Here is a 138,068-nt window from a genome sequence, read left to right as displayed (position 1 = left end):
GCAGAGGTTGCAGTGAGCTGAGATCACACCATTGCATCCCAGCCTGGGCGACAGAACAAGAGTCCGTCTCAAAAAAAAAAAATAATTAAAATTAGCACCTATTCGTGGGTTAAAAACAAAAAAAACCTCTGACAATGTAGAGTTTAGAATAGAAGAAAACTTCCTCAACTTGTTAAAGGTTGCTTCAAAATATTAATAGTTTGTTTGCATTTTCATATACAATTTAGAATCTATTTGATAATTTCTACAAAAAAAAAAAGCTTTTTTTTTTTTTTTTTAATTTTAGAGATGGGGGTCTCACTATGCTGCCCAGGCTGGTCTTGAACCCCTGAGCTCAAGCGATCCTCCCACCTCAGCCTCCCAAAGTGCTGGGATTACAGGCATGAGCCACTGCACCTGGTTGTATCCCTAAGTACTTTACATTTTTTGATGCTATCATAAACGTTTCTATACATTTAATTTCCCAATTGTTCATTGCTGGTGTAGAGAAATACATTTTTATATATCGACCTTGTATCCTTTGACCTTGCTAAATCAAATTATTGGTTCTAATAGTTTTGCTGTATTGTAAATTCCTTAGGATTTTCTACATGCATAATCATGTCATTTGCAAATAAAGACAATTTCACTTTGCCTTTTCCCACTCTTTTTCTTGCCTTATTGTCCTGGCTAGGACCTCCAGTACAACGTTATTAATATATGGAAGTAGTGACAGCAGATATTCTTGCCTTGTTCCCAAACTTAGGGAGAAAAGTGTTTAAGTGTTTAGACTTTCAGCATTAAATATGTTAGCTATAGGTATTATAAAGTAGCCAAAACAATTTTGAAAAACAGAACAAAGTTGGAGCAACTTGATTTCAAGAAGAATTGTAAATCTGCATTAATCAAGACAGTGTGGGAAGTAGTATAATGATGCTGTGTATCATGAAACAGAATAGAGAGCTCAAAAATAGATCCACATACATACAATCAATTAATTTTTGACAAAGGTGCCAGGGTGATTCAATGAGGAAAGGAAGCTGGGACTGAAACATATCTGTATGGAAGGAACAAATGAATCATGACCCCTACCTCACATCATAAACAAAATTTAACTTAAAATGAATCAGAGACCTAATGGAAAAATGAAACCTACAAAACTTCTAGAAGGCCAGGCTCAGTGGCTCATGCCTGTAATTCCAATGCTTTGGAAGGCTGAGGCAGGAGGATCACTTGAGCCCAGGAGTTCAAGACCAGCCTGAGTAACATAGTGAAACCTTGCATCTACCAAGAAAAAAAAGAAAGAAAAAACTAAAAAAGAATTTAATTAGTCAGGTGTGGTGGTATGCCTCTATAGTCCCAGTTACTTAGGAGAGTAAAGCGGGAAGATTGCTTGAGCCCAGGAGTTCAAGACTGCAGTGAGTTACGGTTGCACCACTGCACTCCAGCCTAGGTGACAAAGCGAGACTCTGTCTCTAAAACAAACAAACTTCTAGAAGAAAGCAAGAAAAAACCTTGGTGGCCTAGGGGTAAGCAGAGATTTCTTAGGACACAAAAAAAGCACAAATAATAAAAACAATTGCCAGACAGCACTTCATTAAAATCTTAATTTCTTCTTCCAAAGACATCGTTTTAAAAATGAAACTGCAAGCCACAGATCGAAAGAAAATATGCATTATATAAATATGACAAAAGACTGAATATATAAATATTTGGTATCCAGAATATATAAATAATTCTTACAACTAAATAAGAAGACAAATAACCCAGTGTATTAGTCAGGGTTCTCTAGAGGGAGAGGACTAACGGGATAGATGTATATATGAAGGGGAGTTTATTAAGGAGTATTGACTCACACAGTCACAAAGTGAAGTCCCACAATAAGCCATCTGTAAGCCAAGGAGCAAGGAAGCCAGTCCGAGTCCCAAATCTTCAAAAGTAGGGAGGCCCACAGTGCAGCCTTCAGTCTGTGGCCGAAGGTCTAAGAGCCCCTGGCAAATCGCTGATGTAAGTCCAAGAATCCAAAAGCTGAAGAACTTGGAGTCTGTTGTTCAAGGGCAGGAAGCATCCAGCATAGAAGAAAGATGAAGGCCGGAAGACTTAGCAAGTGGGTTCCTTCCACCTTCTTCTGCCTGCTTTATTCTAGCCACACTGGCAGCTGATTAGATGGTGCCCACCCGGATTGAGGGTGGGTCTGCCTTTCCCAGTCCACTGACTCAAATGTTAAACTCCTTTGGCAACAAACTCTCAGACACACCCAGAAGCAAAACTTTGCATACTTCAATCCAATCAAGTTGACGCTCAATATTAACCATCACAAGTCCACTCCTTGTCAACTTGAACCCATACACATCTCCTGAAATCATACATAATCTTCAAATAAAGACAATAATAAGGTCATAATTACACCCAACATAATATGGCTATCCTTTGTACAACTGGAAGCACGCTAATCCTTAACCTAAATGCTGTTACGTAAAATTAACACTTAAATGCTGATATGAAGTCAGTAAATCTTATGTCACATGATAAAGGAAAAAGAGAGAAAATAAAATGAAGATATTTTCTTAGTACAAGTGTATACAGGCACAAACATATTCTTAACAAAATAAGGAGGAAATATTCAATGCAATTACAGTCCCTGTTTCTGCCACCAGTCACGTGGTCGTGGTTGTATTATGACTACCTTCTTCTACCCAAACTGTACTCCCTTTGCCTTCAGCAAGCAACTCAGTGGGTTGTGGTTTTTTTACCTGGTGGAGTGACCCAAACCTTCATTCCTGTAGGGTCTGGGCCATTTGCAGTCCTGCCTGGATTAGGTTGTTGTAGTTTCCCGTTGACCTTAATCACAGGGCACGGGAATACGAAGAGATGCCCTATGGAATCTCCTGTATTTCACACATACTGTTCCTTACCCCCATTGTGGAGTAGTAGACTGATTTCATCTTGATAGTCTGGGTCAGTCGCCCCAGCCAATACTGTAACTTTCTTCTTAGCCTGTTGACTTAGAGGCAGGAGGAGCCCAAAGTGTCCAGGTGACAATCTTAACTTCCACTTTAATGGAATCATTGTGTCTCCTGGTGGCAGCGTTCCTCCCTCTGGAACTAAGACCTCTAGGCCAGCAGAACATAATGTTGTGGGAACAGGAACCAAAAATTTTCCTAGTGGGTTACTAGGGGTGTCGGTGAGTGGTGCCACTTCCACTTCCACCCCTGGACCCGTTAGTCCTGGCTATGGGGGAAACAGTACCATATATTGGACGCTGATTCAGAGCATACATGGTCTTCTGGAGAACTCTGCCCCAGCCCTGCAGAGTATTGTCACCTAGTTGGCACTGTAATTGTGACTTCAAAAGGCCGTTCCACTGTTCCATCAATCCAGCTGCTTCGGGATAATGAGGAACATGGTAAGATCAGTGAATTCCATGAGCATGAGCCCACTACCACACTTCTTTAGCTGTAACGTGAGTGCCTTGGTCAGAGGCAATGCTGTGTGGAATACTATGACGGTGGATAAGGCACTCTGTGAGTCCATGGTTGGCAGTCTTGGCAGAAGCATTGCATGCAGGATAGGCAAAACCATATCCAGAGTGTCTCTTCCGGTGAGGACAAACCACTGCCCTTTCCATGATAGAAGAGGTTCAATATAGTCAACCTGCCACCAGGTAGCTGTCTGATCACCCTGAGGAATGGTGCCATATCGAAGGCTCAGTGTTGGTCTCTGCTGCTGGCACATTGGGCACTCAGTTGTAGCTGTAGCCATGTCAGCCTTGTTGAGTGGAAGTTCATGTTGCTGAGCCCATGCATAACCTCCATTCCTGCCACCATGGCCACTTTGTTCATGGGCCCATTAGGTGATGACAGGGGTGGCTGGGGAAAGAGGCTGAGTGGTGTCCACAAAATGAGTCATCCTATCTACTTGATTATTAAAGTTCTACTCTGCTGAGGTCACCCTTTGGTGAGCATTCACCTGGGATACAAATATCTTCACAGTTTTTGACCACTCAAGACAGGTACATCCACATACCTCTTTCCCAAATTTCTTTATCACCAATTTTTGAATCATGCTTCTTCCAAGTCCCTGACCATCCAGCCAAACCATTGGCTACAGCCCATGAATCAGTATATAATCACACATCTGGCCATTTCTCCATCCAGGCAAAGTGCACAACCAGGTACACCACTTGACATTCTGCCCACTGGGAAGATTTCCCTTCACCGCTGTCCTTCAGGGACGTCCTAGAAAGGGGCTGTAGTGCTGCAGCTGTCCACTTTCAGGTGGTGCTCGCATATCATGCAGAACCATCTGTGAACCAGGCCCTAGTCTTCTCTTCCTCTGTCAACAGATCATAGGGAACTCCCCATGAGGCCATCAGTGCAGGCTGGGGGAGAGAAGGCAGGGTGGCAGGAGTGAAGGCCATGAGCATTTGAGCCACTTCTTCATATAAGTTACTTGTACCTTTAGGACCTGCTCAAGCCCCATCATGTACACAGCACTTCCCTTTGATGATGGAATGCTGCTGGGCATGCCCAACTTTATGGCTAGATGGGTCAGAGAGCACCCAGTTCTTGACAGGCAGTTCAGGTCACATGGTGACTTGATGACCCATCGTCAAACGTTCAGTTTCTACCAAAGCCCAGTAACAGGTCAAGAGCTGTCTCTCAAAAGGAGAGTAGTTATCTGCAGAATATGTCAGGACCTTGCTCCAAAATCCTAGAGGCCTCCACTGTGATTCAGCTATGGGAGCCTGCCAAAGGCTCCAAACAGTATCCCTGTCTGTCACTGACACCTTAAGTGCCACGGGACCTGCTGGGTCATATGGCCCAAGTGGCAGAGCAGCTTGCACTGAAGCCTGGACCTGTTGCAGAGCCTTCTCCTGTTCTGAACCCCACTCAAAACTGGCAGCCTTTCGGGTCACTCAATAAATGCTCCAGAGTAACACACCCAAATGAGGAATGTGTTGCCTCCAAAATCCAAATAGCCACTAGGTGTTGTGCCTGTTTCTTAGTTGTACGAGGGGCCAAATGCAGCAACTTATCCTTCACCTTAGAGGGGATATCTCAACAGGCCCCACACCACTGGACCCCTAGAAATTTTACTGAGGTAGAAGATCCCTGAATTTTAGTCGGATTTATTTCCCATCCCTTGGCATGCAAATGTCTCATCAATAAGTTGAGTGTGTTTGTTATTTCTCGCTCACTGGATCCAATCAGCATGACGTCATCAGTGTAATGGACCAGTATATCTTGTGGAAGGGAAAAACGATCAAGATCTCTGCGAACAAGATAATGACACAAAGCCAGAGAGTCGATATACCCCTGAGGTAGGACAGTGGAGGTATATTGCTGGCCTTGCCAGCTGAAGGCAAATTGCTTCTCATGGGCCTTATGGACAGGAACGGAGACAAATGCACTTGCCAAATCAATGGCTGCATACCAGGTACCAGGAGATGTGTTAATGTGTTAATTTGCAATGGAACCACATCTAGTACAGGTACAGTTGCAATTGGAGTCACCACTTAGTTAAACTTACAGTAATCCACTGTCATTCTCCAAGATCCATCTGTCTTCTGCACAGGCCAGATAGGAGAGTTGAATGGGGACGTGGTGGGAATCACCGCCCCTGCATCTTTCAAGTCCTTGGTGGTGGCACTAATCGCTGCAATCCTCCAGAGATGCAATGTTGTATTTGATTTACCATTTTTCTAGGCAGAGGCAGCTCTAATGGCTTCCATTTGGCCTTTCCCACTGTAATAGTCCTCATCCTACCAGACAGGGAGCCAATGTGGGGATTCTGCCAGCCGCTAAGTATGCCTATGCCAATCATGCATTCTGGCTTTGGGGAAATGACCATGGGATGAGTCCGGGGACCCACTGGACCCACTGTAAGTTGGACCTGAGCTAAAACTCCATGAATTACCTAACCTCCATCAGCCCCTACTTTAACTGGAAGACCACAATGTTTTGAGTCCCCTGGAATCAATGTCAGCTCAGAGCCAGTGTCCTGTAGTCCCCAAAAAGTCTGATCATTCCCCTTTCCCCAGTGCACAGTTACCCTGGGGAGGTCTGCCTGGGGAAGGATGGAAGAAAGATTAACGGTATAAATTGTCGGTAAGGTAGTGGGGTTCTTCCTCAAAGGGACTTGGCCTCCCCTTTATTCAAGGGGTTCTGGGTCTATAAACTGGTTCAAGTCTGGAAATTGATTGAGGGGAGGCTGTGATTCTCTGTTTTTATAATTCAAATTAGTCTTTTGTCCACTTGACCTGGAAGTTTTCTGCTTACACAAATTAAGTAAGAATGCAGTAGGCTTCCCATCAATTTCACTTCTAGGAATACTGTGATTAATTAGCCAATGCCAGAGCTCTACGTAAGTCAGACTATTCTGATTGCTGCTTTGCCTGTGCTGTCCATTATGGTAACTATGCCCACCTTGCCTCTGACAGTTGAGTGCCGCCACTTGGCCCCTGACACCTCGGGATCCAATTAATCCTATTGCATTTAAATTTTCTAATTGAGTGACTGTTGTTCCCACTGTAAGATCTGGCATACAGAGAAGAGCAATCACAGAGCTCCTCAAGTAGGCAGGTGCTCCCCTCTCGAATCTATTTCACAAAGTATTGGTGGAGAGTATGTCTTCTGGACCCTCCCAGCTGGCATGAGTAGGTCTAAAGTGACTAATCCACTCTAGCATCCCAAACTCCCTAAGCCTTTGGATCCCTTCCTCTATATTAAACCAAGGGAGATAAGGCATTTCCAGCTCTCTCACAGTGGGTCATCTTTTGATCCACATTTCAGCTAACCAAGCAAATAAACAGAACATTTTTTTAACTCCCCATACTGCAACATTAAATGCAGGATCCCTGCTTAGTGGGCCCATATCAATAAATTCAGCCTGATCCAACTTTATGTTCCTTCCACCATTATCCCACTCCCTTAATACCCATTCTCATGCCTGTTCTCCAGATTTTTGCTTATATAAGTTAGAAAACTCAAGCAGTTCTTTTGGAGTGTAGCACAACTCCTTGAGGGTCACACTCTGAACCTCACCTCTAGGGGCCTGCCAGGACTTGAGTCTAGTTACAGGTCTAGAAGCAAACAGGGGTGTTGGGGGTGGGTCCTGAGGAGAATCAGCATTGTCTTGCCTGGCAACTGCCTCAGGGGAGGCCATCACTGTTGCCTCAGGCAGTGCATGGTTAATCTCGTCAGACAAAGGTGGAAAGGCTGATGGCAGCATGGCAGCATGGGTGGGGGGGGGATGTTGTCACCACTAAGGGTGGGGAGGCTGTTTCCTCTGGCAAAAAAGGCTCATCAGAGTTTACATGCTCAGTGTCCCTGTATTCATCAGGTTCCTCCCAAATGTCCCCATTCCAAGTTGCAGAGTCCCATTCCTTTCCAATCAATGCCCTAACTTTAACAGTAGACACCTGGTGAAACTGAACGTGTGCCTTTCCTTGCAGGTCAGCCACTCTCATGATAAAAGCGTGTGTCTGATTTTCCACAATTTCAGCCCGTTGTCTACAGGAGATAGGACTTTCACTCAGGGCAATCTTTTTTTTTTTTTTGAGGCCAGAGTCACCGGCAATTAGCCCAGGCTGGAGTGCAGTGGTAGCGATCTGCGGCTCATTAAGCTCCGCTCCCGGGGTTCCGCCATTCTCCTGCCTCAGCCTCAGTAGCTGGGTTACAGGCCGCCGCCCTTCGCCCGACTAATTTTTTTGCATTTTAGTAGAGGCGGGGTTTCACCATGTTAGCCAGGATGGTCTCGATCTCCTGACCTCGTGATCCGCCCGCCTCGGCCTCCCAAAGTGCTGGGATTACAGGCGTGAGCCACCGCGCCTGGCCTTTTTTTTTTTTTGGAGACAGAGTCTGCGGCTCTGTCGCCCAGGCTGAGTCTGCAGTGGCTGGATCACCGGCTCACTGCAGCTCCACCAGCTCAGAGACAATCTTAAAAGACTTGGGGATGGGGTTCGGGATGCTTGGGCGTGGGCAGGCAGTTATCACTTTGTCCAGCAAACTTAGGAGCAATCAACCAACTTCATTATATTCCTTGGTTCTCCACATATGGCCAAAGGTATTATGTATAGCGTCACTAAACTCCTTCCCTCTCATTAGTGGTGGATCAGGAGTATCAAAAGCATTTATTTTGCATAACTTTCTTTTTTTTTTTTTTTTTTAAATGGAGTTTTGCTCTGTCACCAGGCTAGAGTGCAATGGTGTGATCTATGCTCACTGCAACCCCCGCCTCCTGGGTTCAAGCGATTCTCCTGCGAGTAACTGGGACTACAGGCAAGTGCCACCACACCCAGCTAGTTTCTGTATGTTTAGTAGAGACGGGGTTTCACCATGTTGGCCAGGATGGTCTCAAATCTCTCAACCTTGTGATCCGCCCGCCTCCCAAAGTACTGGGATTACAGGCGTAAGCCACCACACCTGGCCTTATTTTGCATAACTTTCTGAACAGTTCACATCAAGGACTATCAGTCTTCTCCATACTATTAGAAGTAGAGTCCTCAGCATTTTGGGGTCTAATCAGATTAAGCAGCCAACTCCAGAAACCCCAAAACCAACTAAAAAAAATCCATCCTTAAAATTCTGTTCCTCAGCTGGGTGCAGTGGCTCACGCATGTAATCCCAGCACATTGGGAGGCTGAGGCATGTGGATAACCTGGGGTCAGGAGTTCGAGATCAGCCTGACCAACTCCCATCTCTACTAAAAATACCAAAAAAAAAAAAAAAAAAATAGCTAGGCAGGAGCCTGTAATTCCAGCTACTCGGGAGGCTGAGGCAGGAGAATCACTTGAACCCGGGAGGCGGAGGTTGCAGTGAGCCAGGATTGTGCCACTGCACTCCAGCCTGGGCGACAAGGGCAGAACTCCATCTCAAAAAAAAAAAAAAAAATTCTGTTCCTTTAGAACCACCCCATTCTCGGTACCAAAATCTGTATTAGTCACGGTTCTCTAGAGGGACAGAACTCATAGGATAGATGTATATATGAAGGGGAGTTTATTAAGGAGTTTTGACTCACACGATCACAAAGTGAAGTCCCACAATAGGCCGTCTGCAAGCTGAGGAGCAAGGAAGCCAGTCCGAGTCCCAAAACCTCAAAAGTAGGGAAGCTCCCAGTGGCAGCCTTCAGCCTGTGGCCAAAGGCCCAAGAGCTCCTGGCAAAACACTGGTGTAAGTCCAAGAGTCCAAAACCTGAAGAACTTGGAGTCTGATGTTTGAGGGCAGGAAGCATCCAGCATGGGAGAAAGATGAACGCCGGAAGACTCGGGGAGTCTGCTCATTCCACTTTCTTCTGCCTGCTTTATCCTAGCTGCACTGGCATCTGATTAGATGGTGCCCACCAAGACTGAGGGTGGGTCTGCCTCTCCCAATCCACTGCCTCTCCCAATCCACTGACTCAAATGTTAATCTCCTTCAGCAACACCCTCACAGACACACCCAGGAACAATAATTTGCATCCTTCAATCCAATGAAGTCAACACTCAATATTAACCATCACGCCCAGTAAAAAAAAAAAAAAGGCTAAATAATTGAACAAATACTTTACAGAAGAAGACATACAAATGGCAAATAAGCATGATGAAAAGATGCTCAATATCTTCAGTTGGCAGGGGAGTACAAATTAAAACCATAATAAGTCACCACTACACACAGACTAGAATGGCTAAAATTAACAAGACTGATGATACAAAGTGTTGGTGAGGACATGGAGCAACTGGAGCTCTCATAAGCTGCTGGTGGGAGTGTAAAATGGCACAATTACATTGGAAAAGTTTGGCAGTTTCTTATAAAGTTAAATATACACTCCCCATATGATCTAGTAATTCTCCTAGCTATTTGCCTGAGACAAATGAAAATATCTGTCCACACAAAAGGCATACATGAACTTCATAGCAGCTTTACTCAGAAGCGCCCCAAACTGGAGACAACCCAAATGTCGCTCAACAAGAGACCTGAATAAGGCCGGGCGCGGTGGCTCAAGCCTGTAATCCCAGCACTTTGGGAGGCTGAGACGGGCGGATCACGAGGTCAGGAGATCAAGACCATCCTGGCTAACACAGTGAAACCCCGTCTCTACTAAAAATACAAAAACTTAGCCGGGCGAGGTGGCAGGCGCCTGTAGTCCCAGCTACTCGGGAGGCTGAGGCAGAAGAATGGCGTGAACCCGGGAGGCAGAGCTTGCAGTGAGCTGAGATCCGGCCACTGCACTCCAGCCTGGGTAACAGAGCGAGACTCCGTCTCAAAAAAAAAAAACAAGAGACCTGAATAAATGACTTGTGTTATATTTATATGGTGGAATAGTACTGAGCAATAAAAAATAAGTAATTATCAGGCCAGGCACAGTGGCTCACACCTGTAATCCCAGCACTTTGGGAGGCCAAGGCAGGAGAATTGCTTGAGGCCAGGAGTTTGAGGCCAGCCTGGGCAACATAGTGAGACCCCCATCTCTACAGAAAAACAAAAAAAAAAAAAAAGAAAAAGAAAAAGGAAACTAGCTGGGCATGGTGGTACGCACATGTAGTCCCAGCTACTCAGGAGGCTAAGGCAAGAGGATCGTTTGAAACCAGGCTGGTCTCAAACTCGTGACCTCAGGTTATCTGCATGCATCAGCCTCCCAAAATGCTGAGATTACAGGTGTGAGCCACCCTGCCGGCAGTATCTGTTCTTATCAGTTGAATGTAGTGACAGATAGCAGATGGGTGATTATCTAGAACAGGGCCAGGAGGATGGACTGCGAAGATGTCTGTAATCCCAGCACTTTGGGATGCCGAGGTGGGTGGATCACCTGAGGTCAGGAGTTCGAAACCAGCCTGGCCAACATGGTGAAAACCCCGTCTCTACTAAAAATACAAAAATTAGCTAGAGGTGGTGGCGTGTGCTTTATCCTAGCTGCACTGGCATCTGACTAGATGGTGCCCCCCCAGATTGAGGGTAGGTCTGCCTCTCGCAGTCCACTGACTCAAAGTCAGCTGCTTGGGAGGATGAGGCTGGAGAATCGCTTGAACCTGGGAGGTGGAGGTTGCAGAGAGCTGAGATCACATCACTGCACTCCAGCCTGGGCAACAGAATGAGACTCCATTTCAAAAAAAAAAACTTCACGGCCAGGCACGGTGGCTCACGCCTGTAATCCCAGCAGTTTGGGAAGCTGAGGCGGGCAGATCACAAGATGGAAATCAAGACCATCCTGACCAACATGGTGAAAGCCTGTCTGTACTAAAAATACAAGAATTAGCTGGGCGTGGTGGCGCATGCCTGTAATCCCAGCTACTGGGGAGGTTGAGGCAGGAGAATCGCTTGAACCAGGAAGGTGGAGGTCACAGTGAGCTGAGATCACTGCACTGCACCCCAGCCTGGCGACAGAGCAAGACTCAATCAGGGAAGGGAAGGGAAGGGGAGGGGAGAGGAGGGGAGGGGAGAGGAGGGGAGGGGAGGAAAGGGGAGGGAAGGGAAGGGACTTCACCTGGGTTCAATTCTTGGCTCTGCCACTTCCTAGTTTACAGTCTTGGGCAACCTATTTCACTTTTCTGTGACTCTATTTTATCATCTGAAAAGTGAGAATAATACTTCCTTTCATGGTAAAGTAATAATAATAATCATTCTTTTATAGGATCTTTGTTTTTGTTTTTTTTTTAGATAGCCCCATAGGGTTCTTGAGACTTAAATGGAATTTTTTTTTAAGATAGAGTCTCTGTCACCCAGGCTGGAGTGCAGTGGTGCGATCTCGGTTCACTGCAACCTCCACCTCCCGGGTTCAAGTGATTCCTGCCTCAGCCTCCCAAGTAGCTGGGATTACAGGCGCCCGCCACCATGCCCAGCTAATTTTTGTATTTTTAGTAGAGATCGGGTCTCATCATGTTAGCCAGACTGGTCTCGAACTCCTGACCTCAAGTGATCCACCCATCTCAGCCTCCCAAAGTGTTGGGATGACAGGCGTGAGCCACCGCGCCTGGCCTGATCACTCTTTCATGGGGAAACCAATCACCATGTCATGAGGACACTCAAGCAGCCCTAATGGAAAGGTCTGAATGGCAAGGAACTAAATCCTGCCAGAGGCCAGCACCAGCCTGCCAGCCATGTGGGTGAGCCGAGTACATCCTTCAACCCCAGGCAAGCCTTTGGGTGACTGGCTGACATTTTTTTTAACCTAAGTATTTTATTTAATTTTTTTTTATTTCTGTGGGTACATAGTAGGCATATATATATTTGGGGTACCATGAGATGTCTGGATGCAGGCATGTAATGTGAAATAATCACATCATGGAAAATGGGGTACCTATCCCTTCAAACATTTATCCTTTGTGTTGCAACAATCCAGTTACACTCTCTGAGTTATTTTAAAATGTACAATTAAATTATTAGGCCAGGTGTGGTGGCTCACGCCTGTAATCCCAACACTTTGGGAGGCCGAGGCGGGTGGATCATCTGAGGTCAGGAGTTTGAGACCAGCCTAGCCAACATGGTGAAATCCCGTCTCTACTGCAAATACAAAAAAATTAGCTGGGCATGGTGGCGCATGCCTGTAGTCCCAGCTATTCAGAAGGCTGAGGCAGGAGAATCGCTTGAACCCGGGAGATGGAGGTTGCAGGTGAGATCGCACCACTGCATTTCAGCCTGGGTGACAGCAAGACTCCAAATCAAAAAAAAAATTAAATTAAATCAAAAATAGAAAAGCTAAAATGCAACAACAATTTAAATATATACATTATTCAGATAGATAGATGATAGATAGATAGATAGATAGATAGATAGACAGACAGACAGACAGACATAATTGACCATAGTCACACCCTGTTGTGCCATCAAATACTAGGTCTTATTCATTCATTCATTCACTTTTTTTTTTTTTTTTGAGACAGGGTCTCACTCTGTCACCCAGGCTGGAGTGCAGTGGCACGATCTTAGCTCACTGTAACCTTGATCTCCAGGCTCAAGCCATCCTCCCACCTCAACCTCCCAAGTAGCTGGGACTACAGACATGTGCCACCATACCTGGCTAATTTTTGTGTGTGGCTGAGGGGAAGAGACGGGATTTTGCCATGTTGCCCAGGCTGTCATTCTTTCTTTCTAGCTTTTTTTTTTGTACCCATGACTACAACTTCATGAGCCAGAACCGCTCAGTTAAGCTGCTTCCAATTCCTGGCCCACAGAAACCAATTAGGGTAATAAATATTATTGTTTAAAGCCATTAAGTTTTGGGGTAATTTGTTACATAGGAGTCAATAAACTAATATGAACACTACCAGTATAGTAGCTAATATTTATTAAGCATGTATTCTATCACTTACTATTCCTACCCCTGTAACTACTAGCAGGGAAGTGGTCCGATATCCTCCATTTGCCCATCTGGAGCACTTCCCCAGCCTGCTCTGTGCCCAAGGAGACTCAGCTATTCAGACTCAACAGCCTTCCATATCCTCTGGCTTTGAATCTGGTTTGGCCAAGGAGGAGCCTCCGGGAGGAGACTAAAGGGAGAAGGTGCAGTGACTCAGGATATTTATGCATCTGCTTCCTCCTGAAGGGCACCTCAGGCTGGCTGTGTCCCTTAACAGAAGGTAACAACTTCTTTTTTTTTTTTTTCTTTTTCTCTCTCTTTTTTTTTTTTTTTCAGACAGAGTCTTGCTCTGTCACTCAGGCTGGAGTGCAGTGGTGCAACCTTGGCTCATTGCAACTTCCACCTCCTAGGTTCAAGCGATTCTCCTGTCTCAGCCTTCTGAATAGCTGGGACTACAGGCGCGTGCCACCACGCCCGGCTAATTTTGTATTTTCAGTACAGACAGGGTTTCACCATGTTGGTCAGGCTGGTCTCGAAGTCCTGATGTCGAGTGATCCGCCTACCTTGGCCTCCCAGAGTGCTGAGATTACAGGCATGAGCCACCTCATCAGGCCAACAGCTTCTCTTAAAGTGACCCCCTCCACATAACTTTCTGGCTAGTGGGAACTGCTCCCGCCATGCCTAAGGAGGTAACAATATTTATTGGTTATAATGGGAGGGCTATCCCCTGCGATTTCTGTACACCCTGTCCACATCTAAATGATCCCTTTATTCAGCCTTCCTTAAGTCACTCAATCTGAGCATGCCATCTGTTTCCCTCTGGGACTGATGGCCACCCCAATTTAGGAACCCCCTATCTAGCCAGTCGCAGTGGCTTATGCCTGTAACCCCAGCACTTTGGGAGGCTGAAGCAGGAGGATCCCTTGAGCCCAGGGGTTTGAGGCCAGCCTGGGCAATATAGAGAGATCCCATCTCTACAAAACATAAACAAAATTAGTTGGGCGTGGTGGCAACTGCCTGTAGTCCCATCTACTCTGGAGGCTGAAGTAAGAGGATCAATGGAGCCCAGGAGGTAGAGGCTGCAGTGAGCTAACAGAAAAAAAAAAAAAAGGAGAACCCCTACTTTAGAGAAGAAAATGGAAATTCAAAGAGGAGCAAATGGGAAACCAACAGGGGCCACCTGGGGGTGTGCTCAGCAGCCAATAGGCACTAGTGGGTGCTTGATAAATATCTGAATTAATGAGTGAACAAATGACTTGGTGGCACTGGGAAGGACCCACCTGCCCTTACCATAGGTGCTGGAACAGCAGGTAAGTATCTGAACTACTTCAGCCAGACAATGGTGACCAGTTCCCTCGCCCAGTCCAGAGTCTAAGCTTCAGGAAGTTTTGCACTGGAAGGATTCACAAACAGCCCGGGACACCCAGGAAGCAGCCCCCAAGCTCAGTGAGAGACTCAAGAGTTATTTTTGAAAAGCAAGCAAGGCCTGCAGGCGGCCCTGGCAGAGGCAGAGCGCAGAGCTGGAAAGAAGAGCCAGGAGCAGAGAGAGAACAGACAGCTACCACAGAACCCACGCCCCATGCCTGTGACGTGGGCCCCACGCATGGTGACATAACATGGTGGCAGAGGCGGGGAGGCGTCCTGTGACCCCTTGGGAATTTTAATTGTGGTAAAATATACATCACATAAAATGCATCCTTAGGAGTTTTTACCGCTCCTGCCCCAGGCCAAATGACATTGAGGACTGGGTTCCCACAGGAACAGGGAGTGGGAACACCAGCCAAACACATTTGCATCCAAATGGCGTGTGAGCTTTTGCTCAAGTCTGGGAAAATCCTGGAATTGGAGGGAGGGTCATTGCTCTGAGGCAAAATTGGGGGTTGAGGATTAGGACACAGATGACAAAATTAAAATTAGCGGTGCATGGTGGCGCATGCCTATAGTCCCAGCTACTCGGGAGGCTGAGGCAGGAGAATCGCTTGAACCTGGGGGGTGGCAGTTGCAGTGAGCGGAGATCGCGCCACTGCACTCCAGCCTGAGCAACAGAGTGAGACTCCATCTCAAAAAATAAAAAATTAAAATGGTAATAAAAAAAAGAAACAGGTAACAGCCTCTATCCCTGCAAAATAGTGGGGTGGCAGGAGTGGCTGTGGGGTCCGGGAGGAGGGGAGCAGATGCTGGCCCTCGAGGTAGGGCTGGGAACTGCAGGGCACGGAAAGCAGCAGCCGAGCAGCAGAATGCAGCTAATGAGCCGTGCAGGTGAAGGGAGAGGTGTCTGCAATGGGCCGGAGGTCACAGGCAGCCAGAGGGAGCCATCAAGGCCCCAAAATAGCTCCTGCTTCTGCAGGAGAAACTGGAACTGATCAAGGTGGGAATAATTCGAAAATCCCTCAGACAGGGGCTGCTAAGAGGCCTTGTGTCTCCAAGCAGGGATTAGAAGGGAAGAAAATAAACAAAAGATGTGGTTTGTCCTGGAAAACGGTGCCAACATGAAAGCAAGGTCTTCCTAGGGCCTTGGTCAGAGGGTCACCAGTAGCTAATATCTATTGAGCACCTACTATTATATGCCTGATGCTGTCGCATATGGCTAAGCATGTGAGCTCTGAAGTCAGCCTGCCTGGACTGGAATTCCTGCTCTACCTCCTGCTAGCTGTGTGACCTCGGAAGAGTTATTTCCCCATTCTGGGCCTCAGTTTCCTTATCTAGAAAATGGGGATAAAATTCATACCTGCCCCACAGGGGAGTTGAGAATAAGTGCTTGATGCATGTGAACTTTTATTATAATAGAAATCTTTCCAGGGGCCAGACGCGGTGGCTCACACCTGTAATCCCAGCACTTTGGGAGGCTGAGGTGAGTGGATCACCTGAGGTCAGGAGTTGGAGACCAGCCTGGCCAACATGGCAAAAACCCATCTCTACTAAAAATACAAAAATTAGGCCAGGCGTGGTGGCTCATGCCTGTAATCCCAGCACTTTGCAAGGCCGAAGTGGTCGGATCACCTGAGGTGGGGAGTTCAAGACCAGCCTGACCAACCTGGAGAAACCCCATCTCTACTAAAAATACAAAATTAGCTGGACGTGGTGGCACGGGCCTGTAAATCCCAGCTACTAGGGAGGCTGAGGCAGGAGAATCACTTGAACCCGGGAGGCGGAGGTTGCGGTGAGCTGAGATGGCGCCATTGCACTCCAACCTGGGCAACAAGAGCGAAAGTCCGTCTCAAAAAACATAAATAAAAATACAAAAATTAGCCAGGCGTGGTGGCAGGTGCCGGTAGTCCCAGCTACTTGGGAGGCTGAGACAGGAGAATTGCTTGAACCCGGGAGACGGAGGTTGCAGCGAGCTGAGATTCCAGCCTGGGTGATAGAGGGAGACTCTGTCTCAAGAAACAAAACAAAACAAAACAAATATTTCCAGCAATGCTTGGGGCAGAGGGTTAGGTTTTGTCTCCTCATTCTACAGGGTAGTGAACCAAGGCTCAGAGAGCCCAAGGTCACATGGCTAATAAGTGAAAGTGTAAGAATGGTGAACCATGTGAGTCTAAGTCAGAAGTTTGTGTATTTACTAGCCTGGGCCACCCTGGTCGCTCCTCAGTGGGCAGGGAGGAGGGCAGTGGCCCACTGGCAGGGCCCAGCCCTTCACCTGCTTCCTTTCTCTGGGCCCCATGAAGGGGCAGATACAGCATGCACGTGGGAAACAGCCTCTGGGTGAGACATGTGCAGTGGAGAGGGAAGAGCACTGCCCTTGAGCGTGGAAACTTGGCTGAGTTCTTTCCTCTCTCTGGGTCTCAGTTTCCCCAGTTGCAGAACAAGTGGTGGTAACAGGTGACTCGAGTCCTGGAGAGTCTAGATTCTTGCTCCCTGGTTCTCTGGTGAGTGTCTGGTGTGGGCGGCAGTGAAAAGAGGACAAGAGAGGGACCTGGGCCGCTGCCAGGCGGTCTCCCCTTTGTCGCTTCCCTCCCTTCCCCTGGTGAATAGTTCCACGCAGAGGGAACAGCAAAAGCAAAGGTCGGGAAATGACAGCGAGCATGGCACGTTCAGGGAGCTGCAGATAGAATAATCCAGTCACCCGGTTTATTCATTTATTCAATTATTTAATCAACGTTTAGTAACCTCGTTTACTCATTTGATTACTCAACCAGCATTTATCACTGTGTGCCAGTCAGTGTTGGAGTACCGGGGATACAGGGGTGAACAAAACAGACTTCACGGGGCTCATTCTTTTTTTTTTTTTTTTGAGATGGGATCTCGCTCTGTCACCCAGGCTGGAGTTCTATGGTGCGATCTCAGCTCACTGCAGCCTCCACCTCCTGGGTTCAAGTGATTCTCCTGCCTCAGCCTCCTGAGTAGCTGTGATTCAGGCGCCTGCCACCACACCCGGATAATTTTTTCTATTTTTAGTAGAGACAGGGTTTCGCCGTGTTGACCAGGCTGGTCTCAAACTTCTGGCCTCAAGTGATCCACCCGCCTTGGCCTCCCAAAGTGCTGGGATTACTGGTGTGAGCCACCCCACTCAGTCTCATGGGGCTCATTTTAATTGGGGGAGACGGAAAAACCAAGTAAACAAATCAACACCGAGGATCATTTCAGCATGGAATAAGCATTTACGTGAATAAAAGCTAACATGTATAAAGCATCTGCTATGGGTCAGGCATTGCCAACAGATGTTAAATAATTTGATCCTTGCTACCACCTGATGAGGCTGTAATCACCACCCCCACTTTACAGCTGAGGAAATTGTGGCTTAACAGAGGAGTTAAGTAACCTGCCCAATGCCACACAGCATTGGAGCAGGTGGAGCTGTGATTCAAATCCAGGCCATCTGGCACCATTGTGCCGGCTGGTGAGGAGAGCACTAAATAGGGCAACTTGTCCAGGGAAGAGCCCTCTAAAGAGGTGACGTTTGAGCCAGGACAAATGAGAAGACATCTGCCATGCAAAATCCAGGAGGCAGAAGATTCCAGATTGAGTGCAAAGGCCCTGAGGCGAGTAGGGGCTTCACAGGTTAGGAGAAGAGCAAGGAGGTCAGTTTTAGCTTGAGGAGAGGATAGTAGAGGTCAGAGCAGTGCGCAGGCAGACACGTGGGGTTGGGAAGGAGCCTCGTCTGTCCTCTTCAAGGAGGCCCAGCGGACATTCCCAGGATCCTCCCAGCAGGTCTGAGGGACGCTTGGGAAGCAGGGCCTAAAGTCGTACTGACAGGCGTGGCTCCCCTCCTCTCCCCTATCAGGCCAATGAGGCGCGGGCAAAGCTGACCTTCCCCAGGGCCCATTGCTGGGAAATGAGTGCAGCTGGAACCTGCTGTGTATCCTCAGCCAGCACCACCCACAGGTGGCCCCTCCCTGACTGATGGGGACATGGAAAGGCCCATCTCATTCTTCCCTCTTCAACCTAAATCCACATCCTCCCTGGCCCTGTACGTCCCATAGAGCCACAAATGAGGGTCTCCCATTCTCCAGTGGAGGCTGGACCACCTAGCTCCTGCCCTAGGGTGCCCCGCCAAGGCCTGAGTCCAGTCCCAGCCCAGTGAGGGAATGGAGTGTTCCCCAGCTTGCTCTCAGATGGTCTGAGAGTCAAGAGTCTGGCCTTAGGGAGAAATCTCGGGGGGCTGGAAAGGGGTCCACGTTCCTAGTCATATAGACCTAAATTAGAGTCCAGACTCTACCGCCGTGTGGTTTTGGGAAAGTGGCTTCACCTAAATCTCAGTTTCATCATCTGAAAAATGGGAATAATCACGCTCCCTACCTCATAGGGTCACTGTGAAAATTAAATATAACATGGCTGAGAGGGGGCTTCCTGGGGCTGGAAATGTTCTGTATCTTTACCCGGGAGGTGATATATAAAATTCAATGATGTACACTGTAGGCTGGGCACAGTGGCTCATGCCTATAATCCCAGCACTTCGGGAGGCCAAGGCGGGTGGATGACTTGAGCTCAGGAGTTCGAGACCAGCCTGGCCAACATGGCAAAACCCCATCTCTAATAAAATACAAAAATTAGCCAGGTGTGGTGGCACGTGCCTGTAATCCCAGCTACTCGGGAGGCTGAGGCAGCAGAATCGCTTGAGCCTGGGAGGTGGAGGTTGCAGTGAGCCAGGATCATGCCACTGCTCTCCAGCCTGGGCAACTCTGTTGGAATCTCACTCTTGAGATTCCATCTCAAAAATAATACTACCACCACCACCATAGATCTATGCATTTTACCGTATGTATGTTATAACTCAATTTTTTTTTTTTTTTTTTTTTTGAGACGGAGTCTAGCTCTGTCACCCAGGCTGGAGTGCAGTGGCCGGATCTCAGCTCACTGCAAGCTCCTCCTCTCGGGTTCACGCCATTCTCCTGCCTCAGCCTCCCAAGTAGCTGGGACTACAGGCACCCGCCACTTCGCCCGGCTAGTTTTTTGTATTTTTTAGTAGAGACGGGGTTTCACCGTATTAGCCAGGATGGTCTCGATCTCCTGACCTCATGATCCGCCCGTCTCGGCCTCCCAAAGTGCTGGGATTACAGGCTTGAGCCACCGCGCCCGGCCTAACTCAATTTTTTTTTAAATGCAAAGTGCCTGACCCATGGCTAGCACCACATAAATGTTAGGTAGTATTAGCATAAAGTGTTCCATAAATATTTATTGAATATATTTGTTCAATAAGCCCTTGTAAGTACCCTTCCATGTTTTGTTTATCATTCATTTGATTCCCAGGGCACCTGGGGCCTGGATGCCTAAGGGAGCTCAAACTCAGTATGTCCATGACTGAATGATTTCCTTCACGTCATTCTTGCTCCTCCCCAGGCTTCTCTAACTGCCCAGTGGCTCAACCCAGAAATGTGGATGACACCCTGCCTGCCTTTTTCTGCTCTTGTTCTCTCCAACCCCTTACAGTCAACTTATTACCAAGACTTCCTGTAGTAGACTCTCTCCAAAGACCGCCCCCAACCATTCCCCCGACCACCCTGTAAGGGCATGCTGACCTCTCATCAAGAGGTAGAGCTTGAGGCTGGGCACAGTGGCTCACACCTGTAATCTCAGCACTTTGGGAGGCTGAGGCAGGCAGATCACCTGAGGTCGGGAGTTCGAGACCAGCTTGGCCAACATGGTGAAACCCCATCTCTACTAAAAATACAAAAATTAGCCAGGCATGGTGGCGGGCGCCTGTAGTCCCAGCTACTGGGGAGGCTGAGGCTGGAGAATCACTTGAACCTGGGAGGCAGAGGTTGTAGTGAACCAAGATCGCACCACTGCACTCCAGCCTAGGCAACAGAGCGAGACTCCATCTCAAACAAACAAACCAAAAAAGAAATAACAAGTGTGGGTGAGGATGTGGAAAAATAGACACTTATGTTGTGTTTGTCCATCCAGGCTGCTATAACAAAGTACAATTGACTGGATGGCTCATAAACAAAAGAAATTCAGCCAGGCACGGGGGCTCATGCCTGTAATCCCAGCACTTTGGGAGGCCAAGGAAGGCGGATCACTTGAGGTCAGAAGTTTGATACCAGCCTGGCCATCTCTACTAAAAATATAAAAATTAGCCAGGTGTGGTGGCAGGCACCTGTAATCCCAGGTCCTCAGAAGACTGAGACACGAGAATGGCTTGAGGCCAGGAGTTCTAGCCTGGGAGACATAGTAAGACCTCATATCTACAAAAAAAAAAAGAGGTAGAGCTTAAGCTGGGTGAAGCGGCTTGTGCCTCTAATCCCAGCTACTTGGGAGGCTGAGAGAGGATGGCTTCAGCCTGGGAGGCGGAGTTCGCAGTGAGCTGAGAGTACGCCACTGCACTCTAGCCTGGGCGACAGTGAGACCCTGTTTCAAAAAGAAACAACAACAAAACCTAGAAATGTATTTCTCATAGTTTTGGACCCTGGAAGTGTGAGATCACGGTGGCCAGCATCGTTCTGGTGAGGGCCTTCTTCTGGGTTGAATACTGTTGACTTCTCATCGTCCCCTCACATGGTGGAGAGAAGGCAAGAATGTTCTCTGGGGTCCCTTTTCTTTCTTTCTTTTTTTTTTTTTTGAGATGGAGTCTCGCTCTGTCGCCCAGGCTGGAGTACAGTGGCGCGATCTCGGCTCACTGCAAGCTCCGCCTCCCAGGTTCACGCCATTCTCCTGCCTCAGAGTAGCTGGGACTACAGGCGCCCGCCGCCACGCCCAGCTAATTTTTTGTATTTTTAGTAGAGACGGGGTTTCACTGTGTTAGCCAGGATGGTCTCGATCTCCTGACCTCGTGATCCGCCCGCCTCGGCCTCCCAAAGTGCTGGGATTACAGGTGTGAGCCACCGCGCCCGGCCTCTCTGGGGTCCCTTTTCTAAGCACACTCATCCCACTGATGACGGCTCCACTCACACGGCCTGTTTGCTTCCCGAAGGCCCCACCTCCTAATGCCATCACTTCATGGGTGAGGATCTCAACATATGAATTTGGGGAGGACATGAACATTCAGTCCATTGCACTCATCCATTGCGGCTGGGAGTGGAAGATGGTGCAGCTGCTGTGGGAAACAGTTTGGCAGTTCCTCAAAAAGTTAAACATAGAGTTACCATATGACACAGAAATTCCATTCCTAAAGAACTGAAAGCAGGGACTCAAACAGATCCTTGTTCACCAATGCTCATAGCAGCATTATTCCCAAGAGCTGAAAGGTGGAAATAAGCCAAATGTTCATCATCAGATGAATGGATAAACAAATTGTGGTCTAGCCATACAATGGAATATTATTCAGCCATAAAAAGGAATGAAGTGCTGGTGCCTGCTGCAACATGGGTGAACCCTGACAACATCATGCTAAGTGAAAGAAGCCAGACACCAAAGGGCACATATTGTAGATTCCATGTGTCTGAAATGTCCGGAATAGGTAAACCCATAGAGACAGAAAGCAGATTCATGGTTGTCAGCGGCTGGGGGGAGGGAAGATGGGGAGAGATTGCCATATGGGTATGGAGTGATAGGAAAGTGTGAAACTAGGAAGAGGTGGTGGTTGCTCAACATTGTGAATGCACTAAGCTGAGGCTCCCCCCAACCAACAGCCCTAACTGAGCACCCAGCCGGCAGCCAACAACGACTGCCAGCCACGTGGGTGAGGCCACTTGAGATCTTCCAGCCATCCCAGCAGCCCCACGTGATGCAGAACTGCCCTCTCACCCCACAGAATCGTGAGAAGTAAGTGTTGTTGTTTTAAGCCACACAGTTTTGGGGTGATTTATTATGCAGCAAGAGGTAACCAGTTCTACCTGTAAACACTTTACAAAGCCTGTTTCTGTTTCTCTCTATCCCCACCACCCTCATCCAAGTCTCTCTTCTCCCCCCAGGCAGCAGCTTCCTCCCTAGCATCCCTACCTCCAGTCCAGCCACCTGAGGTCTATCCTTCCCTGAAGCCAAAGGGAACCTTCCAGCTCCTGATCTCATTCTCTCAGCCCTCCACTCAGTATCCAAGCCTTCAGTGTGCCCAGCAAGGCCCTGAGGGACCTGTCTTTCCCCATCTCCACAGTCCCAGTCCCCCTCACCCACACCTCTATCCCCTACAACTCACACTTCCTGGAACTCAGCACATCCCTTCCTTAGCAGAAGCAGTTCTCTCTTCCTACAACACTCTTTCCTATCTCCTCTCTCTTCCCCTGGCTCTTTTTCTTTCAGGCCTCAGCTCAGACACCACCAGCTCCAGGAAGCCTTCCCTGACCACCTGGGCTGAGTTAAGAACCTCCTCCAGGCACCCGTTTACACCCTGTTCTTACCAGAGCAGTAGCTGCTCTTGCCTTTTATTTTTATTTTATTTATTTTTTTTGAGATGGAGTTTCATTCTTGTTGCCCAGGCTGGAGTGCAGTGGTACGATCTCAGCTTACTGCAACCTTGTCTCCTGGGTTCCAGCGATTCTCCTGCCTCAGCCTCTTGAGTAGCTGGGATGACAGGCACCCACCACCATGCCTGACTGATCTTTTGTATTTAGTAGAGACAGGGTTTCACCATGTTGGTCGGACTGGTCTTGAACTCCTGACCTCAGGTGATCCACCCACTTCTGCCTCACAAAGTGCTGGGATTACAGGCGTGAACCACTGCTCCCGGCCCACCTTTTTAACAACCTGTCTTTCTCACCACCTAGTGAGCAATATCAGGGCAGGGACAAAGTCCTCTTGTGTTCTCAGAGCCTAGTGCAGGCCTGGCACAGGAGGTACTCAGGGAAACCCAGTAGAAGAGAGGTGGAAATTCTGTAATGCAGGCTGGGGACCTCACATCTCATGAGACTGGGACATGAGTGAGGCAGGGCTGTGGGCTTCCCCAAGCCTCTCTTCTCCCAAGAAGGCCCTGGCCACTTGGGAGGCCTGGAGCAGAGGTCAGAGAGGGACCACTGGGGGCTGAAGTCATAAATGTCCAGGCTGAGGGAGTGGAGCCCTCCTCCAAGTGCCCAATGCCTGGGCAGTAACAAGTGAACGACATGTCTATCTCCCCAATAGAGTGTCCCAGGCCAGGCACAGTGGCTCACACCTGCAATTCCAGCATTTGGGAGGCTGAGGAGGCAGATCACCCAAGCTCAGAAGTTTGAAATCGGCCTGGGAAACATGGAAAAACCCCATCTCTACACAAAATATATTAAAAACATATCTATTAGCCAGGCGTGGTGGTGCATGCCTGTAGTCCCAGCTACTTGGGAGGCTGAGGTGGGAGGATCATCTGAGCCCAGGGAAGTAAAGGCTGCTGTGAGCCATGATCGCACCACTGCACTCCAGTCTAGGTAGCAGAGTGAGATTCTGACTCAAAAAAAAAAAAAAAAAAAGTATCCCGGCCAGGTGCAGCGGCTCACGCCTGTAATCCCAACACTTTGGGAGGCTGAGGCAGGCGGATCGCTTGAGGTCAGGAGTTTGAGACCAGCCTCGCCAACATGGTGAAACCCTGTCTCTACTAAAAGTACAAAATTAGCCGGGTGTGGTAGTGCACGCCTGTAATCCCTGCTACTTGGGAGGCTAAGGCAGGAATAATCACTTGAACCCAGGAGGTGGACGTTGCAGTGAGTCAAGATCATGCTACTGTACTCCAGCCTGGGCAACAGAGTGAACAAGACTCCATCTCAAAAAAAAAAAAAAAACAAAAACAAAACTGGTTATGATAATGGTCCCTCGTAGGTTATCAAGAGAAATACATGACATAACATGTAAAAATCACTTAGCACAGTTGCTGGCACATGGCAGGCTCCCTGAAATGTTAACTAGGTTTCTTCTTTTCACCCTGTGAGCTACTGTGAGCTGGGCCTTGCACTGTGCCTGGCACACAGTAGGGGCTCAAGCAATGCCTTAGGGATGAATGAATAAGGAATCTGGGCCCAGCATAGTGGCTCACACCTGTAATCCCAACACTTTAGGAGACCGAGGTGGGAAGATCACTTGAGGCCAGGAGTTCAAGACCAGCCTGGGCAACATAGTGAGACCTCATCTCTACTAAAAGTAGAAATAAAAATTAGCCAGGCATGGTGGCATGCACCGTTAGTCCCAGCTACGTGGGAGGCCAAGATGGGAGGATCGCTTGAGCCCCAGCAGTTCAAGGTTGCAGTGAGCTATGATCATGCCACTGCACCGAAGCCTGCAAGACAGATGAAGACCCTGTCTCAACAAAAAAGGGAATCTGGGGAAAACACAGTAACAATCATACTAGTACAAAGAATAATTCACTCAGTCTTTACAACCATTAAAAGAGGTGGGTACTCTCCTTGTGCCCATTTTATAGATAATGAAACTGAGGTCCAAGGGCATGCAGGACATAAGTAGCCGAGGCTGGATTTAACCAGGCAGTCTGAGTCCTCCAACCCTTTAGCCACCGCCCTCTACTGCTCTCAGAGCCCCAAGGCCTGCCTTTCCTGTAAGTCTGGCTGCTGCTCACCAAACAGATCAGCTGCATGATCTCAGGCATGTGAACCTCTCTGGGCCTCAGTTTTCCCATCTTCCCAGAGAGGATCACAGGAGCCAGGGCTGAAGGACACTCCCTATTGGTTTAACAATCCAGGCCTTGGCCAGCATCTGGCTGGAGTTGGTGACCCACTGACCAGCTAACTCCAGCTGGGGCAACACATTCCATGGGCTGGACTGTCACAGGCGGGTCACCGCACACTGACAACTGTACTATCCCCTCCACATTGGTGGGGGTCTGGCCTCTGCCTATTTCCAGCCCCCCAGGGTCCTTGAGGGAGGCTGCAGCGGCCACCCCCAGATGTCTATTCCTGTCCCTGGCCTAGCGCCGTGCTGGGGAAGCAGCAGCTATTTTGAGGCCCTTCTCCCTCCAAGTGTGAGCGGTGGGAACGCGCTGGGAACATCCCGAACTGGGAGGCCGCCCGCCCGCCACAGCCTTGCCTTGGATCCGGGCCACACCAGTCCTGTGGCTCTGCCTCTTCTCCTAAGATCAGCTCTGGCAATGTGATCAACTCTGATCACAGCCACTGCCCTGGGATAACCCAGGAGAACTGACTCCAACGGGCTTCTGCTGGAGATGCGAGCACAGGGTGGCTGGGCTTTGTCCTTCGGGGGAGGACTAGACCCACTAGCTGGGGGAAGGAACCACTCTGAGCTTGAAACTGGGGACGACAATGTTGAGAACAGTACTATAAAAATACCTGGCCAGGCGCAGTGGCTCTTGCCTGTAATCCCAGCACTTTGGGAAGCCAAAGTGGGAGGATTACTTGAGCCCAGGCCTTTGAGACCAGCCTGGGCAACATAGCGAGACCCTGTCTCTATTACAGTTTAATGTATATTTTTAAAAAATACCTGACATCTCTTGAGTGCTCACGATTAAACGGGCCTGGTTCTAAGCATGTGACGTGATGGTAAACTGTTTAATCCTCACAGAAGGGAAACAAGTTCAGAGAGGGAAAGTGACTTGCCCAAGGACACACAGCCAGTAATGGCTGAATCAAGACTTGAATCCAGGTCAGCTGGCTCCAGTTCATGCTTTAAATCACTTTTCTCCCCTCTGAACCCTCCAAGCCCAGGGGCTAATATGAATTAGGAGAAAGAGCACTGGCTTGAAGAGTCAGTCCCTCTTTGTAATTGGGCCAGCCAGACTACCTCCGTGAGCTCAGCTCTCTCATCTATGAGATGGGGATAATGATAGTACCCACTTCCAGCGCTAAGGTAAGAACTGGTGTTAACATACCTTGGGGACTGGGGCTCAGTAAGTTCTTTTCACTTATTTATTTATTTATTTATTTTTTTGAGACAAAGCCTCATTCTGTCACCCAGGCTGGAGTACAGTGGTGCAATCACGGCTCACTGCAGCCTTAACCTCCTGGGCTCACACAATCCTCCCACCTCAGACTCCCAAATAGCTGGGACTACAGCCACGTGCCACCATGCCTGGCTAATTTTTATTTTTTTGTAGAGATGGGGGTCTCACTTTGTTGCCCAGGCTGGTCTTAAACTCCTGGGCCCAAGCAATCCTCCTGCCTCAGCCTCTCAAAGTGCTGGAATTATAGGCATGAGCCACTGTGCCTGGCCAGCAACTTCTTTAAATTATCAAACTAACATATGCACATGTCCGTTTGTCTTTTCAGGATACTACAACAAAAATACCACAGACTGGTTGGCTTAAACAACACATATTTATTGCTTTTATTGCTCACAGTTCTGGAGGCCGGGAAGTCCAAGATTAAGGTGCCAGGAGATTCTGTGTCCTCATGTGGCAGGAGAGGGAAAGAGCACTCTCTGGGGTCCCCCTCTTTTTTTTTTTTTTTTTTTGGAGACACGACCTTGCTCTGTCACCCAGGCTGCAGTGCAGTGGTGTGATCTCAGCTCACTGCAACCTCTGCCTCCCAGGCTGAAGCTCAAGTGATTCTCCTGCCTCAGCCTCCCGAGTAGCTGGGATTACAGGCATGCACCACCACACCCAGCTAATTTTTGTATTTTTAGGAGAGACGGGGTTTCACCATGTTGCCCAGGCTGGTCTTAAAATCCTAGAATCAAGCGATCCACCCACCTCGGCCTCCCAAAGTGCTGGGATTACAGGCATGGGCCACAGTCCCCAGCCTGGGGTCCCTTTTATAAGGGCACTAATACTATTCTTGAGGGGTCAACTCTTATGACCTAATTGCCTCCCAAAGTCCCTACCTCCTAATACCATCATCTTAAAGGTTAGGATTTCAGCATATGAATTTGGGGGAACATAAACATTCAGCACACAAACATATGGCAAAATAAAATGGAATAAAAGAGGGCATGGTAGAAACTAAGGCCCTCCTACTTCACACCTGAATTCCTCTCCCCAGAGGTAACCACCATCAACAGCTTCTTGGGTCACCCTTTGGAAATTTTCCATGCAAATTAAGGCAGAGAAGTCATACAGGACAGTGATTAAGAACATGGACTGCCTGTTCCAAATTCTGGCCCTGCTGTGGACAAGCCACATGAAGTTTAGGCCACCAGTTTGTTTTTCCTGAGCCTCAGTTTCCTCATCTGTAAAATGGGGTTAATAAAACTAAGTACCTACTTCATAGGGTAGTTGTGAGGATTAAATGAGTCAATCTAGGCAGTGTTTATTTGTTTTTTTATTTTTTTATTTATTTATTTTTTTTGAGACGGAGTCTCGCTGTGTCGCCCAGGCTGGAGTGCAGTGGCGCAATCTCGGCTCACGGCAAGCCCCGCCTCCCGGGTTCACGCCATTCTCCTGCCTCAGCCTCCGAGTAGCTGGGACTACAGGCGCCCGCCACCACGCCTGGCTAGTTTTTTGTATTTTTAGTAGAGACGGGGTTTCACCATGTTAGCCAGGATAGTCTCGATCTCCTGACCTCGTGATCCAGCCGCCTCGGCCTCCCAAAGTGCTGGGATTACAGGCTTGAGCCACCGCGACCGGCTATTTTTTTTTTTTTTTTTGAGACAGATTTTTGCTCTGTTGCTCAGGCTGGAGTGCAGTGGCACAGTCTTGGCTCACTGCAACCTCTGCCTCCTGGGTTCAAGCGATCCTCCTGCCTCAGCCTCCCCAGTAGCTGGGATTACAGGCAACTGCCACCATACTCAGCTAATTTTTTGTATTTTTAGTAGGGACAGGGTTTCACCATGTTGGCCAGGCTGGTCTCAAACTCCTGACCTCAAGTGATTCGCCCACCTCGGCCTCCCAAAGTGCTGGGATTACAGACGTGAGCCACTGTGCCCAGCCTAGGCAGTGTTTAGAATGAACATTCCCTCACCCATAGCTATCCGATAAATACACACATACAGTGGACCCCTTCTGGTAAACACTGAGGTGGCCTTTTGCTGCAAGCAAGACACATCCTCATTCACCTGTCATTTGGCACAAGTGCGAGAATCTCAGTGGGAGAAATTGCTGGTGGAGAAATTGCTGGGTCAAACCGTAGTGCCCTTGTAATTTCAATTAATTTTTGGATGAGCGAATTCCCACAGCAGGCAGAGACAGGGAAAGAGGTCCACGGGGCAGCGAGGACAAAGGAGGAGCAAGATGCAATGTTTTGTCTGAAGTCCAGGGAGGGCTGCATCTGTTCCAGCAACCGGGAGGATGCGGCAGCTCCCCAAGCCCCTGGCTAAGCAGATGGAGGGTTTAATTTAATCTAGATTGTCCCCATAAGGGCTTTACAGAAAACTGGTAAAGATACGAGGAGCAGGAGCCTCTAATGAGCAGTGGCTGCTTAATAAAATGCCGGAGCAGATACAGGTTCCCTTTGCCACCATCCACAACAGCAGCGTCTGGGCTCTGATAGAAACCCCTTGGATGCCAAAGTCACCTCAGAATGGTACCCTAGTTGGGCTCTCCTTGCTCAGCATCCTTCTAGGTCCCAGAATACAGAGTAGAGAGCAAGGGGTTAAGAGTATGGGTTTTAGAGTAAGACAGATGTTCACCTAAATTTACTCTGTCAACTTGGGCAAGCCATTTTCCCCCCTGTGTCTCACAGGATAATGGGACCTACCTTCATGAGGCTGATGTGAGGACTCAATCAATCAAACACAGAAAGGACAGTGGCCGGCATCCAGTGAGAGCCCAATTAATGATCACCCAGGAGACACGGATGGAGAATAAAGACAGTTATCCTGGCCGGGCGCGGTGGCTCACGCCTGTAATCTCAGCACTTTGGGAGGCCGAGGCGGGCAGATCACGAGGTCAGAAGATTGAGACCATCCTGGCTAACACGGTGAAACCCCGTCTCTACTAAAAATACCAAAAACTAGCCGGGCGAGGTGGTGGGCGCCTGTAGTCCCAGCTACTCGGGAGGCTGAGGCAGAAGAATGGCCTGAACCCGGGAGGCGGAGCTTGCAGTGAGCTGAGATCGCGCCACTGCACTCCAGCCTGGCGGACAGAGCAAGACTCCGTCTCAAAAAAAAAAAAAAAAAAAAGAATCTGAGGGGACAGAGCAAGACTCCGTCTCAAAAAAAAAAAAAAAAAAAAAAGAATCTGAGAAGTCCCAGGACAACTGTAACAACACTAACAGTAATGACAACAGCGACCACCCCCATTGATCCAGGGGTACCTGACTCGGCTAAGGGCACAGGTTGGGATCAGACAGACGTGGATTGCGCTCTATTGTGCACGTGGGTGAGCTCACCTCTCAGAGCCTCATCGGCTTCCTCACCCGTGAGACCGGGAGGATAATGCCTCCGCGGCCCGGCTCGGGAGAGAACCGAGGAGGGGCTGGGGTGTGAGCCCCCGCCGCTGCCCCTTCGCGGCCAGCATTCCGGGGGCGGGCACGGCCGGGGCACACCCCTGTCGCCGTCCAGCGCATCTCCGGGCCCAGGGGGTGGCGGCTGCTCCTCCTCGACGCCTCCGCGGGCATATTCCCCCGCGGCCTCCCGCGCCGCGCAGCGGGGACCCGGGTGATTGCAAACAGCCGCCGGCCTCATTAGGAGACTTGTAATTAGCGGCTGGCGCAGCCCAAGCCGGCGCGGGCTAATTACCGAGGGGAGCCCGCCGCGCCGCCAACGCTCCAGCCCGCCCGCCCGGCCACCACAGGCGTCTGCACCGTCCGAGGCAAGAAGGGGCCGGGCCTGGTCCAAGACTGGGAGGCCGCGGGCCGCGCCAATGTGCTTCCTCCCGGGGCTGTGCCTGTGGGGGAGAAGTAAATCATTTGTTCAAAACAGCGTTTACTTGCCGGGGGCGGTGGCGCACGCCTGTAATCCCAACACTTTGGGAGGCGGAGGCGGGAGGATCACTTGAGGTCAGGAGTTTGAGACCAGCCTGGCCAACATGGTGAAACCCTGTCTCTACTAAAAATACAAAATTAGCCAGGCGTCGTGACCGGCACCTGTAATCCCAGCTACTCAGGAGGCTGAGGCAGAAGAATCGCTTGAACCCGGGAGGCAGTGGTTGCAGTGAGCCGAGATGGCGTCACTGCACTCCAGCCTGGGCGACAGGCTGAGGCTCAGTCTCAAAAAACAAACAAAAACAAACAAAAAAAAGGCTTACTATGCACTCCCTGAGCCAGGCATTTTGTCCACGTGACCCCGCTTAAATTTCATATCCACCCACGAGGGAGGAACCATTGTTATCCCATTGCACAGATGAGGAAACTAAGATCTGAGGCATGAATTAACCGTCCCGACAGCACCTGGCCGGGCCGGTAAATGACGGAGTGGTGAACAGAACCTCCATCTGTCGTCTCTCCATCTTATTACGCTAAACGGACGAGTGAAACCCTGCACAGGAGAGCACCAGCCGTGTTGACCAGAACAAGGACTCTGGAGTCAGCCGGCTTTGGGTTCGAATTCTGATCCTGCTCGTAACTGGATAGGACGCTTTGGTCTGAGCCCCAACTGCATCTATAAAATGGGCCAAGCATTGCCGCTGAAATGAAGGCTGGGAAGTGTTAGGAGTGAAATTTCCGTGAGGGGTGGAGCGCTCAGGGGTTGGGGGTGTGTTGCTCTCTCCGCGCACTGCGAGCCTCTGGCGCCCCCTGTTGGCCAAATGAGGATGTCGCAGACACTTTCTGGAGAAAGGTTGTTCTTGGGTGGGGAGTGCCGTCGTTATCACTGGTCCCTGGGTAGAGCCACGGCGTTCCCTCTTCCTATTCTTCTCTTCCCTACCTTTCCCCACATCCCTCCTTTAAGGTGGCCAAGAAGAGTGGGAGATGGGAAAATTCAGAACTCATTCCAGATCTTGCAAAAATCAGTTGTGAAAGCTGCCTCCATTACAGACCTCACAGGACCAGCCAAGGCTAAGATATTTCTACAAATAATCAGGGATGGGCATAAAGACTAAGCTACAAAGCCATACATCAAAGTACTGGGCATAACAAGAAAACCTGGAAATAATGTAAACGTCTACCAGGAGATACTGACCAACTTCACAGTGGTACGTCCAAACAATGCATTACTGCACAGCTGAAAAAACAGTATCGTAGCTGAACAGTTGACATGAAAATATAGCGAAACAGCCAGGCGTGGTGGCTCACGCCTATAATCCCAAAATCCCAGCACTTTGGGAGGCCAAGGTGGGTGGATTACCTGAGGTCAGAAGTTCGAGACCAGCCTGGCCAACATGGTGAACCCCTATCCCTACTAAAAATACAAAAATTAGCCGGTTGTGGTGGCACGCGCCTGCAGTCCCAGCTACTTGGGAAGCTGAGGCAGGAGAATCGCCTGAACCCGGGAGGCAGAGGTTGCAGTGAACTGAGATCGCGCCCCTGCACTCCAGCTTGGGCAATAGAGACTCCGTCTCGAAAGTAAATAAATAAATAAATACAAAAATTAGCTGGTCGTGGTGGCAGGTGCCTGTAACCCCAGCTACTCGGGAGGCTGAGGCAGGAGAATCGCTTGAACTCAGGAGACGGAGGTTGCAGCGAGCAGAAATCGTGCCATTTCACTCCAGCCTGGGCAACAAGAGCAAGACTCTGTCTTAAAAACAAAAAAAGAAAAAAGAAAATAGAGCCAAACAACAGGAATCAATCTTACAATCATGTTGAGCAAAAGAAGGCAGACACAAAAGAAAACATGCTGGAGGACATTTATATAAAATTTAAGAACAGGCAAAACTAATCTAGCAGGGTAGAAATGGTAATAGTGGCAGTAAGGGATTTGACTGGAAGAGGGATCAGGGAACCTTCTGGGATACTGGAAGTGCTCTTTAATCTTGGAGGTGGTTATAGAAGTCTACCCATATGTAAAAATTCATTGAGATGTACACTTAAGAATATGTATTTTGGCCGGGCGCGGTGGCTCAAGCCTGTAATCCCAGCACTTTGGGAGGCCGAGACGGGCGGATCACGAGGTCAGGAGATCGAGACCATCCTGGCTAACACACTGAAACCCCGTCTCTACTAAAAATGCAAAAACTTAGCCGGGCGAGGTGGCAGGCGCCTGTAGTCCCAGCTACTCCGGAGGCTGAGGCAGGAGAATGGCGTAAACCCGGGAGGCGGAGCTTGCAGTGAGCTGAGATCCAGCCACTGCACTCCAGCCTGGGTGACAGAGCGAGGCTCCGTCTCAAAAAAAAAAAAAAAAAAAAAAAAAGAATATGTATTTTATGTAATACCACATAAGACTTTTTAAAAAAAATACTTAAAAAGAAAATAAAAGAAAAAACATAATTTAACAGAGGGCATAGTTCTCAAACTGTTTTCTCTGTCTCAGGACCCCTTTACACACGTTACTGAGGATCCCCAAGAGCTTTTAGTTTTGTGGGTTATATTTACTATGGACATTAAAGTTGAGAAATGTTTAAAAAAAAATACACAATTCCATTAGCTGTTAGAGCAGTGATGTCATCACGTCAAGCAGCCTCTGGAAAACTTGACTGTTCACTCTGAGAGAATGAAAAAGACAAGTAACATCTTAGTATTATTATGAAAGTAATTTTGGCTTCGGGGACTCCTAAACCGAGTGAGTTTAGGAAATCTCAGGGGTCCCCAGACGACACTTTGAGAACCGCTGGCCCAGGGGGAAAATGACAGAAGAAAACACACTACACGACAACAGTTATTCTCTCTCAGTGCTGGGATTATAATTTATTTGCTTCTTTGTGCTTTTCTGTAAAAAAAAAAAAAAAAAAAGGAAAGGAAAGGAAAACAGAAATGGAAAATACAATGACCACGTATTGTTTCTGCGAACAAAAAATGAGACAGCACACTCGCCTCTCTAAGATTGTTGAAAGGCCCAAACAGCAATAGCACATTTAGCTGCATGGAAGAATTAAACTGAGCTCAAACCTGAAAATAAGAGTCCGATTTCCCGTTTGTCAATCCCTGGGCTGTGAAGTGCAGGGTCTTGCCCTCAAAAGCTCCACGGTTCACCTTGGGGAGAGAATGTACTCGCATACATACCTGTGCTGCAAGGTTCCCAGGGCCCCAAGGGCAGCGGTTGCATCCTACACAGTATTGTAAACTCCGGTGTGCAGCAAAACCACCCATCGCAGCTGCAAGCCGCTCCAAGCCGCTCCCAGCCGCTCCTAGCCGAAGTTCAGCCCTCAAACTAGTCAGAGACCCTCCGCAGGACGCATGCGCGCTTACAAACGCAGAGTTAGGTGGGGCTTGAGGGAGACTGACACAGAGTTCGGCCTCTCAACTTTCTAGCTCCGCCCGCATGTCCTGTCTCCTTCTCTGAATGGCTGAAAGGCTGCGGAAGTAAGCTTCCCACGGGCCGCGGACGGAACCCACATCCGGTTTGCACAGCGGTCCCGACGGCGCGGAGGCAGCTATGGTGCGGTTCAAGCACAGGTAAGCATTCCCTTCCAGACCCACCCAGCGCCTTGCCAGGCCCCCCGGCGCCACTAGCGCCCACCTTCCTCTCGCCTGCCGCAGGTACCTGCTCTGCGAATTGGTGTCTGACGACCCCCGCTGCCGCCTAAGCCTCGATGACCGAGTTCTGAGCAGCCTCGTACGAGACACTATTGCCAGGGTGCACGGGACTTTCGGCGCAGCCGCCTGCTCCATCGGCTTCGCGGGTGCGAGAGCGTTGGGGGAAGAGGGGAACCCGGGAGGATGGCGGGACGTGGAGGGGGCAGGCGCCGGAGGAAGAAAGAAGGGGCACGAGTGGCCAAGCCCGTGCATCGTTTTTTGTAAGGTATCTCTTTAAGCGCCGGGGACCGCAAGCGAGAGATCCACACGAGTCCGAAATTAGCAGAGAGCTAAAAGGAGGGGCCCGAAGGCAGTGGGTCTTTGAGCTAGAGGCCTCTTTTTGCCTGCTTGACAGGTAATTTCTGTAATTGGTTGTGATTGATAGGATAGAGAATTAAGTGAGGGAAGCTGTGTCTAGTTCCTAGTAAGAGCTATTATGACCGATTACATTAACGTCACATGGAAAAAAATTGTCGAAAGTATCCCTGGGAATGCCCTTAGTTGGTAAAGTACAGAACACATGATTGTCAATATATGTGAATACAGGATGAGCCGGGACAAAGAGGGGCCCGGGGCCCTTCTTCCACACCATTTATATTAGTTCCCCCTTTTTCCTTGCTTGAGGATTGACTTCTGGAGAGTTAAATGCAGATAGGCTTAACTCATCCTAAGTCAGGTGAGACTCAGCTGACTGCTACAAGAATTACAGAGCCCAACTGCAGTAGAACAGCCTATTTTTCAGGCGAGGGTTTTTCCTAAATTAAAATGGATCGCCTCCTACCTGCTCCTATTTATTGAATTAACTAGTGAATTAGAAAGCATTTTAAATTCTAAATTCATTCGCCAGTTCTGAGTGGTGTGCAACACAGTGGGTGTTTTGGCTTTTCTCTTTTACTCGCTGATAGATCCTACGTGCCACTTGTGCTCTGTTACTCCAAAGTTTTTTTTTTTGAGACACAGTCTTGCTGTTGCCCAGGCTGCTGGAGTGCAGCAGGGAGATCACAGGTCACTGCTGCCCCCACCTCCTGGGTTCAGGCAATTCTCATGACTCAGTCTCCTGAGTGGCTGGAATTACAGGCTTGCACCACCACGCCCGGCTAATTTTTGTATTTTTAGTAGAGACGGGTTTTCATCATGTTGGCCAGGCTGGCTTCGAACTCCTGACGTAAAGTGATCTGCCCGCCTCAGCCTCCCGAAGTGCTGGGATTACAGGTGTGAGCCACCACACACAGCAAAATTTTCCGAAATGATTTTTTTTTTTCCCTGTTGTAGTTCGATACCTCAATGCCTATACTGGAATAGTGCTACTTCGATGCAGAAAAGAGTTCTATCAGCTTGTGTGGTCAGCTCTTCCCTTCATCACATACCTGGAGAACAAAGGACACCGTTACCCATGCTTTTTCAACACGTTACATGTGGGAGGTAGGAGTGACGTGATATGGCTACTGATTTTCAATAGGTGACATGTTCAGAGTTCAGTCTAGACTGGTGGGTGGGTCTTCCTGCTGTCCCGCTAACAAGACACTTCCCCTACCTCTGAAAGTACGGTCGAGACCTTTCACAAGCTGTTGACCGCAGTAACTCACATGCCAGGTACAATAAGAACATGTCAGAAGTTCCTAATTCAGTACAACAGGAGACAGCTGTTGATCTTGTTGCAGAACTGCACTGATGAAGGTAAGCAATACTAGCCCAGTGCCCGCTGAGCAGTGACTGACCTCGAGCTGAAGAAATCACTCCCAAAGACATCTTTCATCCCTATCTGCCTTCTCCAGGAGAGCGGGAAGCTATCCAGAAGTCTGTGACAAGAAGCTGCTTACTAGAGGAGGAGGAAGAGTCAGGTGAGGAGGCTGCAGAAGCAATGGAGTGACCCTCTGCTCACCACACAGCAGGCTACACTGCTCAGGCTTCGGGCCCACTTGTTGAACAGAACAATCTGGGTAGCAACAGCATCTTCTACAGTTTTCCAAGCTGGATAGCTGCCAACCAGCGGACATGTTACCCATTTGAAATAGAGTACTCAGTTAAACTGAAGTTGCCTTTACCTAGCATTCCCTGGTTAAGTGTTGCAGGTTGTGAACTCTGTAGACATCTTTATTGCTTGGCTAAGACTAGATTTAATAAATGTATCTGGTTTCCGTGGCATTTAGTATACTTATATTACAAAAAGGGCTTATGGAGTCCATGCTTGGCCAAGTCTCTGTTCTCTATCCCTAGCCTTGGTGGGAAGACTGACTCCCTGTGTGGTACTAAACTTTTTTTTTTTTTTTTGAGACGGAGTCTCGCGCTGTGTCACCCAGGCTGGAGTGCAGTGGCGCGATCTCGGCTCACTGCAAGCTCCGCCTCCCAGGTTCAGGCCATTCTCCTGCCTCAGCCTCCCAGTAGCTGGGACTACAGGCGCCCGCCACCACGCCCCGCTAGTTTTTTGTATTTTTAGTAGAGACGGGGTTTCACCATGTTAGCCAGGATGGTCTCGATCTCCTGACCTCGTGATCCGCCCACTTCGGCCTCCCAAAGTGCTGGGATTACAGGCTTGAGCCACCGCGCCCGGCCGGTACTAAACTTTTTTATTGAGACAGTCTCACTCTGTCACCCAGGCTGGAGTGTACTGGCCCAATCTCGGCTCACTGCAACCTCCACCTCCCGGGTTCAAGCAATTCTCCCACCTCAGCCTTCCAAGTAGCTGGGATTACAGACGTGCACCACCACGCCTGGCTAATTTTTGTATTTTTAGTAGAGACAGGGTTTTGCCATGTTGGCCAGGCTGCTGTTGAACTCCTGGCCTCAAGTGATCGGCCTGCCTTGGCCTCCCAAAGTGCTGGGATTAAAGGCGTGAGCCACTGTGCCTGGCCTAAATTTTCAATACTTAGCCTTCTACCTGAAGCTGTGTACCCCCGGCCCCAAGATGGGCCCTAAGCAAGACAAGTCATTTGGAATAGAAATATTAGTTGAAGGCCGGGCGCGGTGACTCAAGCCTGTAATCCCAGCACTTTGGGAGGCCGAGACGGGCGGATCACAAGGTCAGGAGATCGAGACCATCCTGGCTAACACGGTGAAACCCCGTCTCTACTAAAAAATACAAAAAAACTAGCCGGGCGAGGTGGCGGGCGCCTGTAGTCCCAGCTACTCGGGAGGCTGAGGCAGGAGAATGGCGTGAACCCGGGAGGCGGAGCTTGCAGTGAGCTGAGATCCGGCCACTGCACTCCAGCCTGGGTGACAGAGCGAGACTCCGTCTCAAAAAAAAAAAAAAAAAAAAAAAAAAAAAAAAAAAGAAATATTAGTTGAGACACAGCAAATGAACTGGCAGAGATCTATAGTCCGTCTCAGTACTGAACCACAGGGTCTTATAGATACCAGATTCCTTGCCAACCGTTAATCAGGTAACTGCAAAAATGCAACTTTGGGCCGGGCGCGGTGGCTCATGCCTGTAATCCCAGCACTTTGGGAGGCTGAGGAGGGCAGATCACGAGGTCAGGAGATCAAGACCATCCTGCCTAACACGGTGACACCCTGTCTCCACTACAAACACAAAAAATTAGCCGGGCATGGTGGCAGGTGCCTGTAATCCCAGCTACTCAGGAGGCTGAGGCAGGAGAATGGCATGAACCCAGGAGGCGGAGCTTGCAGTGAGCTGAGATTGCACCACTGCACTCCAGCCTGGGTGACACAGGGAGACTCCATCTCAAACAAAAAATGCAACTTTTGCAGTTGGGGTTGGGGGGCTGGCCTCACCTGACATCATTATTGCATGGTCATGTAGCAGCTGCCCACTTAAGAAACTTAAGGTAGTTTTTTGTAGTTCTACTCTTTCTTACTGCGCCTTACCCTGAAGACAAGTCAGACTGCCATACTCACAGAAAGTAGTAACGGCAAGAGACTTATGATCCAGATTTGGTCTACTACCTACCGACATTTCTGGGATCTGTTTTCTCCGTAATACAATGGATGAGACTGAAAGTACCATACACATTTAACAGAAATACTGGTGATTTTGGCTTCAACATGCCCCCTCATCTTGAGACCAGAACACCCTCATCCATCCAGGAAATTTCCTGATAGGATTTCTTTTAAAATGGCAGGTTAAAGCTAAGCCCAGCTCTAGAACCATTTAAACCTGACACCAGAAAAGACAGCCCACAATATCACAGTAGCTGTCACATTAACCTATTCAAGAAATAACTTGTCTAGCTCACCTGTAATGAACTTAACAAAACAAAAAGCTCACATTGCTTGTGCAGGTGATTTATTGTGACTATTTGCCTTCGCATTCTAACACACCTAGAGGTCACTTTATTAAGCAGAAAAAGAATTTACATCAAATTCAGCGCAAACCAAGGCATAAGAAGACTGCTCTAGATTAGAGGGAGATGGTGGCAATGCTACCGCTTCAGATGGCCCTGCTCTGCTGCAGCTGTACCACACTCCTGTTCCTATGACTCAAGCCAGTCACCTAAAACAAGCTCGATCTTAGGGGTAGCAGGTCTCAGGGCTTCATGAGTTACAGCTTTCCTTACCAACGCAAGCCATGCCCAAGAAGAGGCAAAACCCTCCTTTCACACATGCAAGTGCCAGGGACAGCCTACTCCATTAAGCTGGTGCCACAGCCTGGCCATGTGTCAGAAGAAAAATAAACTGCAATACAAACTGGGTGTCCTAAATCCATTTTATTCCCACCCATTTCTTTAACAAGAAGAACTAAATAGGTAGTAAAGATTCAGCTGTTTTTTAAAAGACAGAGGTGTGCTGAGCCCAGGAAGGCCTGACATGATGCTACAGCAGAGCAGTGTGTGCACCATTCCGGGTTGGACTGCTCTAATGCATCTCAAAGGGATTCAATCTTATTTTGGGTTGAGAAAAATTAATTACACATGGGTCAAAAAGACTAAACTGGCAATGAACTAAAAACCTTGGCAGGAAGAGATCTCTTGTGTCAATACTTTATTTTGGTGTAAAGACAGGAAGCTGGAAAATACACTGTATTTAAAATTTTCTTGGTTCCCCCTCACATTGTGGAAACACCCTCCCCCCAGAGCTAATCCGTTCAAACTCAAATACTTAAAAATTACAGCAGCCAAACAAAAGCATGAGGGTAAAAAACAAAAAACAAAAACCAGATGGAGAAGGTAGCCTGGGCCAGTAGTGTCACTTGGTGTGGACGACTGAGGTGCTGAACAGGAGCTTCTGTTTCTGTTTTTTTCTTTTCTTTCCTCCTTTCTCTTCTAAAGGGAGACACAGAAAGAGAGCTTAACTTAAAATGCCATCCCTTGTCCCTTGGCCAGTTTTTATGACCGAAAGTCACAGAGTGGGAGCTAAGAGTGGAGGCTCTGGAATTAGACTGCCTAGATTCCAATACTAGTCTTGGTATAACTAAGTGGGTGTCTTTGGGCAAGTCACTTTTACCTCCCTAGACCTCAGTTTCCCCATCTGTAATGTGAGGTACACCCATTTAATGTGGTTGTTGGGAGAATAAAATTAGCACAGTGCTAGGCACATAACACACCATACATATGTGATTCTTGTCTAGTCAATGAACAGAGTGCAGCAGGCTTTGAGACTGACCTCCATCTAATTAGCCACCCTGTACCAACTCAAGATTCCAAAGGATACAGGTTGTACACCCCACTGTATCTTGGAAGAGTTCCTCAGAATTTCACTTTCAGGTGCCATGAATTACTCTGGAGTGGCAAATAGGTCCTATCTGACATACCAAATGGAGTACTATTTAAATGACACTAGAGTGTGCTGAAGGGTTCAGAAGGGAAACAGCCTAATTAGTGATGTCTGCCACTGAATCCAGGCGGGAATGGCAGTGTATGTGTAGTATGTTTGACAACCCTGGGCACTCCAGCCTCTGCCCTTACCAGAGAGGGGATCTGCAGTAGCTGGTGTGTCCAGTTTCATGAAGGCTGCTTCAATAGCTTGGCTGAAGGAATTTTGAAAACTGGGCACAGGAACACGGTCTGAATTATCACTCTCCCCATCGCTCTCCACAGGGGCAGGAGGAACTAAGCTGTTCTCATCTAAAAAATAACAGTGTTAAAACTATGGAAACAACTCTTTTTCTAGAAACAGCTTTTTATGGAAAGGAGCCAAACTCCCCCTTCACCAGTGGACCATCCTCACCTTTCTTTGGAGCAGTTTTGGGCCACACATCTGCTTTTGCTTTTCCAACCCTCAGCATCTGCCAAAGTGGGAAAGAAGTGGGGGAGAGAATTTAAGTAGCTAGTCCAACTTCTTTTCCAGACCTACCTTGACTGACTGGAGAAGCACAGAACCAACTATCACCTTTGAAAAGATTTTCCAGGTACTTCTCTCCTTAACACACTGTTCTAGTCATGTCCTCTATATCATGGCTAATGGAAAGGGCAATGAAACCCACAAGGTAGTAAACCATAAGCTGTTTGTTCCTTAGGAAATGGGTAAAGAACACTGCACAGAAGGCACAAGAGATTCTTACTGAGACCCTCAAATTGGGAATTCTGACTTTCTGGTAAGTTTTTCTGCCCTTCTTGAGACCCCTAAAAACATCGATCTGTCGGAGTAAGCAGTGGGTAGTGCCCTCCAGTTTTTGTTTTTTAGACAGGGTTTTGCTCGTCACCCAGGCTGGCGTGCAATGGCACAATCTCGCCTCACTGCGACCTGTGCCTCCAGGGTTCAAGCAATTCTCCTATCTCAGCTTCCCAAGTAGCTGGGATTACAGGCACCCACCTGGCTAATTTTTGGATTTTTTTAGTAGAGATGGGGTTTCGCTCTGTTGGCCAGGCTGGTCCTGAACTCCTGACCTCAGTTAATCCACCCACCTCGGCCTCCTAAAGTGCTGGGATTACAGGCGTGAGCCACTGTGCCCGGCCTAGTACCCTCCAGTTTTTTTTTGTTTTGAGATGGAGTTTCGCTCTTGTTACCCAGGCTGGAGTGCAATGGCACAAATCTTGACTCACTGCAACCTCCGCCTCCCAGGTTCAAGCGATTCTCCTGCCTCACCCCCCTGAGTAGCTGGGATTACAGGCATGCACCACCATGCCCAGCTAATTTTTGTATTTTTAGTAAAGACTGGATTTCTCCATGTTGGTCAGGCTGGTCTTGAACTCCTGAACTCAGGTGATCAACCCGCCTTGGCCTCCCAAAGTGCTGGGATTACAGGCATGAGACACTGCGCCCAGCTGAGTACCCTCCAGTTTTAAACCACATGGCTACTAAACTTCAGGTACCTAAAGCCATGAAAACTAAACTCTCTCCTGATACTGCTTCAACAGCCCTCACTACCTTTTAGTCTGCTTTTCCAATAACTCCTTAATCATTAACTTTCAGATCCAACCACAGGCCAAGTAAAATTCCTGCAAGGACAATAAAATCAGAACAATCCTCATGCCCCTGAGGAATTTTCATTCCACTTGGCCAAGGCCAGCTTTGTAACTGCTGAAGGCCACTATGAGCCATAACTGCAAATATGCCACTTAAAAGGCAGGGAACATTTTATTCCTGGAAAAATATCAAGAGACAAACCCCATGGGGTTCAAGAAGGGGGATGCCTTGTCCTTAAATCATATAATCCAAAGTGAGGAATGCCTATTACTCAAGATGAGTTTGTGTTGGCAGATGCTGATTTCATTAAATAACCTTTCTTCATTATGTTCCACTTTGGTGAACTTCTCCCTTTGTCTCTAGGAGTTTGGGTCTCCTATGGCTTACACATTTGCCCTTCCCAAGCCTCATGTTAAAATCTGATCCCCAATATTGGAAGTGGGGACCTAATGGGAGGTGTTCGGGTCAGGGGGGTGGACCCCTCATGAACAGATTAATGCCCTCCCTGGGGAATGGGAGAACTATTCTCACATTCATTCCTGAAAGAGCTGAGAGTGATGTCTGCCACTGGATCCAAGTGGGAATGGCAGTACATTTGTGTGTGTTTGATAGCCCTGAGCACTCCAGCCTCTGCCCTTACCACAGAAGGGATCTGAAGTAGCTGGTGTGTCCAGTTTCATGAAGTCTGCTTCAATAGCTTGGCTGAAGGTTATTTTGAAACTGGGCACAGGAACACGGTTGTTTTAAAACAGGCTGCCACCTCCTCCCCGCCTTGCTTCCTCTCTTGCCATGTGATCTCTTCACAAGCAGGGACCCCTTCACTTTGTGTACCATGAGTGGAAGCAGTCTGAAGCACTCACCAGATGTCCAGTTCTCCAGCCGGCAGAGTCATGAGCCAAATAAACTTTTTTTTTTTTTTTTTGGATAAATGACTTGGCCTTGAGTAATCTTTTATAGCCACACAAATGGACTGAGACAGCATCCAAATAGTTTGACATGTGAATTGTTTTACTCTTAAAAGGTAATCAAAATGTCACCTTTATTCTTACCAAAACGTTTGAATCCATTCATTAGAAATCATACAAGTCCAAACTGTAAGATATTCTATGAAACTGGCCATGGGAAGGGAAAAAAAAAAAAAAGAGGGGATATGGGCAAAGGAACGGATCAAAGGAGACTAAAGAGACTTGACAACTAAATGCAGTGAGTAATGGGATTCTGCCCTGAGTTGAAAATAAAGGACACTGAGACAAATGGGGAGACAGAAATATGCACCATATTAGATACTATTATGGCAGTGGAATTTCTCTAATGTGATCATTGTGGTTCTATAGGCGAATATCCCCCTTTCTTTGGCATGTATCTCCTAAGTACTTAGTGGTAAAGTATCATTCATGATATCTGCAACTTCTTTTCAACACAGAAAAAAGAGAAAGCAAATATATAACAGCAAAATAACAACAATTAGTGAATCTAGGTCAAAAGTATAAGTGTTCATAATACTATTCTTTCAACTCTAAGTGTGAAGTTTTTCAAAATAAAGTTGAAAGGAAAAAAGCAATAGCAATAAAGCCTAGTTAAAAAAAAAAAAAAAAAAAAAAAAAAACGACCAGCCTGGCCAACATGGTAAAACCCTGTCTCTACTAAAAATACAAAAATTAGCCCGGCATGATGGCAGGCACCTGTAACCCAACCCCAGCTACTCGGGGGGCTGAGGCAAGAGAATCACTTGAACCCGGGAGGTGGAGGTTGCAGTGAGCCGAGATCACGTCATTGCACTCCAGCCTGGTGATCAGGAGCAAGACTTCATCTCAAAAAAAAAAAAGTGTTTGGCATAACTCCTGGGAGCTACTTGCTAATCACCTCTTAAGTCCAGCAGTTCATTTTCAGGATCCCCTCCCTTCCCACCTCACCCCCACAATTGTTTCATGTTCCTTGACTTTAGAATCCTCCTTACCAAAGCTCAATTCTTATTTCTCAGTACAAACTGCTATAATCATATAAGAAACATCCATATCAACTGTCTAAAGAATTGTCAAGATAATGATTCTACACTAGCCCCAAAGAAGTTAATACGGACTTCTTACAAGGGCACATGTCAAGCTGTCCATCCAACTTCCTCACTTATCTGAATGCAGGAATGCTGAGTATTGCTTGTTATCTTAGAGATTAATAAAGCGGTTTCACAGCAAGCCTCACTAGCCTATCATCCCCCCCACCCAGCTCCAAGGAAGCTGCTTTGGCTAGTTGCAGTATAACCAACACAATCTTCCCCTCTCAAAGTAAAGAGAAACGGCTTATTTTATGTAACAGATAAATACCACCTGAATCAGAGGTCCTAGAACCAGAGACCAGTTAAAATTGATGGTGTGGCCGGGCGCGGTGGCTCAAGCCTGTAATCCCAGCACTTTGGGAGGCCAAGACGGGCGGATCATGAGGTCAGGAGATCGAGACCATCCTGGCGAACACGGTGAAACCCCGTCTCTACTAAAAAATACAAAAAACTAGCCGGGCGAGGTGGCGGGCGCCTGTAGTCCCGGCTACTCGGGAGGCTGAGGCAGGAGAATGGCGTGAACCCTGGAGGCGGAGCTTGCAGTGAGCTGAGATCGGGCCACTGCACTCCAGCCTGGGCGACAGAGCGAGACTCCGTCTCAAAAAAAAAAAAAAAAAAAAAAATTGATGGTGTATCCCCAGCCCCTACAATAGTATCCAGTACACAAGTATCAAATGATTTTTAAAATATTCTAAACTCTGATTCTGCCTGAGCTATTCTTGGCCTCTTTCCTGGGTACGTCTACAATAACATCTGAGGACTAAATCCACGAGCTTTCCTCTTAAGAAAGCCTCCCATGATTATTAGAGTCAGTGCAACATTAGCCTGTTAAGTCTCTCCTTTTCCAACAGAGGGGACGTCCATAACATAATCTGCCCTCAGCCAACTCCACACTGCCTAAAGCTCCGACAGGCAGTGAACTTCCCTCCTACCCATCAGATGACTCAATTTGTCCAGCCGTATTAGAATGAGAGGTAACAATCCCTGGAGGAGGTTCCCATAATAATGAGCAGCAGAGTTCATGTTAAATACCCTTGGGCTGCTTCACAAGCAAAGGATTTACCTGGGCAAAGGAAGGGAAGGGAGAGTCTTCTTCCAGACTCCCAACGCAGAATGAGGGACTGCCCTGACTGGCAGTGGGTGACAGAGGGGTCAGCAGAAAGTCTGAAAGGGAACCAGAGACCTGATTATATTCGTCACGTTCCAAGGAGTGTCCTTAACAAGAGAGATGAGTGAGCCCTGAGTCAGGTCTGGAAAATTATAAATCATCCCCTCAAAAAAAAAAAAAAGCAAACATTGATCCAACTTTCAACTCTCCCATGTTCTTAAAAAGCCAACAATATCACCTGTGAAATCAGTGACCATAGGAAGAGGGAAAAGCTTCATGGTTACAGTAACACTAGGAGTCATGGTAGAATCTACTCCTACCATAAGAAAAAGTCTCTGCTTTTGAAATGTGACACTTTTCACAAAGGCTGGCTCTCAAGGCTAGGTACTGTCAGGGACTGGTTTTACACGTATGAAACACCTCCCAGAAAAAGATAAAATTTTAATCAGCTCAGCCTTTACATTCCCGATAGTAGACACTATGACCTGGGAATATTCAATCAGAATCCAAGACACATCAACAAGATCCAGCATGAGGGTGCAAACTTTCCCCCGATACTCCCGAGGTAATACACTTCTCTATCCTTTCTGACTACAGCTGAACACTTCCCACAGATGAGTCTATCCACTACCCTGAACAGTGTTGGACAAGAAGGGCCCTGTTCTCTCCCCAGCAGCAGGCCCTCCCATGGTCAGTACTCTTATTACTAGGACCAGCCAATTGCTCTTGCTTAAATACATTAAGAGCTTAAACTTTCAGAAAAGCCGGGTGCAGTGGCTCACGCCTGTAATGCCAGCACTTGGGAGGCTGAAGCGGGCAGATCACCTGAGGTCAGGAGTTCAAGACAAGCCTGGCCAAGGTGGTGAAACCCCATCCCTACTAAAAATACAAAATTAGTTGGGCATGGTGGTGGACACTTGTAATCCCAGCTACTTGAGTACTTGAGAGGCTGAGACAGGAGAATCACCTGAACCTGGGAAGTGGAGGTTGCAGTGAACCAAGATCATGCCATTGTGCTCCAGCCTGAGTGACAGAGCAAAACTCCATCATAAACAAACAAACAAAAAAAAAACCAAAAAAACGCCGGGCGCGGTGGCTCAAGCCTGTAATCCCAGCACTTTGGGAGGCCGAGACGGGCGGATCACGAGGTCAGGAGATCGAGACCATCCTGGCGAACACGGTGAAACCCCGTCTCTACTAAAAAATACAAAAAAACTAGCCGGGCGAGGTGGCGGGCGCCTGTGGTCCCAGCTACTCGGGAGGCTGAGACAGGAGAATGGCCTGAACCCGGGAGGCGGAGCTTGCAGTGAGCCGAGATCGCGCCACTGCACTCCAGCCTGGGCGACAGAGCGAGACTCCGTCTCAAAAAAAAAAAAAAAAAAAAAACCAAAAAAACACACAGCTGGGTGTGGTGGCTCATGCCTGTAATCCCAGCACTTTGGGAGGTTGAGGCGGGAGGATCACAAGGTCAGGAGATCGAGACTATCCTGGCTAACACGGTGAAACCCCATCTCTACTAAAAATACAAAAAATTAGCCAGGCATGGTGGCACACGCCTGTAGTCCCAGCTACTCGGGTGGCTGGGGCAGGACAATTGCTTGAACCCACGAGGGGGAGGTTGCAGTGAGCCAAAATCGCAACACTGCACTCTTGCCTGGGCGACAGAGTGAGACTCCGTCAAAAACAAAACAAAACAAAACAAAAAACAGCTTTCAGGAAGGATAGTATGTGAAAACACAATCTTGGTATCACAGATATGCTGGGCACAGTGGCTCAAGCCTGTAATCCCAGCATATTGGGAGGCCGAGGCAGGCAGATCACTTGAGGCCATGAGTTTGACACCAGCCTGGCCAACATGGCGAAACTCCATCTCTACTAAAAATACAAAAATTAGCAGGGTATGGTGGTGCATGCCTGTAATCCAGCTACTAGGGAGGCTGAGGCACGAGAATTGCTTCAACCTGGGACGCAGAGATTGCAGTGAGCCGAGATTGTACCACTGTACTCCAGCTTGGGCGACAGAGCAAGACCCTATCTCAAAAAAAAAGAAAAAAACAAATGCATATCACAAATAATGTATTTAATGATCTGCCACAGTCCTTCATATGCTCCTTTCTCAGTTAAGCAGAAGAGCGTCACAGTAGTGCAGTCCTCAAGAACCAGGTTCTAATCCCAGTTCTTGCCACTAAGTACCTGCCTCAGCCACAGGTTCCTAATCTGCAAAATGATATGCATATGAATACAATGATCACCAAAAGTTTTAAATATTCCAATGATGGACACTTTGTTAAGAATGCCCTACAGAGGCCAGGCGCGGTGGCTCACGCCTGTAATTCCAGTAGTTTGGGAGGCCAAGGCAAGTGGATTACCTGAGGTCGGCTGGCGGATCCCCTGAGGTCGGGAGTTCGAGACTAGCCTGACCAACATGGAGAAACCCTGTCTCTACTAAAAATACAAAATTAGCCAGGTGTGATGACGCGTGCCTGTAATCCCAGCTACTGGGAGGCCGAGGCAGGAGAATCGCTTGAACCCAGGAGGCGGAGGTTGCAGTAAGCCGAGATTGCACCATTGCACTCCAGCCTGGGCAACAAAAGTGAAACTCCATCTAAAACAAAACAAAACAAGAATACCTGAGAAATCAGTCATAAGCATCAAAAAGTATCTCTCTTGGCGACGTGCAGTGGCTCACACCGGTAATCCTAGCACTCTGGGAAGCTCAGGCAGGATCACTTGAGCCCAGGAGTTCAAGATTGCAGTGAGCTATGATTGCACCACAGCACTGAGCAAGACCCTATCTCTTAAAAGCAAACAGGCTGGGCGCAGCAGCTCCCACCTGCAATCCCAGCACTTTGGGAGGTTGAGGCAGGCAGATCACTTGAGGCCAGGAGTTCGAGACCAGCCTGGCCAACATGGAGAGACTCTGTCTCTACTAAAAATACAAAAATTAGCCAGGCTTGGTGACGCACACCTGTAATCCCAGCTACTCAGGAGGCTGAGGCCGGAGAATTGCTTGAACCCAGGAGGCAGAGGTTGCAGTTAGCTGAGACTGCACCAGTGCACTCCAGCCTGGGTGACAAAGCTAGACTCCATCTCAAAAAAAAAAAAAAAAAAAAAAAAGCCATCTGCCAGGCTTATCAGACGAAGATCACAAAAGAGAATTCTCTGAAATTATAGTAGCTCTTTAAGTGTTTAATTTCGTAACACTTTAAACATTCTTTATATATAAGACAAACTTTTTTAAGACTAAAGGCCCATTTGAACATTTCAATCCAATCTCATTCCTTAGAATGTAACACTACCACCAATTTGGAACACATCTGTCTCAGTATTTTTTTCCACAGGGTCTGGCCGTGTTGCCCAGGCTGGAGTGCAGTGGCCCAATCTGGGCTCACTGCAACCTTTGCCTCCTAGGCTCACTCAAGCCACACCCCCACCTCAGCCTCCCGAGTAGCTGGGACTACAGGTGCACACTACCACACCCAGCTAAATTTTGTATTTTTTGTAGAGACAAAATTTTGTTGGTCTTGAACGCCTGAGCTCAAGGGGATCTGCCCACCTCGGCCTCCCAAACTGCTGAGATTACAGGTGTGAGCCACCGTGCCTGGCCTTCAATTCTCCTCTATACATTTCATATTTTTTTATTTCCTCCCCTGCCTTCTAGCAGAAGTTTTTCTATGCATTTACATATATATATATAAATATAAACCCATAATGAAATGCTTTAGTTTTGTGGTGGTGGTGTTTTTTTTTAAAAACCTACAAATATTTATTCTTGTTCTACAAATTACCTTCCCATTAGTACATGAATAGAACTATTCCCTTCTTCGACAGGTGTGAATGTTTTTTTTGTTTGAGAACAAGTCTCTCTGTTGCCCAGGCTGGAGTGCAGTGGTGTAACCTTGTCTACTGCGACCTCTGCCTCCCAGGTTCAAGCAATTCTGTTGCCTCAGCCTCCTGAATAGCTGGGACTACAGGCACCTGCCACCATGCCCAGCTAAGTTTTGTATTTTCAGTAGAGACAGGGTTTCACGGTGTTGGTCAGGCTAGTCTTGAACTCCTGACCTCATGATCCACCCACCTCGGCCTCCCAAAGTGCTTAGGATTACAGGCATGAGTCACCACGTCTGGCCTTTTGGTGTGAAATATTTTATAATATAAATACTATAATTTAGTCATTTTCTTATTGGTAGGCTTTCCAACCTTTTTCTTTTTTTGGAGCTATTATAAACAATGCTTCAATAAAAAGACATGTACAAAGAGGTTTAGGCATACAGGGGAGTATCTCAAACATAAAAACTAGAAACAAAAACAGCTGGGTCAAAGGGAAGAATCCAGGTTCAACTATCCTGCCTAAAGAGCTCCTTGAGGTGCTTAGAAGCGGGCAGGGTAAAGCAGTCAGCATAGCAAGTGGGAAGGATGAATAAACATTAAGAATTTGATGTACCTCAGGACTACCAAAGTAAGGTTATGCTCCTGAAGTCCACACCATGCTGGGTGGGCCGGGATTGTAAATTCAGACACCAAAGCTTTGCATAAGGTCTACCGGATGGGTGAACTTATTAAATTTCACCTGTTTACCTGCATGGGAACCTGGACTTCTGCTGAGAGGAGAAAGGGAGAGGGCCCCGTGGCCCTCGGTGCTGGTGGGACCCAAAGCAGAATCGGAGGAGCAGGTATAGGAATTGAAGGCAGGAAACTGCTGTAGATTCTCGAGGGGAATGTGGACTTCTGGGTCTGCAAAAGAAAGATAACCCTTGTAAACCCATTCACAGAATTCTTCAATTTTTTTTTTTCTTTTTTTTTTTTTTTGAGACGGAGTCTCACTCTGTCGCCCAGGCTGGAGTGCAGTGGCGCGATCCTGGCTCACTGCAAGCTCCGCCTCCTGGGTTCACGCCATTCTCCTGCCTCAGCCTCCCGAGTAGCTGGAACTATAGGCGCCCGCCACCGCGCCCGGCTCATTTTTTGTATTTTTAGTAGAGACAGGGTTTCACCATGGTCTCGATCTCCTGACCTTGTGTTCCGCCCGCCTCGGCCTCCCAAAGTGCTGGGATTACAGGCGTGAGCCACCGCGCCCGGCCAATTTTTTTTTTTTCTTTTTTGAGACAGGGTCTCACTCTGTCACCCAAGCTGGAGTGTAGTGGTACGATCTCTGCTCATTGCGTCCTCTGCCTCCCAGGCTCAAGCGATCCTCCTACCTCAGCCTCCTGAGTAGCTGGGACCACAGGCACGTGCCACCATGCCCAGCTAATTTTTTGAATTTTTAAAGAGACGAGGTTTCACCATGTTGCCCAACCTGGTCTTGAACTCCTGAGCTCAAATGATCTGCCCATCCTGGCCTCCCAAAGTGTTGGGATTACAGATGTGAACCACCACGCCTGGCCTAAATTTTTCAAATAGTTTCCAACAGTTGAAGACACCATACATGCATATCCCCAAAAGATCTAGAGGATGCAGACAAGCTAAAACCCAAATTTACAATACTGTCCTTCTATAATGTCTTTAATATAGTTAACCTTGTTCTAACGATTAATAATTGAGGCTGGGTGACAAACATGGGGGTTAATTACACTGTTCTACTTGTCTTGATATTTCCATAATAAAAAGGTTAAAACAAAAAATCCTATTCCTGAAATATCAGTTTTCTCAAAGTTCAGGACATGTGCCAAACACCTACACAGTGTTGGGACCCCAAGTACACACTTACCCCACTTGAGATATAGAATGTATGTTTCCATGCCATATGGAGTCAAAATACCACAGTGCTTTTCTTGGCCAAGGACTCAATTCCTTGTTTTCTGGTGGATAACGGGACCTCATGTCACACTAATCTCCTGGATCCAATAAAGCTTATTTTGAAGAACCAGATCAAAAGGCTGTGCTTACTGCTATGAAAGATCTCTTAAATCCAACTTCCTGCACTTCCTAGTCTATCAAGGTTTCCATCTTATCAGACCCTCCTGGCAGACTTGCTGTGTACAGCTATCCCCTTTAATACAGAGTCAGTGATCCAGAAAGCATAGGGAACAATGGCCCCCAGCATTCTCAGCAAAGCCCCAATTCCCATCTCTTGAACAGGTTTATATCGCCCACTATTACCAACGCTGAATTTCATCTTCATCTTTACTATGTGCTAGGCACTTTGACCCATATTAACTCATTACATTTGCAAGCAAGACTATTAAGGAGGTGCTCTCATGATTCACATTTAAAAGCTGAAGAAAACAAGTCGCTAAGGTCTGGCTCCCAGGTCTCAGACAGAGTTCCAGACAATGATGTACAGCAGTACTGGTCAAAGATGAGAGTTCCTGAACTTACACTTGCCCTGTTTCTTGTTCTCCTCTATTTCAATCCTGCGCTCTCGGCGGCGTTCCTCCCGAGCCTTCTTTTGGCGCTGACGTTTCCTCTTCTCAATGTCATCTGCGGATTGGTCAGGTTGTAAAGAGGTAGACCCAGGACAACCTACCCATCACCTCCTCCCAGTATTAGCAGCTAAGCCCACACCAGTAGGCCCAGCTGGACTAGATGAACAGATGAAGTGTTTAGGAGGTACTAGGATTCATGATACAGTTTCGTAAGTTTCCTCCCACACTGGATTTCTAGCCACAAGCATCCCTGAATCCTACTATAAAGAGAAGCAGAGCAGGGGCATTCTCACCTGAGAACATCTCTAGGGTTTCCTTAGAGACCACAGGAGGTTGCAAAGCCAGTTCACAGATGCTGAACTCACAGGTGAGTGGCAAGTGAGAGAGATATCTATGACGCTGTCGAACATCCTACATTGGAAAAAGGACCAATACTCAACTAAAGCAAACCTAACTCTGAAAGCAGGGGGTCCTAACCCAGATATCCAACAATATATACATAACACAGCCAGCACTGGGGCTGAAAACAGTAGTGCTCAATTATCCTCATTTTGAAAAGTCAAAGAGAAACTGTCAACCTACAGCAAGGTGGAATAAGCAACCAAATCCCGTTATTTTTGGTTTGTGCTGCAAAGGAGTGAATTGAGTCCGGCAACAAATAATCTAAAACCAATCAGCTGTTTCTGATTTTTAAGGGCCCACAGCTGAGGGGGATGAACAGCGAAGATAAAAAGTTATTTGTTGGCGGAAAAGCAGAACAAAAAAAAAGTGGGGGCCGGGCACGGTGGCCCAAGCCTGTAATCCCAGCACTTTGGGAGGCCGAGACAGGCGGATCACTAGGTCAGGAGATCGAGACCATCCTGGCTAAGACGGTGAAACCCCGTCTCTACTAAAAAATACAAAAAACTAGCCGGGCGAGGTGGCGGGCGCCTGTAGTCCCAGCTACTCAGGAGGCTGAGACAGGAGAATGGCCTGAACCCGGGAGGCGGAGCTTGCAGTGAGCTGAGATCCGGCCACTGCACTCCAGCCTGGGCGACAGAGCGAGACTCCGTCTCAAAAAAAAAAAAAAAAAAAGTGGGAACCACTGATAGAATAACTGGGAAGGAAGATAAAGCAGATCTCCCTACTAAAAGACACTTGGCCTGAAATAGTAGAAATGAAGCCCAATATTTTTTTTCTTTTTTTTTTTTGAGACATGGTCTTGCTCTGTCACCCAGGCCAGCTCACTGCAGACTTGATCTCCCGGGCTAAGGTGATCCTTCTGCCTCAGTCTCCTGAGTAGCTGGCACTACAGGTGCACATCATCACACCCAGCTAATTTTTTTTGTATCTTTTGTAGAAATGCCCTGGCTGGTCTGAAACTCCTAGCCTCAAGCAATCTGCCTGCCTAAGCCTCCCAAAAGTGCTGGGATTACAGGTGTGAGCTACCACACCCAACCCATTTACTTTCGTTTCTATTCTTCTCCTGCATGTTTGATGAAAAATTTATAGTACTCAAAGAGTCTAATTTTAAATCTTACAACAAATTTGTGACATTTCTCCCAAGCAATAAGGAGGAAAACAAACAAAAATAAACTCCATCTTGAATAAAAGGAGGAAATATCTACATCTCCAAACTACAATCAATGAAGCAGGGAGCAGCACTCATGCTGAGGGGGCACCTCACTTACAAAGAATTCATAGCACCATCACTGACAGGAAGACTAAAAATACAAAAACTAAAGGCCTTGAAGGTTTGTGAACTTAGGATGGCTAAGCCTACCTCAAAGAGATTAGGTTAATATTGCTGCCTGACCCTCCATTTCTAGAGGAAGGCCTCACCTCAGACATGGAGTAGCCAGCAATCTCCACCACAGTTGCTGAGATCTTCTCGGGGCTCCTCTCCAGGCTGCCGTACTCCCGCACGAGACAGCGCACATTCACGGGGTGCAGGAACATGTGCTGCCCATCTTCCGCTGAGGACAAGAGGCTCTATCACACACCAGTCTTGGCCAGTCCCCAGAAGGCCCCTCACCCCTCCCCATGCCCAAGGGCTCAAGCCACCCAAGCCCCTGGATCTAGTGGCGCTCCTCTGCTTACAGCGCAGGGTCGCATCTGAAACACCTCTGCGGCAACCCAGCCCTCTCCTCAGGCACCCTCACCTTGGTAAAAGTAGTAACAAGGAGAGCTGCTGAGGCGTGTGAAGCCTGGCTTGGTGATGGGTTCCTGCTGGCTGGACTCAGTGCAAATGGTTCCCTCTTTAAGATTGTCATCTGCTAACTCCAAGTCATCACAGGCCTCTGGCAACCCCTCAGGCTCTGGTTCAGACACTGCTTCCTCCTCCTCTACCAGAGGGAGAGCAAGAGGTCTAGAAGGAGTGTCCAGAGAACAAACTTCCGTGGTTTCTTCATCGAAGGCAGACAGATACTCCAGCACACCCTGTTGCAGCAAACTCTAGATCAACAGAAAGTATATCTCCTGCTTTCCGAAAGCAATGTGGCAAATGTAGGCCTAAGAACCAAGCTCCCTAGATGTTTATCTTAGCTGTCGTGTTCACTGATTTAACACCCCTGGGGAAAGAACTAGTAACAAGCATACAGAAAATACTCATTGTCCCCTCTTCTCTTGAGAAGGTTTAGATCTCACAGTAATGCCTACCAGCTCAATGACAGTATTTGAGGAATGGCAGCCACTTAGTAACAGGAACACACTAACCTTCCTGGGTTGAAAAACAGACTCCTTCGCCAAGGGAGCCATCAGCACCAGTTGTTCCAAAGCAGCCACAACACCAGTGACCTCCCCTTTGCTTCCAGCCAATCCCGACAGAGCCTCTTCCCGAGTCTAGCGTGGCCAGAGAAAACACCAGAGAAAGTTAAGTTTCCAGAAACACACTTAGCTTGAAGGGCAAGGGCTTAGAATGGCCTCTCAACAGGACCAAAAGTTAAAAGGCAATGAGACCCAATGGGAAGGAGGTTAGGTGCTTAAATATCTCAACTTTGAGGGAAACAGGAAGCAAAAAGCATGCAATACCCACTAAGAATTGGAATCTGCTTAGAATCTGACACTGGGGAATGTAAATTAGTTCAGCCAGTGTGGTGATTCCTCAAAGACCTAAAGACAGAAACACCATTTCACCCAGCAATCCCATTACTGGGTATATAGCCAAAGGAATATAAATCATTCTACTATGAAGACACATACGGCCAGGTGTGGTAGCTCATGCCTATAATCCCAGCACTTTGGGAGGCTGAGGTGGGCGGATCACCTGAGGTTGGGAGTTCAAGACCACCCTGACCAACGTGGCGAAACCCCATCTCTACTAAAAATACAAAATAACCCAGGCATGGTGGGGCATGCCTGTAATTCCTGCTACTCGGGAGGCTGAGGCAGGAGAATTACTTGAACCTGGGAGGCAGAGGTTGTGATGAGCCAAGATCACGCCACTGCACTCCAGCCTAGGCAACAAGAGTGAAACTCCGTCCCAAAAAAAAAAAAAAAAAAGAAAAGAAAAACCAAATATCGCATGCATGTTCTCACTTCCAAGTGGGAGCTAAATGATGAAAAACACGGACACATAGAGGGGAACAAACACTGAGACCTATCAGAGGGTGCAGAGTGGGAGGAGGGAGAGGATCAGGAAAAATAACTAATGGGCACTAAGCTTAATACCTGGGTGAGAATCTGTATAACAAACCCCTATGACATAACCTGCATTTGTACCCCTGAACTTAAAAGTTAAAACAAAACAAACAAAAAAAAGAGAATCTGACACTGACAACACTACAAAAAACTTCCAGAACAGAAATCTAAGAATATGAAACTAACCTAGTTTTTACAAACTATGCTCAGACAGAGAGGCCCAGAGTAGTAGGCCCACCCACCTCAGCCTGGACAGTTCTAATTCTATGTAGCCTTTCTTATGCCTGTAATGGCATTTGAACAAATACGGCTGCAATGTATTATAGTAAGAAAGCAAAAGTTAAATATACAGGACTCTACCCAAGGATCCCTTAGGAGTCAGGGAGAAGGGAATTCAAATACCAGCTGCATCCCTTACTAGCAAATTACCCAACCCATGATTCTGTTTCCTCATCCATGAAAGGGGATAGTGCTATCTACCACACTAGAAGTTTAAGTGAGATAAATGTGCATAGCACCGGTCCTATCAAATGCTAATCACTCAATAAATATGGGCTTCTACTGCTCTAAGCTAGATCAGTGGTTCCAGTAGTGTGGTCTGGGGATGAGCAGCCATCAGAATCACCCTAGAACTTGTTATAATGCAAATTACTGAGCCTACTGAGCTTAACCTATGCAATCAGTATCTCAAGGCGGAGCCTAACAACCAGTGGTTGTGATGCTTCAAAATTTCCTGTTGTGGAAGATCCAAGACCCAAGGAATTCTATCCTTGTGTAATTATTGCCATTTCAGGCACTCCTAAGGCATACTGGGCAGGCCATAATACTTTCTCCACAATGTCTCTCAAAACACCTCTAGAATAGAACCCTAAGTATTTTCCCAGAAAACAAAAAACTCTTCCTTGAAGAACATAGCTAATCTAAAAAACTCCACTGTCACAATTAGTTATAAAATCATTTTGACTTGCTCCTTTCAGCTCTAGAAAGAGCTTTAAAAGCCCTAGGTTAAACCTTCTCTGCTGTCATCAAACAAAGCGCAAAACAAATTGGCTTTTTTAGCCATTTTCTGCTTATTGTCTTAAATGTGGAATGGAACTAATTTAACCCCAGTGTCCATCAACTCACCCCCAACACAGTGAAAAGGTTTAGCATTTCTGGTTTTCACCAGAGACTGCCGAGAGAGTGAAAAGGTTTTAGCGTCTTCAATGCATCCTCTCACCTTGAGCTCCTGGATAGCTGCCTCAATAAAGCAGGACTCGGGAGTGTGCTTCTCCTCTGCCAGCTGCTGCTCTAGTGCTACTTTCTCCTCCAGAACTACCCGGTGCAGCACCTGCTCCTTAGAGGCCAGCAGCAACTTGGAGTACTGGCTGTGTTGTTCATCTATAAGAAGGCCAGCAAGATCAAAGAAATGCAACACTCAAAGTTCATGACGGTGTAGCTAAATAGGAATTTTCAAATACAGCCTTTTCTTTGTGGTGAAAATGGGATAATTCCCTAAGAAAATAATTTAACAACAGTCTTAAAATAAGGTCTGTAGCTCTGTTCTTGATACAAGAAATCTAAGAAACCCAGAGATGCAGTCTAAACTTTAGTCACACAACGTTTATTATTACAGCATTGTATGTAATATCAGAAAAACTCAAACCAGCCAGGCACCGTGGCTCACACCTGTAATCCCAGCACTTTGGGAGGTCAAGGCGGGTGGATCACTTGAGGTCAGGAGTTCGAGACTAGCCTGACCAACATGGTGAAACCCCGTCTCTACTAAAGATACAAAAAATTAGTTGGGCGTGGTGGTGCATGCCTGTAATCCCAGCTACTCGGGAGGATGAGGCAGGAGAACTGCTTGAACCCGGGAGGCAGGGGTTGCAGTGAGCCAAGATCATGCCACTGCACTCCAGCTTGAGCAACAAAAGCAAAATTCTGTCTCAAAAAAAAAAAAAAAAAAAAAGAATAAAGAAATGGTGGCCCAGCGCAGTGGCTCACACTTGTAATCCCAGTACTTTGGGAGGCTGAGGCAGGTGGGTTGCCTGAAGTTAGGAGTTAGAGACCAGCCTGGCCAACATGGAGAAACCCCGTCTCTACTAAAAATACAAAAAATTAGCTGAATATGGTGACGGGAGCCTGTAATCCCAGCTACTCAGGAGGCTGAGGCAGATCTCTTGAACCTGGGAGGTGGAGGTTGCAGTGAGCCGAGATCACACCACTGCACTCCAGAATGGGCAAGAGAGCGAGACTCCATCTCAAAAAAAAAGAAGTTCAAGACCAGCCTAGCAACACAGCAAGACCTCATCTCTGCCAAAAATAAAAAATTAACTACACCACCATGCCCAGTTAACATTTTTAAATTAAAATTTTAATTTTTAAATTAAATTTAAATTAAATTGTAATTAATTAATTAATGGGAGGCTGAGGCAGGAGAATTTCTTGAGCCTAGGAGGTCGAGGCTGCAGTGAACCGTGACCATGCCACTGCACTCCAGCCTGGGCGACAAAGTGAGATTCCATCTCAAAAAAAAAAAAAAAGAGTTAATGACATGACAGTATGTTCATTAACCAAAATTCTGTGGACACTGAAAATGGTTTTCTTTTTTATTTATTTTGAGATGGAGTCTCCCTCTGTCACCCAGGCTGGAGTGCAGTGGTGCAATCCCAGCTCATCACAACCTCCACCATCCTGTGTTCATGCAGTTCTCCTGCTTAGCCTCCTGAGTAGCTGGGATTTACGCATGTGCCAACACAAATTTTTTTTTTTTTTTTAAGTAGAGATGGATTTTCACCATGTTGGCCAGGCTGGTCTCGAACTCCTGACCTCAAGTGATCCACCTGCGTCGGTCTCCCAAAGTGCTGAGATTACAGGCGTGAGCCACCATACCCGGCCTAGACGTGTTTTTCTAAGGGTCAATTAGGGACATGGAGAAATACAGATGCTGACTTGCAAATCAAATCCCAATCTCACAAAAATATACATGCATAGAAAAAATATATATAGATAAGGTTCTGGGATGCCTATGAGTAAAGGGATCATGGATGACTTATTTGTTTTACTTCCCTCCTCCACATTTTCTGTACTTTTATTTATTTATTTATTTATTTATTTTTTTTTTTTTTTTTTTTTTTTGAGAGACAGAGTCTCACTTGTGTCGCCCAGGCTGGTTCTAGCAATTCTCCTGCCTCAGCTGCCAAGTAGCTGGAATTATAGGCGCACGCTGCCACACCCAGCTAATTTTTTGTATTTTAGTGGAGACGGGTTTCACCGTGTTGCCCACGCTGGTCTGGAACTCCTGAGCTCAGGTAATCCACCCGCTTTGGCCTCCCAAAGTGCTAGGATTACAGGCGTGAGCCACTGTGCCCGGCCCACATTTTCTGTACTTTCTAAGTAGCTTAAAACAATGTTATCTTCAGACCTCCCTGATAATGCCGTTTTCCTACCCTCAAATATCCTAGTATCTGCCCAGAGTTAACATTTGCAAACTTGATTATGTATCCTTCAAACCTTTTTCTATATAATTATATACCCACGTTTATAAAGAAATAAAGGTTTTGGCTGGGTGCAGTGGCTCATGCCTATAATCGCAGCACTTTAGGAGGCCAAGGTGGGCAGATCACGAGGTCAGGAGATCGAGACCATCCTGGCTAACACGGCAAAACCCCGTCTCTACTAGAAATACAAAAAATTAGCCAGGTGTGGTGGTGGGCACCTGTAGTCCCAGCTACTTGGGAGGCTGAGGCAGAAGAATGGCGTGAACCCAGGAGGCGGAGCTTGCAGTAAGCCAAGATCGCGCCACTGCACTCCAGCCTGGGCGACAGAACAAGACTCAGTCTCAAAAAAAAAAAAAAAAGAAAAAGAAATAAAAGTTTCATCATAAACGACAAATAATAACATCTTGTTCTGCAGCTTATTTTTCATTTCATGGGGTTTTTTTTCGGTCTCAAAAAAAAAAAAAAAAGAAATCTCAGATACAAGTTTCATTCTCGTAAAATCAAATGGGCCGGGCACGGTGGCTAGTGCTTGTAATCCCAGCACTTTGGGAGGCAAGGCGGGCGGATCACCTAAGCTCGGGAGTTCGAAACTAGCCTGCCAACATGGTGAAATCCCGTCTCAACTAAAAATACAAACTTAGCCAGGCGTGGTGGTGTGCGCCTGTAGTCCCAGCTACTCGGGAGGCTGAGGCATGAGAATCGCCTGAACCCGGGAGGCGGAGGTTGCAGTAAGCCAAGATTGTGCCACTGCATTCCACCCTGGGTGACAGAGCCAGACTCCGTCTCAAAAAAATAAAAAATAAAAAAAATAATAAAATTTATCAATATTTTATAGCATCTATCATTTCAGCCTGGCTCAAAAATCCACCCATATCTGAGGATTTTTTTTTAAATCAATACACATTTTTAATGTTTTAAGTTGTTAAGCATTTAAACAGTCAAAATCACTAGGAAAAAAAATACTACACACACATATTTACCACCCAAATGAGAACACACAATCCTTCAGACAGATGCACATCTGAGGATTTACAAAAAAATTATATTTTCTTCTAAATAAAAGGGTTAAAACTTTCGGATTTTTTACATTTACTTCTTCAATCTATCTGGAATTAATTTCATGAATGGTATGAAATAGGATTACTTGTCCCCCAAATTTAAAGAACTCACCTCCTAGACGAATGGGATGGTCTACATTCATCCATTTGGATTTGGGCAAAGCCACCAACACCCCTTTCTCCCTCTTCATCAGCTGCATCGTAATGGTATCACCAACAACATACTGACGTGACTCTGTGGCAACAACACTGAAACATGGACACTTATATGTAGCAGGGCAAGGAGTGAACAGACTGGAATCTAATTGAGTAAATGTCTCAATCTCACCTCTTGAGATCCTTCTTATGCACAGAACTGTAACAGATGGGACATTTACTCCATGTCTTCTCACTCAGTGAAAGATAGTGCAGGATGCATGCCCAGCAGAAGATGTGTCCACAACGGGTTATCTTGGCTGCAGTAGGTGGATAGAGGCATATTGGGCAAGATGGCACTTCATGGCTACAAATGCGCTGAAACAAAATGCCACCAAATGTTCACTGCTTGCAGAATTGATTAGGGACTGCTAAAAGTTACAGGCCTCTCTACTCTCTCATCCCCATCTCTCTCATCTCTATCCCTGTACATCCTTATACTCAACATATCTTCCTAAAACTGTTTAACAATGTAGATACATGTATGACAGCTCTTTTTTTTTGAGACAGAGTCTCGCTCTGTCGCCCAGGCTGGAGTGCAGTGGCGCAATCTCGGCTCACTACAAACTCCGCCTCCTGGGTTCACACCATTCTCCTGCCTCAGCCTCCGAGGAGCTGGGACTACAAGCGCCCGCCACCACGCCTGCCTAATTTTTTTCTATTTTTAGTAGAGACGGGGTTTCACCATGTTAGCCAGGATGGTCTCGATCTCCTGACCTTGTGATCCGCCCGCCTCAGCCTCCCAAAGTGCTGGGATTACAGGCGTGAGCCACCGCGCCCGGCTTTGTATGACAGCTCTTTAAGCAAATCACTAAGGAAACCATAACAACGGTTTAATACAATAAAACTAATACACAATAGGTATTTGGGGGGTTCTACTTTACATAGAAAAAAATTACAAATCACTATATTCCCATTTATAAAAAAACTTAATATGTATGCAAAAAGGCCTAAAAAGGGTCTAGAAGTAATCTACCAGTAATTTCCAACAGAGAACACATTAAAAAGACTTCACTTTGGCCGGGCGCGGTGGCTCAAGCCTGTAATCCCAGCACTTTGGGAGGCCGAGACGGGCGGATCACAAGGTCAGGAGATCGAGACCATCCTGGCTAACACGGTGAAACCCCGTCTCTACTAAAAAATACAAAAAACTAGCCGGGCGCAGTGGCGGGCGCCTGTAGTCCCAGCTACTCGGGAGGCTGAGGCAGGAGAATGGCGTGAACCCGGGAGGCGGAGCTTGCAGTGAGCTGAGATCCGGCCACTGCACTCCAGCCTGGGCGGCAGAGCGACCCTCCGTCTCAAAAAAAAAAAAAAAAAAAAAAGACTTCACTTTATATGACTAATTTTTTTTTTAATAAAACAAGTTTTTATGCCTTCTATGCCATTCTCAGATGATTTTGTACATTTTCACAGTAGTGAGAGTTCAAGCTTTAAGGTCAAAAGGCCCTGCTCATTAAAAAAAAAAAAAAAAAAAGGGCCCATCATTTTGAAATTATTGTTCTTCAACAGATACTCTATTAGGACCAACAAGGGGATACCAAGAGTTTGTAACTTCAGTAGAAAACACATCAGTGGCTTTGAAAGTGCAACTGAAGCTGGGCATGGTGGCTCACGCCTGTAATCCCAACACTTTGGAAGGCCGAGACAGGTCAATCACTTGAGGCTGGCAGTTTGAGACAAGCCTGGACAACACAGTGGAACCCCATCTCTAATAAAAATCAAAAATTAGCCAGGCATAGTGGTGCGCACCTGTAATCCCAGCTACTCAGGAGGCTGAGGCACGAGAACTGCTTGAACCCAAAACGTGGAGGTTACAGTGAGCCGACATCCCGCTACTGCACTCCAGTTGGGGCGATAGAGCAAGACTGTCTCAAAAAAAAAAAAAAAAAGCCAGGCACAACGGCTCATGCCTGTGATCCCAGCACTTTGGGAGGCCGAGGCGGGGTGATCACGAGGTCAGGAGATCGAGACCATCCTGGCAAAGACGGTAAAACCCTGTCTCTATTAAAAAAAATACAAAAAATTAGCCAGGCGTGGTGGCGGGCGCCTGTAGTCCCAGCTACTTGGGAGGCTGAGGCAGAAGAATGGCGTGAACCCAGGTGGCGGAGCTTGCAGTGAGCCAAGATCGCGCCACTGCACTCTACCCTGGGCGACAGAGCGAGACTCCGTCTCAAAAAAAAGTACAACTGTGTGGCTCATTCATGTGCTCACCTGCCACAAGGCTGGGGCCTTCTTTGATAGTGATTGCTATGAATGGTTGCCATTGAAGCAATGGCCCTGTAATGAGCCCAACCCAGGTCAGGAGGGTAAGGGGTTACTACTTCCCAGCTTACATATCTTCAGATCAGAGCCTTTCATACACCATCCCTACAGGCCAGAGCCAGTTAGTCACAAAATGGACTCCAGGAAGAACCAGGAACTGACCTCTGGGAAACATCTATAGAAAGGCCAGGCAGAAAAGGTTGTCAAGCAGTGAACACAGCCAACAGCTGCTGCGTCAGCACAGTGCCTTTATTTAGCGCTGTCTCCCATTCATAGCTTATGGGCTTGGCTGAGCTACTCACCACTTGTTCCACAAAGTCCCAGTTAACTAATGTATCAGGATCAGCAAAATGAGCTGTGTAGTCTTGGTCTTCACACACCACAAACTGGCAGCTAGAAAGAGGAAAAAAGACAGGAAAAAGCTAGACTGTTAGAATCTACCAATAAGCCCTCAGCAGAAATTGTCATCTATTCACTTAGAAATCAAATGCAGGGGCCGGGCGCGGTGGCTCACGCCTGTAATCCCAGCACTTTGGGAGGCCGAGGCGGGCGGATCACAAGGTCAGGAGATCGAGACCACAGTGAAACCCCGTCTCTACTAAAAATACAAAAAATTAGCCGGGCGCGGTGGTGGGCGCCTGTAGTCCCAGCTACTCAGGAGGCTGAGGCAGGAGAATGGCGTGAACCCAGGAGGCGGAGCTTGCAGTGAGCCGAGATCGCGCCACTGCACTCCAGCCTGGGCGACAGCGCGAGACTCCGTCTCAAAAAAAAAAAAAAAAAAAAAAGAAATCAAATGCAGGTCATTAGCAGCTCTGGTTCATGAGGCACTGCACTAGGACCTCAGCCTCAGTTCTGAACTCCGGCTCTGGAAAGAACCCAAAGACGCAGCAGGCAGAAGTCTAAATCCATGAACTGTTTTTTTCTGCTTCCAAGTCCAGCCAAATTCCCTGAAGGCATCCCTTGAACTAAAATTAACCTAGACTGTGACTCCATCCAACAGCAGTAAGCCAGATTTCCTCTCACCCCTTAGAACCCCAGAAAATAGCTAGTCTTCAAGGCAGTTGAAAAGACTGTTCACGGCCAGGCACCGTGGCTCAAACGCGTAATCCCAGCACTTTGGGAGGCCAAGGCGGGTGGATCACTTGAGGTCAGGAGTTAGAGACCAGCCTGACCAACAGGGTGAAACAACATCTCTACTAAAAATAGAAAAATTAGGCCAGACGCGGTGGCTCACGCCTGTAATCCCAGCACTTTGGGAGGCCAAGGCGGGCAAATCACAAGGTCTAGAAGATCAAGACCATCCTAGCTAACATGGTGAAACCCCCTCTCTACTAAAAATACAAAAAAAATTAGCTGGGCGTGGTGGCACGTGCCTGTAGTCCCAGCTACTCAGAAGGCTAAGGCAGGAGAATCACTTGAACCCGAGAGGCAGAGGTTGCAGTGAGGCGAGATCACGCCACTACACTCCAGCCTGGGCGACAGAGGAGGACTCGGTCACCAAAAAAAAAAAAAACACACTGTCATCACTATTTGAAACCAGTTCATATGAAGTACAAAAAGGTTACTTCAGTCTAGATCCTAGGTCAAATCTTAAATTATGACTAAGGCCACACAAAAGGAAACAAAAGGGGATCATATTTGAGCAAATATATGCCAAGCACTTCAACTTGTCACTCAATTGTCCCTTAAGAAATTTTCTCCTCCTGGTTGGGCGCAGTGGCTCATGCCTGTAATCCCAGCACTTTGGGAGACCAAGGTGGGGGGATCATGAGGTCAGGAGATCAAGACCATCCTGGCTAACATGGTGAAACCCCATCTCTACTAAAATTACAAAAACAAAATTAGCCAGGAGAGGTGGCAGGTGCCTGTAGTCCCAGCTACTCGGGAGACTGAGGCAGGAGAATGGCGTGAAGCTCCAGGAAAGGCAGAGCGTGCAGTGAGCCAAGAGATCGCGCCACTGCACTCCAGCCTGGGCAACAGACAGAGACTGTCTCAAAAAAAAAAAAAAATTCTTCTTCCTGGCCGGGCATAGTGGCTCATGCTTGTAATCCCAGTACTTTGGAGGCCGAGGCAGATGGCTCACGAGGTCAGGAGTTCGAGACCAGCCTGGCCAATACGGTGATCCACCCACCTTGGTCTCCCAAAGTGCTGAGACTACAGGCATGAGCCACTGCATCTCTATCAAAAAAAAAAAAAAATACAAAAATTAGACAGGTGTGGTGGTGCGCACCTGTAGTCCCAGCTATTTGGGAGGCTGAGGCAAAAAAATGGCTTAAACCCAGAAGGCGAGGTTGCAGTGAGCCGAGATCACGCCACAGCACTCTAGCCTAGGTGACAAAGCGAGACTCCGTCTCAAAAAAAAAAAAAAAAATTTCCTCTTCCTTATAAAGGAGAGGCTGAATCTCAAAGCAGTTAAGTAAGTTACCTAAGGTCAAAGGCCGAAACAAGATTCAAATCTGGGTCCAATTCCAAACATGTTTTCTACCTCATTATGATACTAACACAGTTATTTAAGCATTAAGTACCAAAAACATCCACCTGGAAAGTGGGTAAAAGGAAGGAAGGGCGGGGCAGGGGTGAACAGAAAAAGAACGAGACCAATTCCCTTTCTGCTTCTTTCCCACAATAGCTTAAAAAAAAGCCTCTTCACAGCGGCACCACAGTTATCCGGAGAGTCCCACTTTCCCTATTCTCTGAGGAGTAGCAATACTCACTTGGCCTGTAAAAAGAGTTCCTTGTTAAAAGGCTTATGTCCCCACTTGTTCCTTTTTCCCCAGCTACCATGTCCACTGCCTTCAAAGTGACCCGTCTGGCCACGGGGTTCAAAAGTGAAATTCAACAAGTGGTTCAGGTTGATCTTCTTAGGACCAGAGAACTGGGCAGGGCTAAACTCTGCCCGTTGAGCCTCTGCTACCTAGGGAGAATGAGAATGAATCAGTATTTCAGATTAGGATGACACTTACTGATTTACAGCAGAAACCCAAAAAAAAAAAAAAACCCTCCTTCTACACAAATCTTTTTTTTTTTTTTCCCCCCCAAGACGCAGTCGCACTCTGTCACCAAGGCTGGAGTGCAATGGCACAATCTTGGCTCACTGCAACCTCTGTCTCCCAAGTTCAAGTGATTCTCCTGTCTCAGTCTCCTGAGTAGCTGGGATTACAGGCGTGTGGGATTAAACCATGCCCAGCTAGTTTTTGTATTTTTAGTGGAGACAGGGTTTCGCCATGTTGGCCAGGCTGGTCTCAAACTCTTGACCTCAGGAGATCCCCTCACCTCAGCCTCCAAAAGTACTGGGATTATAGGCGTGAGCCACCTTGCCAGCCTACATAGCTTAAAGTATTAACTAAAGGCCTGGCACGGTGGGTCACACCTGTAATCCCAGAACTTTGGGAGGCCAAGGCAGGCGGATCACTTAAGTTCAGGAGTTCGAGACTAGCCTGGCCAACGTGGTGAAACCCCATCTCTACTGAAAATACAAAAATTAGTCGGGGGCAGTGGTGGGCACCCGTAATCCCATCTACTCAGGAGGCTGAGGTGGGACAATCACTTGAACCCAGGAGACAGAGGTTGTAGTGAGCCGAGATCGCACCACTGCATTCCAGCCTGGGCGACAGAAACCCTGTTTCAGAAAAAAATAAAAAAATTTTTAAAAGTATTAACTAAAAAGGCTGCTTTTTATATGGAGTAGCCATTCTTTTATTCCTTTTTCAAAAAATTAAATAAAACTGGGCACGGTGGCTCACGCCTGTAATCCCACCACTTTGGGAGGCCGAGGCAGACGATCACTAAAAATACAAAAAAATTAGCCAGGCGTGGTGGCAGGCACCTGTAATCCCAGCTACTCGGGAGGCTGAGGCAGAAGAATCGCTTGAACCTGGAAGTGGGAGGTTGCAGTGAGCTGAGATCGTGCCACTGCACTCCAGCCTGTGCAACAAGAGTGAAACTGTCTTTAAAAAAACAAAACAAAGGCCGGGCGCGGTGGCTCAAGCCTGTAATCCCAGCACTTTGGGAGGCCGAGACGGGCGGATCACGAGGTCAGGAGTTCGAGACCATCCTGGCTAACATGGTGAAACCCCGTCTCTACTAAAAAATACAAAAAACTAGCCGGGCGAGGTGGTGGGCGCCTGTAGTCCCAGCTACTCGGGAGGCTGAGGCAGGAGAATGGCGTAAAAACCCGGGAGGCGGAGCTTGCAATGAGCTGAGATCCGGCCACTGCACTCCAGCCTGGGCGACACAGCGAGACTCCGTCTCAAAAACAAAAACAAAACAAAACAAAACAAAAAAACCCAGCATGAATGCGTCTAGCTATCTTGAATCACAAAGATTTACTTAACTGGATTAATATTTTCAACAGTCCCATAGGACTCCTACACCTTCACTCTTGTTAACTACTTGTTCTTTGGTCTGCTTCTGGCAAAGTGGGCCTGTGTAGCCACACTCTGGAGGTGGCTTGCAGGCAGAGCTGCTAACTGCCCTAGGTTCTGGATCCTACCAGACCTCCCATCTAAGACACAGTTATTTACTGTTAATTAAAACCGACAGAACTGGAACATGTCGGCAGACTAGCTCTGTGTCCAGAAATAAACCCAATCAGTAGATTCAGCAACAGTTTATAAGGTTGGCCAAGAAACCATACGAGAAACACCACTGCAAGCAAAGATGGAAGAAATCACATCAACGTGTATTTCAGTCCTCTTAACATTCCCAAATTGCATTAAAATGAATGGAAGTCAGCTAGGGCATTTCCCAACTCCCCTTTCCCATTTAATGTTATAAACACTTCGCTAGTCACCTCAAATAGCTGCATACCATTCATGATGTTGCATGGGTATACCAGAGCTTAATGCCCTATTGTATGGCACAGATTGTTGGAGAGCTTTTCCACTGTTTCAAGATAATGCTGTGAGAAACACATTTTTTGATACATTTATGCGCAAATACTTGAGCACCTACAATTATTTCTTTTGAATGTACAGGAGGAATTATTGGGTCAAAGGAAAGGCAAACTTCAGGCTTTTGCTGCTTAGTCAAATTTGAAGATTTTTGCCAAGCAGCACTTGCACATACAAAAAGAGACATGATGAAAGGCAATTTCTCTTCCAGAGGCAATGAACATACTCTGAGATATTCTATACATACAGAACCATGGTATATAACCTTTGATATGGTTTGGATTTTGTCCCTTCCCAAATCTCATGTGTAATCCCCAATACTGGTGGCGGGGTCTGGTGAAAGGTGATTAGGTCATGCGGGCAGACTCCCCCCCTTGCTGTTCTCATGACAGTGAGTTCTCATGAGATCTGGTTGTTTAAAAGTATGTAGCACTGGCCGGGCACGGTGGCTCACGCCTGTAATGCCAGCACTTTGGGAGGCCGAGGCAGGCGGATCACGAGGTCGGGAGATCCAAGACCAACCTGGCTAACATGGTGAAACCCTGTCTCTACTAAAAACACAAAAAATTAGCCAGGCGTGGTGGCGGGCACCTGTAGTCCCAGCTACTCGGGAAGCTGAAGCAGAAGAATGGTGTGAACCCAGGAGGCAGAGGTTGCAGTAAACCAAGAGAGCGCCACTGCACTCCAGCCTGGGTGACAGAGTGAGACTCCGTCTCGAAAAACAAACAAACAAACAAACAAACAAAAACTATGTAGCACTTCCTCTTACGCAGTCTTCCTCCTAAGATGTGTCTGCCTCCCCTTTACCTTCTGCCATAAGTTTCCTGAGGCCTCCCCAGCCATGTGTCCTGTACAGCCTGCAGACCTGTGAGTCAATTAAACCTCTCTTCTTCATAAATTACCCAGTCTGAGGTAGTTCTTAATAGTAATGAGAAAATGGACTAATATAACCTTTAAAAATAAATACAAAGCTAGACACGGTAATGCACACCCGCACTCTCGGCCACTCAGGAGGCTGAAAAGTGTCACGTGAGCCCAGGAATTCAAGGTTGCAGTGGACTATGATCACACCTGTGAATAGCCACTGCACTCCAGCCTGCGCAACCGGGTGAGACTGTGTCTAAAAAATAAAATCTAAAATTTAAAAATAAAATCAGGATGGGCAACTGGGAGTGGTGGCTCATGCCTATAATCCCAGCACTTTGGGAGGCTGAGGTAGGCAGATCACCCAAGGTCAGCTCGGGAGGCTGAGGCAGGAGAATTGCTTGAACCCGGGAGGCAGAGGGTGCAGTGAGCCAAGATCACACCATTGCACTCCAGCCTGGGCATCAAGAGCAAAACTCCACTTCAAAAAAAAAAAAAAAAAAAAAAAACACTAGGATGGGCACAGTGGCTCACATCTACAACCCAGGGCTTTAGGAGAACAAGGAGGGAGGATCATCTGAGGTCAGGAATTTGAGACCAGCCTGGACAACACAGGGATGCAATGTCTCTACAAAAAATTTAAAAATTAGCCAGGCTTAGTGATGCATGCCTGTAGTCCCATCTACTTGGAAGGCTGAGGTGGGAGGATGATTTGAGCCCAGGAGGTCAAGGCTGCAGTGGGCCACGATCATACCACTGCACTCCAGCCTGGGCGACACAGTAAGACTGTCTCAAAAATAATAAATTAAAAATAATGAAATACAACTGGGAGTATACCATACAGTCAGATAACTTCCTTTTTTATATTAACAACCAAGCTTAAAGATAACACCATATTCTGGGCTGGGCGCAGTGGCTCATGCCTGTAATCCCAGCACTTTGGGAGGCCCAGGCAGGTGGGTCACGAGGTCAGGAGATGGAGACCATCCTAACACGGTGAAATCCCATCTCTACTAAAAATACAAAAAATTGGCCGGGCGCGGTGGCTCACGCCTGTAATCCCAGTACTTTGGGAGGCCGAGGCGGGTGGATCACAAGGTCAGGAGATGAAGACCATCCTGGCTAACGTGGTGAAACTCCATCTCCACTAAAAATACAAAAAATTAGCCAGGCGTAGTGACAGGCGCCTATAGTCCCAGCTACTCGGGAGGCTGAGGCAGGAGAATGGCGTGAACTCGGGAGGCAGAGCTTACAGTGAGCCGTGATCGCGCCACTGCACTCCAGCCTGGGCGACAGAGCAAGACTCCATCTCAAAAAAAAGTAGAAATTGAAAAATAAAATAGCCGGGTGTGGTGGCGGACGCCTGTAGTCTCAGCTACTTGGGAGGCTGAGGCAGGAGAATGGTGTGAACCCAGAAGGCGAAGCTGGCAGTGAGCCGAGATCGTGCCACTGCACTCTAGCCTGGGCAACAGAGCAAGACTCTGTCAAAAAAAAAAAAAAAAAGCCACATTCTGTTTGTTTGCGCAACACAGAAGCCCAAGACTTCCAGGTCATCCCTTATTTTTCATCTCCACATGGCTCTGATCTCTTCAAACAGTCTTCCACTCTCAATGCCCCAAACTTAGATGTAAGAGCTTGTGCTCAGTCAACAAAATCCTCCACATTCTCAACCTTCTATCATCTTCAGCTTGTTCTAGCTGGCCCACTGTCACTTTCTCCGACACCACTTGTACTTCCTGATTATCCTCGCAATACCCTGAACTCCAGGTCCTTGACCTCCTCTCTTCCATTAGCTTGCCCCTCCCATCTCAGCCACCCACACGTACAGGTTTCCCTTCTACAGCTGTAATGTACAATACAGCAGCCACTAGCTAGATGTAGCTACTAAGCACTTGAAATGTGGCTGTACCATGTGGTAAGCTTACATTTTAGATATATTGAATTAAATATATTAAAATTGACCTTTTACTTCTGTAGTGCAGGCAGCTAGAAAATGTAAGATTACACACATGGCTTGATATCCTACTAGACAGGAGTGTTCTACAGTCTAGACCAACAACCACAACCTCTTCCACCATCTTAACTTTGAGCATTCTGTTGTCCAGCCAGGAATATACTCCTAAACTCCCAGGTTTAGTCCTGACTCCAATTCTCTACCCTCACTAGGACCTCCAAATCAATGATCCAACCCCTCAGATTTGGCTTAGATCCTGTGGTCCACTGCCCACTTCCTTTTTCAAATTTTATTTATTTGCTTATTTATTTAGAGATGGAGTCTCGCTCTGCCACCCAAGCTGGATTGCAGTGGTGCGACCTCCGGTCACTGCACCCTCCGCCTCCTGGGTTCAAGCGATTCTCCTGCCTCAGCCTCCCAAGTAACTGGAATTACATGTGCCTGCCATCATGCCCAGCTAATTTTTGTATTTTCAGTAGAGACGGAGTTTTGCCATCATAGCCAGGCCGGTCTCCAATTCCTGGCCTCAGGTGATCCACCCTCCTTGGCCTCCCAAAGTGCTGGGATTACAGCTGTGAATCACTGTGCCCGGCGCCATCACCCACTTCTTCATATATCTTCTGTATTCACCTGGCAAAATCTCCTCCTAATTCAACTCTTTTCCTATTCCACATCAGCCCTGGAGCAGACAAACAGGGCTAACAAACACACCAATAGCAAACAGCCTCACCACAGTAGACCCTCATGTGCCTGAAAGTACTGCAATCCTAGTACGCTTCTGCAGTCCGTTCATTCCCTCACTTTCCCAGACAACTCCTTCACTCCTCAGGCTTCCAAACCTCCTTTTGGCTCACCTTATGTTTTCTACTGAGAAAACTAGAGCAATCAGAAAAGAATTCCAACTACCTCCGACCCCACCTGTATCACCAGGCCCTCCTTTTGTTACTGGGGATGAACTAGCAGAGTTGCTATCTAAGCCAACTGCTCCACTTCTCACTAGATCTCAAAGACTCAAGGACATTGCTCAGCAATTCTTTCCCTTTTCCCTGCATCACTTTGCCTCTCACCGGAACCATCCCATGAGCACAGACATGCTATCATTTCCCTAATCTTAAAATCCCTCAAGCTCATATTCCCTTCAAGCACCGCCTCATATCTCTGCTCCCCTTTAGAGCAAAGCCACTGAAAAGTACTGTGTAAACTTGCTGTTTCTTCTTCCCATCCTCCTATTCTCTCCAATCTACATGCCATTTTCTTTTTTTTTTTTTTTTTTTTTTTGAGACTGAGTCTGGCTCTGTCGCCCAGGCTGGAGTGCGGTGGCCGGATCTCAGCTCACTGCAAGCTCCGCCTCCCGGGTTCACGCCATTCTCCTGCCTCAGCCTCCCGAGTAGCTGGGACTACAGGCGCCCGCCGCTTCGCCCGGCTAGTTTTTTGTATTTTTTAGTAGAGACGGGGTTTCACCTTGTTAGCCAGGATGGTCTCGATCTCCTGACCTCGTGATCCGCCCGTCTCGGCCTCCCAAAGTGCTGGGATTACAGGCTTGAGCCACCGCGCCCGGCTCTACATGCCATTTTCAAATCAAGTGGTCAACTTTCAGTCCTATTCTTAGCTTAGCAGCAGCACTTGACAAAACTGATCACCTTCTGCAACACCTTTCAGTTCTCTTCCTCCCGCCCTGACTGTGCTCTTTTGCTGGTTTCTTATCCAGACTCAGGAGTTCAGTTCTTGAACCTAATCTGTTTTCGGAACACTCACTCCTTAATTTATCTCACTTAGTTCCACAGCTTTAAGCACCAACTGTATGCCAACAGCTTTCTAACCTGGGTCTCTTCCTTGACTGCTGATTCAGTTAACTACCTACCTCTACTAATATCCTGCTTACATTTATCAAATAGGAATTTTAATGTACATATAACATTTCCAAACTGAAGTTCTTTACCTCAACCCTATTCTCCTCTCCCAAAAACACTTTGTGCTCTTCTTGAAGGAATGTTCTCCATTCCAGCAAAAGGTACCTCAACTGGGCTTATGCCAAAAACATTACTCAACCTTTTCTCTGCTCAGACCCCACATCTAACAAAAAGTCTTGGCTCTATCTGCAAGTAATGTCTCAAATCTTAATGTCTCTCACCACCTCCATCACTCACCCAATTTCAAAGCTTCCATCACTCTCACCAAGAATATCTTTGTAGTCTCTTAACTAGTCTTCCTGCTTCCACTCTTCCCCTTTAAAACTCCAAATCAGGTTACCTTACTTTTCTCCTTAAACCTTTCAATGGCTTCTCATCTCTCTGAACAAAAGCCAAAGTCCTTCAAAGCCCCACATGATCTGATCCCTTTCCTAGTCTTTGGGTACATTTCCTACCTGTCCTCCTCCACTCATGGTAGCCTACTTGCTTTACTTCAAACCAACAAAAGGACTACCACCTCCTGTCCTCTGCATATGCTGTTCCTTCAGGCTCACACCTGTAATCCCAGCACTTTGGGAGGCCAAGATGAGAGAGGATCGCTTGAGGCCAGGGGTTCAAGAGCAGCCTAGACAACATGGTGAGATCCAGTCTCTACAAAATAAAAAGAAAAAAATTAGCCGAGCATGGTGGCATGCACCTGTACTTCCAGCTACTCAAAGCTGAGGTGGGAGGATCACTTGAGCCCAAGAGGTCAAGGGTGCAGTGAGCCATGATCATGCCAATGTACTCCAGGGCAAGACCATCTTAAAACAGAGCAAGACTATCTTAAAACAAAACAACCATATAGTGTGCTCCCTTGCTTCTTTCAGGTCTCTCTCAAAATCTACCTCTTCAGAGGTGTCCTTAAACCACCTTCTAAAACTGCTTTCCTTGTTACTCTCTATCCCTTTACTTCCCTCAGTCTATATTTTTTTAACTCTGTCTTATTCTACCATAATTACATAGTATGAAACATAATTTACTCTATCAGTATCTTGTGGATAGGCATTTAGGTTATTTCCCAAATTTTGCAACTACAAACACAACAGTGAACACCCTTGTACATAAATGTCTTATGCGCTTAGAGAAACATAGCTAAGAAACTCCTTAAAAAAATGAGACTACAGATACATGCATTTTACATTTTGCTATATTATTACAAAGGCAAATGTCATTAATGTCATTTTATTACCTAAATATTCTAAAAGGTACCTATAATTCAAGAGTGATAATAGAAAGACCATGCAAATTAAGGAACCCCAAATTTGTCATAAAGGAAATTTTCCTTCCTCCAAGGACAATTTTCACAACCTTCAGAGGAAAAAAGGAGGCAAGGTTTCAAATCTGGTTAACCCTCTCAACTACTCAAGACTCCTCTGATTATCTATTCCTCTACCTCTTGTTCCCCTCCTCAACTACGGATAAACTACTGATAAAGCATGAGATCAAATCTCATGCTTATTGCTCTAGAAAGGACATTCTCAAATTCCATACCTCATCTCGTCTTCCACCATTAAAAGAAGAGCTAAAGAGTTTGCTGCTGCCGCCGCCCCTTTGAGGAGGCATCTTGTTAAAAGTCTTGCTTTTCTGTGAACTGGAGCGACGGGACTGGTTGCTAAAACTTTCATTTTTGGGGTAGGAAAGTTCACGTTTGCGATTATAGCGCTTGGATCCACTTGAGTTCTTTCCATCTGAAAGCAAGAAACACAAAAGAACGACTTAAGAAGTGATACATTCGGCCGGGCGCGGTGGCTCAAGCCTGTAATCCCAGCACTTTGGGAGGCCGAGACGGGCAGATCACAAGGTCAGGAGATCGAGACCATCCTGGCTAACATGGTGAAACCCTGTCTCTACTAAAAATACAAAAAACTAGCCGGGCGAGCTGAGATCCGGCGCACTGCACTCCCAGCTACTCGGGCGACAGAGGCAGGAGCCTCCGTCTCAAAAAAAAAAAAAAAAAAAAAAAAAGAAGTGATACATTCACTTAGCCAACTGCCCTCCACCTCCCAGCAAAACTGTGTTTAAATAAAGGTAAACAGGCCCTCTGACCAGCTCCAAGAATCTGGGTTTGGGCCACGGCATGAGTGCTTTGAGCAAGACAACACATAGTCGAGTATTTTTTCTTGCAATAATGAAGCCTAACGGGTCCCCTCCCTCAAAACAAACACAGTGTAGATCAAACCACATGGATTCTCAATTCATAATGTCTCTATTTTACACAGCTTAACCACTGCCCTTGTAAAAGTTCAGTCAGATAAAGTTACAGGAAATGAAACAGCCATTCTGTATTAAGAAAAAGTATTTTACCTGGTAGCAGAACAGAAGACATTCCCTTTTAAATTAATATAACATAATCAGATTCTATACTACAAGGGGTTGTCCTAGGCCTTAGCAAATATATTCAAAAGGCATAAAAGCAAAACTGTGTTTACATATGCTCTAGAGGTCAAATTCAGAAGCTGTTAAATTTACAGAACAAAAGAAGTTGAATTCTAAAAGCATACTGGGGGCTGGGCGCAATGGCTCACACCTGTAATCCCAGCACTTTGGGAGGCTGAGGTGGGTGGATCACTTGAGGTCAGGAGTTTGAGACCAGCCCGGCCAATATGGTGAAACCCCATCTCTATTAAAAACACAAAAAATTAGTGGGGCATGGTTGTGGGCATCTGTAATCCCAGATACTTGGGAGGCTGAGGCAGGAGAATTGCTTGAACCCAGGAGGCAGAGGTTGCAGTGAGCCAAGATCATGCCACTGCACTCCAGCTTGGGCAAAAGAGTGAGATTATCTCAAAAAAAAAAATTAATTCAATAAATTAATAAAAAGCATATTGGATCAGCTTGAGTTATACCCTTTTTAAAAATGTTTCTTGTTTTTCTCTCCAATTACAATACATGCTCAGTTCTGAAAATAGGGTAGAATAAAGTTGCCAGTACCCACAGAGCACTAACCCATTAACATCGTTTTCCTTTTAATCTCCTTTTTACATACCCACCACAAATCTTATACAAAATAACAAGCATAGAAGATATATTGCTTTCTGCTTACTACTCTCTAAGCATTTTTATGCATCCCTAGTCTTCAAAAGCATGATTAATTGCTGTACCCTTCTTGGCCACATACTTACAGAATAATGTAACCAATCCCTCATTGTTGTATATTTCAGTGGCTTCTAGTTTTTTGCTAGTTTAACATAATACCATTGGTAGTCTCTTTACACAGAGGTTTATGTGATTAATTATGTCAAATTCTCAAAAAGTGGAACTGACAGATAAAATATGGTCATTAAAGCCATTTATACATTCCTAGGTTGCTTTCTAGAACTGTTACACCCATTTATTTATACTCTAACAACATAATTATTTATGCACTTTATTTATTTAGAGACAGGGTTTTACCCTGTTACCCAGGCTAAAGTGCAGTGGCACAATCTCGGCTCACTGCAACCTCTACCTCCCAGGCTCAAGCTACCCTCCCACTTCAGACTCCTAAGCCACTGAGACTACAGGTACTCACCACCATGTCCAGCTAATTTTTCTGTTTTTTGTAGAGACGGGGTTTGCCTTTGTTGCCCAGGCTGTTCTCAAACTCCAGAGCTCAAGTGATCCACCTCCTTGGCCTCCCAAAGTGCTGGTATTACAGGCATCAGCCACTACTCCCAGCCAGGTGTGGTGGTGCGCAACTGTAGTCCCAGCTGCTCGGGAGGCTGAGGCAAGAGAACGGCGTGAACCCAGGAGAAGGAGCTTGCAGTAAGCGGAGATCAGGCCACTGTATTCCAGCCTGGGCAACACAGCAGAACTCTGTCTCACCAAAAAACAAAAAACAAAACAAAACAAAAAAACTTTTTTTTTTTTTTTTTGGTAGAGATGGGGTCTCACTTTGTTACCCTGCTTGGTTTCCAACTCCTAGACTCAAGCAATCCTGCCTTGGCCTTCCAAACTGTTAGGATTATAGGCATGAACCACCATGCCTAGTTTATCTTTTTTTTTTTCGTTTTAAACAGAATCTCACTCTATTGCCCAGGCTGGAGCGCAGTGGCACAATCTCGGCTCACTGCAACCTCTACCTCCCGGGTTCCAGCAATTCTCCTGCCTTGGCCTCCCAAGTAGCTGGGATTACAGGGATGAGCCACCACACCTGGCTAATTCTGTATTTTTAGTAGAGATGGGGTTTCGCCACATTGGCCAGGCTGGTCTCAACCTCCTGACCTCAGGTGATCCACCCACCTCGGCCTCCCAAAATACTGGGATTACAGGTGTGAGCCACCGTGCCCAGCATTTTTCCCCCCAGGGTGGAAAGCAGTGGTGCCATCATAGCACACTGCAGCCTCAACCTCAGTTTAGCATCTTTCCTACTCAGCCTTCCAGCTAGGACTGCAGGTATGCACCACCACACCCAGCTAATTTTTAAATTTATTTTGAAACAGGGTCTTACTTTTGTCACCCAGGTTGGAGTGCAGTGGCATGATCTCGGCTTACTGCAGCCTCAACCTCCTGGGTTCAAGCAATCCTCCTGCCTCAGCCCCCCAAGTAGCTGGAACTCCAGGCACATACAACCCTGTTGGCTTATTTTTGTATTTTTGACAGAGATGGGGTTTTGCCATGTTGCCCAGGCTGGTCTCAAACTCCTGAGCTCAAGCGATCCACCAGCCTCAGCCTCCCAAGGTCCTGAGATTACAGGCATGAGCCACCACGCCTGGCCTAATTTTTAAATTTTTTTTGTAGAGACGGGGGTCTCACTATGTTGCCCAGGCTGGTCTCAAACTCCTAGGCTCAGGTGATCTTCCCACCTCAGCCTCCCAAAGTGCTGGGATTATAAGCAAGAGCCATGGGGTCTGGCCCCACTTTCATCTTATTACAATGATTCTCAATTTTCCCAGTTCACAGGAATCACACTGATGAGCTTTCACTGTGCTCAGGAATTCCTATGCTCAGGCCTCACCCTCTAAGATTCTCATATAAATATACAAAAGTACCTGTCTGCAGACTTGTAATACTATCTGAGTAATTTTTTAAACTTAGAAAAAATTATTTCTTGATAAGTATAATCACCAGCTTTTTTATAGCAGGCTAAATAAGTTCAAGGTTAAACAATGCTTCAGAAAGAAGAAAACATAAGTTAATAATCAGAGACCAAATTTTGAAAGCAACCACTTCATGACCATAGTCTGTCAACCTCATCGAATAAATGAGATGTCATTCTCTCCACACCTGACCACCTAAAACCTGGGAGTCAATCTAAACCATGTGAAATGGCAACAATGTAAACAGAACAGTCACAGAAACAGGCTAGGTTCACTCCGACCAGTTACCCTTAAATCCTGCTTATGGACAGTGACCCTTACCTTAGTTACAATTTAAGGCCAGGTATGGTGGCTCATGCCTGTAATCCCAGCACTTTGGGAGGCCAAGGCAGGCAGATCACATCAGGCCAGGAGTTCAAGACCAGCCTGGCCAACATGGTAAAACCCCATCTTTACTAAAAATACAAAAATTAGCCAGGTGTGGTGCCACACGCCTGTAATCCCAGCTACTTGGGAGGCTAAGGCATGAGAATCATATGAACCCGGGAGGCAGAGGTTGCAGTGAGCTGAAATCATGCCACTGCACCCCAGCCTGGGCAACAGAGTGAAACTCCGTCTCAAAAAATAAAGTTAGAACTTAAAGCTAAACTTTTACCTATTATTTCAGTTAGCAACAGTTAGTGTCAAACATGGCACTAATAGTAACAATTAGAAAGCAAAGTTTCAGCACTGGACTTGGTGGCTCATGCCTGTTATCTCAACACTCTGGGAAGCCAAAGCCAGAGGATCACTTGAGCCCACGAGTTTGAGACCAGCCTGGGCAACATAGCAAGACCGCATCTCTACAAAAAATTTAACAATTAGCTCAGTGTGGTGGCACACAGCTGCAGTCCTAGCTGAGAGGTTGAGTTGGGAGGATTGCTTAAGCCAAGGTTGAGACTGCAGTGTGCTATGATGGCACCACTGCTCTCCACCCTGGGCTACAGAGTGAGCTTCTGTCTCAAAAAAAGAAAAAGATGGCCGGGTGCGGTGGCTCAAGCCTGTAATCCCAGCACTTTGGGAGGCCAAGACAGGCGGATCACGAGGTCAGGAGATCGAGACCATCCTGGCTAACACGGTGAAACCCCGTCTCTACTAAAAAATGCAAAAACTAGCCGGGCAAGGTGGCAGGCGCCTGTAGTCCCAGCTACTCGGGAGGCTGAGGCAGGAGAATGTCGTAAACCCGGGAGGTGGAGCTTGCAGTGAGCTGAGATCCAGCCACTGCACTCCAGCCTGGGCGACAGAGTGAGACTCCGTCTCAAAAAAAAAAAAAAAAAAAAAAAGATAAACCAGGCACAGTGGTTCAAGAGTTCAAAGATCTCTTAAACCAAGGAGTTCAAGGTTTGTCAATTATGTTTGCATCACTGCATACCAGCCTAAGTGACACAGCGAGAGCTTGTCTCTAAAAAAAAAAAAGGCCAGGCGCGATGGCTCATGCCTGTAATCCCGGCACTTTGGGAGGCTGAGGTGGGCGGATCACGAGGTCAGGAGATAGAGACCATCCTGGCTAACACAGTGAAACCGCTTCTATTAAAAATACAAAAAATTAGCCGGGCGTGGTGGTGCGCAACTGTAGTCCCAGCTGCTCTGGAGGCTGAGGCAGGAGAATGGCATGAACCCAGAAGGAGCTTGCAGTGAGCGGAGATCAGGCCACTGTATTCCATCCTGGGAGACAGAGCAGAACTCCGTCTCACACACACACACAAAAAAAATAATAAAGGAAAACTCAGGGGATGCAGAACCCCAGCTAACTCAGCCACATTCTCTTGCTTTGCTTTCCTTAACTCCATTTCACATCACCGCAAGCAAAGGAGATTCTACAAGGATAGGTATATTAAAAAAACACATATCGGCCGGGCGTGGTGGCTCAAGCCTGTAATCCCAGCACTTTGGGAGGCCGAACGGGCTGGGATTCCAGGTCAGGAGATCGACCATCCTGGCTAACACGGTGAAACCCCGCCTCTACTAAGAAATACAAAACTGGCCGGGCGCTGTGGCTCAAGCCTGTAATCCCAGCACTTTGGGAGGCCGAGACGGGCGGATCACGCAGGTCAGGAGATCGAGACCATCCTGGCTAACATGGTGAAACCCGCTCTACTAAAAAATACAAAAAACTAGCCGGGCGGTGGCGGGACTGGTAGTCCCAGTAGAAGCACGGAGGCTGGGAGGCAGAGTAGCTCCAACCTGGGAGGCGGAGCTTGCAGTGAGCCGAGATCGCGCCACTGCACTCCAGCCTGGGTGACACAGCGCGAGACTCCGTCTCAAAAAAAAAAAAAAAAAAAAGAAATACAAAAAACTAGCCGGGCGAGGTGGCGGGCACCTGTAGTCCCAGCTACTCGGGAGGCTGAGGCCGGGAGGCGGAGCTTGCAGTGAGCTGAGATCCGGCCACTGCACTCCAGCCTGGGCTACAGAGCGAGACTCCGTCTCAAAAAAAAAAAAAAAAAAAAACAAAAAACACATATCCCCCAACCTCATTATCTAAGACTGTTTCAGATGATCCTGGACCCTACCTGTTTGACCCTAACTGCTGCTTTCAAGATGCACCTCACGGTTTGCATAGATTTAGGTAAAGCCAGATTCTACATGGCAAGGGCTTATTAAGAAAGTAAACTGGCCGGGCGCGGTGGCTCACACCTATAATCCCAACCCTTTGGGAGGCCAAGGCGGGCGGATCGCCTGAGGTCGGGAGTTCGAGACCAGCCTGACCAACATGGAGAAACCCCGTCTCTACTAAAAATACAAAAAATTAGCTGGGCGTGGTGGCACATGCCTGTAATCCCAGCTACTTGGGAGGCTGAGGCAGGAGAATCACTTGAACCCAGGAGACAGAGGTTGCGGTGAGGCTGAGACTGTACCACTGCACTCCAGCCTGGGCAACACGAGCAAAACTCTGTCTCAAAAAAAAGAAAAAGAGGCCGGGTGCGGTGGCTCAAGCCTGTAATCCCAGCACTTTGGGAGCCCGAGACGGGCAGATCACTAAGTCAGGAGATCGAGACCATCCTGGCTAACACAGTGAAACCCCATCTCTGCTAAAAAATGCAAAAAACTAGCCGGGTGAGGTGGCGGGCGCCTGTAGTCCCAGCTACTCGGGAGGCTGAGGCAGGAGAATGGCGTAAACCTGGAAGGCGGAGCTTGCAGTGAGCTGAGATCCAGCCACTGCACTCCAGCCTGGGCAACAGAGCCAGACTCCATCTCAAAAAAAAAAAGAAAGAAAAAAAGAAAGTAAACTGGCACTGAGCAAGAAGGCTGTCTTCATTTCTTCACTTATTACCACACTGGCAAGGAAACAGTTTCACAATGCTTACAGAAATGCTCTCTGATAGTAAACTGCTCATTTCCAAAACACCTAACAACTGACCACATCATCAGTAATGATTTCAGTTGCCAAAAATCAACTCGTTTCTCTTGGCTTCCATTTACCTAAGGGTATGAAGACAGACACGTCAAGTGAGAGACTGCCTCTTATCTCTAGACCCAGGCAACAGGCAGCTAAAGGTTGAAGGTACTGTCAGGCCTGGGACCCAGAGATAAAATTCAGAGTATTATTTTTGAAATATTTTGTGGACAACTTGCCAGGATATACATGGGAAAAACTCGAAGGTAGAACAGGAGTGATAACATGATCCACTTTAGATTTTGGAAAACAGAAAAAACATCAAGTCCCTGGGAGAAGGAACTATGGGTGAAGTTTTAAATCTCAGAGTGGTGGTTCTCAATCCTGGCTGCACACCAGAATCACTTGTACAGACTTTTGAAATTATGAATGCCCAGGACCCACGGGTCCAATCTAGGCTTAAAGAATCAGAAAAAAGCCAGGCACAGTGGCTCATGCCTGTAACCCCAGCACGTTGGGAGGCTGAGGTAGGAGGATCACTTGAAGCCAGGAGTTTGAGACCAGACTGGGCAACATAGTGAGACCCCCATCTCTATAAAAAAAAAAAAAAAAAGAAAGAAAAAAGAAAAAATTCCTAGGAAGCGGCCCCACACACCCATAATTTTTTTTTAAAAGTTCCTCACGAGGTCAGGAGTTTTGAGATTAGCCTGGCCAACATGGTGAAACCCCATCTCTACTAAAAATACAAATATTAGGCCGGTGTGGTGGTGGACACCTGTAATCCCACTACTCAGGAGGCTGAGGTAGAAGAATTGTTTAAACCTGGGAGGCAGAGGTTAAAGTGAGCTGAGATCACACCACTGAACTCCAGCCTGGGTGACAGAGCAAGACTGTCCTGAGGGGGAAAAAAAAAAAGTTCCTGAGGAGATTCTGATGCATAGCCACCACTGAGAACAACTGCCAAGAACTACTGTGAAGACACATTCCAAAATAGACAAGACCACTCAACTCAGGATCCAGAGTCAACAAATAAATGACTTAAAAACTTAACCCAGCTTTTCAGTTGTTCCACATTTCCCTAATGGAAAGGTCTCCACCAAGTAGCAGTAGGTGTATCTCAGCCTCCCCCCATTACCAAATTAAGGGCCACAAGTTTTTCACAGTTAAATTACTTGGCATCCTCATTTCTAGCTCTAGTTCTAACAGGTGGCTCAGCCTAGAGGTCAGAATACCAGCCAGCAAGTTTCTGCTGCTGATTCATGCTGTAATCACAAGCAAGTTGCTTACCCATTGTCCAGAGTAGTTGACAAGCACCTCCAGAGGGGCAACATATGGCCTTACTACAGAATCAACTGACAACAAATTGAATCCAGCTGAAATTAGTAATTCTGAATGAAAGGAAGAGAGAGGTGGTATCAGGAATGATGCATGTGCCAGTAAGTTATCTGCTTGCTAAGTGTGGTTATACAAAGCTTATTGAAAAATACCGCCTAGGACTTCATAAAAATTTACTTGGACCAATCACTCTTAACACTGCTAAGCCTCTGTTTTCTTATCTTTAAAATAGGACTAATACTCTACCATACTTCCTCATAGAATCATGAGGATTAAGAAAGAAAACTTCTGTAAAATGCCTACCATAGTGGCTGACACAGTTTTACTATGATTTGAAAGCCTATCATCAATAAATCCAAATCATTCCTGTCAAGAATACCCACTAGACTACCAACAAAGCCACATAAACCAAGGAATCCAGCCAACAGGCCCTGAAATTCTTTTAATTTCTCTAAGTGGTTTTACTGAAGGCTTCAAATCACCTCAATTTTCAAAGCCATTAAAATCTCCAGGTCCATTTACAGGTCAGAGGCAGTTTTCAAGGCAGATTACCACTAGTAACCTGGTTTCTGGTACCGGAATAACAGGAAGAGTGCCAGGGCAGTGCTTCATACCACCAACCTCAAAATAACTGCCTCATAATACCTGACCTTCCCTTAACCTCCCTGGCAGTTCTGTCCGCCCAGGGGGATGGGACAAGAGCCTGGTTCCTGGCCAGGGTCCACTGTCTGCCCAAAAACGGCCTACCTTCTCTCTTGCCTCTCTTTCTTTACTCCCTCTAAATGACTTTCCCCACTTCCTAACCTACCTTCTCTCCTCTGAGCTATATTCACGGGATATTTACTGCTGAATGTTCTCAGAAATACCTATTAACACTATTGGAATGAAGCTGTAGGAATATAATCAAGAAAAAGAAAGTTATATAAATGTTCGGGCAATTAGCCCAGGCAAAGAAACTGTGGTATGTGACTCTAGCCGGAAAGATCAAGAAAATCCTGGTAGCCAAATTTACCTATTTCCTGTGTACAAATGAAGGGCAAATTTAAGCCAGCCACTGGAACAAAATCTCAAGGAAATTAATCATGCAGCTAGGAAGCAAATGACCATTAATTACAGTTTACAGAATAGAAATCAAAGGGCTTTTTCCCACGAGGCAGAAAAGGGGGAGAAAAAAAGTGACTTAAATATTTGAATACTGAAAACTCTTGCTCTTTTCACCTTGACAAAAGATAAACTATCTTTTCACCTTACCCTTCTTGCTTTCCCTTCAACTCAGTACTCTCTAAATTCAAGAGGTCCTTTCAATGATTTCCAGCAGAATCCAGTATATGAAGTGTTGCAGAAATCTTTGTATGGGATTATGCAGAACTTGAGTGTACCCTTTTGTTAGAGCAACCATCTCATCGTGAAGTCACTGCATCAGAGTTCCTCAGTATCTGTTGTAGTAGCACTGGTCTTAGCTGTTACGTTCTTAAGACAGCTTAGGTTCAACTTTAAAAATCAGTCAATATCCAGAGTTTCCTAATCTTTTAATCTCCACATATTCGGCCTCTTACTTTGTTCCTAAATGCAAGCAGTGGGTTATGGCTAGTGAAGAAGCATGGATTTGGCTACAAAGCTCATCCTTCCTTGCTACGGGAACACGCACAGCAGAAGCCAGAAGAGCAGACACTGGCAGTGGCAAACATGGTCAAGCTTTCTAACACACACATTAAACAAAAAAATGAACGCTGCCTCAAGGCACACACGTGTATTCGTAAAATCTAACAAAGGTCCTTTACGAGAGTTTTCTGTTTATTTGAGATGGGCTGGAGTGCAATGGTGTGATCTTGGCTCACTGCAACCTCCGCCTCCCGGTTTCAAGGGATTCTCCTGCCTCAGCCCCCCGAGTAGCTGGGATTACAGGTGCACGCCACCAGGCTGGGCTAATTTTTTGTATTTTTAGTAGAGACGGGGCTTCACCATGTTGGCCAGGCTGGTCTCAAACTCCTGACCTCAAGTGATCCATCCGCCTCGGCCTCCCAAAGTGCTGGGATTACAGGCGTGAGCCAACGCACCCGGCCTACATGAGTTTTTACAGAACTTTTCTTGTTGTTTTGAGAGGGGGTCTCGCTCTGCCACCCCAGCTAGAGTGCAGTAGAGTGATCATGACTCACTGCAACCTTGCACTTCTGGGTTCAAGCGCTCTTCCTCCTCCTCCCACCTCAGCCTCTTCACAACCAGGACTACAGGTGTGTGCCACCACGCCCAGCTCATTTATTTTTTTTGTAGGACAGGGTCTCGAACTCTTGGGCTCAAGCAATCGGCCTGCCTCAGCCTCCCAAAGTGCTGGGATTATAGCCACCCAGCCCATTTGAAATGTTAACAATGACAAATATTTGCTTGGTCGAACTACTATAGAATTCTGTATCACCCTGTTGGGTAATCAGAGTTAATTCCACTTATCAACATATTCAAAGTGAAGGACATAGCAGTAAAATTCCTTAAATACCTGTTTGCTGTTTTATTTTGAGTTGTCACAAGCTTTCGCCTACTGCTAAGAAATAAACTTAAGGCATTTATTGCAACTGACTAATGAATGTATGTTAGTGGCTTAAAGAGGAGCCCCAGAAAAACTGAGAATTCAGACAGTTGGAGAACCAAATCCTTTACATCTGGGAATAGAGTGCAAAAATAAACTTACTTATCAATTGCTTTGAACAGACCACTCTAAATCAGTTCCAACACTGACCAAAAGGACTGGCTACCTTCTATCTTTTGAGGGATCTATGGCAAAGCTACGCATGTGCAGAACTGCAAAATCAGTCTGCATACATACCACTTCCTGACATGGCCCGAGAACCCATACTCCTAATGGTCTCACACCAGGTAAACGAGTTTGCCATATCCAGCAGGTGAACTCTGAGTGAGTTAGTAAACCTTACAATTTTTTGGTTTTTTGTTTGGTTTAAGTCAGCCTTAGCTTTGTTTTGACTTTTTAGAGATGGGGTCTCTCTGTTACCCAGGCTGGATGGTATGCAGTGTCGTGATAAAGCTCACTGCAGCCTCAACTTCCTCGAGCTTAAGCAATCCTCCCACCTCACCCTTCCGAGTAGCTAGGGTTACAGGTGTGTGTCACCCCACTTGGCTATTTTTTTTTTTCCTTATGGAGACGGGGTCTTACTATCTTGCACAAGCTGGTGTGAAACTCCTGGGCTCAAGCTATCCTCCCACCTCAGCCTCCCAAAGTATCTGGATTACAGGCATGAGCCACCACACCTGGTCTCACTCTTACGGTTTTTTAATCTTGACAGGTTTTAAACTGCACCTCCACATTTAGGGACTCCAAATATTTCCCTCTCTGCCACAACATCCCCACTGTCGCTGAAAACACCTTCCTCTTACTGCTAATGTAACTGAAATACAAAACAGAGTACGGATTAGTACAAACTTTGAAATAAAATGAACACTGCACTCCAGCCTCTGCCAACTCCTAACATCCTACCTGCTCAGTTTATTCCTTCTTTAAATATGAACAATTTCAGCCGGTTACACAAGTCAGTGACTTGCACAGTGAAAACACAGGCAAAAACTTCACCTAGTCCTTGGCACATGGTAAGCCCTCAATTAAAGGTAGCTATTATCATCATCACGGTCATAATATTGAGAGACTTGATTACAGAAATAAAACCTTCCCTGTTAAAGGACAATCCTACAGTCCAACATACAAAAATAGACCTTATGGGTATTTGGTGCAAAACAGACGTCAGATACCCTAAGACCTTAGTTCATTTGTTTTGTTTTTGTTTGTTATTTAATTATATTACCTCCACCTACCTTTACAAGTAAATTCGGGGCACTCACTCAAGGTCTGGCAAACTGGGACCCAAAAAGACTGAATTCATAGTCTGCGCTCTTAACCCCACAATGAATAGCCACTGAAGGATGAGTTCCTCTTCAACAGAGGAATGGATCTGGGACCAGGTTATTAAATAAGATATCTGAGTCTGAAAGATCCTTGGGCTCCACCCACCCGTCTAAACTTGAACACTATCCAATGTTAATTCAACATTAAAGGGTAGAACAACTTGGGAGTTTTAGGAGCGTGGACTGATGAGTCACACAAACCAGGTCTTAAGGCCTGCTGTGAGCCAAATACTAGCTGGGTGACCTTACCCTTTCTCATTATATGTAAAATTGGGATAAGAACAGTACCTGCTTAATCGAGCAGTTTTGAGTGTTAATGTAAATGATCCACGTAAACCACGCAAAACAGCGCTCATTAACATAACTGTAAATAATAAGAGCCATGGAAAAGGGCAGGTAAGGGCTATAATAGAAAGTGGAGCCTGTCCCCGAGTAACCCAGCAGACAAGAGAGCAACGACTCTCCCCAGCAGTAGGGGCACTCGCCCCCGCCCACTGCCGCAGGCCCGCCCTTACCGCTCTTGGGTTTAGACTCGCCGGCTGGCCCCGCCGAGGCGGAGCGGGGCGGCTGTTGCCCTTTGCTGCTGCCCGAAGAGGCGGAGGAGCTGTTGGAGCCGCTGTTCTTGTCCATGTCGGAGGCGGTGGCGGCGGCGTTGGGGGAGCTCAGCGGCATCAACGGGGGCCTCGGAGGCGACGGCGGTCGGAGCGGAGCGGGAGCGGCGGGGACCCAGGCTCATGGCGTTCAGGGCCGGCGGGGGTCGGCGGCGGCAGCGGTTCTCGGCCTTCATGGCGACATTTTTCCCTGTTTCCTTCCTTGGCTTCTCAAACTAGGAAGAGAAGCGGCGGACAGGGCTGTTAAGCCCGACGGCAGCGGCGACCGAGGACGAGGAGGAGGCCGGGGCTCGGGAGTCCGGGCCGGGCCTGGCGGGGCGGAGGCTGCGGGGAAAGGGGAGGCGAGGGAGGGTGCGCGAGCCCCGCCGGCCGGCCGGACACGCTCTCCCGCCGCGAGGCAGGGGAGAGGGCTGGCTGTCTGGTGTCGGGGACAGGCGTCTCCGACACAGCGACGGATACTCGCCCCTGGGCCGAGGCCGAGCTGCTCCGGGAATGGCGACGAGTCGCCAAACAGCATCGTGAAGAACCCGGATGAACTCTATATATAGTGGAGAGGGGTGCGGTATTCTGGGAAATGTAGTTTTTGCCTACATCCGGGTCTCGTGGGGTTTTTTAACATTTCCTCCCCCACCTCCGTCCCAACACCACTGTGAGGGCTTTTCAAATAATGGGACTTGCATTTGCTCCAAGTCCAGGTTTTTCACTTAATACACTAAAAATACAGTAACAATAATAATATACCCTAATAATAATGTAGCCAAACATTAGAATACCTGTGGAACTCCTTTATAGACTCATTTGAATTATGGTTCTTTTTTTTTTTTGAGACGGAGTCTCGCTCTGTCCCCCAGGCTGGAGTGCAGTGGCGCGATCTCGGCTCACTGCAAGCTCTTGCCTCCTGGGTTCACGCAATTCTCCTGCCTCACCCTCCTGAGTAGCTGGGACTACAGGCGCCCGCCACCACGCCCGGCTAATTTTTTGTATTTTTAGTAGAGACGGGGTTTCACCTTGTTAGCCAAGATGGTCTCGATCTCCTGACCTCGTGATCCACCCACCTCGGCCTCCCAAAGTGCTGGGATTACAAGTCTGAGCCACCGTGCCTGGCCAATTTACGGTTCTTATTCTAGCGTTAATAACAATTGATTCATGGCCCTTAGTCTATCTCACATTGGGAATAATAATAATAGCGTTAATAATGACAATACCTTACATTTAATATCACTTTACAGCACTTCTTCATACAGTACATCACTTTATTTCTTTAGCCTGGCGTGGCGGTGCGCACCTGTGGTCCCCATTACTCAGGAGACTGAGGCAGAAACAGGCGGCAGGCAGTGAGTGGTTCATGCATGTAATCCCAACACTTTGGTAGGCAGAGGTGGAAGGATCCTTGGAGTCCAGGAGTTCCAGACCAGCCTGGGGAATATAGCAAGACCCCTGACTCTAAAGAATAAAAATATTTTTTAAAAAATTAGTTGGCCGGGCGCTGTGGCTCAAGCCTGTAATCCCAGCACTTTGGAAGGCCAAGGCGGGCAGATCACGAGGTCAGGAGATGGAGACCATCCTGGCTAACACAGTGAAAACCCGTCTCTACTAAAAATACAAAAAATTAGCCGGGCGTGGTGGCGGGCACCTGTAGTCCCAGCTACTTGGGAGGCTGAGGCAGGAGAATGGCGTGAACCCAGGAGGCGGAGCTTGCAGTGAACCGAGATTGTGCCACTGCACTCTAGCCTGGCCGACGGAGTGAGACTTCGTCTCAAAAAAAAAAAAAATTAGTTGGGCAGGCGGGCGTGGTGGCTCACACCTGTAATCCCAGCCCTTTGGGAGTCTGAGCAGGGCAGATCACTTGAGGCCAGGAGTTCAAGACCAGCCTGGCCAACATAGCAAAATCCCGTCCCTACTAAAAATACAAAAATTAGCTGGGCTCTGAATAAAATACTCTGAATAAAACTAACTTTAATTTAAAAGAAAGAAAGAGAGAAATAAAAAAGAAAGAAAGAAAAAGGAAAGAAACAAAGAAAGGAAGGAAGGAAAAAAGAAAAGTAGCCAAGCACAGTGGCTGTGGCTGCACACCTGTAGTCCTAGCTACTTGGGAAACTGAGGCAAGAGGCTCGCCTGAGCCCAGCAGTTAGTTGGAGGTTGCAGTGAGATATGATCGTGCCAGTGCACTCCAGTATGAGTGACAGAGAGGGATGACCCTGTCTAAAAAAATTTTTTTAAGTGGAAATAGAGACTGAAAAGCAGATTAGTCATTTCAAAATTACTTGTCTTGTAAAAGTTTAAGCAGAATGGACTTCCTTATGTGGGGTAAAACTGACCAGTTTGGGGATTTGGTGATTTCTCAGACGGTCAGATAGACAACTTAGTTTAGGGGCCGGGCACGGTGGCTCACGCCTGTAATCCCTGCACTTTGGGAGGCTGAGGCGGGCAGATCACGAGGTCAGGAGATCGAGACCATCTTGGCTAACACGGTGAAACCCCGTCTTTACTAAAAATACAAAAAATTAGCTGGGCGTGGTGGCGGGCGCCTGTAGTCCCAGCTACTCAGGAGGCTGAGGCAGGAGAATGGCGTGAATCCGGGAGGCAAAGCTTGCAGTGAGCTGAGATCGCGCCACTGCACTCCAGCCTGGGAGACTCAGTCTCAAAAAAAAACAAAAAAAAAAAAAAAAAAAAACAAGTTAGTTTAGGCGTGGTTGGGTAGAATTTCACCTTGAGTGACTCTATTTTGGTTTGGTCTACTGTACCGAAGCTCAGTGCAAACCAGTGGGCTCCTATACATTGTATTTAACAGCTGTTAACATTGACTATCACATTTAATCTTCACAATTACTAAACTTTAGACTAAGTGTGCCTGTAGTGTGGGGAAAAGAAAGAGAGATCAGCCTGTTACTGTGTCTATAGAAAGAAATAGACATAAGAGACTCCATTTTGTTCTGTATTTGAGATGCTGTTAATCTGTGACCCTACCCCCAACCTTGTCCTTGCAAGAGACATGTGCTGTGGTGACTCAAGGTTTAAAGGATTTTGGGCTGTGCAGGGTGTGCTTTGTTAAACAAGTGCCTGAAGGCACCTTGCTGGTTAAAAGTAATCACCATTCTCTTAATCTCAAGTACCCAGGGACACGTACACTGCCAAAGGTCGCAGGGACCTCTGCCTAGGAAAGCTAGGTATTGTCCAAGGTTTCTCCCCATGTAATAGTCTGAAATATGGCCCCGTGGGAGGGGAAAGACCTGATCGTCCCCCAGCCTGACACCCATGAAGGGTCTGTGCTGAGGAGGACCAGTACAAGAGGAAAGAAGGCCTCTTGGTGGTTGTTGGCAGTTGAGATAGAGAAAAGCATCTGTCTCCTGCCCGTCCCTGGGCAATGGAACATCTCGGTGTAAAACCCGATTGTATGTTCTGTTTACTGAGAAAGGAGAAAACCCACCTTTTACTGAGAAAGGTGGGACTTGCTAGCGCAATGCTGCTCTTTATGCACTAAAAAGGTTTATGAAGATGTTTGCATATGCATATCAAGGCACAGCATTTTTCCTTAAACTTGTGTCACAGAGATCTTTATTCATATGTCTCACTGCTGACCTTCTCCCTACGATGATCCTATTATCCTGCCACTTCCCTAAGATGGTAAAGATAATTATCAATAAATACTAAGGGAACTCAGAGACTGGTGCCGGAGTGGGTCCTCTGTATGCTGAGCGGCGGTCCCCTGGGCCCACTTTTTCTTTCTCTATACTTTGTCTCTGTGTCTCATTTCTTTTCTCAAGTCTCTTTCCACCTAACAAGAAACGCCCACAGGTGTGGAGGGGCAGGCCACCCCTTCATATAGTCCCAGCTACTCAGGAGGCTGAGGAGGGATGATCACTTGAGCCCAAGAGTATGAATCCAGCCTGGGTAACACAACAAGACTCTGTCCCTAAATAAATAAAAGTTAAAGATGAGAAAATGGACTCCAAAAGTTTAGATAATTTGCCTATGATCACATAGCTAAGAAGTGATGTTCTTACCTATGAGACAAGCAGGTCCTCATTTTACAGATACAGACAGTGAGGTTTAGAAAATCATGGCCAGGCGTGGTGGCTCATACCTGTAATCCCAGCACTTTGGGAGGCTGAGCCGGGTGGATCAACAGGTCAGGAGTTCGAGACCAGCCTTACCAACATGGTGAAACCCCATCTCTATTAAAAATACAAAAAAAAAATTAGCCGGGCATGGCAGTGCACACCTGCACCTGTAATCCCAGCTACTGAGGAGGCGGAGACAGGAGAATCACTTGAACCTAGGAGGCACAGGTTGCAGTGAGCCAAGACTGCGCCACTGTATTCCAGCCTGGGCAACAGAGCGAGACTCCATCTCAAAAAAAAAAAGAAAGAAAGAAAGAAAATCATGTATGTGGGGCCAAGCGCGGTGGCTCATGCCTGTAATCCCAGAACTTTGGGAGGCTGAGGCCAGTGGATCACCTGAGGTCAGGTGTTCCAGACCAGCCTGGCCAACATAGTGAAACACCATCTCTACTAAAAATACAAAAAATTAGCCGGGCGTGGTGGGGGGCCCCTGCAATCCCAGCTACTCAGGAGGCTGAGGCAGGAGAATCACTTGAACCTGGGAGGCAGAGATTGCAGTGAGCTGAGATTGGGCCACTGCACTCCAACCCCGGGCGACAGTGCAAGACTCCGTCTCAAAAGAAAAAAAAAAAAAGAAAATCATGCATGTGGGTCAGGTGCAGTGGCTCACGCCTGTAATCCCAGCACTTTGGGAGGCCGAGGTGGGCAGATCAAGAAGTCAGGAGTTCAAGACCAGTCTGACCAATATGGTGACACTCCGTCTCTTCTAAAAATACAACAATTAGCCGGGCGTGGTGGCACACACCTGTAGTCCCAGCTACTTGGGAGGTTGAGGGAGAACAACCGCTTGAACCAGGGAGGTGGAGGTTGCAGTGAGCCAAGATCACGCCACTGCACTCCAGCCTGGGCGACAGAGTGAGACTCTGTCTCAAAAAAAAAAAAAAAAAGAAAAAGAAAAAGAAAGGAAAATCATATATGTGGCCAGGCGAGGTGGCTCAAGCTTGTAATTCCAACATTCTGGGAGGCTGAGGCAGGAGGATCACTTGATGTTAGGAGTTTGAGACCAGCCTGAGCAACATAGTGAAACCCATTCTCTACTAAATATTACAAAACAAAAAATATATGGTTTACAGATACAGACACTAAGACTTTGGGAATCATACCACATCTATTTGTACTTTGGAAAATTACAGACGATTCCCTTCCAACCACAGTAGTTTGAGATTCAAAAGGTCACACAGACATGCTATTAAGGAAATGACCAGGGCCAGGTGCCGTGGCTCACACCTATAATCCGAGCATTTTGGGAGACTGAGGTGGGTGGATTGCCCAAGCCTAGAAGTTCAAGACCAGCCATGGCAACATGGCAAAACCATCTTGACAAAAAATACAAAAATCAGCCCAGTGTGGTAGTGCGCACCTGTAGTGCGCTACTCAGGAGGCTGAGGTGGGAGGATGGCTTGAGCCTGGGAGGGTAAGGAGTGAGCTATGATTGTGCCACTACACTCCACCCTGGGTGACAAAGTGAGATCCTGTTTCAAAATAAAGAATGAATGAATACATAAGTAAATAAAACCAGTCTGGCCAAAATGGTGAAACCCCATCTCTACTACAAATGCAAAAATCAGCACCGGGCGTGGTGGCTCACCACTTTGGGAGGCTGAGGCGGGTAGATCATCTGAAGTCAGGAGTTCAAGACCAGCCTGGCCAACATAGTGAAACCCTGTCTCTACTAAAAATGCAAAAATTAGCCTGGCATGGTGATGCGTGCCTGTAAACCCAGGTACTAGGGAGGCTGAGGCAGGAGGATTGCTTGAACCCAGGAGGCAGAGGTTGCAGTGAGCCAAGGTCGTGTCACTGCACTCCAGCCTAGGCAACAGAACAAGACGCCACCTCAAAAAAAAAAAAATGCCTTTCAACAGTCCTTGTCCTGCTTCACTTTTTACAGGTTTTGCCCCACAAATCATATGAAATAAGAGAACAGTGAAATACTGTTGGTCTGGATACTTAATCTGATGTGCAGAAGGAACAGCCCCAAATCCTGAGATCCATTCTTTTATATAACTAGATATGGAAGAGATAAGATTCTTTGATGAGACTTTATTTATTTATTTAATTATTTTTGAGATGGAGTCTCGCTCTGTCACCCAGGCTTGCGTGCAGTGGTGCAATCTCGGCTCACTGCAACCTCTGACTCCTGGGTTGAAGTGATTCTCCTGCTTTAGCCTCCTGAATAGCTGGGACTACAGGTGTGCATCACCACTTCTTTTTTTTTTTTTTTTTGAGACTGAGTCTGGCTCTGTCGCCCAGGCTGGAGTGCAGTGGCCGGATCTCAGCTCACTGCAAGCTCCGCCTCCCGGGTTTACGCCATTCTCCTGCCTCAGCCTCCGGAGTAGCTGGGACCACAGGCGCCCGCCACCTCGCCCGGCTAGTTTTTTGTATTTTTTAGTAGAGACGGGGTTTCACCGTGTTAGCCAGGATGGTCTCGATCTCCTGACCTTGTGATCCGCCCGTCTCAGCCTCCCAAAGTGCTGGGATTACAGGCTTGAGCCACCGCGCCCGGCTTGTGCATCACCACTTCTGGCTGATTTTTGTATTTTAGCAGAGACGGGGTTTCACCATATTAACCAGGCTGGTCTCGAACTGCTGACCTCATGCAATCCGCCTGCCTCGGGCTCCCAAAGTGTTGGGATTACAGGCCACTGCACCCAGCCACTTAATTTCTTTTAACAAAGACATGAGAATTATGAATACATGGATGAATCATTTCGCCCTTGTATCATTCCTTTTTTTTTTCTCATCACTATACCAACGAGGACCTTCTATCATTCTTAAAATAAAAAAGAAACAGAAATCCCCGCGCACTACTTCCCAAACGAAAGCGGTAGGTGTCCATCTGTCAGGCTATATTAAACCAGGAAGAGAATTTTCGTTTCAAAATAGTTTCTTCTATTGGCGCTTTCTCCTCGTGAAATATTTACAGGAAACATACATTTAAAATGGAATGAAAGCAGAAACATACAGTAATCCAAGCAAAACTCAACAACGTCCATTCTTTATTTTGCACAAGACGGTCTACATTACCCTTTCCATTAAAAAAAGACTGAAAATCTGGGGCTGAAGTAAAACACCCATGACATGCCAGTTGGAGCTAGGAATGTAGCTTTGTGTCAGCAGGAGACCAAGTGTGAGTGGTGGTTCTGGCTTGCTAAGTGGATACTTGAGCTTTCGTTCCCATTTATGAGCTTCCTAGGTTCATAAAACGGACAGACCAAAGAAGTCTGCCCGTAGTACGTTTATTTTTCAGAGTAGTCTAGCATATGTTTCTCAAGAATGGTCTGCAAATCTCTTGCATCAGAATCACCAGAGAAATTTGTTTAAATAGAGATTAAAGGGATATATGTCAGATTTACTGATTCAAAATCTCTGGTAGTTGGGAACCCAGGAATCTTCATTTTAAAACTTAAACCAAGTGATTCTTACGCTCAACAAAGTGTGCAGGAATTGGCCCCGTGATCTTGGCTTTTTAATCACACCATGCCTCAATTTCTCCCTTCTGCACAAGAAAACAAGAGTTCCTGGATATCTTGCGAGTTAGTACTCTTCTGCCTAGCCGGATTCAGAGACATAGCCGCTAAGAGGTGACTCGGGGCTCCCCTGAGCTCCCCTCATTCCTGGTGAATTGTAAATTCAATCAGAGAAGAGAGAGAGGAAGAGATTTCCGATACTTAAAGACTACCCTCTGGATCCTAGAGATTTTGCCCGTACAACTGTGTATCAGATTTCAGGGCGCGTTCGGCTAATAATGTTTCCCGCCAGCCGCCGTCGTTCGTCTAGTGACGCAACAAGGCGTACTCTCTGGCCCTTGTCACTCGACTACCAAGATGGCTGCCCCCAAGAGCTGCGCTCTATGGAGCTATTGCGGCCGTGGGTGGTCGCGGGCGATGCGGGGCTGCCAGCTCCTCGGGCTTCGTAGCTCTTGGCCGGGGGCCCCACTAAGTGCTCGGCTCTTGTCCCAAGAGAAGCGGGCAACGGAAACGCACTTCGGGTTTGAGACTGTGCCGGAAGAGGAGAAGGGGGGCAAAGGTGAAAGGGGCGAGAGGGCGGATGGAGGGATCTGACCGTCCACGGTCTGGTTTCTTCTGGCCAGTATGGGTTGATTTAACATCCAATTAGTTCCAGTGTTGTTGTCTGTGCAGTTCTGATTTCTTTTTTTTTCTTTTCTTTTTTTTGTGACGGAATTTCGCTCTTGTTGCCCAGGCTGGAGTGCAATGGCGCGATTTTGGCTCAGTGCAACCTGCGCCTCCCGGGTTCAAGCGATTCTCCTGCCTCAGCCTCCCAAGTAGCTGGGATTACAGGCGCCCGCCACCACGCCCGGCTAACTTTTTTGTATTCTTGCCAGAGATGGGGTTTCATGAGGCTGGTTTCGAACTCCTGACGTCAGGTGATTCACCCACCTCGGCCTCCCAAAATGCTGGGATTACAGGCGAGAGCCACCGCGCCCAGCCAGACGCCCCCTTTTTAAAAGCAGAATAATGATGACTAAATCCCATCAACTGAGCGTTTGTGATGTGCCAGGCAACGTACAGACATTATTTTCAATTCTCATTTTCAACATTCCAGTAGTGGGTATTGTTATTACCATATTACACGTAAGGAAATTGAGACTTAAAGGTTAAGCAAGAAGTTGCCCGGTTGGAACATATCTAGTAAGTGGCGGAACCAGTATTCAAACCCAGTTTAATCAGAGTCTGAAGCCCACGTTCTTTATCTCTAGAGAAAAATAGGTTTTTTTGTTTTGTTTTTGTATTTATTTATTTATTTATTTATTTATTTATTTATTTATTTTGAGACGGAGTTTCTCTCTTGTTGCCCAGGCTGGAGTGCAATGGAACAGTTTTGGCTCACTGCACCTCAGCCTCCTGGGTTCAAATGATTCTCCTGCCTCAGCCTCCCGAGTAGCTGGGATTACAGGCATGCGCCACCATGCCCGACTAATTTTGTATTTTTAGTAGAGACAGGGTTTCTCCATGTTGGTCAGGCTGGTCTCGAACAGGTGATCCAGCCGCCTTGGCCTACCAAAGTGCTGGGATTACAGGCATGAGCCACCACCCCCAGCCTGCTAAGAAAGAAAGAAAGGAAGGAAGGAAGGAGAGAAACTATCTTCTGTGTGCCTCAGCTTCCAAATTTGCCAAGTAGGACTAATAGTAACCCTTCTTCTCCGAGTTCTTGTGAGTATCAGAATACTTGATATATGAAAGCACTTTAAACAGTCCCTGGCACTTAGTAATTGTTCAATAATGTTGAGCAGTTTCTTTTTGTCAGCACTGTGCCACAGGCATAGGAAAGGAAAAGGAGTGTTTTTAAACTCTACTAGTACTATTTATAATGATGAAGGAATTGGCCCATTTTACAGAGATATAAGGTGAGGCTCTGAGAGGTTTCTTTACTGAGTCACCCAGGAAATAAGAGAAAGTGCCCACAGTGGAATTTCCCATCCCCTTAAAGTCTACCCACCTCAACCTTGCTAATACATAGCGCTACTTTAACACTTTGAATGTCAAATTCAAATTATTATTTGTTTCAGATGACTGAATGGCCAGAAAGCCAGGACAGTGGTTCATTCATTCCTATTTCCTCAGTGCTTGATGCACATTAGGAGCTTGATAACTGCTTATGGAATGAAATAAGTGGAGCCAAGTACAATAATACCAACCATTTCATTTTATTTTATTTTTTACTTTTAAGACTAGTCAAGTGCAGTAGCAAGCACTTATTAAGGTCCTGAAACTTTCTAAAATACTTCACATTAATTCTTATAAATAAAACTGTAGGATAAGAACTATTAGCCCAGTTTTTTTTCGAGATGGAGTCTCGCTCTATTGCCCAGGCTGGAGTCCAGTGGTTTGATCTTGGCTCACTGCAACCTCCACCTCCCAGGTTCAAGTGATTCTCCTGTCTCAGCCTCTCAAGTAGCTGGGATTATAGGTGTCTGCCACTGGGCCCTGTTTTTGTATTTTTAGTAGAGATGGGGTTTCTTTTTTTTTTTTTGAGACGGAGTCTTGCTCTGTCGCCCAAGCTGGAGTGCAGTGGCGCCATCTCGGCTCACTGCAAGCTCCGACTCCAGGCTTCACGCCTTTCTTCTGCCTCAGCCTCCCGAGTAGCTGGGGCTACAGGCACCTGCCACCACGCCTAGCTACTTTTTTGTATTTTTTTTTCAGTAGAGACAGGGTTTCACCATGTTAGCCAGGATGGTCTTGATCTCCTGACCTCATGATCCACCCGCCTTGGCCTTCCAAAGTGCTGGGATTACAGGCGGGAGCCACCGCGCCCACCATAGCCCAATTTTATAAGTAAATAAAATGTGAGGCCGGGCATAGTAACTCACACCTGTAATCCCAGCACTTTGGAAGGCTGAGGCAGGTAGATCATCTGAGGTCGGGAGTTCCAGACCAGCCTGACTAACATGGAGAAATCCCCGTCTCTACTGAAAATACAAAATTAGCCTGGCATGGTGGTGCATGCCTGTATTCCCAGGTACTCGGGAGGCTGGAGTAGGAGAATCCCTTGAACCTGGGAAGGGGAGGTTTTGGTGAGCCCACATTGTGCCATTGCACTCCAGCCTGGGCAACAACAGCGAAACTCCTCTCAAAGAAAAAAAGAAAGAAAGAAAGAAAAAATGTGAAACAAATACATTAAATCACTTGCCCAAGATTCTGCTAATAAGTGGCAGAGCTGAGATTTGAATTCAGGTGGGTTACTTCCAAAGTGTATGCTCTTACCCAGTAATTAGTAATGATAATAATAATGCCTAACTTCTGTTTTGTGCTTTACAATGTATAATCAACATTTCGTACAGTGGCAAGCAGGGAAGAAGTTAACTGCTGAACTAAATACGAATTCCAGATTGGGGACTGAGATTGCAGTACAGACAGTCCTCGCTTTGCACAGTAATGCATGACTGAAAATGTGCAAGCTGAAGTCATACACAATGACCTTAATCAATGGGAAAAATTACAATTGTTCTATGACCTTTAAAAGTTATCAACCATCAAAAACCCTGTCAGTTATAAATGTATAGTGAAATGAAAAAATGTATACCAAAGTTGATATTTATTTATGGCCAGGTGCGATCTTTCACACCTGTAATTCCAGCACTCTGAGAGGCCGAGGTAGGCAGATCACTTGAAGTCAAGAGTTCGAGACCAGCCTGGCCAGCATGGTGAAACCTCATCTCTACTAAAAATACAAAAAAAAATTAGCCAAGTGTGGTGGCGCACGCCTGTAATCACAGCTAATTGGGAGGTTGAGGCAGGCAAATTGCTTGAACCGGGGAGGTGGAGGTTGTAGTGAGCCGAGATTGTGCCACTGCACTCTAGCCTGGGCGACAGAGTGAGACTATCTCAAAAAAAAAGAAAAAAAAAATCTAATAAAAAATTAGAAACCGTGAGAATTAAATTCTTGTTATTTCCTTGTAAAAAATCTCCCAAGAGTAGTTTGAGCACTGTTTGCCACCTTCTTGTCATATGAAATAGCTTTTTTTATGCCTTGGCAAATTGCCATATTTCTTTCTAAGTTTTTGTCTACTTCTAGTATTTTATCCTTTGTGCTTTCAATGTTATGAAATACCTCCAAGAACTCCTTTAATGTGAAAGTTTTTGCTGGCATCACTTCTTCTGGGACATCTTCAACTTTTTTTGTCACAGCTCTATTTCTTGTATATGTTGGTAAGTTCATTTTCCTGCAGTTCCTCTGACTGTATGTCTAGAGTCTCCAGTGGCAGCAGTGTCAAAATTCCCACAGTCATCTCTTTCTCCTATAACTCCACTGACACTCAATTTGAATTTCACTTCCAGCATTATCAGCATTTTTATTTTTGTTGCTCAATTCCCTCTTTCCTTTTTTTTTTTTTTTTTGTTTTTTTGAGACAGAGTCTGGCTCTGTCGCCCAGGCTGGAGTGCAGTGGCCTGGTCTCAGCTCACTGCAAGCTCTTCCTTCTGGGTTTACGCCATTCTCCTGCCTCAGCCTCCCGAGTAGCTGGGACTACAGGCGCCCGCCACCTCGCCCGGCTAGTTTTTTGTATTTTTTAGTAGAGACGGGGTTTCACCGTGTTAGCCAGGATAGTCTCGATCTCCTGACCTAGTGATCCGCCTGTCTCGGCCTCCCAAAGTGCTGGGATTACAGGCTTGAGCCACCGTGCCCGGCCTCCCTCTTTCATTTATCCAGTTATGCCACATGGGTTTTTTCACTGAAAGATAAGGAGGCAGTACAAGTACATGCTTTGCTGTCTGTGAACTGAGTAACTGTGACGGTAACCAGTCACCTAAAGTCTGTGAAAGAAGTGCATGATTGGTTGCTGATCAGCTGTATATCTGTTATTTACATAGTGATTTGTAGACTAAAGAATGTACTTTTGCCGGGCGCGGTGGCTCAAGCCTGTAATCCCAGCACTTTGGGAGGCCGAGACTTGCAGATGAGCTGAGACCCGGCCACCGCACTCCAGCCTGGGCGAACACGAGCCAGACTCAGTCTCAAAAAAAAAAAAAAAAAAGAATGTACTTTCTGTAATTACTCACATTTAATATACCATTGTACTTGAATCGTGGTGTTGGGGGACTGGTGTTATTTAGCTAAACCACAGTAACTGAAATTCATGCATATTGGAACATGCAAAGCCAGGACTATTTTTTTAATTTATTTTTGAGACAAGGTCTCACTATGCTGCCCAGGCCGGAGCGCAATGGCTGTTCACAGGCACAATCATTGCACACTGCAGCCTTGAACTCCTGGGTTCAAGCAGTCCTCTCTCATTAGCTCCCCGAGTTGCTGGCACTCCAGGTGTGTGCCACCATGCCAGCAAGGACTATTTATACTGAGTGAGGTTAGCCTTAGTGTCCCCCAGATACCCCAAAAGACGCTCAAAAGTAAAGAGCAGCCTGGGCGTGGTGACTCACTCCTGTAATCCCAGCACTTTGGGAGACTGAGGTGGGCGGATCATGAGGTCAGGAGTTTGAGACCAGCTGGCCAACACGGCGAAACCCCATCTGTACTAAAAATAAAAAATTAGATGGGCATGGTGGCAAGGGCCTGTAATCGCAGCTACGGGAGGCTGAGGCAGGAGAATCACTTGAACCCGGGAGAAGGAGGTTGCAGTCAGCTGAGATTGTGCCACTGTACTCCATCCTGGGCGACAGAGCAAGACTCAGTCCCCCCAAAAAATTTAAAAAAAAAGGAAAGAGTGCACTTGGAAACCCGAAGGTTGAGAATAGACATTGAAGATTGAGTTAAAGGCAGGCTCTGTAGTCTGATTCAGCAGAAGAGTGTCATGTTTTGGATCCTGTGCAGCACATATCATCTGAGGAACTCAAAGCATCTCCTCTTCATTATCCAATTCAGCCTTCTGGCAGGGAGGTAGGGAGCTGGCACTGATATAGTCATCTTACGGGCAGAGAAACTGAGGTGAAAAACAGGTAACTTTAAGGCCGGGTGCGGTGGCTCACGCCTGTAATCCCAGCACTTTGGGAGTCCGAGGCGGGCAGATCATGAGGTTAGGAGATCAAGACCATCCTGGCTAACACGGTGAAAACCCGTCTCTACTAAAAATACAAAAAATTAGCTGGGCGTGGTGGCAGGTGCCTGTAGTCCCAGCTACTCGGGAGGCTGAGGCAGGAGAATGGCATGAACCCGGAAGGTGGAGCTTGCAGTGAGCCAAGATAGCGCCACTGCACTCCAGCCTGGGTGACAGAGCGAGACTCAGTCTCAAATAAAAAAAAAAATTAAAGGGAAATGCTTCTGAGAGTCTTGGATAGTAGACTGTTTCTCTCTTTAGCTATCCCAGATTCCATAGTCTGTGTTGATCCTATGGAGAAGACTCATGAGAGCCCTCTAAATTGTGACTTAGCCCTGATTCACAGCTTGGCATTTGGCTAGGTATCCACCAAATTGTACCTGAGGTTCTTCTCAGTGATAAGGCAGACATGAGCCAAGGTCTTTCCATTCATTAATCACGCATCTTTCATCTTTATTTTGAAACAGAGTCTCTCTCTGTCGCCCAGGCTGGAATGCAGTGGTCCAATTTCAGCTCACTGTAACCTCTACCTCCCAGGTTCAAGTGATTCTCCAGCCACAGCCACCCGAGTAGCTGGGATTACAGGTGTGCGCCACCATGCCCTGCTAATTTTTGTGTTTTTACTAGAGACAGGGTTTTGCCATGTTGGCCAGGCTGGTCTTGAACTCCTGTCCTCAAGTGAATCGACCCCCTCGGCCTCCCAAAGTGCTGGGATTCCAGGCAAGAGCCACCGTGCTCTGTATGCATCTTTCTAATGGATCTTGTCTTTTATTATAATAACCATGAGAAAAATTCCGATTTCTCCCACCCTATCCTTTAAGAAACAGAAACATCTTATTTAGTACCAAGTATATGTATGGCATTATTACAAAGTAGTAGTCCTAAGTAATGATAATTAAGACAGCAGAAAAGAGGTTGATTTCTCCCATGAAATACATTTAAGCCTCTTATTAAAGAGGTAATGTGATGCCATCCATGACTTAGGAGCAGCAGCAGGGAGCAGGCTGCAGAGAGGACCAGGGCAGACATGCCCAAGTCGAAGAACCACACCACACACAACCAGTCCTGAAAATGGCACAGAAATGGTATCAAGAAACCCCAATCACAAAGATATGAATCCCTTTTTTTTTTTTTTTTTTTTTGAGGTGGAGTCTCGCTCTGTTGCCCAGGCTGGAGTGCAATGGTGCGGTCGTGGCTCACTGCAACCTTCGCCTCCCGGCTTCAACCAGTTCTCCTGCCTCAGCCTCCCTAGTAGCTGGGATTATAGGTGCCCACCACCACGCCCGGCTAATTTTTGTATTTTTAGTAGAGGCGAGATTTCACCATGTTGGCCAGTCTGGTCTTGAACCATTGAGCTCACGATGCGCCCACCTCAGCCTCCCAAAATGCTGGGATTACAGGCGTGAGCCTCCGCGCCCGGCTAGATAAGAATCTCTTAAGGAGGTGGACCCCAAGTTCCTGAGGAACATGAGCTTTGCCAAGAAGCACGACAAGAAGGACCTAAAAAAGATGCAGGCCAACAGTGCCGAGGCCATGAGTGCACGTGCCGAGGCTATCAAGGCCCTTGTAAAGCTCAAGGAGGTTAAGCCCAAGATCCCAAAGGGTGTCAGCCGCAAGCTTGATCCACTTGCTTACATTGCCCACCCCTAGCTTGGGAAGCGTGCTTGTGCCTGCATTGCCAGGGGGGTCAGGCTGTCTCGGTCAAAGGCCAAGGCCAGAGATCAAACCAAGGCCCAGGCTGCAGCTCCAGCCTCAGTTCCAGCTTAGGCTCCCAAAGGTGCCCAGACCCCTACAAAGGCTTCAGAATAGATATCTGTCTGCCAACGTGAGGACAGAAGGACTGGTGTGATCCCCCTGGACTGCCGTCTGCATGGGGCTGGGGTCCTCCTGTGCTATTTGTACAAATAAATCTGAGGCAGGAAAAATAAATAAATCAATAAAGTAATGTTAAGGTGTAGATTTGGGCTTCAAGCATTACGACTTAGTTTCACCTTGCAAAGACAGGTCATTTCAGGGGAAAAAAGCTTCCTCCTTTTTTGTTAAGAGTTTTTCTTTTTTTTTTTTTTTTTTTTTTTTGAGACGGAGTCTCGCTCTGTCGCCCAGGCTGGAGTGCAGTGGCCGGATCTCAGCTCACTGCAAGCTCCGCCTCCCGGGTTCATGCCATTCTCCGGCCTCAGCCTCCCGAGTAGCTGGGACTACAGGCGCCCGCCACTTCGCCCGGCTAGTTTTTTGTATTTCTTAATAGAGACGGGGTTTCACCATGTTAGCCAGGATGGTCTCGATCTCCTGACCTCGTGATCCGCCCGTCTCGGCCTCCCAAAGTGCTGGGACTACAGGCTTGAGCCACCGCGCCCGGCCAAGAGTTTTTCTAAGTGAATACTGTTAATAGCACTATTGTGTGTGTTTCTCCCATGTCAGTCTATCAGGTGTTTGAAAGTGTGGCTAAGAAGTATGATGTGATGAATGATATGATGAGTCTTGGTATCCATCGTGTTTGGAAGGATTTGCTGCTCTGGAAGATGCGCCCACTTCCTGGGACCCAGCTGCTTGATGTTGCTGGAGGCACAGGTAATGTCGAGTTTGGTATCCTTCCCTACCATTGAGCATGTTTTACAGAAATTTGTAATCTCGGCTCACTGCAACTTCTGCCTCCCAAGTTCAAGCAATTCTCTGCCTCAGCTTCCTGTAGTGAGCTAGCTCACCTAACACTAGGCTGAAGATGTAATTGAAAATCAGCATATTTATAGCTTCTAAGAAAGGCATGCACTTATCTTTTTGACTGAATATCATTCAAAAACGTAGAATGACAGTTTTTTGCCTGTCATGTTTTTGTAATCTCGGCTCACTGCAACCTCTGCCTCCCGAGTTCAAGCAACTCTCTGCCTCAGCCTCCTGAGTAGCTGGGATTACAGACATGCACCACCACGCCTGGCTAATTTTTGTATTGTTAGTAGAGACAGGGTTCCACCATCTTGGTCAGACTGGTCTTGAACTCCTGACCTCGTGATACCTGTGCCTTGGCCTCCCAAAGTGCTGGGATTAAAGGTGTGAGCAACTGTGCCTAGCTGCCTGTCACATTTCTAAAATACACAGATTAGCTTTTCCTCTCTTTTTCCCTTTTCCTCTTTTTTAGGGGATGGGGGAAGCCTTTTATTACTTTATATAAGTTTTCGAGGCTGCCTTTTCTGCTTGATTTGCTGTCACATCGGATGTCAAAAGTTAGTTTGTGCACGGTCCTTTGCTACTTCCTGTACACTGAGCATTTGGAGAGAAAAATGTCATGGTTTTACACAGTGCATCTTGGTGATGTCATTGTACATGTTAAATTACATTAGAGACTGGACGTGGTGGCTCACACCTATAATCCTAGCACTTTGGGAGGCCGAGGCAGGCAGATCACCTGAGGTTAGGAGTTCAAGACCAGTCTGGCCAACATGATGAAACCCTGTCTCTACTAAAAATACAAAAATTTGTCAGGCGATAGCCGGATGCAGTGGCTCACACCTGTAATCTCAGCACTTTGGGAGCTCGATGCGGTTGGATCACGAGGTCAAGAGATCGAGACGATCCTGGCCAACATGGTAAAACCCCGTCTCTACTAAAAATACAAAAATTGGCCAGGCGTGGTGGCATGCACCTGTAATCCCAGCTACTCAGGAGTCTGAGGCAGGAGAATTGTTTTAACTTGGGAGGTGGAGGTTGCAGTGAGCTGGGATCGTGCTACTGCACTCTAGCCTGGGAACAGAATGAGCCTCTGTCTCAGAAAAAAAAAAAAAAAAAAAGATATAAAAAATGACTGGAGAATACCTAATTGGTTAGACATATGGGAGAAACAAGGATATATTTCTTGAAAATAGTGTAAGAAAAACAAAGGCAAGGAAACAACTTTTTTTTTTTTGGAAATGGTCTCGCACCTTTGCCCAGGCTGGAGTGTGGTGGCGTCATCTCAGCTTACTGCAACCTTCACCCTCCAGGGCTCAAGTAATCTTCCCATCTCAGCCTCCCAAATAGCTAGGAATACAGGCATGTGTCCCACACCTGGCTAATTTTTGCAATTTTTTCCACAGAGACTGGGTTTCACCATGTTACAGAGGCTGGTCTCAAAACTCTGGGCTCAAGCAATCTGCCTACCTGAGCCTCCTGAAGCCTGAAGTGCTGGGGTCACAGGCATGAACCACCGAGCCCAGCCAGAAACAGCATTATAAGAAAGGAAATATAGGGCCAGGCACAATGGCCCATGCCTGTAATCCCAGCACTTTGGGAGGCTGAGGCAGGTGGATCACCTGACAGGTCAAGAGTTCAAGACCCACCTGACCAACATGATGAAACCCTATCTCTACTAATAATACAAAATTAGCCAGGTTCGGTGGCACATGCCTGTGATCCCAGCTACTTGGGAGGCTGAGGCAGGAGAATCACTTGAACCTGGGAGGCAGAGGTTGCGGTGAGCTGAGATGGTGCCATTGCACTCCAGCCTGGGCAACAAGAGCAGAAACTCCGTCTCAAAAAAAAAAAAGAAAGAAAGAAAGAAAATATAGAAAAGAGAGAAAACAGAAAGGAAATAGGATTCTAGAAAGCACTGGATTTGTCCTGAACAATATTTACTAGGTCACGGTATTATAAACACTTGATTTTCAGTTTTTATTTTAGTTAATTTTTTTTTTTTTGAGACAGAGTTTTGCTTTTGTCACCCAGGCTGGAGTGCAATGGCGCTATCTCAGCTCACTGCAACCTCCGTTTCCCAAGTTCAAGCGATTCTCCTGCCCCAGCCTCCTGAGTAGCTGGGATTACAGGCGCCTGCCATCACGCCTGGCTAATTTTTGTATTTTTAGTAGAGACGAGGTTTCACCATGTTGGCCAGGCTGGTCTCAGGCTCCTGACCTCAGGTGATCCACCAGTCTCAGCCTCCCAAAGTGCTGAGATTGCAGGCATAAGCCTGGCCCAATTTTTTCAATTAAAAAAAAAAAAAGTTAGGCCGGGCGCGGTGGCTCAAGCCTGTAATCCCAGCACTTTGGGAGGCCGAGATGGGCGGATCGCGAGGTCAGGAGATCGAGACCATCCTGGCTAACACGGTGAAACCCCGTCTCTACTAAGAAATACAAAAAATAGCCGGGCGAGGTGGCAGCGCCTGTAGTCCCAGCTACTCGGGAGGCTGAGGCCGGAGAATGGCGTGAACCCGGGAGGCGGAGCTTGCAGTGAGCTGAGATCCGGCCACTGCACTCCAGCCTGGGCGACAGCGCGAGACTCCGTCTCAAAAAAAAAAAAAAAAAAAATAAAAAAAAAAGTTAGTGTTGAAATGAGTTCACACACTCAGCTATGATTGTGTCTCTGCACTCCAGCCAGGGTGATGGAGTGAGACCCTGTCTCTAACAAAAAGAAGAAAGGACTTGGCTTTCAAAAACCACACTGAGTCCAGTTAGCTAACACAGGTACTCCGGTGCCTCTGTTACCCCTTTGGGTTTTAGGAAATGCTGTTTCTTCCTTTTTTGTTTTTGTTTTAGTCTGCATCTTTCCTCCTGTTGGCTTCCCACAGGTGACATTGCATTCCGGTTCCTTAATTATGTTCAGTCCCAGCATCAGAGTAAACAGAAGAGGCAGTTAAGGGCCCAACAAAATTTATCCTGGGAAGAAATTGCCAAAAAGTACCAGAATGAAGAAGATTTCTTGGGCGGGTCTCGTGTCGTGGTGTGTGACATCAACAAGGAAATGCTAAAGGTTGGAAAGCAGAAAGCCTTGGCTCAAGGATACAGAGCTGGTGAGTCCTGCAGAAGGCAGACACGGGAAGTGTTCGTATCTTTATAGAATAGGTGGAGTGTGTAAAATATTGAAATGCTTTATCTTTTGGCTTTCAGAAACTTATAGATGGGCCGGTTGAAGATGATTTGCCTGGCTGAATCTAGTTTGTATGCTGTTATATGCATTATTCATGCATAGCAGCCCATTGAGTGAGCTTACCCAGCCCTATGTGACTGGGATCACTAGATCCCAAATAAGTCAAGAATCTTACCCAGGTCACACAACTTCTCAGTGGCACATCCCAAATTGGAGTTGAATCTTCGGATCTCAGCTCTCAGACCCTGAGACAGAAGTTTTGCTGTAATTTCCCAGCAGCTTCAGGGTGACCTCGTTGTATCATTCCCATTCTTGAACCATTCCATTCTCCTGTCCATGCTAGGATAGTTTGATTGCTGTGCAACTGGACCTCTCATCTCCTGTAAAGAAAGAACTTTTGGCTGGGCCCATGGCTCATGCCCATTATCTCAGATCTTTGGGAGGCCAAGATGGGAGAATTACTTGAGCCCAAGAGTTCCAGGCTACAGTGAGCTGTGATTGCACCTCTGTACCCCAGTCTGAGTGACAGAGCGAGACCCTGTCTCTAAAGAAATTTAAAAAATAAAAAAAGAAATAACTTGCCCTTCAGCCACAAGGAGTGCAGTTAGCTAGCAGCCTCCACCTGTTAGCACCATCAGTGTCTGCTTCAGCTTCCAAGGGAGGCCAGGCTCTTTTGTGGCAGCCCCCAGCCAATGACTGAACACTGTGGGACTAGTAGGGCCTGGATATTTTCCAGGCAGGACTCTTTAACAGCCAGCCTTTGTTCCAGAGGTCCCTATTGGGTAGGCTGAGGCTTTGTCAGATCTGCATTAAGGTCTAAAGGCTTTTCTTGCTCAGTCTTTCTTCCTCTCCCTTTGTCTTCTCTGTGTTTCCCCTGCCACACACAAAAAAACTATTACACTCCATGGTCCATCTCAGCATCTGTTTCTCAGAGGACCCAAATGATACACTCAAAGAAACACTTGTGAACAGTACTCCTCAAACTTCCCTACCATGGTAAATACGAACAGCAGATAGGGAAATGACTGCGTGCATATCTCTGTGAGACTACTGCAAGCTCAAAATGGATGATTTGTGTACTAGCTTAAAACTGTAAATTTTGGCAGCAAGGTGGCTCATGCCTGTAATCCCAGCACTTTGGAAGGCCGAGGCTGAAGGATCGCTTGAAGCCAGGAGTTCAAGACCAGCCTAGGCAACATAGTGAGGCTCTGTCTCTACAAAAAATTTAAGTTAGCCAAGTGTGGTGGTACACACCTGTAATAGCAGCTACTTGAGAGGCTGAAGCAGGAGGATCACTTGAGCCCATGAGGTCGAGATGGCAGTGAGCCATGATCATGCCACTGCACTCCAGCCTGGGCAACAGACTCAAAAAAAGCAAATTTAGCCAGGCGTGGTGGCTCATGCCTATAATCCCAGCACTTTGGGAGGCTGAGGGGGTCGGATCACCTGAGATCCAGAGTTCGAGACCAGCCTGACCAATATGGAGAAACCCTGTCTCTACTAAAAATACAAAATTAGCTGGGTGTGGTGGCGCATGCCTGTAATTCCAGCTATTTGGGAAGCTGAGGCAGGAGAATCGCTTGAACCTGGAAGGCGGAGGTTGTGGTGAGCGAGATCGTGCCATTGTACTCCAGCCTGGGCAACAACAGAGAAACTCCATCCTGGCAACTGCACCTTGTTGGCCCAGTTTTGTTTTGTTTTTTCTGAGACAAGAGTCTCGCCCTGTTGCCCAGGATGGCGTACAGTGGCATGATCTCGGGTCACTATAACCTCTGCCTCCCGGGTTCAAGCAATTCTTGTGCCTCAGCCTCCCGAGTAGCTGGGATTACAGCTGCGTATCACCACAGCCAGCAATTTTTTTGTATTTTAAGTAGAGATGGGGTTTCACTATGTTGGCCAGGCTGGTCTCGAACTCTTGGCTTCCTGTGATCCGCCTACCCCTGCCTCCCAAAGTGTTGGGATTACAGGCGTGAGCCACCACACCCTGCCCAGCTTTTCAGAGCCGCTGCTCTGCCCTCTTCCATGCTGGCCAGGGACCACAGACGGCCACTGTAAGGGGCAGTGGTATACAACAAAGAACGTCCCTCAGGTCAGCATCAGCATTTCTCTCCTTCTCCTCCCCCACCATGAGTGTCTATGGTTATTTTAGCTCAAATCTTCCTCCTCTTCCTCCTCCCACCCCCAGAAGGAGCTGCCTAGACGAACTGCAGCCCACTTGGCCCCCAAGCTGAAGGGCTCCTTTGTTGACCATCAATACTGGTCAGAAGGCAGACAGTCACTAGTGTTTTTAGACAAAGGCACTATGTTTCCTTACTCCTACTGACAAACATGTTTCCCTACTCTCTGGTACTCAGCCATAAAGAATGGAAAACAAGGATATTGAAATGATAGGCAGTGTTCCATTTCTGGAATCATCTCTTCCATTGCATAGCCTGCCCTTCGAGCTCTCCTAAGCACCAAAACAAATGCATCTGCGTAGGAATTATTAAGTGCCCCATAGTACAGTTTTATCTTTCCTCCTTGTTTTGTCAATCTCCAATAATCATACCTTTGCAAAAACATCATGAAAAGTAGAAACTAAGTAGGAAGACCCTAGAAATTATTTAATAAATGTGATAGTTAATGTGTGGTTGGGCGCGGTGGCTTACGCCTGTAATCCCAACCCTTTGGGAGGCGGAGGCAGGGGTATCTCCTGAGGTCAAAAGTTCGAGACCAGCCTGGCCAAAGTGGTGAAATCCCGTCTCTACTAAAAATACAAAAATTAGCCAGGCATGGTGGTGCACTCCTGTAATCCCAGCTACTCAGGAGGCTGAGGCATGAGAATCTCTTGAACCCAGGAGGTAGACGTTGCAGTGAGCTAAGATCACACCACTGCACTCCAGACTGAGTGACAGAGCAAGGCTCTGTCTCAAAAAAAAAAAGTTAATGTGTCACTTAACTACTTTTTTAAATGTATAGCATGGTTATATGTTTTATTTATATTTTTTATGTAGCACTTTCCTTCCCACATGGAAGACCTTAGGGGCAGGAGCTTTAAAAAATATATATATTTGGCTGGGTGCCGTGGCTCACACCTGTTATCCCAGCACTTTGGGAGGCCGAGGTGGATGGATCACGTGAGGTCAGGAGTTTGAGAACAGCCTGGCCAACATGGTGAAACCCTGTCTCTACTAAAAAAAAAAAAAAAAAAAAAAATTAGGTGAGTAGCTAGGATTATAGATGTATGCCACCACGCTTGGCTAATTTTTGTATTTTTAGTGGAGATAGGGTTTAGCCATGTTGGCCAGGCGACTCTCAAACTCTTGGCCTCAAGTGGTCTGCCCTCCTTGGCCTCCCAAAGTGCTGGGATTACAGGCGTGGGTTATCACGCCTGGCTTGAAAAAGTGTTAAGAAGAAAGTAAATATTAACCGTAATTCAAACATTCAGAGATACCCCTCAATATGGTGATGTTTCCTTCCTTTTTCCTAATCATTCCCTTTTTATAAAGTTGAGAACATCCTATATATACCATTTATTTATTTTATTTTTATTTTATTTCATTTTATTTTATTTTGTTTATTTTTTTTGAGGCAGAGTCCTGCTATGTCGCCCAGGCTAGAGTGCAGTGGTGTGATCTTGGCTCATGGCAACCTCCGCCTCCCGGTTCAAGTGATTCCCCTGCCTCAGCCTCCTAAGTAGCTGGGATTACAGGCGCCCTCCACCATACTTAGCTAATTTTTGTATTTTCAGTGGAGACGGGGTTTCACCATCTTGGCCAGGCTGATTTCGAACTCCTGACCTCGTGATCCACCTACCTCGACCTCCCAAAGTGCTGGGATTACGGGCATGAGCCACCGCATCTGGCCTACAAATTAGTAATCCTACTTTAATTTACTATTATGTCAAAAGATTTTTCCATGTCGTTAGAAATTCCTTGAAATCATTATTTTTTATGCTATTCTTTCATATGGATGTTTCATGATTCACATAACCAATTCACATAACCAATAACCAATTGGTAATTCTTTTTTTCCCCAGTGTTTTGCATGTATCACAACTTTGTGACGTTCTTATTTGTAATTTTTGCATGGATTTATTCGTTTACTGACTACATAACCTTAGTCAACTGTTTAAACTCTAATAACTACTTCATACTACGAGGTGATATACCGTAGCTGTTGAAAACATAGGCTCTGGATTCCAGTCCATCTGTTTGACCTTGGGCAAGCAACCTTCCTCTTTTTGCTTTTTATTTTTTCGAGATATGGTCTTGCTGTGTTACCCAGGCTGGTATTGAACTCCTGAGCTCAAGCTCTCCTCCCGCCTCAGCCTCCTGAGTCTCTGGGATTACAGGCGCATGCCACCATGCTCAGCTCAGACTTTAACCTTTCTGATGTTCACTTTGCTGACCTGAAACATTAGGATAATGGTAGTAACTCTCTCACAGAGTTGGTATGAGGATGTACTAAGATAATCTAGATGTACATAAAATAACACAGACCCTGCCACTTGATAAGGGCCCTCTAAGCAGTAGTTGTGATGTGATGTCAATGTCCTTTCCCTAAAAATCAAATCACTGGGTCAAAAGGTATACTTTTTTTTTTTTTTTTTTTTTGAGATGGAGTCTCATCTGTCACCCAGGCTGGAGTACAGTGGCGCAGTCTCAGCTCACTGCAACCTCCACCTCCCGGATTCAAGCAATTCTCCTGCCTCAGCCTTCCCAGTAGCTGGGACTATAGGTGCATGCCACCACGTCTGGCTAATTTTTTGTATTTTTAGTAGAGACGGGGTTTCACCGCGTTTTGATCTCCTGACCTCGTGATCCGGCCACCTCGGCTTCCCAAAGTGCTGGGATTACAGGCATGAGCCACCGCACCTGGCCAGATATACTTATTTATTTATTTATTTTTTCTTTTTTTGAGACGGAGTCTCACTGTGTCACCTAGGTTGGAGTGTGGTGGCATAATCTCAGCTTACTGCATCCTCCACCTCCTGGGTTCAAGCAATTCTCCTGCCTCAGCCTCCGGATTAGCTGGGATTACAGGCATGCGCCACCAAGCCCAGATAATTTTTTTGTATTTTTAGTAGACACGGGGGTTTCACCATATTGGCCAGGCTGGTCTCGAACTCCTGACCTTGCAGTCCACCCGCCTCGGCCTCCCAAAGTGCTGGAATTACAGGCGTGAGCCACCACGCCCAGCCCTTACTTATTTTGAGACGTGAGTCTCGCCTGCCAACCAGGCTGGGAGTGCAGTGGCCGGATCTCAGCTCACTGCAAGCTCCGCCTCCCGGGTTCACGCCATTCTCCTGCCTCAGCCTCCTGAGTAGCTGGGACTACAGGCGCCCGCCACCGCGCCCGGCTAGTTTTTTGTATTTTTTAGTAGAGACGGGGTTTCACCGTGTTAGCCAGGATGGTCTCGATCTCCTGACCTCGTGATCCGCCCGTCTCGGCCTCCCAAAGTGCTGGGATTACAGGCTTGAGCCACCGCGCCCGGCATCCCTTACTTATTTTTAAGGCCCTTGTTAGATGCTGCTAATTTGCTTTCCAGAAAGGTTATTTTCATTTACCTTCCTCTATAGAGTCTTCTTTTTGTATTTTACATCTAATTTGCTGTAGGTTGTGTAATGTTAAAGTCCAATCAAGATCCTTGGGGGACACAGCCACCCTGATAGGGGCCTCTGGTGATCTCTGAATTCATGACCTGGCCTCAGACCTGGACATGCTGATGCTCTGTGATTCCAATAAAACCAGTAAAACTATGCTAAATTCTGTACTTAGAGTAACTCAGTTAATACTTTTAGTAACCCTATAAAGTAGGCACTAGTTTTTAACTCCATTTTACAGATGAGGAAACTGAGACAAAGTAGTTTATTCAAGAATACACAGGCCAGGCACAGTGGCTCACATCTGTCATTCCAGCACTTTGGGAGGCCGAGGCAGGAGGATTGCTTGAGCCCAGGAGTTTGAGGATGCAGTGAGCTGTGATTGTGCCACTGTACTCCAACCTGGGTGAGAAAGCAAGACCTCTCATGTCTAAAAAATAATAATAATAACTGATTAAAAATATAAAAGGAAATATATGAATATATAAGGAATATGGTGAAGCTGGTATTAGAATCCAGGCAGCCTAACCCCCAGGACCTGGGCTTTCAAGCCCAGTGCTCTACATGAAATGAATTCACTGGGTGCGGGAAAAACAGCTACCCACACTGAGACCTGGAACTCATTTTCTCTTCCAGGACTTGCATGGGTATTAGGAGACGCTGAAGAGCTGCCCTTTGATGATGACAAGTTTGATATTTACACCATTGCCTTTGGGATCCGGAATGTCACACACATTGATCAGGTATGAATGGCTGCATCCTCAGCTTGTATGACTCTCAGGAAATTACCTCAGTTGTAGAGCTACAGTGAGTGAGGAAAGAAGAGTTTTATTTTTTGAGATGGGGTGTTGCTATTTTGTCCAGGCTGGTCTCAAACTCCTGGGCTCAAGCAGTCCTTCCACATCTGCTTCCCAAGTAGCTGGGATTACAGGCACCCACCACCACCCCTAGGGAGAGATTTTTTTTTTTTTTGATCTTAAAAAATATAATGTTTAAGGGCTCGGCGCTTGAGTGGAATGCCTGTTTGAAGTTTAGGGTGCTCAATCCTTTAAGTTGACAAATTTTCTAGTCACAAAATTGAAAAAGACTAAAACCACAGAACTGATCTCCATAGAAGCCTGTCTTACTTGGATTGGTAGTCACATCTTTGGGATTTGGTCTTGCTCTGGCCTTTGTGTGTTTCCTCATACTTGTGAAGCTGCTTGACCCTGTGAATTTGCAGAAGATCAGGGACATTTCAGAGGCTGACAAAGACAAAGGCCCTCAAACACTGTTTTGACAAAAGATAGCTGGATTCATGGCTTTTCTGCTGGAAGAGGGGAGCATTCCTTAATCTGATGGAGCTCCTCTTTGTTCCTACCTTATTTTTTATTTTTATTTTTTGTAGAGATGGAGTTTCGCCATGTTGCCCAGGTTGATCTCGAACTCCTGAGCTCAAGTGATCCTCTCATCTCAGCCTCCCAAAATGCTGGGATTACAGGCTTGAGCCACCATGCCTGGCCTTTATTCCTACTTTAACATTCTGTTCAAAACACTTGAAGACCATGTGCAAGGCAAAGAGTTTCATTTTGGTAACATAGTCTCTGGTTGCGTGGGTCCTCTGGTTAAGTGGTAAGTTCTTTATGGAGTTTTATCAGCTTGGTTTGCATCACCTTTCCTATGTCAGTAGCCAGTTTATTATTTCGTTGAATTAAAACTTTTTTTTTTTTTTTTTTTTGAGACACAGTCTTGCTCTGTTGCCAGGCTGGAGTGCAGTGGCGTGATCTTGGCTCACTGCAACCTCTGTCTCCCGGGTTCAAGCGATTCTCCTGCCTCAGCCTCCCGGGTAGCTAGGACTACAGGCATGTGTCACCACGCTCAGCTTATTTTTGTATTTTTCAGTAGAGAGGGGGTTTCACTGTGTTGACCAGAATGGTCTCCATCTCTTGATCTCGTGATCCTCCCGCCTCAGCCTCCCAAAGTGCTGGGATTACAGGCGTAAGCCACTGCGCCGGGGGAAATAAATTTTTTTAATAGGTTCAAAGTTCAAAAAGTACAAAAGGGTATATGTGACAATCTCCCTCCCATCCTTGCCTCCTCTCGCATTCAGTGCTTCTCCCTTCAGACAGTCACCAGCTTCTTGTGTATCTTTGCCAAGATGTTTTGTGAATTGGTTATGATTCACATGACCAATAACTAATTGATATTTCTTTTTTTCCTATGTTTTTCATATAGCACAACTTTGTGACATCCTTATTTGTAATTTTTTGCATGGATTCATTGATTTGTTTACTGAGTAACCTTAGACAAGTGTTTACAATGTTTTGTGCCAAGGTGTACTATTTTCTTTCTTTCTTCTTTTTTTTTTTGAAACGGACTCTTACTCTGTCACCCAGGCTGGAGTGCGATAGTGCGATCTCGGCTCACTGCAGCCAGGTGAGTTCAACCTCAACTGGTCTTGAACTCTTTGGAGGCCTCCAGGCTGGCCTCCCAACTCTTTGTGAGGCTGAGGTGGGCGGATCACGAGGTCAGGAGATCAAGACCATTCTGGCCAACATGGTGAACCCCGTCTCTACTAAAAATACAAAAATTAGCTAGGTGTGGCAGCGTGAACCTGTAGTTCCAGCTACTTGGGAGGCTGAGGCAGGAAAATCCCTTGAACCCAGGAGGCGAAGGCTGCAGTGAGCTGAGATCACACCACTGCACTCCAGCCTGGATGACAGAGTGAGACTAGATAGATAGATAGATAGATAGATAGATAGAAAGAATAAAAGTAAAAAAGTATTTCTTGGAGATTTTTGCTTGTAAGTACATGAAGAGCACTGGCTCTTCTAAAAATAGTTGAATAGAGGCCAGGTGTGGTGGCTCACCTGTAATCCCAGCACTTTGGGAGGCCAAGGCGGGTGGATCATGAGGTCAGGAGTTCGAGACCAGCCTGACCAACATGGTGAAACCCCGTCTCTACTAAAAATACAGAAATTAGCCGGGTGTGGTAGTACGTGCCTATAGTCCCAGATACTTGGGAGGCTGAGGGAGGAGAATCACTTGAACCCGGGAGGCAGAGGTTGCAGTGAGCTGAGATCACACCACTGCACTCCAGTCTGGGCAACAGAGCAAGACTCCATCGCAAAAAAAAATAATAAATAAAAGTGAATAACCCACATACATGTCATTTCCATAGTAGAAGCATTTCTGTAAGATAGATTCCTTGAAGTAAAATTGCTTTATCAGAGAGGATATCCATTGTGATTTTTTTTTTTTTTTTGGAGACGGAGTCTCGCTGTGTCTCCCAGGCTGGAGTGCAGTGGCGTGATCTCGGCTCACTGCAAGCTCCGCCTCCCGGGTTCACGCCATTCTCCAGCCTCAGCCTCCCAAGTAGCTGAGACTACAGGCGCCCGCCACCTCGCCCGGCTAGTTTTTTGTATTTTTAGTAGAGATGGGGTTTCACCATGTTAGCCAGGATAGTCTCGATCTCCTGACCTCGTGATCCACCCGCCTCGGCCTCCCAAAGTGCTGGAATTACAGGCTTGAGCCACTGCGCCCGGCCCCATTGTGATTTTGATAGGTAACTCTAAACTTACCCTTCATGCAGTTGTACCAATCTGTAGTCAGTTTAGATTACCCCAACTAACTTTGTCTAGTCACTGACAGCAGAATGCCTATAGCATTTGGGATACGTAGGGTTATTGCTGCTGCTACAGCTTCCCAAGTGAAAATAAACAAGAGGTTTGTGGGCCATGATAACTTTTGTAATGCCTACAGAAGCTAAAGCTGTTTTGGCCTCATGGAATTGAATGAGGTCTACTGAGGAGTGTGTCCTGTTGTTCCTTGTCTTGCTCAGGCACTCCAGGAAGCCCATCGGGTGCTGAAACCAGGAGGACGGTTTCTCTGTCTGGAATTTAGCCAAGTGAACAATCCCCTCATATCCAGGTTGGCATTGTTAATAGGGCTTTATCTTCATTGTATAGCCAAGGTTTCCTACCCTGAAATGGACTGAGAATAGCCAGTAAGCTATAAGCATGAACTTTGTAGTTCAGAGTACCACAGGTCAGCCAGTTCTGAATTATAGTACCTAGGCCACAAGAGTCTCAAACCAGATCCAAGTTGGCTTACATATGTGTATTAAGAAATTGACTTAGAAGCCCCTATTTAAAAATCAGGAAATGGTTGGTCCAATGGTAGTGGGTTATCAGAACTTATTAGTGGCACTAATGTTGCTGTTCAACGCCCCACTGCTAAATTTGACTGACTTAAAAAAAAATCAGGAAATTTGGGCCAAGTGCAGTGGCTCATGCTTGTAATCTCAGCACTTTGGGAGGCTGAGGCGGGAGGATCACTTGAGGCCAGAATTTCAAGACCAGCCTGGGCAACACAGTGAGACCCTATCTCTAAAAAAAAAAAAATTTAATCAGGAAATTTTACATAAAAATCTGAATTTCCAGCTTCACTTGAGAAATCAGATACATGGCAGCCCTGGGTAGGCCCATATCCCCACATGCCACAGGGAGGGCTGAGTAGTAACTGTCTCTTCTCCACTTTATCATACTTCCTAACTGTACCTGTCAGCACTTCTACTGGTCTTGTACCTGACCCACTTAATTCAGGTTCTTGCTTGATGCCTGTAGGCATTTGAGTTTGTGACCCCAGGTTTAGTCCTTCTTTCTTCTTATCTAGGGAAGAAGTGAGGGGCATGTTCTAATCTTCATCTTTTACCTTTTTGTTTGCTTAGGCTTTATGATCTATATAGCTTCCAGGTCATCCCTGTCCTGGGAGAGGTCATCGCTGGAGACTGGAAGTCCTATCAGTACCTTGTAGAGAGTATCCGAAGGTTTCCGTCTCAGGTATGAAACTTCTATAGCTTTAAACAAAGGCCCTACAGTGAAATCCAGGCTACTCTGGCTGTATCATCTTTCCTTGTGTTTTAGGAAGAGTTCAAAGAGATGATAGAAGATGCAGGCTTTCACAAGGTGACCTATGAAAGTCTAACATCAGGCATTGTGGCCATTCATTCTGGCTTCAAACTTTAATTCCTTTCCTGTCATGGAGCATGAACCAGTCACATCCTGTTGAAAGCCTGGAACTGAAGGATAATCTGGCAAATGAGACAGCAGGAGACCATCTCCTCTTAAGGATACGTGCCATGGACTCATGTTTGAATCGAACAGTCTTAAAGTGGAAGAACAAATTCTTGTCACTTTTTTACAGCTTTCTTTGGAGCTGCTTCAGTCCATCTCCCAGAGGCATTTGGTCTGTATTTTTGCTCAACTGCTAATTTCTCTTGGCTATAGGGTGTGTGGTTAAGGTACAACCAGCACTAAAGCTCAGTTTTGAAGTGAGTGTATTCATAGCTTCCCTGCTGGTGCTGCCTTCCAGAGGGATAATAGATCATTTGAACCCAATGACGATTTTTCACCAGAAAACTTAATTGTACCTGAATCAATCTTTCAGCCTAGGACTAAGTCTAGGCCCAGATCAGAGTACTAATATCATGAGAATTGTGTGCTGAACCAGTAAACGAGTTTACCTTTTGATGGTACTTGTCATTTTTTCTTGAAGGGGGTAAGGAAAATATATTTTTCTTTTTCTTTTTTTTTTTTTTTTTTTCCGAGACGGAGTCTTCCTCTGTCACCCAGGCTGGAGTGCAGTGGCACAGTCTCTGCTCACTGCAACCTCCGCCTTGCGAGTTCAAGCAATTCTCCTGCCTCAGCCTCCCAAGTAGCTGGGATTACAGGTGCATGCCACCACACCCAGCTACATTTTTTTGTATTTTTAGTAGAGATGGGGTTTCACCATGTTGGCCGTGCCCGGCCAGAAAATATATTTTTCATCATTCTTTCAGTCCTCTTCCATAAAAAGCTACCGTGTGGGTTGGGTGCAGTGGCTCACGCCTATAATCCCAGCACTTTCATAGGCCGAGGTGGGTGGATCACAAAGTCAGGAGTTTGAAACCAGCCTGGCCTGTATAGTGACATCCTGTCTCTACTAAAAATACAAAAAATTAGCTGGGCATGATGGTGCACGCCTGTAATCCCAGCTACTTGGGAGGCTGAGGCAGGCAAATCACTTGAACCCAGGAGGCGGAGATTGCAGTAAGATGAGATCGTGCCACTGCACTCCATCCTGGGTGGTAGAGGGAGACTGTCTCAAAGAAAAAAAAAAACTTTTCACTAAGTCCTTGTTGGAAAATAAATGTACCAGCAAAATCCTGCTTTCATGTCTTTTTTTTTTTTTTTTTTTCATGTCTTATATAGGGATCTTTTTTGTAAGAGTACACTTGTTTTATAGCAAAAAAAAAAGTTTGAAAACGATGTAAGCTAACCTTCAGTACTCAGAGATGGAGCTGGGCAGACTTCTTGTCTCCTTGTGATAGTCTACTGTTGTCTTTCTTTTTCATTTTTTGTCATTTTCTAAACATTTTCCTGAATACAGTCCACTGTTTGATGTTAAAATGAGGCCATAAATTGTTTTAAGAGACAGGGTCTCGGTCTCTCACTCAAGCTGGAGTGCAATGACCTGATCATAGCCCACTGCAGCCTAAACTCCTGGGCTCAAGCAGTCCTCTGACCTCAGCCCCTTAAATAGCTGGGACTACAGGCATATACCATAGTGCCTGGTTAATTTTTTAATTTTTAATTTTTTTTTTTTTTTTGAGACCGAGTCTCCCTCAGTCGCCTAGGCTGGAGTGCAGTGGTGTGATCTCAGCTCACTGCAACCTCCACCTCCCATGTTCAAGCGATTCTCCTGCATCAGCCTTCCAAGTAGTTGGGATTACAGGTACCTACCACGATGCCCAGCTAATTTTTGTATTTTTAGTAGAAACGAGGTTTCACCATGTTGGCCAGGCTGGTGTCGATATCCTGACATCAGGTGACCCGCCCACCTCAACCTCCGAAAGTGTTGGGATTACAGGTGTGAGCCACCATACCTGGCTGCTATAATTTTTGTTTTTTCTTAATAGAGACAGGGTCTCCCTGTGTTGCCCAGGCTGCTCTCATACTCCTGGGCTCCCACTTTGGCCTCCCAAAGTGCTGGGACTACAGACATGAGGCACTGCACCCAGCCATAAATATTTTGAGTGTAGATGAATCTTAAGGTTTTTTTTTTTTTTTTTGAGATGGAGTCTCGCTCTGTAGCCCAGGCTGGAGTGCAGTGGCCGGATCTCAGCTCACTGCAAGCTCCGCCTCCTGGGTTCAGGCCATTCTCCTGCCTCAGGCTCCCGAGTAGCTGGGACTACAGGCGCCCGCCACCTCGCCCAGCTACTTTTTTTGTACTTTTTAGTAGAGACGGGGTTTCACCATGTTCACCAGGATGGTCTCGATCTCCTGACCTCGTGATCCGCCCGTCTCAGCATCCCAAAGTGCTGGGATTACAGGCTTGAGCCACCGCGCCCGGCTGAATCTTAAGGTTTTAAAGAGGCTTTGCTTAGAAATTGCAGAAATCAGTCCAGCACAGTGGCCTATGCTTGTAATCCCAGCACTTTGGGAGGCCAAGGAGGGCAGATTGCTTGAATCCAGGAGTTCGAGACCAGCCTGAGCAACATGGCAAAACCCCATCTCTACAAAAAGTTTTAAAAAATAGCCAGGTGTATGGTACACACCTGTGCTCCCAGCTATTTGGAAGGCTGAGGTGAGAGGATCATCTGAGCCTGGGAGGTGGAGGTTGCAGTGAGTTGAGATCATGCCACTGCACTCTAGCTTTGGTGACAGAGTGAGAACCTGTCTCAAAAATAAATTGCAGAAATCAATCTGTGACTTGGCTAACAGTTTGTGGATAACGTAGTTCAAAGGTATGTGAAAGGGCTTCAGATATACTGCTTCCTGGCCCAGCACAGTAAGGATCATTTACGTGCCTTCACTTACAAGATCTTGCCCTGTCACTGAAAAGCTTCCAGATAGAGCTAGCTATATACAACTCTCTCAAAGAACAGCAGCTAGGAGCATTTGATAAATGCTTAGAAAAACTTAGCTTACATTTTCTTTTCAGCCAGCTGGAGCCTATTGGCTTTTGAAATTAACAGGAAGGAACAGGCACTGGAAGGAGCTTCATAAACCATCAACCCAGTCTTATCTCCATAGCAACGTGGTTTTCTCACATCTGAATAAAAAAACAAAAAAGCTGCCAACTTCTTGACAGTAAATATGGGACAGATCAAATTCAACTAAAACTCCCAATGTCTAGCTATCAGTTTTGAATCAGCTTTTGGGTCTGTAGCTAGAGACAGATTATTTGTTTGGAGTAGGGCTTAACTGGACAAGCTAAAGCTTTGGAGGCAAAATTCCTTGTGGGCTTCAAGTAGAAATATAGCCAGGTCACTAAAGAGGGAAAAGGGATAGAAAAAATATGAATTAGGCCAGGTGAGGTGGCTCATGCCCGTAATCCCAGCGCTTTGGGAGGCCGAGGTGGGCAGATCACGAGGTCAAGAGATCAAGATCATCCTGGCTAACACGGTGAAACCCTGTCTCTACTGAAAATACAAAAACTTAGCTGGGCGTGGTGGTGGGCACCTGTAGTCCCAGCTACTCGGGAGGCTGAGGCAGGAGAATGGCGTGAACCCGGGAGGCGGAGCCTGCAGTGAGCCTAGATCAAGCCACTGCACTCCAACCTGGGCGACAGAGAGACTCCGTCTCAAAAAAAGAAAAAATATGAATTAAACCAGGTGTGGTGGCTCATACCTGTAATCCCAACACCTTGGGAGGATCGCTTGAGCCCAAGAATTCAAGACCAGCCTGGGCAACACAGGGAGACTCCAGCTCTACAAAAAATTCAAAAGTTAGCTGGGTGTGGTGGCATGTATTTGTGGTCCCAGTTACTTTGGAGGCTGAGGTGGTAGGATCACTTGAGCCCAGGAGGTCGAAGCTGCAGTGAGCTGTGATCACACCACTGCACTGCAGCCTGGGCAGCAGGAGACCTTGTCTCAAAAAAAATGAAAGAAAAAAGATGGAATTGTGGGAACATTTTCGGTCTGTTTATATAAATACAAACATAAAATTACCCCAATTGCAGTCTCCTGTTTATTCCACACTACCTCATCCTTTTTTGCAGACAGCAGGGAAAAAACTGGCACAATAGTCAAAATTGCCGGGCTTGGTGGCTCACGCCTATAATCACAGCACTTCATGAGGCGGAGGTGGGCAGATTATCTGAGGTCAGGAGTTCGAGACTAGCTTGACTAATATAGTGAAACCCCATCTCTATTAAGAATACAAAATTAGCCGGGCATGGTGGCACATGCCTGTAATCCCAGCTCCTTGAGAGGCTGAGGCAGGAGAATCGCTTGAACCTGGGAGGCAGAGGTTGCAGTGAGCCGAGATCGCGCCATTGCACTCCAGCCTGGGCAACAAGAGCGAAACTCCGTCTCAAAAAAAAAAAAAAAAAAAAGTCAAAATTTTGCACCTCTACCCTGAAACCCTTTCAGTCCCAAAGTAGCACAACTTTGCTAGGATTCTTAAAACCACACATTCTGAAGAAAAGTAAACTTCCAAATATGTTACTGACCTAATTCTACTCTTAAAATGGGAGTTATCACCCATCAATTCCAATCTATATCGCCCTCTTCTGTGTAGCAGTTGCCTGGCTGCTTAGAAATCCCAATGGCATCGTAGCGATCCATGGGAAAACACAAGGAAACTAGAAGTCAGGACCCTTCTTGCAGTTTCCCAAGATGGGTGTGGGTTGTTTCAGCCTGTCTTATTTCCTTTCCACCTACAAGTCTGCCGTATTTGCTTTTCTAAGACTGCAGTCCTCTTAAAATTGATAGCAGGAAACCTTTGATGGCTACTTGTCCCCAGCTTTAATTGGGTCTTTTCAGGAAAAGGCATCAATTCACACTTGTTCCTGGCCACAGCAAAGCACAGCACAGCACAGCAGGCTGATAATGTAAATTCCTGCAAAGCCTTTATTAGAAGAGCATTAAGACTGCTGCTCAGAAGGCCGAGACGGGCGGATCACAAGGTCAGGAGATCAAGACCATCCTGGCGAACACAGTGAAACCCTGTCTCTACTAAAAAAATACAAAAAACTAGTCGGGCGAGGTGGCGGGCGCCTGTAGTCCCAGCTACTTGGGAGGCTGAGGCAGGAGAATGGCGTAAACCCGGGAGGCGGAGCTTGCAGTGAGCTGAGATCCAGCCACAGCACTCCAGCCTGGGTGACAGAGCAAGACTCCGTCTCAAAAAAAAAAAAAAAAGACTGCTGCTCAGAAACATTTACTTTCCCCTAAGACCACCTTCTTTCTAGGCAGGGGAAGGGGCTAGACAAGGGTCCTGGAATCCATTTCATTATCCCAACTTTGTTTTGAGCTTATTTCCATTTTATAGCCATAGAAAGCTTCAAGTACTACCACACATCCATCACCACAACCTGAGGCCAAAGGCCCAGAACATTCTATAGCAATGTCTTAACAAATATCCTTAAATACTGATTTTCAAATTAGGACTAAGATTTAATTTAAATGTTTCTTTGCGATGCACAACAGCTGCAGGATGGGTGAGAATGTGACTAAAGAGTACTGAAATGCCCCACAGAAACTTACTTCTGTAAGGATGGACTCATCCCCACCAACCTGGACATCTGATCAAGTGACAATCTTCAATGCTGTTATTTGAACAAATTGTAATTCACACACATACACATCTGCAACAGATTTATTTTTTAAAGGAATGGACTGAGAGAAAACAACATGGGCAGAAGTATGGAATAGAAAATAAATACAAATGTAGGCTATTCTGCTAATTGTTTTATAACCACAACAAACTAGTACAGAGAATGCCCTGTACAAAACACAACAAAGGTTCAAACATCGAGGTGTTCCCTTAGCAAGGCTGAAAATTTCAGTCTCTGGTATTTGGAATTTAGGCTGCAGTCCTTGTTTTTGGATGGATCACTGGGTGTGTGGCACAGTCCATGCTTTTAACCGGATTTGAACAGAAGAATGGCCACTTGGCCCAGGTAGAAGTAGATGAAGTGTTTGGTTTCATGTGTCACGTAACTGCCGAAGTTCCTTCCCACGATGCAATGCCAGGTGGGATTGTACTTCTTGTCAAATTCCTGGGAAAGACAAAAGAAAAGAACTAGAATTTTATTTACCAGAGGTCAGTGTTTGCCTCCTGGATAAGCCAGAGCCTGTAGGGGCAGAAAGGAGGAACGTCAGCATCTGCAAATTCTTAGAATGAAAGAATGTTCCCCAGCTCCAAGACGCCTACATAGTGCATTAATACAAACATACTTGCAGTCTGAGCTAAGATGGGAATGGAGGCTGAGGAGGTCAAAGGACAAAAGGTCAGCCTTAAAGACAGGGTGCTTTGTTATTATGGTAATTACACCTTCATACCTTCTATAATATTCTTATTCATTGACAGAAGGTGACATTAACAGGTGTGGTTTATCATGTTCTGTGTAGAGAACCACCCTACCGTATTTGCCATGCCCCCAATTCCAAGAAAATGGTAAAAAATTAGCCCATCCCATTCCTCATCACAAAGATCTTAACTGCATCTGCAACACAAGACTTTTCCAAAAGGATAAAACTTCAAACAACATTGTATACCAAATGATTGCGGATCAAAATTAAATTTACAGGGACACAATACTGAAGCACTCCACTGTTGCCGTAAAAAATGCTGTAAACAGAATCTGTCAACTGGCCAAGTTTTATCCTTAATATCCAAACAGCCGTCCTCTCCACATCTGTCCGGATGATACTAATCTACTACCCTGTCCACTAGGTTAGCAAGTTGTAGGAACAACTCGTCGCCATTTATCCCACCCCAAGAGGTACTGGGGAGTAGAATGCCTGTGGGGGGCACTGGGTGCCAACCGTAATCTTTCTCTACAAAATTCTTACAAGTGTTTGTGGAGAGTCACACAAGATTTAGCTACTCTAACAGCACGCAGTGCGAAAACTTCTTTTAAAGCTATGAAGAGGAGTAACGCTCTTGCAAGCTAGACGCACGCACTGCTGCGTTTGTCAAAAAAGGCATTTATTTCTGTTCCATCTGAAGTCTTTCATCTTCCCATTCTCGACTGGAACCCTCCCACGGCTTAGGCTGCCAGCTTTCTTCCCTTCCAGCAAACACTGCTCGAGAAGTTGGCAGTCCTGCCGGCTTTCTAGACTGCCATTTGCCAAGCCCCCACCCCAGCCCCCAGCCCCGCCACCACCCACTTTCCCTCAACTCCCCACTGGAAGGCTGGCAAGATCTCCTCCCGGCCCGGCTGGAAACACCCACGCAGCTCCCCCCTCCGGAACACCCAGATGGATCCTCGGCGCAGGAGCCACACAGAAGGGGGAACCGCTGCTCCCAGGTCTTAGATACCGTTGCTAGGTGGCGCTTTCCCCCCGCGGAGCTGGATAATTAAAAAAAAAAAAAAAAAAAAAAAAAAAAAACTTCGGACGCCGGGGGTCTGGTCTTCTCCAGGGGAGTGCAAAATGCATCTGCGTCCTTTCTGGAAGCTTCTACACCCCGAGCCGCCAGGGGTGTTCCCGGGACCTGTCAGGCGCCCTGGGAAAGCAAGATCGAGGGGAAGGAACTCCCTGCTCCCGGCTGCGCCTCGGCCCCCGCGCCCATCCTCACCTTCTTGATATGAGCCGCAATGTCCTTCTCTATGTTGTATTTCTCCAGCGCCTGAGTAGCGCACTCCACCGAGTCCTGTTGCATCTCTTCCGACATGTCCGCATTTTTGATCACGGCCTTTCGGTCGCACATGGTTACCTAGTGGGCAAGGCCTGGGGTAAGGGTTTGAGTTGGGCCGCGCCCCCCAGGCACTAACTGCCCCCACCCCGGCCGGCGCTACAACGGGACGACGCCCCCCACCCCACTTCTCAGGAAGCAAGGGCTACGCGGCGGGTTAAGTCCAGAGTGGGGCGAAATAAGGCAGCGAGGACACCCCCTGGCCCCCCGAGTTTCTCACCGTGGAGAAGGGGGCTGGCCGACTGCAACGGTCTCCTGGGGGAGGTGCTTGCACAGCTCAGGCCCTCGTAGAGCTGCCGTCGCTACCGAAGCCGTGGCGCATCTAAGCAGCCCCACGCCAGCCGCCGCCGCCTAGTGCTCAGGCCCCGCCCTGCTCCCGCCGGCCCCGCCCCTCGCCGCGCGACCCTATTGGCTTGACGCAGCCCACGGCATTCTTCCATTGGTCCAAGGACTCCATGGTTCCCTCAGGATCTTTCTCCTGCATTTTGTTGCAGACCACAATGCACCGCTCACGGCGTCGGTTGCCCCGGCAATGGGCCCCACGCGGCGAGGCCCACACACACACCCAGAAGGTGGAGCCCCGGCCCGGTTGCGAGGACCACCCAGCTGTCTGGAGAGGTAGGAAGGCAGCTTCTGCCTGGGCCAAGGGAAGTGATTCCAAATTCACGGAGGTTGTTCCAGGGTGTGTTCTCGAACAGTCTCTAGAAGTTGGTGGCCATCCCTGCCCCCACCCTCCCACCACGACAGGTCGCAGGATCTCCGACCCCAGGTTAGCAGGATTATGACAGAAGTGGCCTCTCCCTTTACTGAAGGTATCTCTGAAGCAGGGCCGGCTTCGTGGGCAAACCAGCGGTGCAGTCTCACAGGAGGGGCCCTTACGTTTTCATTTTGCACTGGGCCACATTTGTAGTGGTTCTGCTCTGAAATATTTAGGAGAGGGCATCCTCAGGATTGAGGGAGGGCTTCAAGGAGAGAGGGTGTTTCCTTACGAGTAAGGGATTATCCCCAAGAGTGGGGTCTCTGCCAAGCAATGCGGACATCTTTAAGGGGGTGGGGATGGGGATCCGGGTGGATTTGGGAGTGTTGAGCCCCGGGGTTTTTGTCCAGGGTGAGGCTTCTTGCTCAGGTGAGGCAGTCTTTCCTGTGTGGGAGAGATTCTTGGTTGGGATTTATCTCTGAGGAGGAGGTATCCTAATGGACGAAAAAGTGGCCCTTAGAGGGATGACGTCCCCCCTAGCTTAGGGAGGAGACACGAAGTGGTTAAAATAGCAAGATCTTGGGGGAGTTGAGGGACAAGTCAGATCTGGATTTAAATCCCAGCATTGTCATTTACTAGCTATTTGAATGTTTTCTTTAAGTAAAGGAGGACTAAGTGTAAAAGGAAACCAGTTCATATGCTTGTTAGCAGTATAAAACATTTGAAGTTCTCTCAGCACAATGTGAGGCACATGGTAAATGATCAATGAATCTTATCAATAATTGTCAGTTTATAGAACTATCCCAAAGACCACAGCAAGGTTTTGAACAACCAGCTCTGAAATGCCTATAATGTATTTTTGAACCTCCATAAATAAGTTATCAGGTTAATCATGTATCTGGAAGCCTCCTATTTACATTTCTACATTTTTCTCTTGACCCCCTACTCTCTACTTAAAACAATTTGTGGCTGGGCATGGTAGCTCGCACCTGTAATCCCAGCACTTTGAGAAGCCGAGTGGAGGGGATCGCTTGAGCTCAGGAGTCGGAGACCAACCTGGGCAATATGGCCAAACCCCATCTCAAAAAATAAAAATAAAACAATCTGAGCAGAGACACACAACTCCAGAAAGAAAAAGATGGGAATAGGCCGAGTGCAGTGGCTCATGCCTATAATCCCAGCACCGTGGGAGGCCGAGGCGGGTGGATCACCTGACCTAAGGATTTCGAGACCAGCCTGGCCAACATGGAGAAACCCCATCTCTACTAAAAATACAAAATTAGCCGGGTGTGGTGGCGCATGCCTGTAATCCCAGATACTCAGGAGGCTGAGGCAGGAGAATCACTTGAACCTGGGAGGCAGAGTCTGTATTGAGCCGAGATTGTGCCATTGCACTCAGCCTGGGCAACAGGAGCGAAAGTCCGTCTCCAAAAAAAAAAGGAAAAAAATGGGAATAATTAGAACCTCTTCAGGTTCAACATATGCATATCAATTAAATCAACAGCTTTTTCCAGTTCCATGTTTCTAATGGTGAGATTCAGGGTTTGAGAAGTTGTAATATTCCTATATAGTACCTTTCTTGAGGAAGAAATAGGTTGACAAGTGAGGACCCTGGAAATGCAGATGACACTAAAGTAAAGCCACGATGACTCCACTAAGTAGAAACCCCAGGGAAATTTCCTAAATCATCCTCATGATTTTTTTCCGTGTCTACACTACCTCTATTATTATTTATTTAATTTTTGCTATAATAATACTATCATTATAATATAATAATGTAATTGTTCATCAATAATACCTTATATGGCCGGGCGTAGTGACTCACGCCTGTAATCCCAGCACTTTGGGAGGCCGAGGAGGGCAGATCACAAGGTCAGGAGATCAAGACCATCCTGGCTAACATGGTGAAATCCCGTCTCTACTAAAAATACAGAAAAAAAATAAATTAGCCGGGCATGGTGGTGAGTGCCTATAGTCCCAGCTAGTTGAGGCAGGAGAATGGCGTGAACCTGGAGGCTGAGCTTACAGTGAGCCAAGATCGTGCCATTGCACTCCAACCTGGGAGACAGAGCAAGACTCTGTCTCAAAAATAAATAAATAAATAATAAAAAGTAATACTTTATATATTATTTAATAATTTTCTTTGAACTCCCTTTATTTTTTAAATAAGTATACTTTTTGTTTTATTTTATTTTTTTGAGATGGAGTCTCGCTCTGTTGCCCAGACTGGAGTGCAGTGGTGTAATCTGGGTTCAAGCGATTCTTCTGCCTTGGCCTCCTGAGTAGATGGGATACAGGTGCACACCACCATGCCAGGCTAATTTTTCTATTTTTGTAGAGACAGGGTCTTGCCATGTTGGCCAGGCTGGTCTCCAACTCCTGAGCTCAAGTGATCCGCCTGCCTTGGCCTCCCTAAGTTTTGGGATTACAGGCGTGAGCTACCGCACCCGGCCTAATAAGTATGCTTTTAAAAGACAAATTTATATCATTACCGTAAATGGAAAGCCAGTCTCACTGGCCATAAATAGAAGGTAACTATAAAATATAAATATTATAATATAAAACATTTATTTTTGCATTGTTAAACTGATCTCGGACACTGTAAGTGATATGTGTCCTACACTTGAAAAATGCTACCCTTGAGGAGGGTTCTTAAATGGGGTCCACGGCCAGATTGCAAAGGTTTCCCAAGCCCTCTGGAATTGTGCACAAAAATGTATGTAGTGCTTACAGGCATTTTTCCAAACAGAAGATCCTTAGCTTCCATCAGACTCACAAAGGGATTCAGAACCTAAGGAGGATTAAAAAGAAAAAGAAAAACTGTTGTACAATAACCCAAACTCCTAGAATAAATGTGAGATTCCTTCACCAGGTCCCCCTGAAGTGGCTCATATGGGGTTCTATAGCATCACACATTTTGGCAACTTACTATATCTACTCCTGCCTGATAAACTTGCTTAAAAATCCTTCTACACCTGAAAACCTGCATTTTTCATTCTTGCCACAGGAAATTATAACTAGGAGTTGTTAACGTTTCTGAGAGCACAGGCCTTGGAATCAACCTAAGCTATGAGCTCCTTCAAGTTAGTTAACCTCTCCAAGATACAGGTTCCTGGTTGTTATTTTTTTATTTTTTTATTTTTTGAGACAGAGTCTTGCTGTGTCGCCCAGGCTGGAGTATAGTGGCACGATCTCTGCTCACTGCAAGCTCCGCCTCCCAGGTTCGCAGCATTCTCCTGCCTCAGCCTCCCGAGTAGCTTGGACTACAGGTGCCCGCCACCACGCCCGGCTAATTTTTTGTATTTTCAGTAGAGATGGGGTTTCACCCTGTTAGCCAGGATGGTCTCAATCTCCTGACCTGGTGATCTGCCCACCTCAGCCTCCCAAAGTGCTGGGATTACAGGCGTGAGCCACCGCCCCCGGCCCTGATTGTTATTTTTTATTTTTATTTATTTATTTATTTTTGAGACGGACTTTTGCTCTGTCACCCAGGCTGAAGTGCAGTAGTGCGATCTCAGCTCACTGCAACCTCCCCCTCCCGGGTTCAAGCGATTCTCTTGCCTCAGCCTCCTGAGTTGCTGGGATTACATGCGTTAGTCACTACTCCTGGCTAATTTTTGTATTTTTAGTAGAGACAGGGTTTCACCATGTTGGCCAGGCTGGTCTCGAACTCCAGACTTCAGGTGATCCACCCACCTCGTAGGTTCCTGATTTTTAAATGGAGATCACATCTTCGTTATAGGTTGATGGCAGGGATTATATTAAATAATGCATCTAGAGACCTAGCCATGGTATAATAAATGGTAGCTACTGCCACTATGTATTGAGACCTTACCATGTGCCAGACATTTTAGACACATTATCTCATTGGCTTCTCATAATAATTCTACAAGGTAAGAACTGTTTGTCTCTTTATTACACAGATGAAGAAAATGAGGTTCAAAGAGATGAAGTCCCTTACCTAAAGTCACAGTGATAGAAAGTGACAGAGCTGGGATTTGAATCCTGATCTGACTCCACAGTCCCACATGGTAGGTGGAACCTCTGAGCTATACCTAAACAAAGAGAGCTGATGCCTCAGAACAGAGTGATGTCCCTGGATACACTAAGCATCCTTGGCCCCTGGTGAGAGCTCCCTAAATATATGTGGATGGATGGATGGATGGATGGATGGATGGATGGATGGATGGAAAGAAGGAAGAAAGCATGCATAGTTCAGACTACTTCAGCCTTGATTCCTCAGCAACAAACACCTCAAACTTGACCCTACATTGGTCCTTGGCTGTCGTGATCTTCCTTGGACAGAATCACCTTTCAACTCCGGTCATCACACTTTCCCAGGGCCCTCAGAAAGCCCTTCAGAGTTGTAACTCACAGGCAGGCTGAGGGATTCTTTGGGGGTCTGCAGCTCTCCTCACCTCATCCACAAGTAGGACCATGGCCTGTGCCTCACTACTGCCCCAGGATTACTCTGTTCCCAGCCCAGTCCAGCAATCACTTGTCTAGCTTTCTGGGACCTGAGTACTTTCTTGGACCATGAGTCCTGTGACCACCCTAGCAGCTCTAACCCTCCCTTACCTGAAAGGAAGTGTGAAGTGACCGTGCAGGCCCCAGAGTGGATTGAAGACCCCGTCGAGAAAGAAGGCACCATGTGGGAGAGAATGCAAGGCCTAGGTCTGAATCCGGAAGCTTCCACCCCATGAAGAAGGGCTGGCACCAGCCGGGGGCTGGCAGGGGAGCTGAGCTTTGGAGCCAAGGACTGTACTGCAGTGCAGGGAGAGTGAGGCCAGAAAGGCTGAGACAACTCAGGGAAGGAAAACCTCCCTTCTGGCTAATAGCCAAGCATCGCCTGAGTAGACCGACACTCTACTGTCCACAGGGGCAGCAGATGAAGACACATTCAGAGAGGACTAACAGGCCCCCTCAGCTCCCAGTCAGAGGGCAGAGCAACCCATAACAGACGTTAAAGGAACAGACTCTGAGGTCAGGCAGCCTTGGGTGTTCATCTGTCCCTACTAAGCCATGTGACGTTAGGCAAGTGAGTCCACCTCTCTGAGACTCAGGTTCCTCATCTGTAAAATGGGGATTATAAGAGTCCTTGTTTCTCAGGGACAATGTGAGGATTGAGATGGTACGCATAGAGAATGTAGTGCACTACTGGGCATGTGGCAAACATCAGTGATGCTAGTTACCGTTTATCATTAGTGTTCCTGTAGACCAGGACTTCTCAACCTTAGCACTATTCACCTTTTGGGCTAGAAAGTTTTTTTGTTGTGGGGAGCTGTCCTATGCATTTGAGGATGTTTAACGGCACCCCTGGCCTCTACCCACTAGATGCCAATCACACCACACCCCCAGTTTCAACAACCAAAAATGTCTGCAGATGGTGCCGAATGTCTCCTGGAGGGTGAAATCATTCCCTAGCAGTTGAAAACCACCACCCTAAACAATCTGGACTGAGTTTGAATGTCACAGATCCCAAGCTCACAGCTCCATGTAAAGGCCACAAGGCAGGCAGGCCTACTTACAGATGAAGGAACGGAAAGAGCAACAATTACAGATCGAGCTGGCTAGCTCCCGTGTAGACTAAGAGGCAGGATCTGTAGTCTGCTCTAGGAGCTAACAAGGCCTCTGTGACTCAGTAGGCTACCTCAGTGTCACTCTTTAATTATATGCAAAGTGGTCTTGAGTTAACTTTTAATTATTCTAGGGCTCTAAACAAGAAAATAGGTAGTTGGTATCTGATTTCTGGCATCTAGATTCTGATTCACTGACTGGGAGAAAATCTGACTCTCCAGAACTCTTTCAGAGTTCATTTGGCCCTTCATTTATGACTCTGGGGAGATTTCTGAGCAAGAACTGTCAGGGCCTGAGTCAGGCCCTGTTCCAGGTGCTGGAAATGCACAAGAGAACAAAACAAGCAAAGTTCCTTCTTCATGGAACTTATAGCAGGAGAATAAAGATAAAATCAAGCAAAAATATTTATCCCTGATAAGGGAAGTGGATAAAAATAAAGTAGAATAGGCCAGGCACGGTGGCTCACGCCTGTAATCCTAGCTCTTTGGGAGGCCAAGGTGGGCAGACTGGCTGAGCTCAGGAGTTCGAGACCAGCCTGAGCAACACGGTGAAATCCCGTCTCTACTAAAATATAAAAAATTAGCTGAGTGTGGCAGCATGCACCTGTAGTCCAGCTACGCAGGAGGCTGAGGCAGGAGAATTGCTTGAACCCGGGAGGCGGAGGTTTCAGTGAGCTGAGATTGTGCCACTGCACTCCAGCCCAGGTGACAGAGTAAGACTCCACCTCAAAAACAATCAAATAAAATAAGTAGAATAAGAGAACCAAGCGTCACTGGGTGAGGGGTCTTGTTTTAAAGAGTTTTCAAGGAAGACTTCTCTGAGAAGGTACCATTTGAGCCAAGACTTGATGACCTGGCTCCTGCATGAGGGCGGAGTGTGGGGAAGCTGATGGGAGCAGTGAGAGAGGTGGGAGCAGTTAGAGGCTATTGCAGCAGTCCAGGTAAGAAGGAATGGTGGCTTGGACAAGGAGGTGGTGGCAGAGATGGGGCAGAGATGGCCAGATTCCAGATGTATTCTGAAGGTAGAGCTGACAGATTTGCTGAGGAATTGGATGCAGAATAGGAGGGAACCAGAGGCAGTCAAGGATGACTCCAGACTTGTGAACTGAACAATGAGAAGAATGGATTGAGATGGGGAAGTCTGGCAGAGGAAACAAGAAGTTCTGTTTTGGCCATGTTAAGTCTGAGATGCCTACTAGATATTCCAAGTGGAGATGTCAAATATGCAGTTGGATATATGAGTTCTGGGAAGAGGGCCAGCCTTGAGCTATAATTTGGAGAGTCATCAGCTTATAGGTGACATTTAAAGCCACGGGACTGGATGAGATCACCACTGAGAGCGGAGTACGTGTAGATGGAAGTAATGCTTATTCAGCTAGCAATATTCTCTGAGCTTTTACTATGGGCCAGGCCCAGAGCTAGGTGCTAGGTACAGAGATGGACTTCCCTTGGCACCTGCCCCAGAGAAGCTCTATTGCTTACTTAATTTTCCTGCGTAAGTGCTTTGGCCATGTGGAGGATGAGCCTTGAGTTCCTACCCTGCCTCTTAGTCACTTAGTCTTTTTTTTTTTTTTTTTTTTTGAGACAGAGTTTCATTCTTGTTGCCTAGGCTGGAGTACAATGACGTGATCTTGGCTCACCGCAACCTCCGCCTCCTGGGTTCAAGCGATTCTCCTGCCTCAGCCTCCTGAGTAGGTGGGATTACAGGCATGCACCACCATACCAGGCTAATTTTTTGTATTTTTAGTAGAGATGGGGTTTCTCCATGTTGGTCAGGCTGGTCTTGAACTCCCGACCTCAGATGATACACCCACCTTGGCCTCCCAAAGTGCTGGGATTACAGGCATTAGCCACCGCACCCTGACTCATTTTTTCAACAGACATTTGTTGAGCACCTGCTTGATACAAGGCCCCCATCTAGGCACAAGGGACATGAAAGGAAGCAAGTCAGACACAGTTCCTATCCTCTTGGAGTTTACATTTTATATGTGGAGACAGACATTGAACAGGATGCACATAGGATCACAGGATGTGACAAATGCAGTGGAGGAGAAAGATAGGCTGGTGTGAGAGCTGTTAATGGGGGCTCTGCTCTAGCCTGGGAGGCAAGGAAGGCTTTTCCAGGAGTCACATTAGAGAAACAATCTATCCAAGCAGGGAACTAGGCTGGGGGAAGTGCAGGGAGCTTTTTAGGTGGAAAGAACAGCATGTTCAAAGGCCTAAAGCTGGAAGGAGGCTGACTTGGCTCCAGAGAAGCTGTTGGGGGAGTGTGGGAGAGACAAGGCAGGGAGTAGGGGTGGGGAGCAGCCAGACCTTTGGAGTCTTATAAGCCTGGTTAAGACACGTGGACTGTATTCTGCGGTCACCAGTGGCTCTGTTGAGGTGGGAAATTTAAAAAATAATAAAATTAAAAAGAAAGAGAAATAAGTTTTCCTGTATTAGGCTGACTTGTACCAGAGGCAGCAATAGGCACAACCCAGACCCAGGAAAATTCTTGATAATATTATCTAATGTGCTCTGGAGACTTTCCCAGCACTCCCTCAACATAGGGAGAAGAAAAGCAAATTTTCCTTTGTTTTATGGAATGAGTTTATAGATTCCTGTTCTCTGTGACTAGTGATTTCAAGTATTGTTTTATCTAAGCAGTAGAGTGAAGGTCATGAACCTCTGAGCTGGCCTGAGTTACGGCCACCTGGGCGCCATAGTGAAGGTTATGGGATAAGCCTGTGCCTAGGCAAACCTAGATAACGGACATCTGGGTTGCTTGGCAACGGTCATGTGCAATCCTGAGTTTGTCCTGCCTCTGTATCCCTGCTTTCATGCCACTGTAAGCTTGCTTCAAGCTAGCCCACCCCCTTTTGTGAAGTGTATATAAAAGTCAAGTGCTGTCTTTCTTCCAGGCCCAATCTTTTGGACGTTGAGTCAGCTGGGCCTGAGTGCACTCAATAAATGATTCTGTTTTAGATTGAGACCATCCTGGCTAACATGGTGAAACCCCATCTCTACCAAAAATACAAAAACAAAATTAGTCAGGCGTGGTGGCGGGTACCTGTAATCCCAGCACTTTGGGAGTCTGAGGCGGGCAGATCACGAGGTCAGGAGATCAAGACCATCCTGGCTAACATGGTGAAAACCTGTCTCTACTAAAAATACAAAAAACTTTAGCCAGGCTTGGTGGCGGGCACCTGTAGTCCCAGCTACTCAGGAGGCTGAGGCAGGAGAATGGCGTGAACCCAGGAGGCGGAGCTTGCAGTGAGCCGAGATCACGCCACTGCACTCCAGCCTGGGCGACAGAGCAAGACTCCGTCTCAAAAAAAAAAAAAGGATTCTCCTGTTTTAACCTGAGGTTTCTCTCTCGTCCTCCTGAATCCCACAACACTGAAAGGTAGTGGGTAGGGACTCATATGATCAGACGGCCACTGAGGAGGGCAGGTTAGTGGGGCAGCCAAGACACCAGTGAGGAAGTTATTGATTGTTGCGTCTTTGCTTCAAGCTCTTGGTTTCTCCATTTTAAACATCTGTTTGCACGCCAGGTGCAATGGCTCATGCCTATAATCCCAGCGCTTTGGGAGGCTAAGGCAGGAGGATGGCTTACCCAGGAGATGGAGACCAGCCTGGGCAATATAGCAAGACCCCATCTCTACCAAAAAATAAAATAAAAAATTAGCTAGTATAGTGGGGTTTGCCTGTAGTTCCAGCTACTCAGGAGGCTAAGGTGGGAGGATTGCTTGAGCAAGAGTTCAAGGCTGCAATGAGATATGATTGCACCACTGCACTCCAGCCTGGGCAACAGAGCGAGACCCTGTCTCAAAAACAAAAACAGAAACATCTGTTTGCAAAGCCCTGGGTCTCTCAGGGGACAGAAAGGGGAATGCAAAGAAGTTGTTTTTCTCTCAGTAAGAGCAGAACGCTTGGTACCCCCAAACTTATCATCTGAGGATCACAAAGTCAGAGCTTAAAGCTGTACATAAAAATCTGTTTCTGGGCCGGGCGCGGTGGCTCAAGCCTGTAATCCCAGCACTTTGGGAGGCCGAGACGGGCGGATCACGAGGTCAGGAGATCGAGACCATCCTGGCTAACACAGTGAAACCCCGTCTCTACTAAAAAATACAAAAAACTAGCCGGGCGAGGTGGCGGGCGCCTGTAGTCCCAGCTACTTGGGAGGCTGAGGCAGGAGAATGGCATAAACCCGGGAGGCGGAGCTTGCAGTGAGCTGAGGTCCGGCCACTGCACTCCAGCCTGGGTGATAGAGCGAGACTCCGTCTCAAAAAAAAAAAAAATCTGTTTCTTCTAGGAGCCACTTCCCCCAAGAAGCTCCAAAAGTATTCTTTCATTAGCAGGGTGCCAAGTGGTTTTGGCCAGAGCCTCTGCAACTCTTTTCTCTGTGACCATTTTCCATTTCAGCTCATATAAATCAACCTACCTGAATGTATGGATCCTTTACTGCAAAGCTGTAAAGTAAAATAATGTAATTAGTGCAGCCAGCTGCAGCTGTCCTCAAACTCAGTGTCATGGCCAGTACACATGGGAAATGTTTACAGGAGTTTTAATCAATTTTCTTTCCTGACACCCATTTTTTATTAAAAGTTACAAAAATAATAAATGCACATGGTAGAAGATACAGAAAAACACAAGGAATAAATTATACATGTTAACTGTACAGAGATAACCATTGTCAATATTTTGTCTTAAATACATCTTGTCTACACATAAATACATATTCATATCATATACTACCTATCACACTGTATGTGTGTGTGTGTGTGTATATATATATATATATATTTTTTTTTTTTTTTTTTTGAGACAGGGTCTTGCTCTGTCAAATAGGCTGAGTTTGAAACTATAGCCTCAAACTCCCAGACTCAAGGGATCTGACTGCCCCTCCCTCCTAAGTAGCTGGGATCACAGGTGCACACCACCACACCTGGCTAATTTTTTTGATTTTTAATAGAGATGAAATATCACTATGTTGCCCAGGCTGATCTCGAACTCCTGGGTTCAAGCAATCCTCCCACCTTGGCCTCCGAAAGTGCTGGTATTGTAGGCATGAGCCACTGAACCTGGCCAATGTATCATTTTTGTTACCTGCTTTTTGTAATCCCAGCACTTTGGGAGGCCGAGGCAAGTGGATCATGAGGTCAGGAGTTCAAGACCAGCCTGGCCAAGATGTTAAAACCCTATCTCTACTAAAAATACAAAAATTGGCCAGGCGTGGTGGTGGGCGCCTGTAATCTCAGCTACTTGGGAGGGTGAGGCAGAGAATTGCTTGAACCCAGGAGGTGGAGGTTGCAGTGAGCCAAGATTGTGCCACTGCACTCCAGTCTGGGCAACGGAGCAAGACTCTGTCTCAAAAAACAAAAAAACAAACAAAAAAAAAAAACAAAAAAAAACCCTTCTACAACATTACTATTTACTTATGTATTTTTAAAGATGGGGTCCCACTCTGTCACCCAGGCTGGAGTACAGTGGTACAATCCTAGCTATCCTAGCTCACTGCAGCCTCAAACTCCTGGGCTCAAGCAGTTGTCCTGCCTTGGCCTCCCAAAGTGCTGGGATTACAAGCGTGAGCTACTGCACCCAGCCCAATTTTAATAACTTCTTAATAGTCCATGTGGCCGGGGGTGGTGGCTCATGCCTGTACTCCCAGAACTTTGGGAGGCCGAGGTGGTTGGATCACTTGCAGTCAGAAGTTCGAGACCAGTCTGGCCAATATGGTGAAATCCTATCTCTACTAAAAATATAAAAAATTAGCCAGGCGTAGTGGTGTGTGCCTGTAGTCCCAGCTACTTGGGAGGCTGAGGCAGGAGAATTGCTTGAACCCAGGAAGCGAAGCAGAGGTTGCAGTGAGCCGAGATTGCGCTATTGCACTCCAGCCTGGGTGTCACCGTGAGACTCCGTCTCAAAAAAAAAAAAAAAAAAATAGTCCATGCATAACTTTTTGAAACAATCACTTATCAACGGACACTTAAGTTGCTTCCAGTTTTTCAGTATTGTTACAGTGCTGTGTTCTGATGAATATCTTTCAAAGATAAAAATAATCTTTTTAATTCTACTTTCAGAAGTAATAGATACTCATTGTATAAAAGTGAAACACTGTAGAAATTTAGAATCTGAAACAGAAAGTTCCTTTGTAAGATTTGTAATCTTACAACTCTAAGATAATGTTAAAATTTGATTTTTTTCCCTGCATATAACAGGCTTTTTTCCTTTTTACCAAAATGGGATGATTCTGAGTTCCCTGTCACGATATATAAATCTACTTTATTCCTTTCATAAACTTCCATACGTTTCCACCACCTGTCCCCACCCGCCCACCCACATCTGTATACACACATTCTGCCTCCCTTGCCGTTACCCTGCGTGAACTGTTCATGCTCCTATCTAAGGCCATCTCCCTGGCGCTGGGTCCATCTCCTCTCGTTCCTGTGATTGTCTCTTCTCCCTCTCCTGCATCATCGGTTTCCCCTGTCTTCTGGATTATTCCCACCAGCATGCAAACATGCTGTCATATTCTTTTAAAAATGCTTCCCTTGCCTACACATTCTCCTGTAGCTACCACCCCATCTCGGCTCTCCTCCAAGAGTTGTCTGTACTCCCTGTCCCCAATTCCTCACCTCCCATTCTCTCTTTAATCCACTGCACCGAGACAGCTCAAATGTGGTGGTCACCAGTGACCACCATGCTGCTAAACACAGTGGCCAATTCTCAGTGCCCTTCATGGCCATACTTGTCACAGTTGCTCTCTTCTTCTGGGTCCTCCCCTGGCTTCCAGGACCCCACACTCTCTCAGCTGTCCTCCCATCTCACTGGCTGCACCACCTCAGGCTCCTTTGTTTGTTTCCCCTTTTCTTCCTGATGTCTGAAGGAAGGAGTGACCCAGGTCTTCTCTATTGGGCTACTTCTCTATTTAAACTCTCTCCCTTGGGAGTCTCCATTTTCATGGCTTTAAATTTCGTGGCTCACTACTCTCAAATTTGTATTTTCATCCCAAACTTTGCCCCTGAATGCCCATCCTATATCTCCAAGTCCTATTTGAAATAGCTCTAGGATGTCTAACAGGCATCTGTCTCAAACCTAACACATCCACAACAGACCTGCTTTACTCCCAAACCTGCCTGCTTCACTGCATTCTTCTCAGGAGAGAGATCTAGATGTTTTCCTTGACTTGTGTATATTTCTCACACCTCATATCTAATCCATCAACAAATTCTTTAAGCTCAATCTTGAAAATATATCTCACGGCCGGGCGCGGTGGCTCAAGCCTGTTATCCCAGCACTTTGGGAGGCCGAGATGGGCAGATCACGAGGTCAGGAGATCGAGACCATCCTGGCTAACACAGTGAAACCCCATCTCTACTAAAAAAAATACAAAAAAACTAGCCGGGCGACGTGGTGGGCGCCTGTAGTCCCAGCTACTCGGGAGGCTGAGGCAGGAGAACGGCGTAAACCCGGGAGGCGGAGCTTGCAGTGAGCTGAGATCCGGCCACTGCACTCCAGCCTGGGGGACAGAGCCAGACTCCGTCTCAAAAAAAAAAAAAAAAAAAAAAGAAAATATATCTCACCACCTTCGCTCTTCTGACCTTTGTTTTTTGAAACAGAGCTTTGCTCTGTCGTCCAGGCTGGAGTACAGTGGCACAATCTCAGCTCACTGCAGCCTCCACCTCCCAAGTTCAAGCAATTCTCCTGCCTCAGCCTTCCTTGTAGCTGGGATTACAGGCGTGCACCACCATACCCAGCTAATTTTTGTATTTTTAGTAGAGACAGGGTTTTGCCATGTTGGCCAGGCTGTTCTCGAACTCCTGACCTCAAGTGATCCACCTGCCTTGGACTCCCAAAGTGTTGGGATTACAGGCGTGAACCACTGCGCCTGGCCACTCTTCTAATTTTAGTCCACACTCTTCTGATTTTAGTCCAAGCTATTGTCATTTTCCATATAGACAATTACAGTAGCATCCAGTGGGTCTTTCTGTGCCCACCTTTGCTGTGCCACAGACTATTCTTCTCCAAGTGGCCACAGTGATCCTTTTAAAAGTCCAGTCAAGGCCAGGTGCAGTGGCTCACACCTGTAATCCCAGGACTTTGGGAGGCCGAGGTGGGTGGATCACCAGAGGCCAGGAGTTCGAGACCAGCCTGGCCAACATAGTGAAACCCCATCTCTACTGAAAATATAAAAAACATTAGCCAAGTGTGGTGCAGGCGCCTATAATCCCAGCTACCTGGGAGGCTGAGGCACGAGAATCGCTTGAACCCAGGAGGTGGAAGTTCCAGTCAGCCGATATCGTGCCACTGCATTCCAGCCTGTGCAACAGAACGAGACTGTCTCAAAACAAAACAAAAAAACAAGGAATGATATGACTCTTCTCTATTCAAAACTTTTGAATTGGTTCCCAATTCAGGTCCTAAAAAGATTGTCCTTTCTCCATTGAATTTTGTTTGCAACTCTGTCAAAAATCAGGCTGGGAGACGTGGCTTATGGTAATCTCAGCAGTTTGGGAGGCCGAGGCAGGTAGATTGCTTGAGCCCAGGAATTCAAGACCTGCTTGGGCAACACAGGGAAACCTCATCTCTACAAACAAATGCACCAGCCGGGCGACGCGGCGGGTTTCAGTCCCAGCTACTCGGGAGGCTGAGGCCGGAGACTCATGGAACCCTGGAGGCGGAGTTGCAGTGAGCTGAGATCGGGCCACTGCACTCCAGCCTGGGCAACAGAGCCAAACTCCATCTCAAAAAAAAAAAAAAAAAAAAAAAAAATCAGGC

The 138,068-nt window shown here is 46.9% G+C and overlaps 4 protein-coding genes, 2 long non-coding RNA genes and 1 pseudogene across 18 annotated transcripts; 5 read left to right on the top strand and 2 right to left on the bottom strand.

The window, feature by feature from the left end:
• The first annotated feature begins 33,778 nt into the window (after positions 1-33,778).
• On the top strand, positions 33,779-36,128 carry POP5 (POP5 homolog, ribonuclease P/MRP subunit). 3 transcript variants are annotated; one of them, XM_003907262.4, is made up of 5 exons: positions 33,779-33,863; positions 33,948-34,090; positions 35,256-35,405; positions 35,577-35,660; positions 35,759-36,128. In XM_003907262.4, the coding sequence occupies exons 1-5, from the start codon at positions 33,844-33,846 to the stop codon at positions 35,851-35,853; spliced, it is 492 nt and encodes a 163-aa protein (XP_003907311.1). In that variant the 5' UTR covers positions 33,779-33,843; the 3' UTR covers positions 35,854-36,128. The 3 variants fall into 3 exon arrangements, with proteins under 3 accessions (XP_003907311.1, XP_021778722.1, XP_009180109.1); XM_021923030.2 differs by lacking the exon at positions 35,256-35,405; XM_009181845.3 differs by lacking the exon at positions 35,577-35,660.
• Positions 36,129-38,632: 2,504 nt separating this feature from the next.
• Positions 38,633-85,890, bottom strand: RNF10 (ring finger protein 10). Of its 9 annotated transcripts, XM_017946245.2 has the most exons (18): positions 85,233-85,846; positions 80,764-80,864; positions 72,577-72,773; positions 64,138-64,337; positions 61,726-61,816; positions 59,295-59,479; positions 59,079-59,215; positions 55,646-55,806; positions 53,503-53,628; positions 52,950-53,241; positions 52,630-52,763; positions 51,102-51,219; positions 50,762-50,863; positions 49,025-49,180; positions 44,402-44,502; positions 40,107-40,164; positions 39,845-40,003; positions 38,633-39,202 (listed from the first exon to the last, which is right to left on the bottom strand). In XM_017946245.2, exons 2-18 carry the CDS (start codon positions 80,765-80,767, stop codon positions 39,126-39,128), a joined length of 2,298 nt encoding a protein of 765 aa, XP_017801734.1. In that variant the 5' UTR covers positions 80,768-80,864; positions 85,233-85,846; the 3' UTR covers positions 38,633-39,125. The 9 variants fall into 9 exon arrangements, 7 of the variants coding, with proteins under 7 accessions (XP_017801734.1, XP_009180106.1, XP_003907310.1 ...); XR_001893039.3 differs by lacking the exon at positions 80,764-80,864 and having other exon boundaries at positions 44,402-44,521; positions 85,233-85,890; XM_009181842.3 differs by lacking the exon at positions 80,764-80,864 and having other exon boundaries at positions 85,233-85,890.
• On the top strand, positions 40,002-40,609 carry LOC108581143. Its single transcript, XR_002515893.2, has 2 exons — positions 40,002-40,287; positions 40,396-40,609. It is a non-coding gene; the product is annotated as an uncharacterized LOC108581143 (long non-coding RNA).
• A 7,347-nt stretch (positions 85,891-93,237) lies between the features above and the next one.
• COQ5 (coenzyme Q5, methyltransferase) lies at positions 93,238-115,883 on the top strand. 2 transcript variants are annotated; one of them, XM_003907255.3, is made up of 7 exons: positions 93,238-93,475; positions 101,376-101,525; positions 104,491-104,712; positions 111,010-111,116; positions 114,194-114,282; positions 115,082-115,193; positions 115,278-115,883. In XM_003907255.3, the coding sequence occupies exons 1-7, from the start codon at positions 93,274-93,276 to the stop codon at positions 115,377-115,379; spliced, it is 984 nt and encodes a 327-aa protein (XP_003907304.2). In that variant the 5' UTR covers positions 93,238-93,273; the 3' UTR covers positions 115,380-115,883. The 2 variants fall into 2 exon arrangements, with proteins under 2 accessions (XP_003907304.2, XP_017801733.2); XM_017946244.3 differs by lacking the exon at positions 101,376-101,525.
• Positions 99,596-101,027, top strand: LOC101010889 (annotated as a pseudogene).
• A 5,091-nt stretch (positions 115,884-120,974) lies between the features above and the next one.
• Positions 120,975-123,419, bottom strand: DYNLL1 (dynein light chain LC8-type 1). 2 transcript variants are annotated; one of them, XM_009181839.2, is made up of 3 exons: positions 123,256-123,419; positions 122,919-123,056; positions 120,975-121,395 (listed from the first exon to the last, which is right to left on the bottom strand). In XM_009181839.2, the coding sequence occupies exons 2-3, from the start codon at positions 123,048-123,050 to the stop codon at positions 121,258-121,260; spliced, it is 270 nt and encodes an 89-aa protein (XP_009180103.1). In that variant the 5' UTR covers positions 123,051-123,056; positions 123,256-123,419; the 3' UTR covers positions 120,975-121,257. The 2 variants fall into 2 exon arrangements, with proteins under 2 accessions (XP_009180103.1, XP_009180104.1); XM_009181840.2 differs by having other exon boundaries at positions 122,919-123,070; positions 123,256-123,380.
• A 101-nt stretch (positions 123,420-123,520) lies between these two features.
• Positions 123,521-128,783, top strand: LOC108581142. Its single transcript, XR_001893037.3, has 2 exons — positions 123,521-123,653; positions 127,656-128,783. It is a non-coding gene; the product is annotated as an uncharacterized LOC108581142 (long non-coding RNA).
• The last annotated feature ends 9,285 nt before the right edge of the window (positions 128,784-138,068 follow it).

Source organism: Papio anubis, chromosome 9 (genome assembly GCF_008728515.1).
Source record: "Papio anubis isolate 15944 chromosome 9, Panubis1.0, whole genome shotgun sequence".
Lineage (NCBI taxonomy): Eukaryota > Metazoa > Chordata > Mammalia > Primates > Cercopithecidae > Papio > Papio anubis.
The sequence above is the reverse complement of the archived record's forward strand: the minus strand, read 5'-3'. Positions and strand labels throughout refer to the sequence as shown.

Excerpts from the sequence above, each read along its gene's own strand:
- DYNLL1 (XM_009181839.2), bottom strand. The coding sequence starts at position 123,050 with ATGTGCGACCGAAAGGCCGTGATCAAAAATGCGGACATGTCGGAAGAG. Across the intron at positions 121,396-122,918 it reads TTGCGGCTCATATCAAGAAG|GAATTTGACAAGAAGTACAA; the intron begins GTGAGGATGGGC and ends TGTCTTTCCCAG.
- COQ5 (XM_003907255.3), top strand. The coding sequence starts at position 93,274 with ATGGCTGCCCCCAAGAGCTGCGCTCTATGGAGCTATTGCGGCCGTGGG. Across the intron at positions 101,526-104,490 it reads TGATGTTGCTGGAGGCACAG|GTGACATTGCATTCCGGTTC; the intron begins GTAATGTCGAGT and ends GGCTTCCCACAG. Across the intron at positions 104,713-111,009 it reads GGCTCAAGGATACAGAGCTG|GACTTGCATGGGTATTAGGA; the intron begins GTGAGTCCTGCA and ends TTTCTCTTCCAG.
- POP5 (XM_003907262.4), top strand. The coding sequence starts at position 33,844 with ATGGTGCGGTTCAAGCACAG. Across the intron at positions 33,864-33,947 it reads ATGGTGCGGTTCAAGCACAG|GTACCTGCTCTGCGAATTGG; the intron begins GTAAGCATTCCC and ends CGCCTGCCGCAG. Across the intron at positions 35,406-35,576 it reads CAACACGTTACATGTGGGAG|GTACAATAAGAACATGTCAG; the intron begins GTAGGAGTGACG and ends CTCACATGCCAG.
- RNF10 (XM_009181842.3), bottom strand. The coding sequence starts at position 85,389 with ATGCCGCTGAGCTCCCCCAACGCCGCCGCCACCGCCTCCGACATGGAC. Across the intron at positions 64,338-72,576 it reads ATGGTGGAAGACGAGATGAG|GTAGCAGAGGCTCAACGGGC; the intron begins GTATGGAATTTG and ends CATTCTCCCTAG. Across the intron at positions 52,764-52,949 it reads TTGTTACTACTTTTACCAAG|CGGAAGATGGGCAGCACATG; the intron begins GTGAGGGTGCCT and ends TCTTGTCCTCAG.